This window comes from Scyliorhinus canicula, chromosome 27, assembly GCF_902713615.1.
Source record: "Scyliorhinus canicula chromosome 27, sScyCan1.1, whole genome shotgun sequence".
Lineage (NCBI taxonomy): Eukaryota > Metazoa > Chordata > Chondrichthyes > Carcharhiniformes > Scyliorhinidae > Scyliorhinus > Scyliorhinus canicula.
This window is the reverse complement of record NC_052172.1, coordinates 20,500,096-20,618,660: the sequence shown is the minus strand read 5'-3', so window position 1 is coordinate 20,618,660 and position 118,565 is coordinate 20,500,096. Positions and strand designations below refer to the sequence as shown.

Genomic DNA, 118,565 nt, shown 5'->3' with positions numbered 1-118,565 from the left:
GCACTGCATCACACTCCTGCATTGTGCCTTGTAGATGGTGGACTGGCTTTAGGGGGGGGGGGGGGGGGGGTCAGGAGGTGAGTTACTCGCCGTAGGGTTCCTCGCCTTTGACCTGCTTTGGTAGCCACAGTATTTATGTGGCTCGTCCAGTTCAGTTTCTGATCAATGGTAACCCCCCTCCCATGATGGTGATAGAGGGAGAGTCAATGATGGTAAAGCCACTGAATGCCAAAGGGCGATGATTAGATTCTCTTTTGTTGGAGATGGTCATTGCCTGGCACTTGTGTGGCGCGAATGTAACTTGCCACTTGTCAGCCGCAAGCCTGGATATTGTCCAGGTCTTGCTGCATTTGTACATAGACCACTTCAAATCTGAGGAGTCACGAATGGTGCTGAACATTGTGCAGTCATCCGCAAACATTCTCAGTTCTGACCACTTTTTAAAAAATTTTTAGAATATCCAATTCATTTTTTCTAATTAAGGGGCAATTTAGCATGGCCAATCCACCTACCCAGCACATCTTTTGGGTTGTGGGGGTGTAACCCACGCAGACACGGGGAGAATGTGCAAACTCCACACGGACAGTGACCCAGAGCCGGGATTCGAACCCGGGTCCTCAGCGCCGTAGGCAGCAATGCTAACCACTGTGCCGCCGTGCCGCCCTCTTCTGACCACTGTTGGAAGGAAGGTCATTGATGAAGCTGGTGAAGATGGTTGGGCCTCGGACACGACCCTGAGGAACTCCTGCAGTGATGTCCTGTAGCTGAGATGATTGACCTGCAACCACCACAACCATCTTCACGCTGCTAAGATATCAAGCCATGATATCAGGGATACCTACCCTGCTTTTTTCCATAATAATGCTCATGGAACCATTTACATCTACCCGGGAGATTTAATGTCTCCTCCAAGACACAGCACCTCTGACTGGGCAGCAGTCCCTCAGTACCACACTGGGTTTTGACAGTATGTGATCAGAAGGTACTGAAACCATACCCACTCTCACTGCCGCAGCTGCTGAGACCTCGAGTTTGAATCGTATCAGCCATTGTACTGGAGTCAATCTGTCTGACTGACACGACCCAAAAACAGGGCTTCCATCAAAATATAAATTTTTTAAATTTTAGAGAAACCAATTCATTTTTTTTCCAATTAAGGGGCAATTTAGCGTGGCCAATCCGCCTAACCTGCACATCTTTGGGCTGTGGGGGTGAAACCCACGCAAACACGGGGAGAATGTGCAAACTCCACACAGACAGCGACCCAGAGCCGGGATCGAACCTGGGACCTGGGAGCCGTGAGACTGCAGGGCTAACCCACTGCGCCACCGTGCTGCCCTTTCCATCAAAATATTGATGTCTTCTGACACCTGGTGGTATTATACAGTATTGCATATCCTCAATCCAACTCTAAGATTCAGAGAGCAGACACATCAATGATATGGGAACATAACGGACTGGATTAGGAAGAGGCCAGACAGGCCTCGAGCTTGCTCCACTATTCAGTAAGATCACGGCGGATGTTTTATCTTATTCACACTTTCCCGGACATTTTTGTTATTCATTCACAGGACATGGCCGTCGCTGGCTCGGCCCAGCGTTTATTGTCCATTCCTAATCTCGCTCGAGGAGGTGGTGGTGAGCTGCCTTCTTGACCCAACGCTGCCCCCTGTGGTGTAGGCACACCCACTGTGCTGTTAGGGAGGGAATTCCGGGAATTTGACCCAGCGACAGTGAAGGAACGGCCGATATATTCTGTGGGCAGCACGGCGGCACATTGGTTAGCACAGTTGCTTCACAGCTCCAGGGTCCCAGGTTCGGTTCCCGGCTTGGTTCACTGTCTGTGCGGAGTCTGCATGTTCTCCCCGTGTCTGCGTGGGTTTCCTCCGGGTGCTCCGGTTTCCTCCCACAGTCCAAAGATGTGCAAATTAGGTGGATTGGCCATGATAAATTGCCCTTAGTGGCCAAAATTGCCCTTAGCGTTGGGTGGGGTTACTGGGTTATGGGGATAGGGTGGAGGTGTGGATTTGGGTAGGGTGCTCTTTCCAAGAGTCAGTGCTGACTCGATGGGCTGAATGGCCTCCTTCTGCACTGTAAATTCTATCTATAAAGTCAGGCTGTTGTGTGGCTCGGAGGGGAGCCTCTAGGTAGTGGGATTCCCTGTGTTTCTGCCACCCTCATCCTTCTAAATTATCCGGTCTCCCATTGAACCCGATGATCTGAGCAGTCTCCGCTTTGAATGCACCCGATGAATAAGCTTCTACTGCTCTCTCGGGCCGAGAATCCCAAAGATTCACACCCTATTGGTGAAGAAATTCACATCTCAGTTCAAAATAGTCGATTCCTTATCCTGGGACTGTGCCCCCTCGTCCCCCCCCCCTCCCCCAACCCCACCTCCACCTCAGTCCCCATCCAGGGAATAGGGACGCTCGGTATCAACACTCTCAGATCCTTGAAGAATTTTACAAATTTCAATCACTTCATTCCACTAAACCCCAGAGAGGCCCATTCTACTCGAAGGGTAGTTCAGATCCGAAACCTTATCTGTGGCTTTCCCTCCACAGAAGCTGCCAGACCCGCTGGGTTTACCCAGAATTTTCCTTTTAAAAGAATAATAAATTTAGAGTACCCAATTCAGCAGGTCAGGAAGCAACTGCGGAGAGGGAGAAACAGAGTTTAATGTTTCAGCTCGCGATGACCTCTCCTCAGATCATCTTTCAGGTGGAAGGTGATCGCGACCCGAAACGTCTTGCTTCTCTCTCCATCCGTGCTGCCAGACCTGCTGAGCATTTCCAACATTCTTTTGATTTTATAACAATCCAGTGAACCTTCAAATGATCCCTCTCTAAGGCCTGGATATTCTTAGCGAGTTAAGGAGATCACAACTGCAATAACCTCACGGGATTCATGGGGAGGACCCAATTGACCTTCCCGTGGAATACAAGCTCTCCCGCTTGTGGGCGGTGGCACACGTGAATGGGGCTTGTACAATCAGCTGCTAAAGGCTGGCCTGAAAGGGGACTGGTGTGAATGGTAGTCCTGAGAGGGACCTTGGAGCTCTAAGCCGCATTGTGGTCGTTGCTTTTGTCATTGAATGTACCTTTGTTTAGATTTACCTTCTTGGACCTCCTGAGCTTTTATAAAAACTCTAAAAGATAAATCTGTCTTTAGATTTAGAAACATCTATCGGAACATTACGTTTTATTTCTCTTATCCTCTCCATTTCTTTCAATTGCGAGGGGCATTATCCTATTTTCCACAATTTAGGTCCCAGTTTGTTTGATATTTCTGTTCCAACACAGCGATGGATACATCTCCACAGCTGGAGCTTTGTATCCTTAAATAAAACTTTCCACTTTGTTCCATGGATTCAGTTTTATTTTGGTTAAAACAAACTGACTCTCACTGGGGTACGGGTTCCACAAACACTGAGTCTCACTGGGGTACGGGTCCCACACACACTGACTCTCACTGGGGTACGGGTCCCACACACACTGACTCCCACTGGGGTACGGGTCCCACACACACTGACTCTCACTGGGGTACAGGTCCCACACACACTGACTCTCACTGGGGTACGGGTCCCACACACACTGACTCTCACTGGGGTACGGGTCCCACACACACTGACTCTCACTGGGGTACGGGTCCCACACACTAACTCTCACTGGGGTAAGGGTTCCACACACACTGACTCTCACTGGGGTACGGGTCCCACACACACTGACTCTCACTGGGGTACGGGTCCCACACACTGACTCTCACTGGGGTAAGGGTTCCACACACACTGACTCTCACTGGGGTACGGGTCCCACACACACTGACTCTCACTGGGGTACGGGTCCCACACACACTGACTCTCACTGGGGTACAGGTCCCACACACACCGACTCTCACTGGGGTACGGGTCCCACACACACTGACTCTCACTGGGGTACGGGTCCCACACACTGACTCTCACTGGGGTAAGGGTTCCACACACACTGACTCTCACTGGGGTACGGGTTCCACACACACTGACTCTCACTGGGGTACGGGTCCCACTTTCACTGACTCTCACTGGGGTACGGATCCCACACACACTGACTCTCACTGGGGTACGGGTCCCACTTTCACTGACTCTCACTGGGGTACGGGTCCCACACACACTGACTCTCACTGGGGTACGGGTCCCACACACACTGACTCTCACTGGGGTACGGGTCCCACACACACTGACCCTCACTGGGGTACGGGTCCCACACACACTGACTCTCACTGGGGTACGGGTCCCACACACACTGACTCACACTGGGGTACGGGTCCCACACACACTGACTCACACTGGGGTACGGGTCCCACACACACTGACTCTCACTGGGGTACGGGTCCCACTTTCACTGACTCTCACTGGGGTACGGGTCCCACACACACTGACTCACACTGGGGTACGGGTCCACACACACTGACTCACACTGGGGTACGGGTCCCACACACACTGACTCTCACTGGGGTATGGGACCCTCACACACTGACTCACTGGGGTACGGGTCCGACACACACTGACTCTCACTGGGGTACGGGTCCCACACACACTGACTCTCACTGGGGTACGGATCCCATGCACACTGACTCTCACTGGGGTACGGGTCCCACACACACTGACTCTCACTGGGGTACGGGTTCCACACACACTGACTCTCACTGGGGTACGGGCCCCACACACACTGACTCTCACTGGGGTACGGGTCCCACACACACTGACTCTCACTGGGGTACGGGTCCCTCACACACTGACTCTCACTGGGGTACGGGTCCCACACACACACTGACTCTCACTGGGGTACAGACCCACACACTGACCCTAACTGGGGTAAGGGTTCCACACACACTGACTCTCACTGGGGTACGGGTCCCACACACACTGACTCTCACTGGGGTACGGGTCCCACACATACTGACTCTCACTGGGGTACGGATCCCACACACACTGACTCTCACTGGGGTACGGGTCCCACACACACTGACTCTCACTGGGGTACGGGTCCCACACACACTGACTCTCACTGGGGTACGGGTCCCACACACACTGACTCTCACTGGGATACGGATCCCACACACACTGACTCTCACTGGGGTACGGGTCCCACACACACTGACTCTCACTGGGGTACGGGTACCACACACACTGACTCTCACTGGGGTACGGGTCCCACCCACACTGACTCTCACTGGGGTACGGGTCCCACACACACTGACTCTCACTGGGGTACGGGTCCCACACACACTGACTCTCCCTGGGGTACGGGTCCCACACACACTGACTCACACTGGGGTAAGGGTCCCACACACACTGACTCTCACTGGGGTACGGGTCCCACACACACACACTGACTCTCACTGGGGTACGGGTCCCGCACACACACACTGACCCTCACTGAGTAAGGGTTCCATCGCTACCATATTTCTCTGGAATTTTGGTTCCATAGATACTGCATCTCTGTGGGGTACAGTGACACACCGTCATCCAAGTAGCAATTTCTGCTGTAGTAACCTACACCACTAGTGTTGCCAAAATGTTCAAAATGTGACTTAGTGACTGTTACTCACCAACAGTCGCATATTTGCCTTTGCCTGAAAGGCCAGTGGATAGGAGATGGAAGCAGATAGATCTTCACCCCCCTGGGCTGGAATATCCCTATCACACGTTAAATCAGCACTCACACAGCAAACTCACTGAGCCATCAGTGGTATGACTTTGAACTTTTCAAACACATATGAATCAGCGGGTACCGATGTAACCAATGTTCCCCTCTAAGCTGCCGGGGGGTGGGGGGGGGGGGGGGGGGGGGTGTCGTCAAGGCCACAGGAGCATGGACACAACGGGAACATAGTAAACAACGCCACATGGCCTTCCACTGCTTATTCAGTCGAACATTCTTTTCTCCTCCGAGGTCACTTAAACACGGGCGTCATGAGAAACCTTATGCTTTAAGACAGAGATAGATAGGATCTCGATCAATAAGGGGATCAGAAGTTATGGGGAGAAGGCAGGAGAATGGGGATGAGAGAAATATCAAGCATGATTGAATGGCGGAGAAGACCCGATGGGCCGTGTGGCCTAATTTTGCTCCGATGTCTTATGGTCTTTAAGACGCTCCTCAGAACGTTAATCGTTGACCAGCTTTCGACCATCTTTGTTTTTATGTTTGATGAGGTCTCATTGCCGCATTAAAAGCACAATAGAAACGTTGTGTTTGTCTCCATCTCCAATACTTTTATAGTTGATAACCAAAGGAGAGTTTTAGTCTTTAATCTTTTAAATTCTGGAGACTTCAGACCCCAGAGGCAGCATCCAAATCCTTCTGAAAAGACCATTCCAGTATCTGCTCAGTAAATAAGGCTCCCTTTGCATTGCACAGTATGCGTCACTAACAAGTTATACTAGTTAGACCAGTAAGAGCTGAAAGACGATATTGTTCTGCAAACTGAGCCTGTGTGTACTTTGGGAAAATTCAAAAACCTGCAAGTGCTCCCCCCAGATATATTTGTGTTTAGAGTAACACGCCGCTGCCATTTTCTTTTAAAATCGTTTCCCCAAAATGACAACTCCATGCTCTTCTTTTTAATGTAAATTTAGAGTACCCAATTATTTTTTTTTCCAATTAAGGGGCAATTTAGGGTGGCCAATCCACCTATCCTGTACATCTTTGGGTTGTACCAGCCCCTTCATAGAGTGACCCACTTAATCCCATTCTCCTGCCCATTGCCCCAGGCTCTTCAAAATGAGTCTGCAGCAGAATCATGGAATTTACAGTGCAGAAGGAGGTCTGCACTGGCCCTTGGAAAGAGCACCCCACTTAAGCCCACACCTCCACCCTATCCCCGTAAGCCAGCAACACCAGCTAACCTTTTTGGACACTAAGGGCAATTTAGCGCGGCCAATCCACCATTTTCATTGAACAACTTATATCCAAGTAGGATAAACTCAGCAGGTCGGACATCATCTACGGAGAGACAGTTAACAAAGTTTTGAGTCCGTGGGACTTAGAATCACAACAGTGCAGAAGGAGGCCATTTAGCAACATTGAGTCTGCACCTACCCTCTCTGAAATAACACTCCACCTAGGCCCACTCCCCCGACCTAACCTTTATGCACACTAAGGGGCAATTTAGCACGGCCAATCCACCTAACCTACACATCTTTGGACTGTGGGAGGAAACCGGACCACGGAGGAAACCCACGCAGACACGGGGAGAAAATGCAAACTCCACAGTGACCCGAGGCCGGAATCGAACCCGGGACCCTGACGCTGTGAGGCAGCAATGCCAACCACTGTGCCACCGTGCCGTCCTGTCTTCGTCTTCCTTAACTCGGTTTCTTGCCACAGACGCTGCTAGACCTGCTGAGTTTATCCAGCGTTTTGTTTAATTTCAGATTTCCAGCATCTCATAATCTCAACCCTTCAAACATCACCTGCCTCGCTCGTGTCAGTCTTCAGGTCATGCATCGGGCTCGTCAGCCATTTCAGAATTTCCCAAGCTGGTGCGGAAGAAAATCATCCTCGATCCTCAGAGACTGCCTTGGAGGAAGGAAAGCTGTGTGTAATACATTGCATGTTCTTCCCTCCCTTAAACTTTACTAACACTGAACCTGAGGGCAATGACATTGTTTTGAGCACTAACCAAGGTTTTCAACTTCTCTTGTGGAAAGTGAGGGTCTGAGAGACATAAGGAGGATTCAGAATGAAGTGCAACTATCACCTTAAATCTACGATACGGCAGCATTGTGGTTAGCACTGCTGCCTCATGGCACTGAGGTCCCATGTTCAATCCCGGCTCTGAGTCAGTCTGGGTGGAGTTTGCACATTCTCCCCGTGTCTGTGTAGGTTTCACCCCCACAACCCAAAGATGTGCAGGGTAGGTGGACATTGCTAAATTGCCCCTTAATTGGAAAAAATGAATTGGGTACGCAAAATTTATTTTTAAAGATCTTAAATCTACGACAGACCTGGAGAAAAGTTACGGTGCAGAAAACCATTCAACCCATCAAACAATTATATTTTTAATTGCCACAGGCCAGAAAAAAGTTTATCTGAAACATTACTATACACAGTGCAAGAATTTGAAATATATATTTCTCTTCTTAGTTGTTGGTTTCAGTGGAGGTAAAATGCCTCAGCAGTAAACCCGGAAGCTGGTATCTGCATGGGTGGCTGAATAGGCTCGCAGACCTCTCGGTTCCAGGTTTGTCTGGCAAAAACACATGGCAATGGACAAAACGTTCAGTCTTTGTCATCTGCAGCTCCTGTCCTCCAACATACCTTTGTGTTAGAGTTGTTATACCCTGGAAGGCAGCACGGTGGCGCAGTGGTTAGCACTGCAGTCTCACAGCACCCGAGGTCCCAGGTTCGATCCCGCCTCTGGGTCACTGTCCACGTGGAGTTTGCACATTCTCCCCGTGTCTGCGTGGGTTTTTCCCCCACAACCCAAAGGTGTGCAGGGTAGGTGGATTGAACATGCCAAATTGCCCCTTAAATCAGAAAAAATGAATTGGTACTAGTTAGACCCCAGTGATTAACTATGGGCTATTCAGTAATAAATTAGCAAGATCAAGACTCACGGGGGCAGCACGGTGGTGCAGTGGTTAGCACTGCTGCCTCATCGCGCCAAGATCCCAGGTTCGATCCCGGCCCTGGGTCACTGTCCATGTGGAGTTTGCACATTCCCTCCTGTGTTTTGCCCCCACAACCCAAAGATGTGCAGGCTAGATGGATTGGCCATGCTAAAATGCCTCCCTAATTGGAAAAAATAAATTGGTACTCTAAATTTAAGAAACAAAGATCAAGACACGCACTGCCTAACCGAATCATAAACCCATTATACATATTTTGGTTTTGAACACTGTTGAACAAAGGGAACTTTCCCCATAGCAAATACAGGTCCAGCCATTTCTCCGCATCGCTCCCCAGTGTCAGGGCACTCCTTGGATTTGAGTTGATTGCAGGAAGCAAGGATTGTGTCACCAGTCTGGAATTTATGTATAATGAGGGTGTAGGCAGAAGGGTAATGATGCAGTGCAATTCAGGGACACAGGCAGCTGAATCTTCCACTGCAAACAGTAATATATAAATAGATCCACAAGAGGGAGACTTAGTCAGCAATAAACAGCAAATTTATTTTCACGATTGAAGAGATTGCAAAGAAAGTAATAATTAATCATCTTTATTGTCACAAGGAATGAAGCTACTGTGAAAAATCGCATGGTTGCCACATTCCGGCACCTATTTGGGTTCACAAAGGGAGAATTCAGGATGTCCAAACACCTAACAAGCACCTCTTTCGGGAGTTGTGGGATGAAATTGGAGCACCCGGAGGAAACCCACGCAGACACGGGGAGAACGTGCAGACTCCGCACAGACAATGATCCAAGCCGGGAATCGAACCGGGACCCTGCCGCTGTGAAGCAACAGTGCTACCCAGCCTTTTTCCCACTTAAATGTCAGGCTGTTCCAAAACACTTTACAGCTAAGGAAACACTGAAGTAGAGTTGTTACTGTTGTGGAGGAAGGAGACAGGTTATTTTACATGTACAAGTTACTTTCCTTTATCTTCCCAATCATCTGGCATTTGCCCAGTTGCCAACTCTTCACAATGGGTTAGTCACTGCAACTTCTATTCGTCCACAAAGCTTCAAAGTTATGGCCCACTGGAGGATGTGCGAGCATGTGGGCTCTGAGCTGGAAAAGTGGACAAGTTTTAGGTAGTTAAAAATGATCAGAAACTTCTCCGTGATGGCAATGGAGGCTCCTGCTGTTACTGTGAACCACAAGAGATTAAACACCCAGGTTGAATTCTGTTCACTACCGAGCGATTGGAGATTCAGGTGATACAATTTATTGCTGCTGCTGCTGCCTAGAATGGAAATAGCAACCAGCACGGAATCTGGTTCCAGTTAACTCTTGGGAGATGGTGCCTTTGCTGAAGCAGGACTTTCAGGAGCAGAGGTTTAAATTCTACTTGAAATGAACATTTCACCACAAGGCTGCACGTTCGATGAAAGAGCCATTGTCCATTGCAAGCATAAAGTTCAAACCTATTTTGTGTCCCCCAATGCTCCCAGAACTTGGCGCTTAAACCAGTAGGGTTTCAACACTAAAACAAGAATTCTCAATTTGAGACAGCATAGGGGCAAAACTCCATTGGGAGAATTCAAACATTCATTTACAGAACGTGGATGTCACTGACTAGGCTGGCACTTATTGGCCATCCCCAAGTGCTCTACAGAAGGACTGCAGTCTGTGGTGTAGGCAGTTAGTGAGGGAGAATTTCAACCCAGCGACAGTGATGTAGTTCCAGGTCAGGATGGTGAGTGACTTGGAGGAGAACGTCCAAGTGGTGGCGCTCCCATGCACCTGCTGCCCTTGACCTTCTAGAATCCATTAACAGTTGTGGGTCTGGTAGGTGCTGCCCAAGGAGCAGAAGCGAGTAGCAAGCTTGAAGTGACCGACCTATAAGCAGAACTTTCATGAGAGAAACAACAATCCAGCATGCCTTTACCTTTTTTTCTCCCCCATATATTTAGAGTCCCCTATTATTTTTCTTCAATTAAGGGGCAATTTTAACATGGCCAATCCACCTAGCCTGCACATCTTTGGGATGTGGAGGATCAGACCCACGCAAACACAGGGAGAATGGGCAAACTTCACAGAGTGGTCCAGAGCGTCGTGAGGCAGCAGTGCTGACCACTGTGCCACCACCCCCAGTGTGCCTTTACATACCAATGAAATGCAAAGTTAATTTGAAGCCAAAGTACACACAACTGTCCTGCTCACTTCTGCGGAGAGTTTTGGATTATTGTGGCAAAACCTGCATTGGACACCATGGGGGTGAGTGGCCTACATCTGTGGTGCCAACCTGTACTGTTGACCCTGCGAGTTATTGGCACCTGCCACACTCCAGCCAGCAAGTTATTAGCTGGGGAGGGGATTAAAAATCGAGCCTCAGGCCTCATGACCGAGTTGTTGCTATAGCATTTCATGAATTTAGCCCAAGACCTTGCAGGTTTGGATGGCCCTCTCCCACCCCAATCAGTTTACTCACTGAACTGTTGTGTCCGAATGCTGCCAGTGGGCAGTGATTTGCTGCAAACAGCTTAAAAAACCTATCATCATGGGATCTTTGATGACCGTGGAAGGTGAAGTACGATAAGGAAACTTTAAACTGCACTGTGGGCAGTAAAAAAAAAAGCTAGATGTTCCTCTGACATTTCTAGTGATTCCGACGTTCCCAATTGTACAAAACTCAGGCAACTGGTTTCCTGTCTTAATTACTCTGCACCAAATTAACTTTGTGAAATCCAACACTCTCTGATGTTATGTGTAACCGAGGTTCTACAGGTGTCACGTCTCCTTTTATAGATTCAAACACATCGAGCATTGTAGTCATCAGCTCATGTCTCACTCACTGCAGCCAACCCTAATAAGGCTATGCAAATACAGTCAGTCAAACTTCACAAATGCGGGTGCAGTGTAATATAATGCAGCCATTCCCATCCTCCGATACTGCCAAATTTGGGTCAAACCTGACTGTATAAATCCTTCACCAAACCATATCCAATTAATTCAGATCGGAGACAAAGTTGCACACAGTAGGATTATCACAACAGCAGGTGCTAGTCACTGCAAAACAGAGCAGGAAGGACAGTGGAACATAGAGGTGTAGTGGTAAAGTCACTGGATTAGTAGGCCAGAGGCCTAGGCTAATGCTCCAGGACACAGGTTCAAATGTCAATTTACAGCTGGCAGAATTTAAATTCAATAAATTTGGAATTGAAAGCTAGCATCAGTGACCAGGGGCTACACAAAATGCAGAGGGAGTAGGGCTAATTGAATAGTGCTTTCAAAATCCAATACAGAATGAGGCCATTCAGCCCTTTTGGCCCATACTGTATCAATCTGATTCTGAAGTGCAGAACTTGCAACTTCCAACCTGCTGCTGTACCCATAGGCACCTGGTCCAGTTTAAGTCAATAGTGACCTTTAGGATGTTAATTTCTGCAACAGTAATGTCATTGAGTGAAGGGGAGGTGGTTAATCTCTCTTTAGAGATTGCCATTTACCTGGCACGTGATGTATTAATGTTACCTGACATCTTCAGCCAAGCCTGAAGGTTGTCCAAATCGTGCTGCACGAGGACTTCAGACTGCTTCCTTGGAGGAACTGAATCAACATGAGGGAGGCAGCACATACTCCCCGAGGGAGGCCCTGCAGCAATGCCGAGACCTAGATAATTGGTCCCCAACATCCACATGGACAGTAAAGGATACACCAACTGTGGCTAACTGAGGAAGTTAAAGATAGCAACAAATGGAGAGAAAAAGCACACAATTCCATGAGGGTTAGTGGCAGGTTAGACGATTGGACAGTATAAATAGCAAAGAATGGCTAAGAGAATAAGGAGGGAGGAAGTCACAGTACAAGCTAGAAATAAAAAGATATGGGGCAGCACTGCGGCACAGTGGATAGCACTGCTGCCTCATGGCGCTGAGGACCCAGGTTCGATCCCAGCCCCGGTTCAGTCTGTTTGCACATTCTCCCTGTGTCTGCGTGGGTCTCACCCCCACAACCCCAAAAAGATGTGTGGGGTAGGTGGATTGGCCACGCTAAATTATCCCTTAATTGGAAGAGAGAATTGGGTACTCAAATTAAAGAAATAAATAAATGAAAAGATAGGAAGAGTGTGCGGTGTTTAAAAGCGAAGAGAAACTGAGGTGAGCGTTGGTTCTTTCACGAAATGCAGAGCAGGCTTAAATGGCCTTCTCCAGCTCCTAATTCTATGTTCACAACCAATTATTTTTGTCCTGGTGACAGTTGCAATATCAAATGGAGCAAACCTATTTGGCTGAAGCCTGGAATCCAGGTTGGGGAGTATTCCAAGGGGCCGTGGTGAATTGTTTGCCCAGAATCTCTGGCCGAAGAGGATGGCAAATGCTTCTCAAGAAACTTTCCCATATGTCAGTATACAGGTCTGACTGCACAGAGGACAACAATGGTTGGAAGGTGGGCTAACAACAACATTCCCTTCTCACTAGCCTATTCCAGCACTTCTGTGACTTCACCATTTCACAAAAGGGAACTTGCAATGTTTCCCGAATTACAGCTAGTTTGGGTCATGCTCTCGATTGATGCTTATAGGGTGCCAGGTTCTGAGAGAATTCATTCGGATTGGATTTCAGCCCAACTGATGCGATGGAGGTACAGATACGAACTGGATGCAGTCAAAGTTTATTCATTCAGTACATTTTGATAGCCCATGCTGTGTAATACTGAAAACCTGGGTACCAGCCTCTGCGGATTGCAGTACCTAATGAGCTCCTCACTTTTGTATCTGGGAATAAACCAATCTCACTGTATTCTTCGTGAGAATAAAACAGATAAAGACAATAATCAGTAGGAACTCAGTTAAGTACCAAGAATATCAATTGGTATGCACATACTCTAGGCAATTGGAGAATTTGCAGGACACCCATCAGTTATCCATAGGAAAATTCTTTAGTACATTAAAACTCAAATTCATTAGGAGTAAAAAAATCACACAATCTGGGGTCAGTCTTTACAATAAAAGACGTTTTTAAAAAAAATTACATGGCAAGTTTCACGACACACGCAGAGCTGTATTTTTGTTTGAAGTTTAACACATCACAACTGATTTACTCGAGCAGCTGAGCTGTTTAAGAGGCTGAACCCCTGCACCATTGTTCCTAATGTGTGCGCATGTGGGTAGACTGTATGTCTACAGAGTGAATGCCAGGGAGAGCTGAATGCTCATCATCTCAGAACTCCATGGGTACCCCAGATAGACAAAGATACTGCAGATCGAAACTGATAGGAATTCTTCACCATCAAAAAAGCTACTGTCTAAAATGCAAGTTTGTTGCTCTTTGCAAACTAGTAACGAGGTAGGGTTGGAATATTCCTCACATGATCTCCAAGTGACGTGGTAGCACTTACCAGAAAGTAGTAAATGCCATTTACAACCAGAGATCTCCATCAGATACTCCACAGGCAGTGGAAATACTGAGCAGACCTGTATGACGAGCCAATGTACAGGAAAACAGAAATCAACGGGCCGTGTTGACTTAATGATTGTTCGCTCAAATTCTCAATTTCAACCGAGGGCACTGCTGATGGTTGAATGGTCCAGGGGCAGGTTTTGCAAGCTCAAAATGAGAGTACAGTACACAGCAAGGAAACCAGTCGAAGGCCAACAGCTTCAAAATAAAAGAGTCAAAAACCTTTTTTTCTCAAAAATACTGATGATTTATTTCATCAAATAGGGGCTAAGGTAGCAAGAGACCAAGTGAAAACACCCTTAAATCAAATGTAGAAAGGCAGCCCTCACTTATCGCATTTCAGAAACATAGTAATATAGGCTCTAACAGCATGGGAAAGAGAATATGTTCAGAGAAACCTCTTCACTAATATTCCACAAAATCTCATTTCTCCATTGAAATGGTTTTCAGCATGTTCAATTTATTTCCTCTTAAAATCAAGCATTAATTACAGTCCATGGAAGGGTTTCAGATGATATATCTTTATATACTGTATAATAAGTCCCCGTGTTAAAGTCAATAGAAAAAGCTCTCCATCACCACCAAACAAAATACTGCAGCTATTACTCTAACTCAAGGCCAGCCTCTGTCTCACAGCAATAATTCAATGTGGAGTAGGTCCCAGGAGCAAGGAGAGAATTGAAAAGAATTAAAATAAAACCCACAACAGCACCCGTTTTTTTTTTCTTCCCCCAACTAGGGACTTGTTTCTGCAAAAACAGTACCTTCACAGAAAAAGCCCAGCTTTGTTTGTTTTTTTTAAAAAAGGCAGTCTTTGCATTCAAATTTAATGGTCACTGCAGTTATGTACAAGAAAAAAAGATTAAATATGAAGAGATAAATATCTTTTCTCTACCTCAAATAAATGTGCTATTTCCCACTCAACTGAACTATCAAAACGTGCGTTTGGTGGGTGGGTGGATGGGTGGGACAAAACTGGTGAATTTCTCCTGATGCAGAATTTTTAATTTGTTGGATACCCAATGTACAGATACTTAGTGGAACCGATAGGTCACTGAACCCCTCAGTTAAGCTTCAAATACTTTTGCTTTAGAATCACATGATTTAAAATTTTAGGATGCACATTTGAAACACTAATTCATTCTAAACCCCTCCTGATTCTGATTAGCAGCCGACTCAATGATTTGACTCTGGACAGGTATAGTACGCCCCCATTTCAGATTCCAAATTCACTCCCTACCCAGAGGTGTGCACGACTGCACCACTCTGAAACAACAGTTTCACTGGAGCGACAGAATAAAAGGAGAAACCTTATTTATATAATGCCAGGGATGTTTTAACTTCTTCCTGAAAAAACAAGGACAGTAGTACCAGTGCTGCTGGTTCCATCTCAAATTTTGGTTATGCCTCAACACTGCCTCCCTCATCTGTACTTGAGCTCAGCAAATGAAGTCAAACTTTAATAAGCTATATATAATAATTGTCGACTATATAGAGGTAGGAACTCATCCTTGGGGTTTTACCCTCCTGGTTATTCAGGGGTGCCATCAAAATCTCTTGACCACATTACTGCCTTCAAACCCACCACCAGCCATTCATTTTGTTTTAAAAGAAAAAAGGGCTGCCACTTCAGCGAGCGTCTTCTGAGCCAAGTAGCATTTGTTTTCTAATTGCTTAAATTCAAAGATTTTGTACAGTGAGGGTAGTTATGGACCACACTGGAACACCAGAGAAAAGAAATTGCAAACTATAACAGCCATGATTTTTTTTCAGTAAAAACATTGCCAGGTAATCCAACCCCCATTAAAGAAACTAATAGTGGGGGGGGGGGGGAAGGAATCAAGCATATGCCGCAATGTAAAGCTAAGTATCGTGATGATAAAATACATTTGCTATTCATACTTGGCCCATTGGTGCTAATTTTTAATATAGTAGCCACAAAAAAAAAAATCATTCATTGAAGCAGCTCATCTTTAGAGGACTTCTAGGTTTGTGGGGTGGGGGTAAAAGTGAAAACAGGAATACTAAATATTTATAGTACAAAAATATTTAGTTTTACAGTATAGAGTACACTTGGAAAAATACAAAGGAGCCAGTTTCCTATGGAATTTTTAGAATTTAAATCGAAACCTCCAAATTCCCAGACTGATCACAGTTCCTGTGGTACTTACGAATAACAGTTGATATGCTCCCAAGTGGTTGCAACAGTTTGCAGAAAAAGTTTGCAGTCTGGCCACCCAATATAAACAGAAAATGGAAATATTTGCATAGATTTTAAGACTGAAAGTCATAATATAAGACACACAATGGAATGTACAGTAAAGGTTCCTCAGTAAATGTATGTGCTAACTCCAATACGCTGTTTTCAGCACTGACTTTAGGTGGTGGTGGTGCAGAGAGCACGCGTGCGAGAAAAGGGGGGGTGGGAGGAGTAATAAAAGAGAGTGGGCTGGCTGTAGAAAGACACGATTACAGGTCACTTTCACCATACAAAGCAGTGGAGAAGGACATGTAATCCAGAGCACCAGGTACTGCGTCAGCTCCTCTATACGGAGCCATCCGGGCGATACAGTATTCAGCTTGATCAGGAGGAAGCTCACGCCGCAGCTCCTCTGCGGTGATGTAACTCTGAAAAAGGAGAGAAAAACGTTAATTAGGAGCTTTTAAAGGGCTCCAAGCTATGCTGCTGCCCAGGCAGTAAATTTCTTCGACAGATCAAAGCAAAATTATTGCTCATCCAAGGTTTTGTGACCCACCTTCTAAACATTTAATTTTACAAGTGAATGGCTTGCTAGATTTATTGCAGACTTTCTGACCCAGTACCGTAATAACTACACTAGGCACTGAAGGGGAATTAAACATGGCTTGGAAATGACATAGTAATTGGGGTGGAGGCAGGTTTGTGAATCCCAGATAATTTCTCCCCCCCCCCCCCGCCCGACCAGGAGTTTGAACTCAGTTCCACAACCTGGGAAGAGGGACTAGTGAAAGGAAAGGTTGAGTGCAGATAAATTGTATTAACCAAGAGTAATGAGAGATTGGAATTAATTATGGTGCGCCATGCAGCAGGTTGTTTAGCCGGGCATCAAAAAGAGTAAATTTTAAATTACACTTTATAGTTTATATCTTTTCGGAGCTGCACTTGCCTCAGGATCTTTCCTCCCCCATCCTCCAACAAGCTGTGATCAGAACATAGTGGGGAGGTGCTCACCATATTTAGGCAAGTCAAGCCCCAGAATTGGCACTCCACCTGGTGGGTCTGTCAGAAGGAAAGTCAGAAGCTAGCAGACTGGTGGCCATGTCAGGTTGCAGGGTGATCACTTCTGTTGCTAGGCTTCCTATGTGAACTTATCGGACTATCGAATATCCATTCGTACGCTCCAGAAGCAGCCATTTGCATTAAATTATTGCCACAAATGGTTTTTTTCCCAACAACTTTTCCTTTCTTGCCAATTATGCCCTTGTGTTTTAGAATAGCATATCATTTCAATTAAATTATTGCACTAGCATTGATCATCCTCTATCTCAATAATTTACGTACATACGTCCACACCAAAATGACAGGCATCCACTTACCAAAGCACCCTGGCAGCTGGGTAGCGAGTGGGAAGCTTGGCCAACCTTCCAATCCCCAACTCTGGGTTGCCAAGGACTGATGTGACCTTTGCATAACCCTACCCCAGCCAAGATCAGCTAACTGAGGCACAGACCTGCCTGGCCGTTACAGTTCAGCTATTCACCCAATTGGTTCACAGCAAAACGTGCTCCAAAGGGATGAACAAGATATCTACTGACAACACAGGCTCAGGCATGCCCCATGAATATCTAATCAAATGAAAGGGCTTTTCCTCCTCTCCTAGATCGTATCGGGTCTCTCAGGCAGCAGCTAATAAATCAGCATGGCAATGATTCATTGACATGGAGAGAGCGAGAGAGAGAGGCAGAGAGAGAGAGAGGCAGAGAGAGAGAGAGAGAGAGAGAGAGAGAGAGAGAGAGAGAGAGGCAGAGAGAGAGAGGCAGAGAGAGAGAGAGAGAGAGAGAGAGAGAGGCAGAGAGAGGCAGAGAGAGGCAGAGAGAGAGAGAGAGAGAGAGAGAGAGGCAGAGAGAGAGAGAGAGAGAGAGAGAGAGAGAGAGAGAGAGAGGCAGAGAGAGAGAGAGGCAGAGAGAGAGAGAGGCAGAGAGAGAGAGAGGGGCAGAGAGGCAGAGAGAGAGAGAGAGAGAGAGAGAGGCAGAGAGGCAGAGAGAGAGAGAGGCAGAGAGAGAGAGAGGCAGAGAGAGAGAGAGAGAGAGAGAGAGGCAGAGAGGCAGAGAGAGAGAGAGAGAGAGGGAGAGGCAGAGAGAGAGAGAGAGAGAGAGAGGCAGAGAGAGAGAGAGAGACAGAGGCAGAGAGAGAGAGAGACAGAGGCAGAGAGAGAGAGAGAGGCAGAGAGGGAGAGAGAGAGAGAGAGAGAGAGGCAGAGAGAGAGAGAGAGAGAGAGAGAGGCAGAGAGAGAGAGGGGCAGAGAGAGAGAGAGAGAGAGAGAGAGAGACAGAGAAATATGTTCCAGATCAAAGTTTCCAACTTCCAGTACTTTCTTACCTTGTCTCCTGCCAGGATCTTGAAGGAGGCCATGACTTGTTCAGCTGTATCAGTGTCTGTTGTCTCTCGTGACATGAAGTCAATAAAGGCTTGGAATGACACTTCTTCAGTGTTGTTGGGGGCAACAACACTCATTATACGTGCAAACTCTGCTTCACCCTGAGAATTACACAGCACAGTAAAAATATGCACTTGCAAGACTGAGTCGAGTTGAGACAAGATTTAAGAGGCAAGAATAAACTTGTTTACACTATTTTTTCCCCAATCTGTTCCCATTTCCTTACACTTGGACACGTGTGTAGGAAACAGCTCAAAAAGTTATTCCACAAAAGAGGTTAAAGTTGTAGCTGAGGTTGGTTGACAAGTATGAAACTGCTCGCAGTGAACCAGCATCACGTTCCTGTCCATTTGATGTTGGGAGTTGCAAGTTTGCCGTTCATTTTGACCAGTCATGCAAAGGGTCAAGGCAAGCAGACAGCCCTGGCTGGGTTACCAGACTGTTGAGGGGCAGCACAGTGGTTAGCACGGCTGCCTCACAGCGCCAGGGACCCAGGTTCGATACCGGCCTCGTGAGACCGTGCAGAGTTTGCACATCCTGCCCATGTCTGCACAAGTTTCCTCCGGGTGCTCCGGTTTCCTCCCACTGTCCAAAGATGTGCAGGCTGGTCATGCGAAATTGCCCCGCTGGGGTTACAGGGAGGGGGATATAGCCTAGGTAGGGTGGTCTTTCGAAGGCTTGGCGCATACTTGATGGGCCGAATGGCCTCATTGTGCACTATAGGGATTCTATGAATGACCCGTTTCTCATTCTTTTCTCCAAACCCCTGCTCAGTTGAAGGGTCAGGAAAGCTATTTTAATTGAGCATCCCAGTCAACCTGCACACACTTAAACACCCTGAAAAGTAATTTCAAACAAGGGCTAGCAAGCAGGAAACCTCCTCTCCCTGGTCTGGAAGGGCAGAAGTCAATTGCTTCCATAGATGTTCTGGCGGAGTTCAGCTGTTTCAGCAGAGATCAGATTAATGCTGGCACGTATACCAGAAGAGACAACATCGGTACACTTGCTCCCTCTTAGAGAACCCATATTATTCAAATTTATTCCTATTCTCCACTCACCAAAACATTTAAATACAACAAAATTACCTGCTTTATCCCATTCCTCTTTTTTTCTTCTAAAAAATATTCTAGTTTTGTAATTAAGCAACTCGAGAAGTCCTTTCAAGGCTAGGGCAGGTGCAAAACAAATCTCTGGCATGAAAGCTACTGGATTGTCCAAAAACCTCTTATAGGAACATGGGAATTAGGAGAAGTAGGCAATTCAGCCCTTCGAACCTCCTCCGCCATTCAATCAGATCATGGCTGATCTCTTCCTGGTCTCAAATCCACCTCCCCACCTGTTCCCCATGTTCCTTTAACCCATTTTTGAAATCAGAAATATATCTATCTCCTTCTTGAAAACATTTAATGATTCGGACTCCACCGCACTATGGGGCAGCAAGTTCCACAAATTCACCACCCTCTGCGAGAGGTAGTTTTTCTTCGTCTCAGTTCTAAATCTACCGCCTCTCAAACTATATCTGTGACCCCTCATTCTAGATTGCCCCAAGGGGGAACATTTGGTCTACATTTACTTATCAATCCCTTTTAGTATTTTATACACCTCGATCAGATCCCCTCTCATCCTTCTAAACTCCAGCGAGTGTAAGCCCAAACTGTTTAATCTCTCTTCATTTCAACCCTTTCATCTTGTGAACCTCCTCTGAACTGTCTCCAATGCCACCACATCCTTCCTCAAATAAGGAGACCCAAACTGGACACAATACTCCAGATGTGGTCTCACCAGCACCCTGTACAAATGCAACAACACTTCTCTACTTTTATACTCCATGGTGGAACTAAGCTTTTGTTTGTTGAAGGCAAAGGCAGTTACAATGCCTCAAACAACAATGACCGCAGAATTATTCAGGCATTTTATTTTTAAAGTTAAAAAATTATTTTCTGGGGCAGCACGGTGGCCTAGTGGTTAGCACAACCGCCTCACGGCGCTGAGGTCCCAGGTTCGATCCCGGCTCTGGGTCACTGTCTGTGTGGAGTTTGCACATTCTCCCCGTGTCTGCGTGGGTTTCGCCCCCACAACCCAAAAACGTGCAGAGTAGGTGGATTGGCCACGCTAAATTGCCCCTTAATTGGAAAAAATAATTGGGTAATCTAAATTTATTAAAAAAAAAAAAAAAAAATTTTCTTCTTACTGGTTGTTCACACATCTGTTTTAAATCATCTTAATGGAGTAGAAATCGGCAGGCTGGTTAAGTGCAGAAGTAGAAAACCCAAACACTTTATTAATCATACGTCTGTTATACAGCAGCTCACAAACAAAATTAGGACACTTTGAAAAATGGCTCAATTAAGGTGACATTTTTTCAAATAAAAATGTCACATTTCCTAACAAAATTGGTTTATTGTTGAACTCTCTGGTAACTTCAATTAATGCCCAGTACATGCCAACTCTGCAGAAACCCGACTGTAGTGGACAGTGTAGTAGACAGAGCAGCTTTATACTTTAAAAAAATAAATAAAAGCAAGTCTATTTCTACAAAATAAAGTGTACTAAAATGTGAACGCTTACAGGTCAAACCCCTGGTATTTCTGGGTGAAGATGTGGAGAAGGGAAGAGGAACCGTACCAGACTGTAGCCCGTAGAGATAAGGAGAGCTCGAAAATCATCAGCGTCCATCAGCCCCGTTCGCTTCTACTCCAACAGGAGTAAGCAAGAGAAAAAACACGCACACAAGATGGTACAGTACCAGAGACAAGGGTTTCACAGGTCAGACAAGACAAGTACAGGGCCAAATCCAAGGATGGGAGGAGAGCAGAGGAAAAAATAAAAGCAGATTAGGGCAATTCAAAAAGGAATAAGGGATAGGTCAGGACACAAATCCAGGAGAGAAATGGAGAAAAAAAAAGAGTTAGCTATTTACTGACATATTGCATTCAAATCATCAATACCTGCTGGTCATTTCCAACATCGTAGCCCAAGCTGATAAGGCAGGCTTTAAACTCTTCAGGTCCCAGTTTCCCAGTATGGTCCTACACGAGGTCATGGTGCAGAGATCGGAGCATGCAGGTAACATGATGTGTACACAGTGGAGGTTGGTGAGGGGTAGGAAATGTGGGAGAGGACGGCGTTGGTGTAGTTGGTGATGCAGCACAGCATGCACCGTGCACGAAACATGCAGATGGAGGGGGGAAAAAGGAAAATAAAAATGTCATGTTAGACAAAGGACAAATGAAAAACATTTTTAAACAAAAAAAAAGAAAATGCAAATGAACCATGAACCTGAAACACATCTTTCAGCTGCAAAACAGTGCAAAAGAGTTACATCATGAGCAATTGGTAAACGCAGCTTCTGCATCTGAAGCTTTATCACTTTGAAATTTCAGGCAAAGGATTGTGATGAGGCTGCATGCAATGTTTATGCATTGCAACTGCAGCCAGTATAATGCACTCGAGTCAGGTACCAATAGCCACTTTGCAACTGGGCTCAGTCTGTTGTTGTCAGAGCTCAGGAGTTAGTGGAGTTGACTCACTCAATCAGTCCTCGCAGGCTCCAAGGTAAAAAGATAGTACCTCCAACTTTGCTTTTAATAAATTGGCATACATTTTCTCAATGAACATCAAATCCAGGACTACAATTCCAACATCGCAACTGATCTCGGACATCATCATTTACCACATTTCTTAACTATAATATAAACTAATGAATATATCATAAGCAAACATGGTAGTCAGGGTTAAGTAAACAATTCAAAGTTGATCCTTCCGATTTTCATTCACCAATTTTACTAAATGAAAATATTTTAAACCCTGTTAAAGGGAAGACAAGATAGGGCTAGAGGCGATTGGCTTCCACAACCTAATGACCAACGTTCAAGGTATTGAATCGCATGGGGACTGACCATTTGAGGGAGGTACTGAAGGGGAAATCAGCATCTGCAAAGTTAGTTCACAGTGGGAAGGGGGAAGAGTGGAAAGTACATGTGAATGTGTCTTACATTGTTTAGCAAATTGTCTCCCCCAATTTGACGATGTTAACTCTTTGATGAAGTATCAAAGTAACCATACTACAATAACGTGGCCATTTGTCACGCCAGTTGAGTCAGGGAACAGAAGCATGCAATATTATGGAACGGCAATATCTCAACAAAAACAGTCTTACCCTTCTCACCTGACGCCTAGGCATTTGGAGTTGCTAAAGAAAAATAGAGCCGGAACTCTGCTGATTTGTCCAACCCCCTCCAGTTACCTTTGCACAAAACCCATCACTTTTCAACTGGCTGAATAAATGTGCTAAGCCACCATGGAAGCTTAGATTATCTAACAAATATAATGTAAAGAATTGTACTGTAGCCCTTAAATAACATACTACAGCAAGTATTTAATGAACTAGTGCATAAATAGAACAATTCCCAGTATATATATCCAGCTTAATTAACAGTGAATAAAACCCAGAGTGATCATTTGCAGGTAAAGGAATGAATGCAATTTAAATTAGACTCCTCAATGATACCACAAGTTTGCCTCAAGGAGCGCTGCCTAATGACTGGCTAGCCAGCATGTTGGAATAGAAACTGGGAAGTACCCTATCTGCTTCATTTTTATGTTCTGTAAAATACGTTGGCTTTTACGGGACAGAAGTTATGCTACAGCTATAAAGCTCTGGTTAGATTACACCTTGAGCACCGACAGTTCTGGGCACCATACCATACAAGGGTTTGAGGCCTTGGGAGGAAGTGCATTGTAGATTGACCAGAATAATGCCTCAAGGGGTAAATTACAAGAATAGATTACACAAACGATGGCTGTACTTCCTGGAACTTGGAAGGTTCAAGGATATTTTGAGAAGGTTTCAAGCTATTAAGGGGAACAGGCATATTTTGGGAAATCCAAGGCAGGAGCACAGTCAGAAAAGATCCTTCAGGAGTGAAATCAGGAACAATTACCACACACATAGGGTGGTAGAAACTTGGAACACGTCTGCAAACAACAACTGGTGCTAGATTAATTGTTCTGAAGGAATGAGTGCAATTTGAATGTGACTCCTTAATGATACCACAGGTTTGCCTCAAGGAGCTGCCTAATGACTGGCTAGCAGCATGCTTGAATAGAAACTGGGAAGCACATAATCTGCTTCATTGGTATGTTCTGGAGGATATAAAGATTATCCCAAATCAGCCAGGGTCGTATTGAATGCTGGAACAAGCTCGAAGGGTTAAAATAGCCCCCTCCTGCTCCTGGATGTCTCAAAGCAAACCATCTCTGCAGGCACAACACTGGAATCCTCCAGGTTAACAGAAACGCTAATTTCAGATGGTCATTTCACCAACATATGAAGCAGTTACTGAAGCAACAAAAAAAATACTGCCAAGTGTGTGTCAGGCCTAAAACCTTTCCACCCTCAGAGAAACCAATTGAATGATTTGGAAATTTCAGTTAAAAAAAACACTGCAACAGTTTAGCTCTTCAGCTTTTCAATAGCTAAAATTTGCAATCGTGCATTGTATATACAGCCAAAGATTGATTATGCAATTATCAAACTTCATTCCGGGTAGAAATCAAACAGAGCTGTGACAAGTGTGAAGGGGACAGGAGAACGCAGGGGAATTGTACAATTTCAGTTGTAACCCACTGTTCAGGAGGAAAGAAACTTACATGGAAAATTTGGTCAATTGTTTTGCAGCTGCTGGACATTGAAAAACATTGAAAATAAGACAACCAAGTAATTAGTACGTAATAAATCATGCCCTACACATTACTTGGAAGTGGCTATAGAAGAGATTTTCCTTATTTTAATGTTAAGGCCAGGTGTCAACTAATTCACGTGGTGATCAGGGGCTGGTTTAGCACACTGGGCTAAATCACTGGCTTTTAAGCAGACCAAGGCAGGCCAGCAGCACAGTTCAATTCCCGTACCAGCCTCCCCGAACAGGCACTGGAATGTGGTGACTAGGGGCTTTTCACAGTAACTTCATTGAAGCCTACTCGTGACAATAAGCGATTTTCATTCATTTCATTCATCACCCAGAAGAATTCCCTGTGCCCAGTTTTGTTCCAGTCACACGTACACTTTCTCTAGTGAGTGGCTAATATAGCCAGTTTCAATCACAGAGTGACAACTTTTATCACAAACCAGAACTATGGCAAAAAGGAGACTAATTTTCTTGCTGCAGCTTCAACTCACTAAGAATTGAACTCCTGACAAAAGGGGACATTTTTCTGGTTGAGAAACCACAGAATGATGAAGGCTTACAGATGCTTTTTAAAGTACTCAGCTAGCCACATATTCCAAATTCATGCAGTGTGACTATATTACACAAAAGCTAATACACCCAATGCTTCAAAATAACATTTGTCTTTCACCCGACACAGCCACAATATTACCACACTACAATGGAATTTCAATGCATGTACTAGGGAGGGATCAATTTTTAGGTTCCCCATAGAAGTAGCCCATTATACTACTGTTTTCTTGCATGGAGGGGGCATCTCACCTCTTCCCCAGGAAAGGAGACTAGACACCGGAAAACTTTGTTCTGCAAACAGCTATTGGGTAGGTACATGCATCAACACATGATCAATACAGTCGCTACCTGGCAGATCAAAATGTCAAGTTAATTAGTAGGAGTTCCTCCACAGTTTGTGATTCAACAGATGTATTTGGTGAATCGATTGCTGAGTTTGATGGTTAGAGAATGAACTCTAGGTTGGCTGCAGGATTGCAACAGAATTCCATCTCCAGTGCAACCATTTTCCACTGAACTTACCACAATTTTTTATTTTTATTTCATGGGATGTGGGTACCGCTGTCAAGGCCAGCATTTGTTGCCCATCCCTAATTGCTCTTGAACAGGGTGACTTTCTGGGACATTTCACAGGACAGTTAAAGAGTTCCCCATATTGTTGTGGGTCTGGAGTCACACAGAGGCCAGCTCAAGTAAGGACAGCCATTTTTCTTTCCTTTTTTTAAAAATAAATTTAGAGTACCCAATTATTTTTTCCAATTAAGGGGCAATTTAGCATGGCCAATCCACCTAACCGGCACATCTTTTGGGTTGTGGGGGTGAAACCCACGCAGACACGAGGAGAATGTGCAAACTCCACACGGACAGTGACCCAGAGCTGGGATTCAAACCCGGGTCCTCAGTGCCGTAGGCAGCAGGGCTAACCACTGTGCCACCGTGCTGCCCTCATTTTTCTTTCCTAAAGGATATTCTGATTTTTGAAAAAAAACAATGATCCTTGGAGTCAATTCCAGATTTTACTAATTGGATTCAAATTCCATCAGCTGCCGTAGTGGGATTTAAACCCGAGACTCCCAGAAGATTAGCCTTGGTCTCTGGGTTTACCACTATGTCACTGTCTCCAGCATTTAACCACTATGTCACTGTCTCCAGCATTTAACGTGAAAATAATTTAATTTAATGAAAACAAATTGGTGTTACAATAAGGACAGATCAGCATTGTGAGCTAATTCGATGTGTTATACTTGAACCCAGTGCTGTCATCTGGATTTAGTACAGTGGATTAGTGAAGCTACACAAGTTACTGCATACACCAGCAAATAACTAAGCCTGTAAGCAAACGTCAGTACCCACAGCTTCAGCATACTGTGCTCAACATTGGAGATACACCAATGGGTAATACGATGAGAGTTTCAGTGGCAGCAGGATGCCAGATGCGAATACACCAACCACAAAACCATGCTCAGTGTCCACCTCTAATGTCATAAAGCAACTCATCACCTTAAACCGGTATTTTAATTAAACTGATTAGAGTGACATGCACACTACTAGTTACAAACCATACCTTGTCAAAGTGATTGAATGACGATCGGAACTCGTTGAGCTGTTCCTGGCTGATGCCTTTTGCATCACGGGTGAGGATTTGGTTTTCTACTTCGTTAATAGTTCTGGCAATCGTGGTCAACAGCTGTTCCCAGCCAACCCGGATGTGCTTTTATATAAAGAGAGAAAATTAAGCTATGGTATTAAGACAGTTTTTTTGGCATGCATCTTGGGCATTTTGAGCTGCCATTGTTTTTTTTTTTTATTGGTCCCATTAAAAACTGGGCAGCAGATAATAACCTTAGACATTTGTCATCTTAATTAAACCATCCCAGAGCAAAGAGCACCTCTCTCAGCTGTATAAAAAACAAAATTCAGTGTAAGTGGCAAATCAAATTAGTTGCGTTACAGCAAACAGTGCAAACTCTAGAGGTTGCGATGTGGTTAAAAGCAGCCTTGATTGTACTGTACCATGCTGCCTGGAAAATGCAGCATGGCGTGTGTGGGCTCCGTTCATCAACCTCTGTTTATAACTTTCTACCTTCATTGGAAAATAAATTTAGGGGCAATTTAGCATGGCCAATCCACCTACTTTGCACATCTTTTTGGGTTGTGGGGTGAGACCCAGGCAGACAATGGGAGAACGTGCAAACCCCGCACTGACAGTGGCCCGGGATCAAAGCCGGGTCCTCAGCACCATGACGCAGCAGTGCTAACCACTGGGCATCGTGCCACCTTCTAACTTAAAATTAAAAGATAGGCAGGATAGTTTCATTAGAAATTCAAAGGCAGCATGAACAGCCCGTTTAAACACATTACGAAATGCATAAATTTAAAGACAAACTAGTTAGGCCTCATCTCCAGTCGCGTCCAATTCTGGGCACCACACTTTTGGGAAGATGCTGCAATCCTGGATAGGGTATAGAGGAGAATTACTGGATATGGGGCTTCCATCAAGTGGAGACACTTGGAATTTTCTTAGAGAAAGTCAAGGAGGCTGGCAAGTTGGCACAGTGGTTAGATCTGCTGCCTTACAGCTCCTCAGGTGACTGACTGTGTGGAGTTTGTACTTTCTCCTGGTGTTTGCGTGGGTTTCCTACGGTGCTCCGGTTTCCTCTCGCAGTCCAAAGATGTACAGGTTAGGTGGATTGGCCACGCTAAACTGCCCCTTAGTATCCAAAAGGGAAGGCGGGGTCCACTCCTTAAGTAGGGTGCTCAGGGACACTAGAGGCGTGGGTTTAAGTAGGGTGCTCTTTCCAAGGGCCTGTGCAGACTTGATGGGCCAAATGGCCTCCTTCTGCACTGTAGGGATTCTATGAAAGTTTTATCTGAGTTTGACTAGATAGGGAGAAAAAAAACTTCCAAACACAACTAGTAACTAGAACACTTATAAGAATTTGCCGAGGAAGGATATATTATTTTATGCAGCGAGGATCTAAAAGGGTGATGGAAGTAGATTCAACTTTCAAAATGGAGAACAGATTTTTCACGTTTAGGAACGTGAGCATCACTGGCAAGTCGAGCATTTATTGCTCTTTTGAACTGAAATCCATCTGGTGTAGGTACATGTACAGTACAATAGGGAGTTCGGCAAGGAACATGCACTTCCTAAGTCAGGATGATGTGCAAGAGAAACTTAACAGGTGGAACCCTACGTGCCTCCTGCACTTGATTTTCTAGGTGGCAGCCATTGTTGGCTTGCAAGGTGAAAATGAAACATTAGCAGTGTTATGGGAAAGAACAGAAAGTGGGACTAACTGGTTAGGTCTTACAAAGAGCTGACAGTCACAATGGGCCACATTGTCTTCCGTGCTGAACACCAATTGTTAGAGGAATGTTTCTAACTGTTAGCAGAGCTATTGGAAGCTGATCAAACAATGCCTCCAATGTATAATGCTGCTGTAATGCGGCATTAATATAAAATGAAGTAGGATTACATGCCAATTACTGAAGTGGATTTTCGGTCCATTTCACTACTTTATCAGCAAACCAGATAAGACAACTTATTTCCTCCCAGAAGTTATTTACTCTGAAAAGGCAAAACTAGTCAGATTGGAGATTGTGAATGTTTGGATTTCTCGGCACAAGAAATTCAAGACGGAGATCAATAAGGGAATTGAGGGATGTGGGAATAGGGCAGGAAAGTAGAGTTAAGGTAGAAAATCGGCCGTAATCTTATAAATGGAGCAGAGGCGAGAGGGCCTATGCTCAAGTTCTTCCAAAGTACAACTTTACTATGAAACATGCATCTCCATCAGCAAAACTATTCCACCGGGAGAAGCAAAGTGGAAACAGTTAAAGTGCACATCTGAGCCTGGGTATGAATGAAACTTCAGTGCTCCACAGCAATAGGCATTTCACTGATTTTAAACAACATTCTAATTCAACAGGTGGAATCTAAAAAACATAAACCAGTACCTCCATGGTGTAGTTGGTATGCTTGTTATCAAAGATGAGCGCCTCCTGGATGAGCTGATGGTCCTGCTCCAATTTCTCAATGTTGGGTTTGTAATTGATGATACTATTCTCATACTGCTTCAATTGATTTAGTTGGTCTTCCAGCGTGCCATGCATTTCAATAGAAATCCGGCCAATTTCCTAATTACAACAAAAGATAATTAGATCACTGCTGAGTACAACTGCTGTGCCAACTCAATCATCTCCTGTTTTCCCCAAACCAGCATCACCTTACATAAAGGCCCTTTCAACCGTGAGGACTGGGCAGTTTTGCTTGGAACTGTGCAGGATAATTGCGAATATTGAACATTTTTATAGATAAAAAGTTGGGTCATTTTAATTTGACCAACTCCATTATAAATTCTGACACTAGTGCCCTTAATTGCAGTGTTAATGTAAGCCTACTTAATAAAGATTATTATATTATTCTAGATGATATGCTCAAAGATGAGCACCTCCTGGATGAGCTGGTGATCCTGCTCAAAATTTACATTTTGGCCCAAATACAAATAAATAGGAGTCTCATTCCTCCCCCAAAATATCGAATGCTGCTTTCCAAACCTTGGCACTTCCCCAACACTAATGTTCAAACTTGGCAGGCTCACTGAAAAATTAAATCTGATCTTCTCTAGATCTACAAATAGTGGCATATGCAAATCTTTAAAAAAAGGTAGACCTAAAAGTAACGGTGGGACTTTGCTAACTGGGAGTACAAGAGATGCCTGTAGCTCCAAAAAACCAACTCAAAAAGACCGTATCTAGTCATGATTGTTAAGGAGCAAATCCCAAAGTTCACCCCATTGGTGTCAACTTAGTTGTAAAACAGCAGCATCGAATGGTTCACCATCTTGACAATGAGGTGTCTTGTTGGGCTATTTCAAAGAGCATTAGAAAGGGAAATAAAGACAGACAGTGGGGGAGGGGGAAATCCTCCTGCCACCCAGTTCTCCTGGTAACTTTTCTAACCATGACCCAATAAAATTTACAAGATTCATTGAATTTCACCACATGCTACATTTGAACTCAACCTCTGGTTCAATCCCATAACCATTGCGCTACAATCCTGGTGCTGGTGAATGGCTAACATGCCATGTGGAATTATTAGAGATAACAATTCTATTTACAGATCCCCTAGAATCGTCAACTATAGAAATTCAGGAGGAACCATATTGGTAATAGTTGTACAGAATCTACTGATTTAGTCTGGAGGAAGAACAGACTCCGTCAACTGCATATACACACACACCACACGAATTTGCCAACCTGCATCTTCGTCTGAATCCAGGGTCCGACGATGTTAGCCGTGGATGCAAACTGCTCACGCAGGTGTTCATTGGATTGCTGCTTGTTAAATTCTGCCTGCAAGGCTTGGTCCCGCGCTGGCACTAACTGCTGAACCTGTGAACAAGAAGACAAGTGACTAAGTTTGTCAGTCATACTTTGTTCAAGCACATTATGCACCTATTATCTTGCTGACCCGTACAGCTGCAATCAGAATCTTGCGGTTTGGGAGCAGAGGCAGCTCGGGAGAAAATAAGCAATAAGCCAAACTGCCATTCTCAAACTACCAGCATTTTGGATCAACTATCCCAGTTTCATTTTCAGTTCGATGCCCTGCTTGGGCCTTGCGTACAATCTAAAGATATGCCCTGTGCAACAAAATTGCATTTCTTATACAAAAGTAGTGAAATATGCACTAACCCTATCCCAAAACATCCTAAGCACTTGCAGGAACACCGCACACAAGTGATCACACCTTGTACAATATATTTTACATATTGATAGCCTTTAGCAGACTCTTACCTTATCCCATTTATCATTAATACTCTCTGAAGTGATGGAAGTATATGGATTTACACCAGACAGTTTGATATCATAGGACTGGGCAATTTTCATCATTTCATTGTGGATGCCCAGGATGGCTTCTCTCTCTTTGTCAGCATCTGGCAATGTTGCTTTGAATTGTTCATGTGCTGCAATGAGGCCCTGCAGAAAAGACACAAAAATAGCTTCAACCCATTGTTTTTTGTACATATACACCAATGGTGCATGTGAGAGACCCATGTGGAGCTCAGTTTATACCTGGATTTCCTCGGTGGTATGGACAATAAACATGTCCTGCAAGTCTTCCATAGCTCCTTCCATCCAGTTGTTGAAAGGTGCAGCTCTTTTGGCATATTCCAGATACAACTGATCAATTGTTTCCTGCAGCTTTTCAGTCCTCTGTTAAAATAGCATTAACTTATTAAATATACTGCTTCCATATTAAAAAAACAAATGGTAGTAAGAGCCAACTACTTGGCAAATTAAAGTATTGGAGACATTTAAAAAAAAAACATGACCTCTACATCTATTTTAAAAAATAAATAAATTTAGAATGCCCAATTTAAGGGACAATTTAGCATGGCCAATCCACCTATCCTGCACATCTTTGGTTTGTGGGGGTGAAACCCACGCAAACACGGGGAGAATGTGAAAACTCCACACAGACAGTGACCCAGGGCCGGGATTCGAACCCAGGTCCTCAGCGCCGTAGGCAGCAATGCTAACCACTGCGCCGCCATGCTGCCCGACCTCTACATCTATAAGCACCAGAATACAGATAACAAATGGGCTGGTCATTATTTAGTATCTGGCTATTCCTGGGGACAGAACACAAACTCTCCCCTCTCAGCACGGTAACATTGTGGTTAGCATTGTTGCTTCATAGCTCCAGGATCCCAGGTTCGATTCCCGGCTTGGGTCACTGTCTTTGCAGAGTCTACACGGGTTACTTCCGGGTGCTCCGGTTTCCTCCCACAGCCCAAAGATGCGCAAGTTAGGTGGATGGCCATGCTAAATTGCCCTTAGTGTCCAAAAAGGTTAAGTGGAGGTTGCTGGGTTACGGGGATAGGGTAGAGTAGGGTGCTCTTGTAAGGGCCGGTGCAGACTCGATGGGCCGAATGGCCTCCTTCTGCACTTTAAATTCTGTGAAACTCAAATTTGCCAACCATAGAGCCCTCGTGTTTAGTTCTGACCTTGAGCAACACCTTATTTAATCCCCTATTGGTGGCTATACACTTAGTACAGTCTTGGAAGGATGAAGAGCAATAGAAAGAACGCAAAACTAATATGCCTCCTGTGTTTGCTTGTACAATTAGCTATCTAAAAAAATGTTCACTTTTTAAAAAAAATATGCCTAACCTAAAAGGAGTGAAAATTGCAATGCTGGTAAACTGGTTGGCAAATAATTGTTTTCTAATCAATCTGAAGTAACCCCTGCATGGGCCAGGTGGCACTAACATTTGGTTGCAGTGCATTCAGCCTATATTCAGGCACACATTGACAGACATAAAATCCATTGGTTCCGGTCTCACCTCCAAGGCATCCCTCCTGCTCTGTGTCAAAGAGCCCAGGGTATCCCAATGGTCACAGATAGTCTGGCAGCGGGCATTTACATTGGGAGAGTCGTAATAGTCCAGATCACTGTTGAAGAAAGATGAAAAGGTAAATGCTGGCAGCAGCCTACGGCATTTCTCTTCACAAGTTAGCATTGATAGTGTGACTTGATAATAACCTACGAGCAATAAGAGGGGCATTCACCATCCGGTTTCCTACTTATCAAAGCAGACCAATTGTTTGTGAACCTAACGTACTGCAGAGATCCAAACTCAATGGCATCAGTTATAAAAACTGTCCCTTTACTATTGAATGGCTAAGTAGTGGTGCAAACAATCACTTCATTGTACGTACTTGAGCTCCTGTGCGATGGCAGCGATCTGCTCCACTCTGTCCTGGTGTGCTGCCAGATCACTCTCAAACGCCTCGTGCTTCTTCAGCAAGGCTTTGATGTCAGCCAGTGTGGCAGTTTCATAGTCTTTCTGTGTCAACATTGCTTCTTTATCTGGAGGGAGAAAACGGGACAGAGGTTGAATCTCAGATTTTCACCCAAGAGTCAAGGGATAATACTTTCTAAACTGCCTATTGATTATGTTTACGTGAAAGTTAAAATCCCACTGCATTTCCCAGATATTTGTTCTTGGAAAGAATTGTTCCAAAATATCATCAAAATAGGTCAATTCACTTGATCTCTATAGGCAGGTTGAGCAATTTAGTTTAGAGCTGAAGTCTAATGACATCTGTCTTTGCAGAGTCAGAGTGTTACTATGTGAATGCTTATCTATTGCAGTCACACGGATTTCAGTAAAACTCTAATGGTTGACCCATGAAGCTTTTGTTTTGCAGTGGAAACGCCATTAACTGCTTTACAATTACCTGCTAGAATTCTAAAGATGAAGTTTGAGACTTGACCGATCACACAGCCTTAACATTAACCTCCTGAGATAAACGGTGGTGTAATATGCAGCCCCCAATGCCGACACACTGCATTTGCATTGGTACAATGACCAGATGTCCAGTCTTTTAATCCTATTTACTCTTATTTTTATGGTAACGTTTTCTGTGCAAGACTCTGCAAGTCTAGGTTATCAACATAGAACTGATAATTTTAAACAAAAGATTTCTTTATTGCAGCAATTTCAGATATAACAAGGACAGACGTTTAAATGTTAGAGTGGAATGATTCAAAGTGCTAAAATTAAATATCTGGGGAAAAAAAATACTTGCACTCCTGTTCAAGATTTAATGGAGACACAAATTAAGCTCACCATGGTCTGCCCGGAAGTGATACTGCAGGTGAAAGTTTTAGTCATTTTATACCCAATCACAGTTCTTCAGTGAGTAATACAATCCAAGAGCAAGTTTATCCGAAAATGATGCAAGGGCCCACAGTGCCAATAATAAAAGTAAAGCAGAAGGTGGATCTTACAGGTACAGGTCCTCCGCCAGAAGTGTTCTGACAGGAAGTTATAATTTTTGTCTTCTCTTTACTGCAGGTTTTAAACGCTGTGTATTCTCAATATTTGCTGTTTTCAGTTTATTTTGTGTTTTAATCATTTCCAGCAATAGCATTTTGTTCATTTCACCAAAATATATTTTTTTAAAACATCACTTTCTACCTCCCACATTCCCAAAGCAATAACAGCTCCAGTGTATGTTTATCTGTAAAAGTGAAAAAGGATCTGCAAATACTGCAGTGTTAAGAGGACAACAGATGTGCCCAATGGATGACACCCTGGGCCACAGCGGGGTCAATTCAGACCCCACTGGACCTGGAGTTGCAACGCGGTTCAAATGAACTTTTATTTTAAAACACCAGAGATCTTTGGGTACCCAATAACTAGTCACTAGTTTTGTAAATTTAAACAATCATCTTTAAAAGAATAAATTTAAGAGTACCCAATTCACTTTTTCCAATAAAGGGGCAATTTAGCGTGGCCAATCCACCTACCCTGCACATCTTTGGGTTGTGGGGGTGAAACCCACGCAGACACGGGGAGAATGTGCAAACTCCACACGGACAGTGACCCAGAGCCGGGATCGAACCTGGGAGCTCGGCGCTGTGAGGCAACCATGCTAACCACTGCGCCACCGTGCTGCCCTACAAGTAGGCTTATATTAACACTGCAATGAAGTTAGTGAAAAGCCCCTAGTCACCACATTCCGGCACCCGTTTGGGTACACAGAGGGAGAATTCAGAATGTCCAATTCACCTATCAGCACTTGTGGGAGGAAACTGGAGCACCCGGAGGAATCCCACGCAGACACAGGGAGAACGTGCATTCTCCGCACAGACAGTGACCCAAGCCGGGAATCGAACCTGGGACTCTGGAGCTGTGAAGCAACAGTGCTACCCACTGTGCTACCGTGTTGCCCGTTAACATTCACGAGTCTGCAGAATTGTCAAGAATCAGGCACATTATTACAGTATTTATTTTTCTGATGCCGAGCAAAAGGACAATTTGATTACGTGGCCTTATGCCAATCTGACTGACGGGAAGCAAGACTAAGGCTCCAACAGTCCATTAATTTTATTGAGGATGTTCAGAAATCTTAGCTGTAACAATGTGTATTGTCAACCTGTCGGACAATCAGGAAATACGCAGTTGCACTGTCAAATTTGTCATATTATTGCAGATACAGTCACAGCACGATGTTCAAGACATTCTGGAAATATTAAAATATTTTAAGTGCTCGAGGGGGCAATTGGTAGACATATCAATTCTGCAAATTTACTCTGTGGATTTTCAAAGAGAGCAAAATTAAAAGTTGGTATAATGCGGACATCCACTCGTCAGATGGAGTTTCAGCCATTACACTAAATTCCCGTACCAGCCTCCCCGGACAGGCGCCGGAATGTGGCGACTAGGGGCTTTTCACAGTAACTTCATTGAAGCCTACTCGTGACAATAAGCAATTTTCATTTTCATTTAATTTCATTTGTTGGGCTATTATCTCACAAAAGGAACTATAAAATAAGTCAGGTTGTTGCTTTTATTAACTGAAGGACAAGGGTCACTCCATTTCCTCAACTGCAAAATGAGCCGATATAAACAAGACCAAATGTATTTCCTTAGGCTTGATCGCTTTTGTCTATACTTTGAGCAGTATCAGGAGTTTAGATCGAACAAGGTTTCCACAAAAACTGTTTAGTTAAATTTCTATTGCAGAGCTCACAACCAACTCTATACCTGTATAATATTTCACTGTAAACAACACATTACCTTTGGTCCAATCTTCATGAATGGTGGCTTTCTGTCTGAATTTTTCTGCCAAATGGTCAAGTCTTTCCAGCCTCCTTATCTCATTCAGCAGCCATTCCTCATAGCCTTTCTCCGCCTGCTCTAGTCCTTGCCATGCATTATTAATATCCTACAACACAAGGGATTATATTACTCTGCAGAAATCAACTGGGAATTTGCTATTTTCAGAACCGCTTAAAGCCATGTTTAACTTCTAAATAAAAACACATGGCAATTGCAAATACATATGTTCATATGACTCAAATTAGATTTCTTTCAGAAAGAGACATGATTTGGGAAATGTAGCAGGCTTGGAAGGAACAGGTGACTACAGACTTTCCACCACTGGGGTTTTGCTCATCTCACCCACTATAGGCAGAGACCGATTACAATTAGTTAACAACTGCATAATTGCTACATCTCATGATTATCAGTGAAAGGTGAACAAGATGGACCTTGGTCTGTGTCAAGCAATTCTTGTGCTATTTGCATTTGTAGAGCTCCTTTGCAAACTCCTGTCCCAAGGGATTTCAGAATTAATTGCCTTGTGCAATGTGTTGGCATGTAGCAAAATAAAGCAGTATCATTAATGATGCCACAAAGGAGATAACTAGCCCATCTATTTCTGGTGGTATCGTCTAAAGGAGGAAATGTACCTAGGAAATCTGAAGACATTTTGCTCTTAGTGCAGTGGAGATTTAAAAAAAATTTTTTTTAAATACAATTTATCCTGGATCATTCATATAGATGTTATTTAATACTTCATCCTTTATCCAAAAAAATATAGAAACGCATGTAGTTTAATCAAACCAAGTGCTGACACCAGAAGACCTGCAGTAGATTTAAGGGGCAGGAGAAATTACATCAATCACACAATCTGAAAATTAAAAAAATATATATTTTAATTTGGCTCACCATGGGGCAACATTGTGGCGCAGTGGTTAGCCCTGCTGCTTCATGGTGGCGCAGTGGTTAGCCCTGCTGCTTCACGGTGGCGCAGTGGTTAGCCCTGCCGCTTCACGGTGGCGCAGTGGTTAGCCCTGCCGCTTCACGGTGGCGCAGTGGTTAGCCCTGCTGCTTCCCGGTGGCGCAGTGGTTAGCCCTGCTGCTTCACGGTGGCGCAGTGGTTAGCCCTGCTGCTTCACGGTGGCGCAGTGGTTAGCCCTGCCGCTTCACGGTGGCGCAGTGGTTAGCCCTGCCGCTTCACGGCGGCGCAGTGGTTAGCCCTGCCGCTTCACGGTGGCGCAGTGGTTAGCCCTGCCGCTTCACGGCGGCGCAGTGGTTAGCCCTGCTGCTTCATTGCACGGTGGTTAGCTCTGCTGCTTCATTGCACGGTGGTTAGCTCTGCTGCTTCACTGCAGCAGTGGTTTGCTCTGCTGCTTCATGGTAGCAGTGGTTAGCGCTGCTGCTTCATTGCACGGTGGTTAGCTCTGCTGCTTCATTGCACGGTGGTTAGCTCTGCTGCTTCATGGTAGCAGTGGTTAGCGCTGCTGCCACATGGCACCAGGTTCGATCCCGGGGCCAGGTCACTGTGTGTAGAGTTTACACACACTCCAATGTCTGCGTGGGTCTCACCCTCACAACCCAAAGAGATGTGCAGACTAGGTAGACTGGCCACGCTAAATTGCCCCTTAATTTGAAAAAACAAGAATTGGGTGCTGTAAAATTGATCTTTAAAAAGAAAAATTCAGCTCCATGCCAAATTTGAATTCAACTCCTGCCCAACCGGTTTAAAATGTGTTAACATTTATTTTTGGAAGGTGTTCTGCATGAATGCTTACCACAATTCATTCTCAAAAAGTTCCAACTGGTCAACCAAAGTGGCAAAATAGGCATGTCGTCAGCATCAGTTTTGATTACATAGAATTCCCACTTAGAGTATCAGAGTTTAGTTTTCTTCCCTCCCAGAATGTATATAAAGTCCTGTTTATAGCAGTATAAAAGCAGTATTGAGGAGTATTCAGTGGAAAACTAGCTAAATAATGATACTGGTGTCCCAAACATACACAACATGGTGATGTCAAGCAAGAACAGTTACCTCACCAGCTTTTACAACCCACATTTAAAGGTTAAGATATAAACATCGTTGGTTTAAAAACCAAAACTTGACTATGACACTTCTTGGCACACTGATCAAAAGTCCAAATTGTTATGGCACAGTGCATTTATTACTGCACATGGGGCAATAACACAAGAACAGTATGAAAACTAATAGTATTAATTCTCTTCACTGATGCACAGCCTAGTACGGTATTACCCTACATTAACCAAGTAGTTGCCATATTAAATCCCTGCACTGTGCCAAGTTAGTTGATCTCAGCTAGGGAGCTGGTGAGGGAGCTTCAACTAAGCTCACTTCACAGATGACTCAGAGCCGAATTCCATCCAAGATGCCTTTTGGCGAGTGTGGAAAGAAAAGACATAATTACTCTCATGTGGGGGAGGGCAATGGAAAAGGTGTAGAAGTTTCTATCTTCTTCAAAATACACTACTTGTAGTTCTTTGGAATTAAAAGATGTCAAGTTAAATTACAATGGTCATCAGCTGACCCTAGATTCAAGGTGGACTACAATAAGAAATAATAATTTCCACAATTTCAATAGAATTCCGAATGTGCCACTGGATTAAAAGTGCAAAATTCTTCTTACCGATACCATCTTCCCTTCAGAAGGCATGAATGCTGGCCGATTGCTGAGCCGGAGTTTGGTCTGCAAGGTGTTGAAGTTGATCTCAAGCTGGCACTTCTCCTGTACTTTGGGAGGTTTGTGGACACGCCGGTAATCGCGGAAGTCTTCCAGTTTCTGCTGCATAGCTTGCATTGTTTTCTCAGGCTCTCTGTTCTCCAGCCAGGGTTTGGTTTGACGAATCCACTCCAACAACTGAAAATAAAAGGAAACATAGCTGAATAACATATTTCCCAATGTTTTCCGATGGCAACACCAAGATTAGCCCTTGATATTTATGAATGCCCGATGGTGATGAATTGAAAACCTAGGCCATTCCCTTGAGTGTGAGCAAGGCCACAAGACGGTCACTAGTACTTATAATAAACCTGCATTCATCAAAAGGGATATTGATGAAATATAAATGAAAACTAGAATATCAATTCCAATGTTCAGTCACTTAAAATGTAGCACAAACAAAATTAGCCTCTCCTGAACATAGCAGTTACAGTGGAGTACCTAATTTACAGAATAATAAACAAACTTCAATACGGAGACCGACTGCCAGAATCTCAAATGTTTCTAGCCTTTTTTTGCTCATTTAATTTCCAGAATTCCAAGTACTTGAAATTAATAGTATAAACTTTCTACTGTAAGTCTTGCATTTATACAAGCAAACTTTTCAAAACGCTTTGCAGCTAATGATGTATCTGTGTCACTGTCGTAAGGTGGGATACACAGTAGCTAATTTGTGGACAGCAGGCACCCACAATCAGCAATGTAACGTGACCAGGAATTGGATATTTAGTGATGCTGACTGAGGGATATATATTGACAGTACACCAGATAGGGTGGCACAGAGGTTAGCACTGCCGCCTCACAGCACCAGGTTCAATTCCAGCCTTGGGTGACTGTGTGGAGCTTGCACGTTCTCCCCATGTCTGCATGGGTTTCCTCCAGGTGCTCTGGTTTCCTCTCAGTTCAAAGATGTGCAGGTTAGGTGGATTAGCAATGATCAATCCTCAGGGTTACGGGGACTGGACCTAGGTAGAAGAGGTCAGTGCGGATTTGATGGGCCGAATTGCCTCCTTCTGCACTGTAGGGACTCTGGATAGAGTCATAAGATCTTTTAACTAAGCAGGTAGAACAGCCAAAATGGAGCAGAGAAACACCAGCACAGAAACAGACCATTTAGCTGAATTGGCCTATGTGCCACAGACGTTTCCCCCAAAACCAAATCTACGCAGCCACTTAATTGGTTTCTGCACAGGGTGGCGATCTTGATGGGATGACAAAACTTATAATCAAGAAATCGGAGTTGAATTGCTGTTAAGAAATTAGAATCTGCCAGTTATTTTTGCTTGCTTTTTGGCTTAAAACTACAATTTGCCTTTCGTCATTTAAAAAAAAAATACATTCCTGCCGATGATACTCACTACAAGTCATTCAGAGCTAAGTTTTATTAGTACAGCACACAAATATAGAATACATACATCACTGGCCAGTTTCTCGTAATCTTCCATCAGATGTTCATTTTCTTGGTTTACTGCCAGAACTTTGCAAATCCTATTGGCTGCAGTCTCAGCCTGTCAGAAACAGATGCATTTTTACAACTTAAGCACACACGGATCAACCCATAAAGTGCGAAATACCAAGTTAAAAATTAGAAAATTCAAAAATAATGGCGGTTATCCTGAACTTTCAGCAATTTTGTTTTTACAGTTTATTCATTGACAGGATGTGGGCGTCACTGGTTAGGCCAGCATTTATTGCCCAGCCCTAGTTGCTGTTGAGGTGGTGGTGTTGAGCAGCCTTCTTGAACCCCTGCAGTCCCAGAGATGTAGGTACACCCTAGTGCAGTGGGTTGAGTGTGCAGTGTGTTGAACCTGCACAGTAGCACTGTAGCTTCACAACGCCAGGGTCCCAATTCCCCGCTGGGTCACTTTCTGTGTGGAGTCTGCACATTCTCCCCGTGTCTGCGTGGGTTTTCTCCGGGTGCTCCGGTTTCCTCCCACAGTAGGATTGGCTATGGTAAATTGTCCTCAAGTGGCCAAAATGGTTAGGAGGGGTTATTGGGTTACAGGGATAGGGAAGTGAGGGCTTAAGTGGGTCGGTGCAGACTCGATGGGACGAATGGCCTACTTCTGCACTGTATGTTCTATGTATTCTATGTATCCAAGAAAATGGAGTGTATTCCATTATACTCCTGACATTTTGCCTTGTAGATGGTGGACAGGCTTTGGGGAGTCAGGAGGCGGGTTACTCGCTGCAGGATTCCTAGCCTCTGACCTGCTCGGATAACTACAGTATTTATATGGCTAGTCTAGTTCAGTTTCAGGCCAATGGTAACCCATAGGATGTGGATAGTGGGGGATTCAGTGATGGTAATGCCACTGTATATCAAGGGGCTATGGTTAGATCCTCTTATTGGAGATGGTCATTGCCTGGCACTGGTGTGACACAAATGTTACTTGCCAGCCCAAGCCTGGATAGTGTTGAGGTACTGCTGTATTTGAACATAGACTGCTATAGAATCCAAGTAGTCACGAATTGTACTTAACATCCTGCAGTCATCAGTGAACATTCCCATTTCTGACCTTATGATGGAGGGAAGGTCATTGACGAAGTAGCTGAAAATGGGGGTTAGGACACTATCTTGAGGAACTCCTGCAGTGATGTCCTGGAGCAGCGAGGACTGACCTCAATTCAAAGCCTAAAATTATATGCATTAAAATTTTGAATAAAGTAATCTGGAGCTTTTAGTAGAAGTGCTACTTTTCATGGATAATTTAAAATGAACCCATGAACACATTACTCTGCACAACTGAAGTCTCATTGTCCATTGGAGCAGACAGTATGAATGGATTCAGGTGGTACTGTCAAGTGACCTGGAGCAGAGAATAGAGAGAGACTCAACAAAAAGGAACGGAATTCTAGTACTAATGGTTTTTTCTTCATCATAAAAATTGGAAGGCATAAAGACAAATAATTAGGGATTCTGCCTATAAATATAAAAAGTAGAAACAGCAGGAAAGAGAAGGCCGTTTCACCCCCTGGGCCTGTGTCACCATGCAAGATCACAGCGGATCGGCAACCTCAATCCATACATGCACCTCTTCACCAGATCGCTTCATAGCTTTGACTAACAAAAATCCATCAATCACAGATTTAACATTAATTGATCTAACATCAATTACCATTCACTGAAGAGTTCCAAATTTCTACCACCCTTTGTGCGAAGTGTTTCCTAATTTAACTTTCAAAAAAGGTTAGGTTTAAGATTCTGATTATGCCCCCCCCCCCCCCCCCCCCCCCGTGTCTTGGAAAAGCTTGATCGTGGAGCTATTTCTAACACGAACATGGCACATACTGAAAATATATGACCAGTTATGACTTTAAAAAAAATTCATGCCAACTTCTAACCTGCTAATTTTTCTATCATGGATAATAGTGGGCATAAATCCAAATGCACAATCCCGTCAGCATTGCACTGGGAGCTTATCTAGCATGGAATTCAAAAAATGAAAGCGAGCTTGAATGGTACACCTTCGAATTACTGAAAGTAACTTTTACTTTAAGGATTTGGAATCCCCAAGAGCATCCAGAACATCACTCAGCTATTAGAAGAATTGCATATTTATCAACTTAATTCTGTTGCACTATGATGTAGCATACTACCTGCACAGTGTGCGTATGGTAATAGGCCTTCACCATAGAATTATGGTTCATAATAGTCAGAAGTAACCGCAGCTATCATGTCAGGGCCCTTATTGACTAAGTGATCTAGAAGAGCAGAAACTGTGGGAGGAGGGGGGCATAATTGCTCAATCAAAACTCCAGAAAGGATCAAATATGCAGCATTCATGGCCAGGAGACATTAGGAAAATAGTTAAAGCAAAGAAAGGGAGAAGGATGCTGTACCTGTTGCATAGCAAAAAAACAATAAGCACACAGGAAGAACGAAAGCAGATGAGAGCTGGTCATCAGAGATGGAAACAAAGGGTCTACAGAGAAAGAGACAGCAATGGATAACAGGCGAAAACCAGTTCACAAAATAAGTCATATTTTATATTAAAGAAATGAGATTAAGGAATATAGGATTGCTTTACGTGCATGCTCAATGGTATTTTTGGTGCTGCGTTGCTCATGAGATTTGACATATCAGTACGCAAGACTTAAGTGGCATCTTGGAATTAATCTTTCCTTATTTTGCTGTACACCAAAATGATTTGGTGCAAAACCACATTTTTAAACTTCCTTTAAATTATGACAATTCCAACACCTACCTTTCTAATTGTTCTGACTGAATGTGCTAGGCACCTTGGTGACAGGAGTAGAAATTGGCTAGTCAGAAACTAGCAAACATCACTCCACAAATGCACTGAAAGTGTAAGATGCATGCAAATAGTTAAGTGTAGCCAGACCACTGAGAAAATGCTACATGCACTGCAGTTATTGCAACAAACTCACCTTGATAAAAAAAAGGAATTTTTAATATCTAAAATTTAGTAAATTTAAGAAAGTCATGGATTTCAGTCTGAAAAAAACCCAAGGATTTATCCTGGAAGTACAGTCCAGGGCAAAGTTCCAAGTCTTCACTGGATAATAAAAGCTTCCTCTGCTATATATGCAGAATTATGGAAAAGCATTATAGGAAGTTGAAAATTATAATTACTGTGAACTCATCCACAGAATATCCTGCTTGCATTTGGAGTCAGGGAAGAAAGAACACCAAATGATCCAAACGACAAGTATAAAAAGGTTTTCTTGCTCTAAGGCATCTACTTTATAGTTACACAAAAGCAACCCAACTAAATTTCTTACAAAGTTTCTTCACCTTATAGACTTTAAGATGACCTCAGAGATTGTGAACAGGAAATGGCAAGACTTGTCCAGGTGAATAGTTCATCACGGTGAAGAGTTCAAATACAGTGTGATACTTGTTTAAAACGTTTGGACGCTCAATGTGAAATGAGATGGAACTTTTTCACCCAGAAGATACAGTTGTTGAATGTTACAAAGGAAGGACACTGAAGCAGTCAACATAAAAATGGATTCAGGTAACTGGATCCATATCTGCATTAAGAAAGGATATGACAAGATGGTAGAAAAGGAGAGGGAAGACAGAGATGGTGACGGTTGATCTGACTGTTAGGAGGTTTTGCTCCTATTTCCTAAAAATTTCAGTTCTCGAGATGGACGTTAATGAAACAGCCACAGAAACTGTGAAATAGCTTTGTGGTTGTATGGTAAAATGTCTTTACTGCTCAAAACACTTCCCAAAAGGCAGTTTCATTTGCTAAACATGAGCATGCCCTCGTGGCACCAAATATCCTTTACAATTGCAATATCATACAGCAAACAGAAGATGCATTGCAACATACAAAGAGATAAGATTGAAGATATCCAATGTTTGCCACTGTTAATCATGAGAAATATAAGCAGCACACCACAGATGACCAAAAGCACTCAGGACAGAATCTTTGCAGGAGATAAGAGCTCACCTTTTGAGCACCTGAGAAGGCATGGTAGTAGCATGAAACGTAAGTCATAATAGCCTTTTCATCTGGCCTGAGAGTGCCTACAATATCTGTGCAGAGAGAAAGTCAGAGCAGAGTAAGGTTGCATCATGCCAAAAGCAGAAAAACACTCATTAAATGGTACGAGAGAGAACAGGTGCAGCATCATGCCTAGAACCAAGAATATAAAAATCTGAGGAACAGCTGAAAGAGAAGCACGAGATCAGTTTTGCAGGAAGAGAGGGGTCCTTGGTGACTTATGGTACCTTCTGTGCTCCTGAAAAGGCATGGTAGAAGCAGGAGACATAGGTCATAATAGCCTTCTCATCAGGGCGGGCGGTGTTCACAATGTCTGTGGGCAAACAAAAATATTAAGAGACGCTTCTAATCGACATCTTCAGCTGCTGCAATCAAACACTTTACATGCATTAGCCTTGGGTCATCAGCACCGTTCCAACACACAATTTTCCACACCATATCTTACTTAAGTTTCAAAAGAGAATGTGAAGGAAGTGAGGCAGCACTCTCGCCCCCAAATCTACAAGGGGATATTCAGAAAAGGAAAGTTGGGGGGGGGGGAAAGAGAGAAACAATCAATCCGAAGCACCTCATCTCCAATTTCCCCCTCCAAAGAAAATGAAACCCAGAACACCAATGTAAATGGTACCAATTGCTGCAGTTAAATTCTGGTATGATCCCAGAGTATTTGAACCACAGGAGAAATTATCTAGATACTAAATTGCAGTGCACTGATTATCAAACGTGAAGGAATTAAGTTTTTTTTGTTACAGAAAATACATCCACCCAAGAATTTACAGAAGAGAATAGCTATCCCAATATGTACAGTTAAAACATTATAAGCATCTATAGAATTATTTAGAGTTATCCTAATGAGACCAAAAAAATGCAATTAACATTCTGCAGTCATTCCACAGGAAACTGCTAACCAAATATAAAAAATATATTTTTTCCAAGGTTTGTCAAGTTATTCATAAAAATGCTGCGCTGTTCACACGAATGAAAATAAGTCAATGGAATCAGTGAGCAAAGGTTCAGCCCCTGGCAGAATGGAATCCTGTTAGCATTTAATATTCTTGCATTAACATAATTTACTAATCATAATTGGTTAACAGGTTTACCTGTTAGTTAATGAAGAACTTGCGCTACTGTGAACAGCCATAATTACTTTGAAAAGACTGCAGAACACCATAATGGGATACAAATGTTAAAATAACCCTCAGCTCGATGCACAAACTGGACTCATTACAAATTTAAATATTTGATCAGCAATTCCACTTGGGAAAGACAGAACCAAAAAAGACAATTTTCAGGAACAAATAGTACACCTCAGCTAGGCAAAATTTCAGCTCAAAAGCACAATAGTTAAATACTGCTCTCATGAAACGCAAGTCATGAGATTTTGGCTGCCTGCCTTCCAGAATTGCAGCTGATGCACTTTTCCCCCATAGGAGGGGCTTGGAAAAATAGTGTTGCTAAAAGGGGTAGACGAAAAAATTCAGTTAGGAATGTGGAAATGAATGTGCATATTGTGTGGTTAAAGCATTGCAGTAATGTTGTGCAAGTGTGAAGCATGACTTGCATAATAAATATGATGATGAAGGGTAGAATGTCTTTCAGATTTACATAGATCAAACATTCCACTGAGATGACCAGCCTGCGGCTCACTGACCATACATCAATCGCACCCGGCCACAGTAGTTGAGCTTTCCCAACTGAGGCAACTCCCATCTACCTTCCATTTGTTATCCTCAGAATTTTGAGAGTTTGCTTGTAAAAGTAATTTAAGGTGTTTGCAAATTAATGGGAGCTCCGTGGGGGCATGTGCACACCAAGGAAAGGCTGGGCACTCCTACAGTAGGCTAAACAAATAGGTTTTTAGCAGTTCTCAGTAACAAAAAAGGGTGGATTGTTACACTGAAACAAAAAAAAAAAAAAACTGTGGTTTGGAATTGCAAACTGTTGGTGTGCCAGAACATTAAATGGAGAAGTCACGTCCAGGGAAGTACTTGGGCTCAAAGGTCTTTATTGCTGCATTTGTAAAATGTCACAGAGCTGTCACTAAAATGATGGAATGTGACTTTAAACTTGCCTGGCTCTGGGAACTGGAAAAAAAAGATTAGCCCTCTGGACAATTGAAAGTACATCTTAAAATGTGCATCCATGACAATGATCAAAAGGCAGCATCACTTAAAGCTCTTTTCTTCTGTACATAATTGAAGCTCCTTCACCCTGATCTGACATCCACATGTTCACCTTCCAGTAACAATCATTAATTACAGATAGAGAGAAGAATTGTTAATTAACTGTAAAAACTCCCCCACACACAATCAGCTTTGCATCTGGCAAAGAAACATCTGCACCATAATTCCCCAAAGACATCCATTTCCTGCACGAACCCTTTCCAGTGATGTCTGGGTACAAGAATTAGGCACCCACAGTTTATTATACAAAGATGGTAGACACATGCTGCAGATTGGACACTTGGTACAACGAGAAACTAAATGATGTGTTAGGCAGGTTGGTTCGACGTCGACTGCAACTGGATGCAGGGAAGCTAGAAACAAATGTCTGACACCGGAGATGATCCAACTATGAACTGCTGTACATGTTCAGCTGTGGGTTGACACTCTACTAATCCTACTGATGACTTCTTACTGGCTCGACCAGACTTACTAGCTCCACATGGTAGTAGTGCCCACTAACTTGTGCACTCTGACTGTCTCAGTATCTGGGTCCTGAGAGAGGGGGAGTCTTAATGCCCTGTGGGCTTTATAGTGGTGGTGTCCTGTCTGGTGATTGGTTGTTGTGTGTTCATTGGTCATCCTGCGTGTCAATCACTGCCTGTCTGCATCCCATTATATACATGAGTGGATATTATGACACTAAACAGCCCCAATAATTCTAGGCACACTCCCCCTGATGTAATTAGCCGTATCAAATCCAGAAACCCAGTTACAGATAGTACCAGTGCCAATCTTTCTCAGTCTTGTATTTGAAGCAAAATATTCGTAACTCAACCACTCCAGTGGTGTGACAGTGAAACTAAGTGAAAATCCCAATTAGCTCCCTCGACCAGTTTGTAATTGAAATATACAATTAACATATCGCGTATGTTAATTGCGACCACTTTTGCCAAGTTTTTGTTTGAAAATACATTGCGATTATGCAACTTGTTTAAAGTCAAAATTTTCCATTCCTTAAATAACTGGATTGCATTTGCAGTAGGTAGTGTTACTATAGCCCATTTCCCCCATGGCAAAAGTATGTCCACAAAGTAGAGTGTTGGATCAGATGTTCGGAGTTTGGCACATCTCGTACATACTGCAGCAAGTGCAGCAGCAGCACAACCATGTTGTCTCGCCCCCTTGATCTGAAGAGAATCTGGGGGAGTGATGAGGTAGGCCAAGGTTGTTTCTCTGGTCGGAGAAATCTAGAACAAGGAGTCAATCATTTGGTATGGAGGCGAGGAGATGGTTCCTCAGGACTGTGAACCTTTGAAATTCTCTCCCTCACTGTTTTGGATGTCCATTATGGAGTATATTCAAGGACAAGAGATAGATTTTTAGTTCAAGCTATTTGTTATATTCTTATGATATTGTATCAAGCACAAGGTGTCATTGGTAACGTTGCCTTTTTTTGTAAAGTGAGAAAATTCATTTAGCAAGGTAGTCTAATTGGTGTTTCTAGACCTATCCAATCCCAATGCACATACATATATCATGGGTTATCAAAGGTAAGCCTCCAAAAATGTTTGCATCAGTTAAAGTCTAAACAGGATTCAGAAGGCTGCTTCCCAGCTTTATTCCCTTAGTCAGGCTCTTGGTATTGTCATTAACCAAATTCAAATACCATGTTGCCAAATGAAATGAAATGAAAATCGCTTGTCACGAGTAGGCTTCAATGAAGTTACTGTGAAAAGCCACAGAAGTCGCCACATTCCGGCGCCTGTCCGGGGAGACTGATCCGGGAATCGAACAGTGTTGCTGGCCTGCTTGGTCTGCTTAAAGCCAGCGATTTAGCCCAATGAGCTAAATCAGCCCCTGAGGAATGAGGAAGAGTAACAGTTCTAACAATTTTTTAACCCCCCTACTAGAACAAAAAATTATTCACTGGAAGTAGCAATTGGTGTAAGTAACTTGAGGGAAAGTTCAAGAGCACTCTAATGAGAAATGATGTCTGCAAAATGCTCTGGATTTTTAATAATGGTATAATTAGTGGAAACTGTCAAATCCCATTAAATCATGTCATGGAATACTGCACCTGCTCTGTCGAATGGGAGCCAGTTTCTCTCTACCTACGCTGTCCGGACCCCTCATGATTCGGAATACCTCATCAAATCTCCTCTGCCTTCTCTTCGCCAAGAGAAACAGTCCCAATGTCTCCAATCTATCAACATAATTGGAATTCCTCGTCTCTGGAATCATTACTGCACACTCTCAAATGCCTTCAGATCCTTCCCAGGCGCAGTGCCCCAAACTTTTGATGCAATACTCCAGTGTCTCCTACATTGTCTCCATGTTCTTCTAACCAAAATAAATCAGTGCACATTTCTCTGCACTGAATTTCCATCTGCCACCTAGCCACCCATTTCACCAACTTGTCTATGATCCTTTGAAGTTCTATACTGTACCACCCTCAGTCCTCAATGCTTCCAAATTCTGTGTCATCTGCAAATACAAAATTTCTCTTGGGTTCATCTTTAAGTGAGCCAAAATTTAAATTTAAAAATTTAGAGTAACTAATTATTTTTTTCCAATTCAGGGGCAATTTAGCATGGCCAATCCACCTACCCTGCACATCTTTGGGTTGTGGGGGTGAGACCCACGCAGATATGGGGAGAATGTGCAAACTCCACACGGACAGTGACCCGGGGCCAGGATCGAACCCGGGTCCTCAGCATTGTGAGGCAGCAGTGCTAACCAGTGTGCCGCCGTGCAGTCCTCCAAAATTAAAATTATAATGCTTCCATTGTAGTGAGTTTCAAATCAGACAGTATCCTGTGGTGAAGAAACATTAAAATAACAAACTCTAAAAAATAACTTCTGCATTCACAGACTGACGTTCTATACAATCAGAACAAAAGATACGCAATGCTTTATTCAAGGCCCATCTCAGAACAGCTATCCATACAAGAAGTCTGACAAAATACAGAATGTTTGCAAGTATATTGTATGCAAGACAAAATGACTTACCTTCTGCATCCAACATCTTGGGTATATCCAGGTATTTCTCAGCAACCTCAAAGGCATTGTTCAGGTTTGTGAGCGGATCATCCTACGGTATGACAGGAAAAAGAACCAAAGTGTCAAAAACCAGGATCATAATCAGTAAGTTACAAGATGGCATACTTTTTTTGTACAACATACATAAGCATCCATTTTGAACAAAAATAAATGGATGAGAAGCTGTAGTTGTGACCTCGAACAGGTTCAAACCTTGTAGGGATCCAGGTCAGAGAAAATTGAGTCACACATTAAATCTTGTTCAGATTGTTACATACCTTCCTCAGCTTGTCGTAATCAATAAGTTCTGGTCTGTGCCTATGAATGAGCGCGTTGAATGCCAGCCCATCTTTCCAACTAGACACCAATATCAGAAACAAAATCCAATATTAGAACATGCGCTTATTTTCTTTCCCACAAATGATATATCCACTCCAATAATTTCAAACCATTGAACCAGGAGAATGAACACATTTAAACAAATGCAAAAAGAAAACACAATTTCCCTCACTTTTGGAAAGCCACAGTAAAAAGAATTGTTTACAACGAGGGCTGGAATCTGCTGAAAACATCAGAAGTGATGGTTAGCACCAATACGGGTTCCCAAGCACTGGAATTCAGTGAGACAAAATAACTAAATAGCAAATGCACTCAAACTTTAGACAAATATAATTCCACTAAGCTCAATTATATTTTTGCTGGCGTGTGATTAAGCCAAGGACCATTAACATTTAGAGAAACTCAAACATTGTTATTAACTGAAAAGAATTACTTCACAGTTCAGAACAAATATATGAGTTAACTATACAAGAAAGCAAAGCCAACAAAATAAACTTAGTCTTGGGTAAATATCTATACTTTACATTGAAAACCATAAAAACACATTTTAAATTAAAACTAAACAGCCTATCCCTTTTTCCCCATACGACTGCCCTCAAAGTAGTTTGTCTCTACTTATCAAGCTCTTGTAGGTTCCTTCACTCTCATGGGACCAAATCAAAGTGCCACAGCTCTCAGGAAATGTTCCTGCGATTGTCAGAGGCATGAGCATTCTTGGGGTCCTTCCACTAGCCTCCAGTTAAATGACCCTCCATCACTCCTAAGCACCTCAACTGCAGACTCGCACAAGCATGGGCTACACTGCACTCTTGCTTAGTGTCTCCACCACAGAAATATCCATGCTTTCTGATAGTTTTTTTAACTCCTGGTCCAAGCTATTTTACAGCTCTTGGCATTCTCTGTCTGAACCAAAAGATTTTACCCACCAATTTGGTGCTTTTAACGCCAACCACAAAATTCCAGACAATTTCAGAATTCCACCATAAATTTAGAGAGGGGTATTTTATTTACATTTTCTCACTATTACCTTGCAAGATGAACACAGGTTACATTTTAACTGCGATTAACCCAAGTTGGATTTGCATTTACATTAGGGGTGAATATTAATTTCTTATGAGGCTTGTCCATTTATTAGCACTTTTTAAAAAATAGTCTAATTCCTAAAACTAAAAAAGATAGATTCCAAACATGTGAGTTCTGAAACTAGACATTCGCAGCACAGGCCCTTTTGAATAGACTTCTATTGGGTCAAATTATGTCATTCACCCCAGTAAACCATTGACAAATAAAATTTGCACAGAAATGCGATGCCTCACGGTGCCGAGGACCCGGGTTCGATCCTGGCCCCGGGTCACTGTTCATGTGGAGTTTACGATTTCACCCAGTGTCTGCGTGGGTCTGACCCCCCACAACCCAAAGATGTGCAGGGTAGGTGGATTGGCCACACTAAATTGCCCCTTAATTGGGCAATTTGTTTTAAAACGGTTATATATACACTCTTTATATTTGAAGGTATGCTTCCCATGGAAAAAAATATTGTTTGTAACAACTGTTCAATATAAATGATCTAATCCCCTCAACATACTGCAGAGTTGCTGTGGTGGCTTTTGCTTTCTTTCCAAAACAAAATCCATAGACTATGACAAAAGCGCAACTTTGTATCATGAGAGCTGTATTATTAGAGTTGTATTTACACTATAAAAGGCAGATTAGCAGCAGGGTGGATGCAATTTAATAGAAATTGAGAGACTATACAGAGATAATACAGAAATAAGGAATGAATAGTCATTGGAAAACAAGAGGTGGATAAACATGGTTCAATGAAAATACCGATAGTGCAACATCTGTACGAACAAACAACAGTATTTTGTGTTTTGAACAAACCAGCACAAGAGGCAATGATGATGCATATAGAACCACAGAATCCCTACAGCGAAGGGTGGCCATTCAGCCCATCGCGTCTATACCGACCTTCTGAAAGAGCACAGTATCTAGGCCCAATGCCCTGCCCCATTCCTGCAACCCCATAACCCCACCTAACATTTGGACACTACGGGCCATTTTTTAGAATGGCTAATTCACCCAACCTGTACATCTTTAGACTGTGGGGAGAAACTGGAGCACCCGGAGGAAACCTACGCAGACACAGGGAGAAAGTGAAAACTCCACACAGACAGTTCACCATAAAGGCAATGAGTGCATAATTTCTAGGCATTCCATTAAATAAAATAGACATTAAAGCCCAAGAACAACAAAGGTACACCAGAATGAGAAAATATAGGAGGTACAAAATACTGACTATTTCCAGTGGAGTAATGAAAGCAGAGAATGTGATTTATAACAAGTTTTTAAAACTGTTAAAAGATTAGGGCAAACCATTTCCTCTTGCTGGCAAGTCAGAGGTAGGGTGCCCCAAATTTAAAATGGTCAAGAGATTGAGAATCCAGAAATCTTCACCACGAGGCAGACAGTTGCATCTTAAAAGAGAAAGTAGTAACATTTGAAAGGATGGAAAGGACAAGAGGGAGAGAGAGAGAGAGAGAGGGATGAAGAGATCGTTTCTCGGGAGGTAATCAATGTCCCTGAGCTTAAACACTCTTCAGATGTACTAGCAAACCTGAATGAGAATCCACTGTAGAGTGTTTTATTTTATTTATGGATTGCTTATGGATTGGCTCTTCAAAGCCAATACATACTGAAAACTCCAATAACTGTCAGTCTCCTTTACGTGGGAATAGGCTAAAAGCAATTTTATTTTATTTGTGGCAACATTCAAATTCAAGAATTGAATGAACCACATTATGCAAAGTGTCACCATTAACTGTAAGCAATCAAGAGGGGAAGTGGTTTGGGACAACAGTACAACATGGTGACAGGGAAATATTTATGAGATTGCTCACATCTCTGCTGTAGAAGAGAAAAGGCTAATTAAAGCACAGCTAAAGGTCAATGGATACAATCATGTACAGCCAAAATGACCAAATGGGCAACTGAATCAGGGAGTGTTCGACTGCAATCGCTGGAGTTTTATTTTTAAAAAAAGCTTTTACAATTGAAATGTAGGCTTCCTGCCTTTGGGAGCTGATGAAGTTTAAAGGAAATGCACATTGCACACAGCATTGTTTGTCCACCCACAGTGGAAGTCAAGCTAAGTGCATTCAACTGCTCAAATGAAGGGCAACTATTGTACCAATAGTTTGCTAGAGAACTTATATGGACATCAATAAAGATTCAAGTAACAAATGGGTGCAAAATGACAACCAGGAAGACTGGCTGTGAATAAAATGACTGCAAGTCGGTGATTGGAAATCTGTCACTCCAATTTACTCACAAATCAGTTACCTCCCGCCACCACAGAAAATGAGTGATACTCCATGTTGCACCCATTACCTGATGTGGAAGTTCTGCACATTTACATTCTTGTATGGTGCCGTCTTTCTCTGGCACCACAGCAGCAATCCCTCCTTGGCAGAGGTCTCTGGAAAATAAACATTTTGGCAATGGCTAGAGTTAGGAACAAATCAGGAGTGTTGAACTCTCAAGTAGCCCCCAAAACACTTTTACAGCATATAGTACAAAGAATACAAAGCACCTTAAAAAATATACTTGGATTAGCAACTGCGCACAAAACAAAATTGCTACCTGGAACCATCTGGCTTACTGAAGTTTGCAGACCCCACAGGACATGCTGCATTAAATACCACCTGGTTCACAATGATTACTTTGAAATATCACCTTGACAGGAAGCAATTTCAAGGCATCACTTAACCTGGAATGTGAATGGTCTCATTGTAGATAAACAAGCCTATTCTATAATAAGGATCGCATTGACTACTGTGCCCAAGTTAATAAACCACTATTTACAGAATGTACAGACCAACAGCTGCGATCTCTCAGCATTGTACAGCCCTGTCGGTAGAAATTTGAGTTTTAGATTTAGAAGTTAAAAAAAAATAAGAGCTTATCTCCTATGGATTCTATCTACAGCTCCTGTCATCTATGTAAATCAACTTCTCTAGCTGACATGCAGTTAAAGTGTGCAGACAAAATCAGCATCCACACTGGAACACCAGTTCATAAAACCACTTTCAATCTGTCTGAAGGTGGCCAGAAAGGACCATTCATCTTTAAGCCTCACTTCCTGCTCAACCACTTTTGAAGTTAGTTAATTCAATTGGTGAATGTAATTCATATGGTCTTTACTTCCAGCATTTCAAATCAGTTTTAAATACAAGTTTGGTGAATTTTGGTGAAAAGGCTATTTTTTAATTTTGCCACCAATTGCCCAAGTTATCAGCTATAGCACGAGTAGTGCTCCCTCTACAGCAATCCTCAATATGCTGATCACTGCAACAGGCTGCACACATGAAAAAAGTTAGAGGGAACGTTGATCATGGGTCAGCTGTACAGAAAGGCCTGGTTAATGATCATCCATTACCCCATATCCATTGAAATGAAATGAAAATCGCTATTGTCACGAGTAGGCTTCAATTAAGTTACTGTGAAAAGCCTCTAGTCGCCACATTCCGGCGCCTGTCCGGGGAGGCTGGTACAGGAAGTGTAGGCCAATGAGAATTTTATACGCTGCACTAGCTGCTCAAACCCAGACATAAATTTTCCAATTTATGCAGAATTATGGGCTCTCACTAAAACCACAAGCTCAACGGGAACAAAGTGCAAATCATCTCAAAGTTTGAAAAAAAAATGTTCCAGAGTCAACAAGGCAAAAAGAAACAAAATGTGTCTCTGCCCAGGCTGGATCATAAACTAGATCCTGAAAGGTGCTATGAGGAACGTGATACGTCACTCTGCCAGTCTTCTTCGAGACATGCAAACGTGTGGCTTATACATGCCCGAGTTGTCAGTAAGAAATCACAAATATCTCAGTCCATTTCAATTCTAAAACTGTGCATGATGTTTAGAGCAGAAGGAGGAATTCAGCTCTCATGCTAAGAATTCAGATACACAGGTGGTCACGTAAGATTCCATGTTTCAGAAACAAAAGCCATTCTTACCTTCAACAGATATGTCTTGAATGGCAAAACGAAGGATGATAGTCCAGATCATACCTAGAGTCATCTTTACATTCCCATCCACAATTTCTGGGGGGGGAAAAAAGGAAACAATTTCTTAAAGGTGAGCCACTTTCCTTCACTTGCAAATAGATTAATCTCAACTGGAAAACAATTGGCTAATATTTCTAAATTAGGACTGTCAAACTAAACTATTCTTACATTACAGACTAAACACAAACCATTTAAAGCAAATTGTATAACAAATCACAAGAAAATCAGGAAAGTATCAATCCTTAGCAGAAAATAATTCCTGGTGGCACGGTGGCGCAGTGGGCTACCACTGCTGCCTCACAGCGCAAACCTCCGGGTTTGATCCCGGTTCTGGGTCACTGTCCGTGTGGAGTTTGCACATTCTCCTCGTATTTGCATGGGTTTCGCCCCCACAACCTAAAGATGTGCAGGGTAGATGGACTGGCCACGCAAAATTGCTCCTTAATTGGAAAAAATTAATTGGATAATTCCCAATCTAGAGTCACATGTCTTTAAGTGCGCTACAGCATTGACATAGTTACTGTATTACATACGTGCCCAGTTATGTCCTCCTGCCCATCATCCAAAAGTTAGTTACCAATGCATGTACCACCTGGTATCACATGAATTTACATCATTTCGGATCATGGTCCCCAAAAAGATGGCATTGCAATTCTACCAGCAATGTGAAATTCTGAACTAACAAAAGAGAGGTGCATTTCCATTCCTAGAATCAGTTCAGAATCAATGGCCATAATTGCCTCATCAGTTACACCAGCCAAGATGAGGCAAGGGGAGTGTTAGCTGGATTTGCAGATCAATTCCTTGGTTAATACTTATAGACAGCCACACATTGCTGAGTTTGAACTATCTGATGGTCTGCAAAGTCCTTCACGGAAACTTTTTAAAAAAGAAACTTGGTCTGGTAAAAAAAACTAGTTTACTATGCAACACAGCAACATGGAAAACTAAGAGGATGCACCATGGTGGTATGGTGATTAGCATTGCTGCCTTACAGCTTCAGGGACCCGGGTTCAATTCCAATCTTGGGTGCGTCTGTGTGGAGTTTGCACTACCTCGGTGTCTGAGTGGGTTTCCTCCAGGTGCTCCGGTTTCCTCCCACAGTCCAAAGATGAAGGTTAGGTGGATTGGCCATGCTAAATTGCCCTTAGTGTCCAAAAAAGGTTAGGTGGGGTTATTGGGAAACGGTGGAGGCGTGGGCTTAAGTAGGGTGGTCTTTCAAAGGGCTGGTACAGACTCAATGAGCTGAATGGCCTCCTTCCGCACTGCAAATTCTATGATTCATCCTTGATGAAGGAGAACATCCTTGCAGGAAAGAACCAGATGTTTTATGAAGAACCTTGTCGAGGAGAGAAAAGCAGGCTCTCCAGAAGGATTGTTAAACATTGGTATGCAGCACAACAATAGGAAAAAATGTTTGCATTATACCCAAAAAGTCTTTTGCATCTTCATTGGATTAGAATTAGAAGAAAACTCTTGATTCTGGCTCCAAAAGTGGGATTTATTTGCATTGTTGAAGCAATATCCTTAAAATTTTAGATCAATACCCTGCCTGGCGCTGTAGCTACAAGAACAACCCTACAAGGCAGTACACCCCAAATCCTAACATTTGCATAAAAACGTTTCACTTTCTCACCATCCTGGTTCCTTTGTCAACCACAAAAACTGGCACCCTTGATCATCGATACTTCAGCCATTAGAAGTAGCTTAATTATCTAAACCAAATCATGATTTTATATCAAATTTCTAGCCACATAAATAAATTCATAACTGGATTTTAGTAGATTTCCTCTGTACCCTCTTTAAAAGCCTTCACATCCTTCCGAAAGCATGATGCCCAGAAATGGATAATACTGCAGTCGGGGCTGAACTGCAAACTTTATATTTAGTTTGCACAATATGCTAAAAACTCTAGATCTAACTTCCTTTATAACACTGCTAAGAGACAGTCGTTATAGAAATCCCTTTCCAATCAAGTATCCGGACATGAGATATTACTTTTTTGTCCAAAATATTTTGTCAATAAATCACCGTTAAATTATTATATTAAGATATCAGATTACTTTGTTCTCTTGGCTGACATTTTACAGCTGTAACTTAATCATAACCTGGATCTAATAATTCACCATTGCAGGTACACACTCCACTTGGAGTTCAATTTATTCAAAGTTTGCAGTAAATAGGACCTGGAAGTCACAGGTTTGAATTTCTGTGAAAATGTTCCAATAACCAATAATAGCTTGAGATTTAACTTGATGTCAAAACCGGAATAATCTTAAGCGCTCGTACGATATTAACCAGCTTTCCCAACAGTTGCCGTTACGAGAAAGTCACAGGCTACAGTATGTTCCAGCTGATTGCCAGAGAAACGGCTTTGAAGAGTGGATGCATCAACTGGTTTCTAGGCAACAGAAACTGCCATCAATCAGCATGGTGAATAGTTAAGCCGCCAGAGCACATTCCTCACCGATATGCAGGAGGTATAAATTCAACACCCATTTTAATTAATGGCGTCAGCAGCTCAAATCTTTGAACAGTAGTCAAATAGAACTAAGCTCCCTGAATGATCATGTGAGACAAGTAACTTTTCTCCTCTTTCCACTTTGTTTCTATTTTATTTGGAAATTACCTAACTATAAAAATTCAGTAAAAGGTTACAGCTATAAAAAGGTTCTATTAGCTAAACTAGATACCAATATTGTGCATAACATACATCAATAATTCAGTCAAGTACAATAGCGATGTTATGTCTAACTTTTAGCAAGTTGTGTTTTCAATTTTAGTTGGGAATTTCATAAAAATTGCACAACTAGAGGCAGCACAGTGGCTAGCATTGTATATCCAGCGAAGCTGAGGGTGACCTACAAGTTCAAGGACTTTTATTTTGGGATGGCGAAGGCAGAAGGACTGGCAGAATTGAGAAATGGTCATGTAACGATGTAGCCTCATGACTATTTTTTTTCCCCATTGTGCGCTGGTGTATGGGCTATAGGAGCCAACGTTGTATATATTTGGAGCAGGGAAGAAATGGGACTTTCCGTCATAATGAGGGTTCTTTGGGGTGTGGGTGAGTATGCGGGTTGTGTGTGCTAAAGGGGACTTCTGGGTTTTTTCTGGGGCCGGGCAAGGGGGAAAGAGACCTGGACGGAGCCCTCCACGCTGGCCGGTTTAAGGAGGGGGAGGGGGGGGGGGGGGGGGGGGGGGGGGGGGGGGGGGGAGAGAGAAGAGAAGAGGGAGAGAACTCTATAGGTTAATGGTGACCATGGGCGATTCCGGACTCCTTTCTCTTTTTCGCCTTTGTTGTTTTTCCCACCGTGGGCGGGTTTGTTTAATTCAGGGGTGGGCAAACTTTTCCGTGCAAGGGCCACATTCAGAAATTCACAATTCACAAAGGGCCGCATAGTATATTAAGTAAAATAATTACTTCACCCGGTTATGATTCTGGGCGCCTCATATAGAACATAGAACAGTACAGCACAGAACAGGCCCTTCGGCCCTCGACGTTGTGCCGAGCAATGATCACCCTACTCAAGTCAACGTATCCACCCTATACCAGTAAGTAACCCAACAGCCCCCCCCCCCCCATTAACCTTTAAAAAAAAATTTAAAAAAAAAAAAAGTTTAAAAAAAAAAAAAAAAATTTTATTTTTTATTTTTTTAATGACTTGGTGGGCCGCAGAAATACCTTTGGCGGCCGCATGCGGCCCGCGGGCCGTAGTTTGCCCACCCCTGGTTTAATTTGATGCAGATATTGACAGGTGGGCTGTTGATTGGGCTGGTGGGAGGATGGGATCGTTGTTGATGTTAAGACTTTGTATCTGTTACTGTTTACTGCTTGTTGGTGGGGTGTAAATTTGGAAGGAAAATGTGAAAATGGAGAATAAAAACATTTATAAAAAAAAATAGAAAGGCAAATTATCTAAAAATGATTGATAAAGTAAACAGACCAAAAGTTCCCCTTGTAGGGCTTGATTAATTGAGAGGTCACAGATAAAGGTTGAGAGGTGGTAGATTTAAAACTGAGATGAGGAGGAACTACTCGCAGAAGGTGTTGAATTTGTGGAACTCACTGGTCCATAGTGTGGTGGAGTGACAGTGCGGTAGAGTAAAAATTCAGTAAAAGGTTACTTTTATACCAGCTCTAGTCCACTGCACCACCCGCTTCTGCTTAGCCCAGCACAGGACCTTCTCCTTCACACTGTACGTACGGAAGCAGAGAGTCACTACCCTTGGCAGCTCACTCGCCTTTGGTACAGGCCTCAACGACCGATGAGCCTGATCCAGCTCATAACAGGAGGGATCGCCAACATCGTGGCAAAATACTCAGTCGGCCTCTGTCCTTCCACTCCTTCGGGCAGCCCCACAATCCTCAAATTCTGTCGCCTGGATCTGTTTTCCAGGTCTCCCATTTTACCTCGCAGATCCTTGTTGATCTCTATCACCTTCCACATCTCCTTCCCCATCGAGGTAAGTTGTTCACTGTGCTGCAGTAATGTCTCTTCCACTTCCTTCAGCGCCTCACCATGTTCCCGCACCTCCGCCACTGCGCTCGCCACTGCGCTCGCCACTGCCGTCCTCACCGGGGTAATCGCCTCCTCCACCAGCGCTTTCAAAACCGCCCCCATCTCCTTCCTCATTACCTCCAAGTGTTTTGTAAACTGACTCTCGACTTGCATGGCCATCACCTTAGTAATTTCTTCAGCCGTAAGCAATGCGGCCTCCGCTGGTGCTCCAGCCTCCATTTTCTTTGCTGACCCCGCGGTGACCTTTGCACTCCGACGGACTTTCAACCCGCTTTTTTCATGGCCGTTTCTTTGCTGATCTTCGACATTTCCCCTCCCTGTGCTGTCTCCTGACTTTTGCTGCCTCAGGACCGCGCATTACCCCTCGACAATGCTGTTCCCGAACTAGAGCCCTCCAACGCACAGCTGCCTCCCGCCCGCCGTCCATTTGCCTTTCTACTTTTTTGGTCAAATGGATAACCTTGCACTTATCCACATTAAACGCCATCTGCCAAATTTTGTCCCATTCTCCTGGCCTATGTCCATCTGTAAACTCTGTCCCCTTTTCACTGCCTGCTTTCCCACCTATTATAGTTTCATCCGCAAATTTTACTATGTTACACTGTCCCTGCTTGCAGATAATTTACATAGATTGTAGACAATCAAGGTCCAAGGACTGACCTCTGCGACACCCAACTAGTTACAGTTCACCAACTAGTGAAGGACCCATTTATCCCGACCCTCTGCTTTCTCAGTCAGCCAGTCTTCAATCCAACCTAGTACTCTACCCCCAATCACCTGTATATCACCTTCTGGAGCAGTCTTTTATGCGGCATCTTGTCAAACGATTTTTTGTAAGTCTAGATATACCACATCCATAGGTTCCCCATTATCCACCTTGCTGGTTACGTCCTCAAAGAACTTCCAAGTTTGTCAAGCATGACTTGCCCTTCACGCTGACAATGCTGGATTGTGTTTTGCCTTTCCAAATTTTCAGTCAATGATTGATTCCACCAACTTCCCCACCAGAGGTCAAGCTAACCGGTCTATAGTTTCCTACTTTTTGCCTCTCTCTCCTCTTTTGAAAAGAGCGTCACATTAGAGTGTTCCTAATCCACCAGAACTGTTCCAGAATCCAGGGAATTTTGAAATATCATAACCAATGCATCCACTATCTCTGCCATCACCTCCTTTAACACCCTAGTGCAGGCAATCAGGTCCCAGAGACCCAAGTGCCTTTAATCATATTAGTTTATTCAAAACCTTCCCGAGTGATGGTTATTGCACCGAAGAACAAAGAAAAGTACAGCACATGAACAGGCCCTTCGGCCCCCCAAACCTGCGCCGAGCATGCTGCCCGTCTAAACTAAAATCTTCTACACTTCCGGGGTCCGTATCCTTCTATTCCCATCCTATTCATGTATTTGTCAAGATGCCCCTTAAATGTCACAATCGTCCCTGCTTCCACCACCTCCTCCAGCAGAGTTCCAGACACCCACTACACTAGGCGTTAAAACAAAAAAAAAAACCTTACCTCGTACATTTCCTCTAAACCGTACCCCTCACACCTTAAACCTATGCCCCCTAGTAATTGACCCCTCTACCCTGGGAAAAAGTCTGACTATATGTCTCTCAATTTTGTAGACCACCATCAGGTCATCCCTCATCCTCCTTCGTTCCAGTGAGAACAAACCAAGTTTATTCAACCTCTCCGCATAGCTAATACCCTCCATACCAGGCAACATCCTGGTAAATCTCTTTTGCACTCGGGGACAGCGGATGGGAGGCAGCCACACAATGGCGGGCTCCCGCTCAGGAATAGAAATTTTGGAGATTTAACACCCGGTCCCGAGGGCAACGGAGGCTGAAAAAGCTGTAAAAAGGCACAGGGAGGAGAAAAGTCCAAGTTTGGGGGGAAAAAACAGCCGTGAAAAAGGGGTTAACGAAAGTTCGCCGGTGAGTGGAAAAGTCAGTGCAGGAACTAAGGAAAGTGGAGACTGGAGCACCAGGGGAGGCAGCATTGCTCACAGAAGAAATGACCACGGTGATGGCTGTGGAACATGAAAAACAGTTCACAAAGCATTTGGAAGGGAAGAAGAAGAAGAAAGAGATGGGGGCAGTATTGAAAGTGCTGGTGGAGGAGGCGATTGCCCCGGTGAGGGCAGTGGTATCAAGTGCAGCAGCAGAGGTGCGGGAGCACGGTGAGATACTGAAGGAAGAGGTATTATCGCAGCAGTGATCAACTCACCTCGATGGGGAAGGAGTTGCGGAAGGTGATAGAGACCAACAAGGGTCTGCGAGCCAACATGGAAGACATGTAAAACAGATCCAGGCGACAGAATCTGAGGATTGTGGGTCTGCCCGACCTTTATGGACATGGGCAATCTACCCAACCTGCACATCTTTGAACTGTAGGAGGAAAACGGAGCACCCGGAGGAAATCCACACAGACACAGGGAGAACGTGCAGACTCCGCAGGAATTGAACCGTGACCTTGGAACTGCTAACCACTGTGCTACCGTGCTGGCCTTCACTGCAGTGGTTCAAGTCAAAAGCTCACCATCATCCAAGAGCAATTAGGAATAGGCAAAAATACTGGCCTTGCCAGTGACAATAAGATACCAGAACGATCAGAGTGGGAGAACTAAAATGGAAAAAGAAATGGGATAAGCTATCTATAACCAAAAATCAAGTGGTATGCTATGGTTAAAACTGGTATTCATCAAAATGGTTGTCAAGCCCCAGACCCCATTGTCTGGACTGCATGGCCAATTCCCAGTTAACTATCAAGAAACACCTTTGCTGAAAAAAAAACACATCCAACTTCATGCAACTTGTTTAAAACTCATGGGCAAATTATATACATTTAAATACTTTTTCTTACCTTCTGCTCCAATGGAGACCAGCTTCACTCCCTTGCTTGCAATAAAATCCAACGCTTTGTTGACATTGTTTATTTTATGCACCCTCATTTTCCCACGCTCTGGTTTAGGTAGCCGCTCTCCTAAAAAGGTACAAATGTTTGCATATTTCCCTTTACTTAACATGAAATTCTGAGAACTTGCTTGGTATTGTGATTACAGTGAAACAACGGTACTTGCATTGACAAAGAAAACTTTAGATTGTCCATTTGATGGTACAATGATTAACTTGCATAGATTTTTAAATTGTTTTTATTAAAGCTTTTCTCAACCAAAATTTTTACATAAAGAAATAAACAAAAAATATTTAAAACAAGGTGGCTGCTATCATTATACAAAACGAAAGTACACATTATATCAACCGTGCTGCTGGCCTGCTTTAAAGGTCAGCGATTTAGCCTAGTGAGCTAAACCAGCCCCACCTGTCTCCTTTGCCTCGTTAAAGGTCTTAGCAGGAGTGGGCTCAGTAGCTCCGAAAATTTCTTATAAAATTCTACAGGGATGCCATCCGGACCGGGGGACTTGCCCGACTGCATATTTGCCAGTCCCTTAACTACCTCCAACTTAATCAGAGCCCCCAGTCCCTCCACCTGCTCCTCGTCCACCATCAGGAACCTCACTCGATCCAAAAATTGCTTCATCCCTTCCCCTCCCCTCAGGGGTTCTGACTCGTACAGCTTCCCATAAAACTCCTTGAAGACTTCACTGATCCTCTCTGGGCTCAACACCGTGTTACTTTCCTTATCCCTCTGGGCTCAACACAGTGTTACCTTCCTTATCCCTCCCTCCTGCGAAGTTGGTGCGTCCGCTTCCTACTGGCTTTCTCTGCCCCTTTCACTTCCCTCAACTGTGCCTCCACCTTCCCCGTGGTTAACATATCAAACTCTGCCTGTAATCTCTGGCGCTCCTTTAGCAGCCCCCCGTCGGGGGCCTCCGTGTACTTCCCGTCTACCCCAAGTAACTCTCCCACCTGCCTCTCCCTCTTCTCTGTGGAATAGAGATTAACTCTCCCCTGATGACCGCCTTCATAGCCTCCCAAACCGCTGCCACTGTTATTTCCCGTGTCATTCGTTATCACATAGTTCTGAATGCTCCTCCTCATCCGCTAGCATCCCCACATCCAGTCTCCAGAGAGGGCGCTGCCCCCGCTCCGCCCCCAGTCACAGGTCCACCCAATGCAGGGCATGGTCCAAGACCGCAATGGCAGAGTACTCAACCCCCTTCACCCTCGGGATTAACGCCCTGCTCAACACAGTCAATTCGCGAGTAGACTTTTAAAAAATAAATTTAGAGCACCCAATTCATTTTTCCAATTAAGGGGCAATTTAACGTGGCCAATCCACCTACCCTGCACATCTTTGGATTGTGCAGGCGAAACCCACGCAAACACGGGGAGAATGTGCAAACTCCACACGGACAGTGACCCAGAGCCGGGATCGAACGGGGGGGGGGGGGGGGGGGGGGTTTGTTGGGTTACGGGTATAGGGTGGATACGTGGGTTTGAGTAGGGTGATCATTGCTCGGCACAACATCAAGGGCCGAAGGGCCTGTTCTGTGCTGTACTGTTCTATGTTCTATGAAAGTGGAGGGTACTTCGTTCTCCCCGGATTGGAATGTCTACATGGTTTGGAATGTCTACGGTTAGTCAAAGGAAGCCCAAGAGTTGGAGGAGACTCGAGGCACAGCACAAGGTGGGAAGATGGCGGAGGGGGAAGGGTCATCGTTGACGGCAAAACCACAGATGGAGCAGTTGAAGAGTTTCATCAAGGAGGAATTTTGACAGTAACGCAAGATGTAGGGGGACTGGTCAAGTGAGATTTCGGGGACAGTAGCAGCTCTTCGCAGGACCATGGATCAGGTGGAGAGGTGCTTGGAGGCACAAGGAGTGATGATTCAAGAGGTGGAAACGGTGTTATCCAACCAGTGACCAGATTGTGCCGTTGGAGGTTGCGATGGCGATTCTGCCAGGGAGTCAGGACTGCAGTTGGGAAGTTAATAGTGTTGGGATATATCAGGACATTGGAGCCGACCTGGCCAAGAGACAGGCAGAGGTCAATAAGGCAAAGACAGCATTGTATCAGTAATTAAGTGATCATGGAATGCAAGTTTATGATGTTGGTGCTTCAGAGACTCAGACAAAACTTGAGTAAATAGTTGTATGACAATAAAATCATGTCAGGGCAGCACTGTGGTTAGCACTGCTGTCTCATGGCACCGAGGTCCCAGGTTCGATCCTGGCTCCGAGTCACTGTCCATGTGGAGTTTGCACATTCTCCACGTGTCTGCGTGGGTTTCACCCCCACAACGTGCAGGCTAGGTGGATTGGCCATGTTAAATTGCCCCTTAATTTGAGAAAATGAATTGGGCACTCTAAACTTATTTAAAAAAATATCATGCATGTATATTTGAAGATTGAGTTTTAGCATCCTTTGCTGCTGATTAAATTTTGCTTAAACAGGAATGCTCACATCCTTTGAACTTGAAACAATTAGGCCTAATGGCGCAAACATGAGAATGTAACTAGCCGAGGCATGATTTAACTATGCATATCAAGCGAATTCCCTCAGAATATCAACCTTAGTTTTAGATCGGTTGGGAGGAAGCTAATAAAAAGATATATTTCAAAGTGCCATGGGTTAGGAAAAAATTGTGACTATCTTTTTTTTAAAAGTGGCAAACAGACACTCCTTTATCTTTGAGTGAAAAGACATGCTGGCCCTGAAAGTTTTTTTCAAAAAGAGCTTGCCTTGGCACAGCTTGCACTCCCTCACCTGAAATCACCTCCAGTAGCAGCATAAGTTTAAGTCCATCTCTGAAATCTTCTTCAATTACTTCAATCTGTGTCCCTGCCTTCCGCAGATGTGAGTTGCACCATGCTGTAAATGTCTGCAAAGCAAACAAAACATTTATAATGAAGAATAAAGAATTGACAGACATTAAACAAATATTTTGGTCTTCAGAGTAGAGGACACAAGCATTCTGGACATAATGATGACCCAAGGGACTAGGGAAAGTTAGGAATTTCTGGGTGCTGCTGCCTCAAATAGAACTAAAAGGCAAAACACATGCTGAAGTAGATGGGGGTCTGGGGCGCCAACTGGTGAAGGATAGCATTGGAAATCAATAGCATTGGAATCAATCTTTATTCAATTTTACATTTATTTATAAAATGAAACAATCAGCAGACATCTTGTAACTCAACCATTTCAATTTCAACATGCTCAAATGAAACCCCAATTACTGCCCTCCACTTGCATTTAATATGTTACACGATGGCCTGCAATCTAAGATTTCAAGAGGCAGCTACAGAGATCGTGGATGTACTCGTTTGATCTTTGAGAATTCTCCACATTCTAGAACGGAACCGGTTGATTAGAAGGTAGCAAATAGGACTCCACTTTTCAGGCAAGCGAGGAAGAATAGGGAGTCATGGGCCAGTCAGCCTCTCAGTAGCAGGAAAAATGTTAGAATTGATAGAAATGTTGTGGTAATTGGGCACTTAATCATATTTGACAGTCACAGATTAATGAAAGTGAGTGACTTTACTGGAGGGTGTACCTAGCAGGTAAGGTGAACAAGTGGGTGTAGTTTATTTTCATTTTCACAGTAACTTCATTGCAATGTAAGCCTACTTGTGACAATAATAAAGATCATCTTGCTAAGACACTTCGAGGGCAGAAATTAATCTAAGGTGCAAGGCAGGAGTCATGTGTAGGCCAGAAGTAATACGAAAGGTCAGTTTTCTTCAAGAAAGACAAGTTAGGTTTCAGCCATATTTCACCTGCTTGAATGGTAATATTTCCTAGCGGGTTTAATTTCATAATTTGCAATGGTGCTACTGGAGACTAATGATCCACAGAAATGTAGTGGGACATTCACAAAGAACAGGATGGAAATAGCTCCCTGGTTTATAAGCTTGATTCACCTCGAAGACCAAAATGTCTTCACATCAAAGAGGAAAGTAATGTCAATACACACAATATACAGAGGGCACGGTGGAACAAAGGTGAGCACTGCGGCCTCAGCAAAAGGGACTCCAGTTAGATTCCAGCTTTGGGTGATTGTGTAAAGTTGGCACACTCTCCCAGCATCCACGTGGTTGCTTCCTCCCACAGAGCAAAGATGTGTACAGTTAGGTGAATTGGCCATGATAAATGCATGGGGTTACAGGGCTGATGCAAGAGAGTGGGCCTAGATATGGTGCACTTTTGGAGGGTTGTTAAGAGTCATGGGCCGAATGGTCACCTTCTGCACTGTAGGAATTTTATGGATTCTAGGACAGAAACGGGCTATTTGGCACAATCAGGCTAAGCCAGGGCTTATGTTTCACTCAAAGCCACCTCAATTCTTCCCAACTAACCATCAGCATGACACTATTTTGTTCCCTCTCATTGTGCTTATAAACATTCTCTGGCTAAGGTTTCTCCCAAATTCTTCGCCTGATTTCTTAGTGATTATCTTACATTGAGCACCTCCATGTCTTACCACAGATAAAAATTGTCTACGCTATCAAAATCTCAATACTTAATAAGCTTTCTCTTTCTAGTAAAAAATCAAGACATTAAGCTGGTTTATTTCCTATAGGTATAATACCGCAGTTGTTACTAGCCTTGGGGGGGGGGGGGGGGGGCACACGGACTTTAGACCCTCTCCAGTGCCTCCACCTTTTAAAAAAAATAAAAGATGGTAACTGAGCGCCAACATCTGTACCATAAATCTTTCACAATAGAAATATTTCCATCTCAACAGCCGTTAACCATTGTTGCCACTTAATTATAGGTTACCACAGTTAAATACACAACAGTTCTATGGAAACAGAAACTCATTTAACCAAGGTCTACCGTTTTGTACAACTTTCCACTTGGGGCAAGTACTTTTTGAAAACAATTTTAATCCTACAGTCTTTGCACAGTTCCACGGTTGATTATTTTTGGCTAGAGCTGCAGACTGGAGTCTCAGAATGGTTTTCATTTATTTCTGTAACCTCAGATCAGTACCAATTACAAATCAATAGTACACAATTAGCATCTTTCTATCAGTTTTATGTACTAAATGGCTGTACAGGAAACTGATCAATATGCATGACCATTTATGTCTCAACAGTTAGAACAGTCCCAAGAATTGCAAAAATAAGAAAAACAAACAGGATAAGAGCACCCAATTATTTTTTCCCCAATTAAGGGGCAATTTAGCACAGCTAACCCACATACCCTGCACATCTTTGGGTTGCACATATTTGGGTTGTGGGATCCTCAGTGCCATGAGACAGCAATACTAACCACTGCGCCACCCACCAAAATTTTTTGACCAACGGGACAACTCTTACAAGTAACGCCCCTGACTTTTTTCAGTGCACATTGCACCACCCTCCTGGAAATCTAAACCAATTGTTCACACCACTTTGAACTAGCTGGTATAATGCTAGAGGTCAACATGGTCTGCGGTGACTAGCAGTTGCCATACTGCAGGAAGTGGAAGATTTCTATGCCATTCCGCAGCAATTTTGACCACTGACAATATTTAAAAATGGAACCTAAACTTTAGGTTTAAAGTAAAAGTTCCTAGGGTGGTACGGTGATGCAGTGGCTAGCACTGCTGCCTCATGGCACCAAGGACCCGGGTTCGATCCGGGCCTTTTCCATGTGGATTTTGCACATTCTCCTTGTGCCTGTGTGGGTCTCGCCCCTCAAAGATGTGTAGGGTAGGTGGATTGGCCACACCAAATTGCCCCTTAATTGGGAAAAAGAATTGGGTACTCTAAATTTAAAAAAAAAGTATAAGTACCAATTTGCATTTATATATTGTGTTTTTTTAAAAACAAATGCAATTGGAGGTAAAAAAAAAAAGTATTCCAGGTTTATTAGGCAGACTGTAGCACAGTGGGTAGCACTTTTGCTTCACAGCTTCTGGATCGATTCCCGGCTTGGGTCACTGTCTGTATGGCATCTGCACATTCTCCCCATGTCTGCATGGATTTCCTCCGGGTGCTCCGGCTTCCTCCCACAAGTCTCGAAAGACGTGCTATTAGGCAATTTGGACATTCTGAATTCTCCCTCAGTGTACCCGAACAGGTGCCAGAAGGTGGTGACCAGGGACTTTTCAGTAATTTCATTGCAGTGTTAATGTAAGCCTACTTGTGACAATAAAGATTACTATTATTAGGTGGCCAAAGACAGAACCCCATAAATTTGCTTAAACCCAGCATTAGGGGAGGGGGCCAAGGGAATTGAGAAAGTTGTGGAACTGCGCTTGCCTGGGATAGGAAATAGCAATACTGTATTTAGGGCAGCAGGGTAGCATGGTGGTTAGCATAAATGCTTCACAGCTCCAGGGCCCCAGGTTCGATTCCCGGCTGGGTCACTGTCTGTGTGGAGTCTGCACGTCCACCCCGTGTGCGTGGGTTTCCTCCGGGTGCTCCGGTTTCCTCCCACAGTCCAAAGATGTGCGGGTTAGGTGGATTGTCCATGCTAAATTGCCCGTAGTGTCCTTATAAAAGTAAGGTTAAGGGGGAGGTTGTTGGGTTACGGGTATAGGGTGGATACGTGGGTTTGAGTAGGGTGATCATGGCTCGGCACAACATTGAGGGCCGAAGGGCCTGTTCTGTGCTGTACTGTTCTATGTTCTATGTATTTTGAAGAAAATCATGATAAATCTGGCTGTGAACAACCAGATCAATCATGCATCATTGAGCCAAGCTGGCAGAAGGGTTGATTTAAAAAAACATTTTTTTTAAAGGCAGAGCTGAGTCAAGGGCAAGCATGGGTATGTGGATTAGAGAAAAGAGGAGGAAGTTGGAGACGATCTTGCTATAAATCCCAGGTATGGCAAGGCCTCATGATAGAAGAGGGACGGGACTTTTCATCCAGAATCTCACTTATAAAAACTTCACTTCCTCTTTCCTTCAACATTATCACCAGGAATTGAGTGGCAGGGGAAGATTTGAAGGAACAGAATGGAGTTAGACGTGTGGTAAGTAAAACAATGAGATCAAAATTTAACGGAGCTTAAAGTGAACACGGTTCTACAGCTGGAATTCAACTGCAAGGAACAAACACCATGTCAGAACTTCAGTCCTCCAAACAATCCTCACCAGCCCTTTGAACCACATTCAAGGTAAATCTCTATGCAGTTACATTCAATGGGAGCTGCCATTTTTGTTCAGAGAAAATGTAGCAAATTCAAGCCAATTACTCAAACAGACAACTAGAATGATCATTTGCTTATTTCATCAACACCTAGACTTTTCAGTTTCCACTCAAAAAATTCTTAAGTGCTGAGATCACCAATTAAGTTCCTAAAGAGTGTAAAAACATGTACACACCCACACCCGGAAGTGCAGTGTTCAGGCGCCATGTAAAATTTAGGAAGGCCGTTTTGCATTCCTTGATTAGATAAAGGGCATTAAAGAATGTGCTGTCAGATCATAATTCCAGATGACAACAATCCAAACTTTTGCCACATCACCACATTGGCATGTCACCCTATGAGGGACTAAAAAGTAATGGTAATGATGCTGAAGATACCAAGAAGATGTACCACTGATTCGCTGGTCATTTCAAAGTACAACATGATTAAGATATAGATCTGATCAAGTGAGTTGGCAAAACTATTACAAAATGTAATTTAATGTGGATGCATGTGACGTCATCTTCTTTGAATCCAAGATAGATAAACTGGAAAATGCTTTAAATGGTGAGAAACTATTAGAGGAGCAGAAAGCAGACAGATAGGTCTTTCAGATGATTTACACAAAGACAGAGGGAAAAAAGATAAGCTTCAATTGTATAGAGCCTTGTGTGAATATAATATATCTGTTGCTATTAAATGCCTGGGTTAGGGATGTAGATGCCGTACATTCCAACCATCTATGTTTACCTAAATAGGGCTAATGGAATTTTGTTTGTTTATGGAAAGATGGTTCCCTGGGGGTTTAGGTAATTATGGGGTTGTGGTTAGACTTAGTAAGGAGGGGAGGTAGTACAATTCAATGTCCAGGTGCTTTTATGAACATGTACAGTACAGGACAATTTATATATAGATACATAGAAGATAGGAGCAGGATGAGGGCTTTTGGCCCTTTGAGCCTGCTCCGCGATTCATCATAATCATGGTTGATTATCCAACTCAATAGACTAATCCTGCTTTCTCCCCATAGCCTTTGATCCAATTCTCCCCAAGAGCTATATCCAGCCGCCTCTTGAATATATTCAAAATTTTAGCATCAACTACTTTCTGTGGCAAGGAATTCCACAGGTTCACCACCACTGTGTGAAGAAATGTGTCCTTCTATCTGTCCAAAATGGTTTACCCTGAATCCTCAGGCTGTGACCCCTGGTTGTGGACACACCCATCATTGGTAACATCTTCCCTGCATCTACCCTGTCTAGTCCCGTTAAAATGTTACAAGTCTCTATGAGATTCCCCCCTCATTCTTCTGAACTCAGAACAATCCCAACCTAGTCAATCTCTCCTCATAAGACAGTCCCGCCATCCCTGGAATCAGTCTGGGATCACCAATTAAGTTCCTAAGAGTGTAAAATTTATTTTAATTACAATTTATTTCTATTCAGTGGCACTGTACACAAATTGTTCCAAGTTAGCAAACAGCAAAATTTTCTTACCCACTGAAAATGATTTGAGCACACAGCCGAGATACCATATACAGCAACATTATGATTAACATTTATTAAAAAAGATTGCATTACGTTCATGCTTAAACATGTGAAAAATAAAAATAATTCTATTTATAGATAGAATAGAATAGAACAGTACAGCACAGAACAGGCCCTTCGGCCCTCGATGTTGTGCCGAGCCATGATCACCCTACTCAAACCCACATATCCACCCTATACCCGTAACCCAACAACCCCCCCCTCCCTTAACCTTACTTTTTAGGACACTATGGGCAATTTAGCATGTCCAATCCACCTAACCCGCACATCTTTGAACTGTGGGAGGAAACCGGAGCACCCGGAGGAAACCCACGCACACACGGGGAGGACGTGCAGACTCCGCACAGACAGTGACCCAGCCGGGAATCGAACCTGGGACCCTGGAGCTGTGAAGCATTTATGCTAACCACCATGCTACCGTGCGGTCCCAAATTTGCTACATGATCACTACCATTCCAGTACTGCTGCAAGAGGAATCCATTTCTTACCTATGCCAATCTTCAGCAGTAGCCATGTACAATAGTAAGATTTCTGGTCAGTAACTTTGCTTTTTAAGCAGAGATCCAACTTTTCATATACAGCAGCCCAAATAGGTACTTGGACAAAAAGTTATTTTCTATCACAACGTCATTGGTCATAAGCCCATGTCCATTATTAATTCAAACACCCACTGCAACTTGGCTACCCCAACTACTGTGTCTAGTCAAAAACCAGCAGAGGGCTCCTTATTGAAGGAAAAACAAATAGCAACTATATATTGAGTTTTAAAAGCAGTGACCGTCAAATAATGCAATTGTTCCTGAATTTTTTTGCTTTTGTTCTTGTAGGATGGTGAAGAGGTCAAGTTTAAAATGAAGTGGATCCATATCTGTGGAGTTCAAGCTAAACTAGTATAAATTGGCAGTACGGTAGCACAGTTGGTTAGCACTGTTGCTTCACAGTGCCAGGGTCCCAAGTTCGATTCCCGGCTTGGGTCACTGTCTGTGCGGAGTCTGCATGTTCTCCCCGTGTCTGTGTGGGTTTCCTCCGGGTGCTCCGGTTTCCTTCCACAGTCCCGAGAAATATGTGCTGGTTAGGTGAATTGGACATTCTGAATTCTCCCTCTGTGTACCCGAACAGGCACTGGACTAGGGGATTTTCACAGTAATGTCTTTGCACTGTTAATGTAAGCCTACTTGTGAGAATAAAGATTATTATAGTATTTGCTATAGAGACCAGTCTCACAGGGGGTGTTCTGCATAAATGAAGCTATTAGCAGACATGCACGTGGCTTACAAACTTTTTCCAGTTTCTCTTTCAAAGCTTTGATTTTAGTCTGTGTAGCTCTGCATGAAAAAACAATTTGAACAATCTCACAATCTGCAAAAAAAAGCTCAGAATGATAAGGTGCAAGATCCGAGGTTAGTAGAAACTATATTCTATTAAACAGCCTTCTTTTGCATTCAATACTTGCAATTTACCTTCTGCAAAAGTTGCAATATGCAGGGAACATTGAAAACACCAAAATTCATATGTTTTTTAAATTTAGAGTACCCATTTCCTTTTTTCCAGGGCCATTTAGCATGGCCAATCCACCTACCCTGCACATCTTTGGGTTATGGAGGCAAAATCCACGCAAACACAGGGAAAATGTGCAAACTGTACACTGACAGTGACCCACAGCCAGGATCGAACCTGGGACCTCGGCACCTTGAGGCAGCAATGCTAACCACTGTGCCACCATGCTGCCCCAAAAGTAATATTTGCTTGCTTTGGTCATGTTCCAAAAGAGAAAATAATTAGAAATTCTGTTGCAATTTTCCCATAATACTATATGGATGCAATTCTCCCATAATACTATATGGAGAGTCATTTCCCTACACTACCAGCTGCCTCTACATTTATCTTTCCTGCAATTTTGTCTCCTAAATTCAAAGATTCTTGTACTCAGACATAAAATCACATGCCTTACAATTTCAACTAGATCATAGGAGCTAAATCAAATACAACAATTTAAGATGAAGCACATTCAAAAAGCAACACCACCTGGATTACCTCAACCATTTAGAAAAATAAATTCTAACTTTTGGGCTGAAAACAAATCATCACTGACCACATCTCTTTATAGAGAAAAATGGCTTAAATATATTCATAAAGAAAACTAGTCAAGCAACTGTTCCAATATCCATTTGCTAGAGTGCCTGTAATTAAGACGCAGGAAAATTTACATATCTAACCCTGCTCGGTGCAAAAGTCAATTTGTTTGAAAGTCAACCTCTTGAAATGAAAAATGAAAATCGCTTATTGTCACGAGTAGGCTTCAATGATTTCATTTCAGATTTATTGCATATATATGATCCATAGGCCTCATCTTTCTATTTTAAAATGTTTTCAATCAAAAAAACACCTTTTCAGTGGAGTCTATTCCCACAGCAGACTAAACAGTTATATTTGATTTGTGCCACTATTAATCACCTTTTTTCCTTCCACTGGTGCTTGGTTCGCAATTTAAAAAAAAAAAAATTTAGAGCACGCAATTCATTTTTTCCAATTAAGGGCAATTTAGCGTGGCCAATCCACCTACCCTGCACATCTTTGGGTTGTGGGGGCGAACCCCACGCAAACACAGGGAGAATGTGCAAACTCCACACGGACAGTGACCCAGGATCGAACCTGGGACCTCGGCGCCGTGAGGCAACAGGGCTAACCCACTGCACCACCGTGCTGCCCTGCAATTTAGGGTCAACATATCAGCCCTTTCTCCTGCAAGCTTGAAGTAGCTCCCTTTCTTCCCACAATCCCAGTCAGAGCCTGCTTTTCATACATAGGTCACCTTCCCATCTCAGCAACAATAGTTTCAAAATAAACTAATTGGTTGCCTCCCTCTACTGGGTAATTTGCAACAAGATCACCATCCCTTGCAACCCATAGCTCTTTCAATGAGATTTTCAGGTCCTGAAATGTATCATATTTTACCTTCACCGTTTCAATGAATAATCTACCTTTTTTCTTCAGTTACCTTTATTTACCTAGTAGTTCGCCGGCCTACCTTGCCCCTAGTAGTTCGCCGGCCTACCTTGCCCCTCGAGTTTTAGTTTATTTGTTCCTCCCTGTCCTTTTGGCACTGCTTGACCTGAATATTTCACAGTCTCATCCTCCTTACTGAACCACATGACTATTAATCCTTCTCCTACAGTAACTTGTAATTTTGAGATCTTGGCTTGCAGGATCACACATGCCTCTAGGGGTTAGCACTGCAGCCTCACTGTGCCAGTGACCCAGTTCAATTCCAGCCTTGGGTGACTGTGTGGAGTTTTCACTTTCTTCCAGTGTCTGACCGGGTTCCTCCCAGTGCTCCCCAAGTTCCCTTCCATAGTCAAAAGGTGTGCAGGATAGGTGGGTTGGTCATGATAAAATTGCCTCTTGGTGTCCAGGGATTTGCAGGTTAGATGGGATTACAGGGATAGGGTGTGGTGGGGAAGGGGTCGTCCCTAGGTAGGGTGCTTTTTCAGAGGGTCGGTGCAGACTCAATGGGACAAATGGCCTCCTCCTGCACTGCAGGGATTCTACGATTCGATCCGGTGCTAAATTAAGAGACAGTCTTACATTTCTGTTAAAATGAGCATTTCTGGCAGGATTGCAGAGGGTAGAATCTGCAGGCGAACACTAGAGGACTAAACTTTGCAGTGGCAGTGGGTAAGCCTCCCCGGACAGGCGCCGGAATGTGGCGACTAGGGGCTTTTCACAGTAACTTCACTGAAGCCTACTCGTGACAATAAGCGATTTTCATTTCATTTCATTTTCATAATTGCTAAGTATCTTTTCCCTGCCTCCAAAGTGCACTTCCCTTATTTACATAAGCAGGCTGACTGTATGCACAAAAGTACAGGCACTTCCTCAATTATGTGTAATATCTGTCCAACATAAGCACCTTTTCTTTTGGTAAAATGACAGATTTTTATTTTGTGAAATATTTATTATAGTATCAACGTGCATCTGCATACATTCTTATAGACTGCAAAGGGATGGGCAGGGAATTTTCACTAATGCTCCTACGGCATCATGACGATCGAAGATGAGAAAAGGCCAAGTATTGAGTCACCTTTTAGCTGAATGATTTTACAGCTGACTCAGCTTCAGCTATGCAGATAACGCTGACCCTCAACAGCCACTCCCAGGTAATGTTACAAGGAGATTGCCTTATAAGGTGAAGTTCTTCAACTGTGAACCTACGCTATTACGTAATGTAGGTGTGGCATAGCAGATGTTACTCCTGTGACAGCCACTTTTTTTTTGTATATTTACTACATTGGTGGATTGAACAGAACTGTAACAGACTACTTGTATGTTTGAAATCATTGCAATTTCAAGAAGCAAAAGAAGATTGTTTGACCTATTGTACAGAAAGCAAGTGATCCAATATATGTACTTAGTTACAAAGATGTACCAACAGTTTCAAACCCACATTCACAATTGCTCCATCTAAGAGTAGGATTGCAAACACCATGGCATGGGTACTATAAATCAATTTAGCAGGCTCCAAGTTCCATCTGCAAATCAGATTAGAAGATACCACTGTGTCAAGTCAAAGCATTCACTGAACTAGAGGTGGACCCAAGCTGTCTATTTTACACATAATCACAGCAAACCGGGAATATGGTATATGGCTCCAATTGTTGCATGTGATAAAAACGGTTCTAGATTGTTTTTACAAGTCATTTATTGTGAGGGACACAAGGTAGTCACAAGTTACCAGCAAAAACTACTTAGCAGACAGTAGTGTCTCAAAGATTTCACAGGAAACGGCTGAGGATAATTGAACTGCAATGAAGATAGATTCCTCATAATTTATACAATTCTAGCCAGGCAAATAACAAGTCTGCCAATCAAACTCAATGTAAACCAAGAAGTTAAGTAACTTCAGTGGTTTGAGAAGAGACACTTATGTGAAAATTTTCCCATGTAAATATCAGCCAATCACGAAGCTTTCCCAATTGAATTCATCCTACAAAAGCAGAAACGTCACTATTAGATTCTCAGTGGATGAGTTAAAAAGTGTCTGCTCATTCTAGCAAGATTTTTTTCAATCTCAAAGACCTACAATACGGAGGGGGTACAGGGAAAACACAGCCATTATATTCATATCCCTAGATGAAGATTGACTATCCAGACTCCAACCTGATTTTGTTTTGGTAATTGAGAATCATTTATGTGACAAAAATATCAAAACATGCAAATCAGTTGCAGAAAAAGATATTTTACTGTAATCAGGTGCCCTTATATTAACAGTCAAATTATCAGCTTTTTTAAAAAAGTGGCCCAAGAGAAGCCTTTAAGGCCACCCTGCTACTAGCTAGGACAGAGAATTTGACACACTGAAATCTCCCATTCACAGCAGCGAGATCAGACAATCCTGCCCTAAACCTTAACAAAAGTGTTGCGTCACTTCTCAAATTAGTGGCAGCCCCAACTAGATTTTGGATAAAACTAAATTGCCGTAATGCATGAACAGCTGTAAGACAGATACTCCATTAAGGAAACCAGAAGAAATGTCCACCAGTTCCAACAGGAAATCTCAATCGTCAATGTCATTGCAGAACAGCCCCAGTTCGATTTGGTTTTGTCAATATCAGGTGGAATTACTTTATTACTCATCTGTAGATGCCTTCAGGAACAATAGGGAATTCTACAACCAAAACAGCAGCTGCAACAATTTGAATCAAGGGAACAGAGCAAGCTGGATCACATTATGGAAAAACTTCTAAGTGCCAACCTTCTTCCTCCTGCTTATTCCTCAAGAGTCATCTTTTCTGATCAAACTGAATCACCTACAGTAACAAGCAGATTCTAATTGCAACAGGCTGGGAATAAGGAGGTACTATTTAGAAGAGCATCATAGTCTCGCTGGTGTCAATGTTTGTCCCACAACCAATGTCATAAACAGATCGCCTGGCTACTACCTCACTACTGTATGTGGAAGCTTTGTGCAAATTGGCTGGCGTTTCCTACTTAATCTAGCCTTTATTGACTGATGTACTTTGAAGCATGGAAGTTGTGAAAAGTACTACACAAATGCAAAATCTCTTACTAGTGCACACAATTATAATTCATTTCAGGTTGTAAGCACCCTTGGCAAAATGTGTTTACTTTGCAAACCATACATGTTCGAATTATTTTGACAACTAAAATTGATGCTGATACAAACTTTGTTTATGCAAGTTTCCACCATAAGAGTTAATGACACCAATGGCTGGATTCTGCTGCCCCGCCCACCACAGGATTTGAATTCTTTACATTTTCTTTCATCACCACATTTGTAGAGTTGTATACAATGTAGACAAAGTGTTTGCAATTTTCCACACCTTGGTGAATAAATCTGTCCCTCGCACAGTTAAACTGTGTTTCAGTGAAACAATTTAGTGATTACTCTTTAGGTATATGCTTTATACTAAGTCAACACCTTAAAGCTTCTATACTGTATACAAGTTCCTCTAACACTGGCAACAATTAAGCACCACTTGTATTGTATGGTGCCTGTTAGACCAGTAAATAGTCTGCTATGCCAGAGAGAATGAACAGGCAATTTCATCCTTGTTCTCAAATCTAGAGGTCAGGTGCTCACATCTATCTACAACAATATAATAAAAATATCAATTTTAATAGGATGTGCTTCTCCATGTTCAGATTTGGTTGCGCCGATGAGTTTAATATAACTTTCCCTGCTCCACCAATAACAGCACTAGCAAGATGCCAGATGTTTGATTCCACTATACTACAATACACAAATGCTTCTACTCTATCACTTACTCTATTGCTCACTATTTCTAGTACTTAAACCCAACTTTCTTCAAAACTTCAGTTTACATGTCAATCCTTTTTAGCCAAGTCCAGTTTGAAACAAATTTCCGAATTAGGAGACATTTTGAAATTGAACATTAGCACAGGAAACAAGTACACTAAAACTAGTTTTTACAAGTTGCAAATTTTCCAGGACTACGAGTTCTCCGATTCAATGTCGTCATGCTCTGAGCCAAGAGTGAAAGATACTTACGACAACCAACCAGTTATGTGCAGTTTTATTACAAAGTCTACAAAAATTGACTAAAAATTCAATTGAAATCTTATCAAGGACTGTACCCTTTTCATCCCTTGATTTTCTCCCCTTTTCTTTTTTTAATAAATTTAGAATACCCAATTATTTTTTCCAATTAAGGGGCAATTTAGCATGGCCAATCCACCTATCTTGCACATCTTTGGGTTGTGGGGGTAAACACACGCAGACACGGGGAGAATGTGCAAACTCCTCAGAGTGACCCAGAGCCGGAATTCGAACCCGGGTTCTCAGCGCTGTAGGCAGCAATGCTAACCACTGCGCCACCGTGCTGCCCTTTTCTCCCCTTTTCAAATGGTGGTGTGTAACTCATGCTGGCGTGCAATTCTTCATAGATTTTTTTTGAAAATAAATTTTTAAAATAAATTTAGAGTACCCAATTCTATTTTTCCCCAATTAAGGGCAATTTAGCGTGGCCAATCCACACACCAGGTAAATCTTTGGGTTGTGGGGGTGGTACCCAGGCAGACAAATTCTTCATAGATATAACCAGCCTCACCCCAATTGCCCTCACCCTGGCTTAATCCTATATAAAATCAAAAACGAGTAAAAACTCAGTCCTGAAATTAAGGGTATTTTTTCCCCATTTCGCCCGAGGTCGTGGCATTTGCTTTAAAAAAAAAAATGAATTCTTGAGCATTGCAGCACATCAAGTACCATTTCTATCCACAGCTACATGTCAGCAGGCTACTGTTGCTAGATTTCACAAACAAAACCAATTCCATTGTCAAACAATTTTAGGCATGCACTTCCAGCAAATGTTACTGGATGGCAATCATGGTCAGGGACCTTTTTTCTCCAGCTTTATTTGTCCATGCTTTGAGACCAAATGATAGCTTCCAAATGCCACTCTGCTTTAAGGTACATTAACGTAGCAGGTGACAACAATTCAATCCAGAGGAAAGTGTCAGGTCTGCGACCTTAATCAGAATCACACCACAGATTCTGCCAGATTAGTATTTTCAACATTCCAGCATTTGCAGTATCTTAGTCTTTAATCAATCCCAAAGCAGTCTGGTCTCCATGGGTTAGCTCTACACTCCCATCCAAGGTCTCAATTTGTTTGAAAATTTATATGAAGTTACTTCATCAATTTTACCATGCGGCAAAATGTTGGAAACAGCCATTCTGTTGCAACAATGCTTCAATGGATGCAGAATTTCACAAGCAGATGACATGTGACCAGAAAGGGAAAGGGAGGGGGCAGAAGGGAACACAACAATAGGTTCTGCAGTCCAAAAAGGCATTCAGCATAATTACACAGAACTTGCGTTTAACAGGGTTATCAATTTAAAACCAAAGTAACAGAAACACCTCAGTATCCCTTGGTTGAGGGAGGAAGGGAACTCACCACAGGTCAGATCTGCAGTTGCAAATTACAAACTACTGCGAATGAGTGCATCTTTTTGGAGCTGGAGGTCAGATCATGATGTGACTTGCCTGCAGTGCACTGCATCCCAGTGGTCAAATAACTTGTAATCACTATAGATGGCAAGATATGCACACAGTTTCAAAATTAAATTGCTCCGGCATATTAATTTTCTCTTTCAATAAAGGTCAATGTACCACTGTCTCTTGCCCCAATATACATCTTGATTGTATAGCATTCTAACTTCACTTAGGCTTGTTTGTCAATTGACACGGTTTTGTTAACCTTTTCTCCCTTGTGTTAATTTCCAACTTCAATTGTTATGCTTTATTTAAAACAGTCAATTGCTCAGGTATAACTCAATAATTCACCAGAGAGAGAGAGAGAGAGATCTGTAGCTCCAGCAATGCCAGCGGGTAGTCCCACCATGACAATGAGCCTAGATAGGTCTGGGGTCTGTCTGGTTGCAGTGAAGGGGGTAGTCTGGGTTCAAGGCACCAGGTAAGAACTGAAGGAGTGGAATGACCATGACGGGGACAGGTCATCATCTCTAATGGGCCAGGGACCCTTACTTGACACCAGCCCACACAGCTAAAGCTGCTGAGCCCCCTGTATGGTGTCAGCCTCCCCTGCTGCAAATAAAATCACCGTGGTGTAGGAGCCCTTAATTGTCCATTAGATTGGTCACAAGAGCCTCAACAAGCCAAGGATGGGTAGTCACATGACTGTCCCCTCCCATAAAATTTCAGACAGATCGGAGGTGATCTGGTCAGTGGTGGAAGGCAACCCACTGGATTTTACATACCTCCTGCCTTCAAACTTACTTTGAGCACATTTTTGGATGCATGTTTTAGAAATCATGCTGCGCGCAACTAAATTTAACTGACAGGTACATTTAGTTCAATTACTTGAAGTGAGATGAAGCACAGTATGGACTGGCAAGCTCTGTATGGTATTGGATTTGAATTTGAATTGTTGTGTGTACCGAGGTACAGTGATAAGTATTGTTCAGCGTACAGTCCAGACAGATCGTTCCATACACAAAAAAAAATATAGGACATACATAAGTACACAGACTCAAACATCAGGTGAAGCACTAGTCAGCAGAGAAGGTGTGAAGAGATCAGTTCAGTCCATAAGATGGTCATTCAGGAGTCTGGTAACAGCAGGAAAAAGCTGTTTTTGAACCCGTTAGTGTTTCACAGACTTTTGTTCTCCTGCCCGATGGAAGAAGTATGCAGCAAACTGTAACAACAATGAATACTTCTACAAGGGAAAGGGTATGACCAGCAGTATATTTTACATAGCGAACAAGCTCTAAAGATCCAATATACAATGGGCAGCACGGTAGCACAAGTGGATAGCACTGTGGCTTCACAGCACCAAGGTCCCAGGTTTGATTCCCCACTGGGTCACTGTCTGTGCAGTCTGCACGTTCGCCCAGTGTCTGCGTGGGTTTCCTCCGGGTGCTCCGGTTTCCTCCCACAGTCCAAAGACTTGCAGGTTAGGTGGATTGGCCATGTTAAATTGCCCTCAGGGACCAAAAAGGTTAGGAGGGTTTATTGGGTTACGTGGATAGGCTGGAAGTGAGGGCTTAAGTGGGTCGGTGCAGTCTCGATGGGCCGAATGGCCTCCTTCTGCACTGTATGTTCTATGTCCTGAAAGACGTGCTGTTAGGTGAACTGGACATGAATTCTCCCTGTGTGTACCCAAACAAGCACCAGAATGTGGCGACTAGGGTCTTTTCACGCTAACTTCATTAAGCAGACTTGTGACAATATAGATTAAATCCTGAAATATCCATTCTGGGATGGTAAAGAAACCAACCATTTCAGTTTTAATTAACAAGGGAATTCATCTTCCACTAGACTATTTTTAGTTCAGTTAAGCATTTAGATGATCTAGTTATGCCAAGTCAGTTGCTAACCCTGATACAAATTGGCTCTGCATTAATTTATTCTGGCAACTGCGGATATGATGCATACCTTAGTCATCAACGATTTCAGCAAGCTCAAAACTTGAACCACAATTTCAAAGTATGTAAATGTTGATAGATCTACTTAAAGTGAATGATTTCTTTGACAGCTGCATACAATCAAGTTCTGTAAATTCTGAATTTCTGCTCTTTGGAAGTAGACAGACCTACAATCATTTGACTCTAACATTGGAGAAGTAATTGAGAGGCTAAACTCCATAGTTAATGACAGAGTAAAGAGTAACAAAATAAATTAAGAAATACTACTTTGGTGGCAGAAGGACAAGGGATGTACAGACTTTACAGTTGTGTGTGTGTGTGTGGGGGGGGGGGGGGGGGGGGGGGGGGCAGGAGAGACTGGATTAGATCATGAAAGAGCACATCGGTATGTGAAGGGGAGGGAAATGTTTGTCTTGCATATGGTTCCCTCCCCAGACAAAGTTTCAGGTGCTCATATTGATGCCAGATGAGCAAAGATAAACTTTCTCCAAACAAAACTTTGCAACAAAAAAAGTCAGTCTCCAGAAGATAAAAGGACTGGATTGTTAAGTACCTTCTAGGTACTCCAGTTATTCAACTTATCAACGGAGTGTAGCTCCACATTCCATTCGATATTATAGCAGGGGAGTCAAGTAACAACGATCAAAAGATTTGCAAACCACACCCAGAACTCAATCAGGTAGTTTAAGTTCAGACTCAAAAAAGGTCTGATTTGTGAGGAATTTTAGTTATTCACAGGAATCCAGGCATTAGTTTTCCACTGAAAGCGAGATGTTTAAGATATGGTATTTCTTTCACACGGCAGATCTTTATAACTACATAGCACTTTTAAAACAGCAAGGGGCGACTGAAGAATCAGGATTGAAGAATTAGGCTATAAAATTCTTTTTTTTTGTCCAACGCAAGGCATGGTGAGCTCTAATTTCATTCAACTAACCTTCCCCACAAGTCAAAAAAAAGTCCAATATTTGCATAATGAAGACCAGTTCTGACAGCCCAAATGAAAGACCGATTTCATCCTGATTTTGAACTTATTTAACTCTCCAATTAGGTGGCAGTAAGGAGCACTAAAGTTTCCTTGCAATCTGGCAAAGCGAAGGAGGCTCCATGAAAAAGCAGCTAAGAATTCACTACTTATCAGCAATCCCTAGCCTAAACCATATAAAAGTGTCAGATGCAATCTGGTGTAGTTATACTTCCTACAGTCAAATAAAAATCACTTGGATAAAATGCCAGCAGAACCAAAGCACAATGACAGCTAATGTACAAATGGTAGTAGGCATGTTAGGGATCAAGATTTTTAAAAATGCATTTAACTAGTGTAATGGCAAAGATATAATTGCTCGAGAAAAAGCAGTAGCTGACACCAGGAAGTTGTCAAGCATCTTCCCCATCGGTGCAACAATTCTGCAACCCAAAAAAAGAAAATGAATGAATTTGTTAAAAAAACTTCTGGTATTTCATAATTTCTCTTAAATATTCGACAAGTTCGATCCCGGCTCTGGGTCACTGTCCGTGTGGAGTTTGCACATTCTCCCCGTGTCTGCGTGGGTTTTGCCCCCACAACCCAAAAATGTGCAGGGTAGGTGGATTGGCCACGCTAAATTGCCCCTTAATTGGAAAAAATAATTGGGTAATCTAAATTTATAAAAAAAAAACAAAAAAAAATATTCGACAAGCATCTTCGCTCTTGAATTTCCTAAAAAGGAAACAAGTCTCCAGCAAAACCATAAATTGGAATTGAATGTTCCTTATAATACTGTCATCAGAGGAAATGTGCATCTCCAGAGAATGGAAACTTGGTTCCAATACAGAGGGCCACAGGCATTCCAGGAATGCACCTCTTTCCCTCCTCCCCTCCCCCCCCCCCTCCAAGCACAAATTGCTACCCTAAAAAGAGAAGGGACACAGTTTTGGGGAAATTGGCAATATTAGTGTCAATATGCTTAGTGTCCAAACGCCTACTATAATTTTGTTACACATTATTCATTTCCAAACACGAACTGCACTACATATAAAAAAGGCTTTTTTCCCCCTCCCAGTGTCTCATGCCCACAACGCAAAAATGTGCAGGGTAGGTGGATTGGCCATGCTAAAGTGTCCTTAATTGGAAAAAAGGTGAATTGGGTACTCTAAATTTGCTTTTAAAAAGCTTCTTAAATGATAAATATCCAGTTTAATGGAGATTTACTCCAAATGCAAGTTGCTGAACTAGTTTCCACGTATAGCATAACCTTACAATATTTGTGCATGCTGACAGGAAGACACTACCAGCTCACTTTAAAAAATGGAATCTGGTAGTACATCACTATACATCAGACCAATTGTGCATTGTCTCGATTGCTCTGCAAATAGACCAGATATATATCTTACCCAAAATGTATAATTAGTACCCATCAGTCCCTCCCATAAATTACCAAAGTTAGTCACCAATCTAGAGTCAATGCCGATCCGGGTGTTTAAATTTCCCAAACACTAGGTCTTCCAAAAGTACCCAAAGAAACCATAAACATCAACAAAGAAATAATTCAGCACACCTAGAGATTGAATGCGCAACTTTTTTAGTCCATGATTCAATTCTTCACTGAATCATGGGTAAACTGGACATTTTGGGGGGGGGGGGGGAAAGAGAGAAAGAAAGAGAGAGAGAGAGAGAGAGAGAGAGAGAGAGAGAGAGAGGAGAGGAAAAAGAGAGCGAGTTCATTCCTGCTTCTGATTACCATCTAGCAACTCATACGCAGGTCAGATAAGGGCTGGTTCTTGCTCGAACCATATTCTTCTGTTCAAACCACTGCCAACTTGTACATTAATCATACGACTGCCATGGTTAACCAAGAAAAGAACTACTTCAGCACACTTCTCAATTAATGCTTCCATATAGTGTAACAGGCCCAATTTTTCAGGCCCAATAACAGCTTGAATTCTTGGCTTCATTTTAGTGAGGGCTGTTTGACATGCTAGTGTATCTATATTAAGCAACATAACCAATCGTTTTATGCCTTCGTTAAGATAAATTTCCTCAATTATTTTGCACAAGACCAAAAAAATCACATTAAAGCTTTTACGGGTTTTACTGGCATTAGAACAAAGAAGTACAGCACAGGAACAGGCCCTTTGGCCCTCCAAGCCTGCGCCGACCATGCTGCACATCTAAACTAAAATCTTCTACACTTCCGGGGTCCGTATCCCTCTATTCCTATTTATATTTGTCAAGATGCCCCTTAAACGTTACTATGAAAATGAAATGAAAATCATTTATTGTCACAAGTAGGCTTCAAATGAACATAGAACATTACAGCGCAGTACAGGCCCTTCGGCCCACGATGTTGCACCGTCCTGTGAAACCCTTCTAAAGTCCCTCTACACTATAGAACATAATGAAGTTACTGTGAAGAGCCCCTAGTCACCACATTCCAGCACCTATTCGGGGAGGCTGGTACGAGAATTGAACCGTGCTGCTGGCCTGTCTTGGTCTGCTTTCAAAGTCAGTGATTTAGCCCCATGCTAAACCAGCCTGCTTTCACCACCTCTGGCAGTTCCAGGCACCCACTACCCGGAGTGTAAAAAAACACTTGCCTCGTACATCTCCTCTAAACTTTGCCCCTCACACCTTAAACCTATGCCCCCTAGTAATTGACCCTTCTACCCTAGGAAAGATTCTCCAACTATCCACTCTGTCTATGCCCCTCATAATTTTGTAGACCTCTATCAGGTCGCCCCTCAACCTCCTTCGTTTCAGTGAGAACAAGCCAAGTTTATTCAACCGCTCCTCATAGCTAATGCCCTCAATAACAAACAACATCCTCAAATCTCTTCTGCACCCTCTCTAAAGCCTCCACATCCTTCTGGTAGTGTGGCAACCAGAATCAAACACTATACTCCAAGTGTGGCCTAACTAAGGTTCTATACAGCTGCAACATGACTTGCCAATTTTTATACTCAATGCCCCGGCCAATGAAGGCAAGCATGCCGTATGCCTTCTTGACTACCTCTCCACCCGTGTTGCCCCTTTCAGTGACCTGTGGACCTATACACCAAGATCTCTCTGCATAGAATTCACAGTGCAGGAGGCGGCTATTTGGTTCATTGAGTCTGCACCAGCCCTTGGAAAGAGCACCCCACTTAAACCCACACTTCCAACCTATCCCCGTAACCCAGTAACCCCACCTAATCTTTTTTGGACACTCAGGGCAATTTAGCATAGCCAATCCATCTAACCTGCACATCTTTGGACTGTGGGAGGAAACCGGAGCACCCAGAGGAAACCCATGCAGACACAGGGAGAACGTGCAGACTCCAGAGTGACCCAAGTCACAAATCGAACCAGGAACCCTGGAGCTGTGAAGCAACTGTACCAACCACTGCACTGCCGTGTTAAAGTTTGCCGGACCTTAAAAGATGAAGTCACAGACATCTAGTTTTTGAATATACTAGCTTACTATTCAAAAGTTGGTAAAAACAAAAAGAAAATGGTGCTAATACATGGGGCAGCGTCTGCAAAGAAAACACAAGTTGGTGCTCCAGGAGGTGCACCCAAACCTTTTTAATCTACAAATGCTGCTCTGCTTTGTATTTCCAGTATTAAATATTCAAGATTTTCAGTTTTTTCTTTTTTTTTTTACAACTTAGACAAGTTTCAAACTACACAGAATTAAATGCAGATTCTTTGGTAATCCAGGCTGCAGTACAGGGTGTAATAACGTTTTCTGGCATGTTTCCGCATTTAACTGCACTTTGAACTAGTCAGTGAATATGCCAAAGAACTTTCAACATTCCATTCAGGGAGCTACCCCCAGCCTGAAATTTTTTAGAACTATTGAACCAATCAGATCCTTCTTGGACTATTTAACTGGAGCAACAACACAAAAAATGGCTGCAGAACTGTAAAAACATAGAAACGGACAGACAATAAAAGAACTGCTTTGATATACTTCTGGGAACCAAACAATAACCCCGTCAATGTTACACTTCAGACTTGAACAGATGAGATTTTGATTGTATCCTGAACAAAAACAGATTTAAAATCCATGATGGATTGTTAGGTTTTAGTTAAAAGTTGCATGATATGAACATTTAAAATACTTAAATTTATATCTAGTGGCATGAAAGACATTCACAATGAGAAAATGCAGTTGTTAATACTGTACACAAACATAACGGACTTCTGAAATCAGTTGAAGTATTAAGGCAGACGGTTCAATATCTAATTGACCTGGCCTCCTGTCCAAATACAATTAGCCTCTAATTTATCAGGAAGACATTGTATAATATCAGATCATCACCACTCCATCTGGTTAAAGATTCAAGTGCACAGGGTCTTCTAAATTCCGTTTAGCCTAAACCTGTCAGAACAGATGACAATCTTATTCCACAATCCCCATCCATTAACAGAACAGACCAAGTGGAAGATTAAACCAATGTCTGGACTGTTTGGTGCAAACTTTTCAACCGTGATACAAATTACTGACAAGCCATTCTGTTAGTATGCAGAGTACAAGCAGAATAGCTACAGTTAAGCAGCAAACATAGCCTATTAAGGCAGAAAAATCTGAGGTATTTAGTGGGGAAAATCTGCTAATAGCTCTGTCTCAGTGGCAGCAGTTCAGAAAAATGCTGGACATACAAAGGTGACAGGCTGCACTGCAACAGAGGAAACAGCATTTCACAAATTCCTGGCAATGACATCTCGGTTCCTGTATTAGTTTTTCAAGAAACTATACAGATGCACTAACTACACTTGGCTCAGTCTGGTAAGGTACGGAATAATGTTGAACACAGTATTTCTTTTCCGCCAGCCTCATCATAGCACTATTTCTGGAATCTGACCACAGTATGCATTCACCACACACAGGAACGTTGTTATATTCCCCTGGCTTCTCCCAAGGATTGGAAACTGAAGATCATGCCAGGGAAAAACTGGTAGGAAGAACATGGAGACAATTTCAAGGAGGGATGCAAAAAAAAAGGGATCTAGGTACACGTATAGATCATTGAAGGTGAAGGTGGCAGGACAGATGGTGTGTGGTTAATAAAGCATACAGCAACCCAAGTTTTAGTGAAGGCACATTTTTAGCCTCAACTAGAGTATTGCATCCATTTCTGGGCCCCACACCATGAGAAAGATGTGATGGTATTGTGCATGGATTAAGCAGTTATTTTGTATCCAGCCAGCATGGGAATCTTAAGCACAACAATTTTTTAGGCAACACAAAAGAGGAGCTATTCTTTTTAAAATAAATTTAGAGTACCCAATTATTTTTTTCCAATTAGGAAACAATTTAGCGTGGCCAATCCACCTGCCCTGCACATCTTTGGGTTGTGGAGGTGAAACCCATGCAGAAACGAGGAGAATGTGCAAACGTCACACGGACAGTGACCCAGGGCCGGGATTCGAACTCGGGTCCTCAGCGCCGTAGGCAGCGATGCTAACCACTCGGCCACCGTGCTGCCCAAAAGAGAAGCTATTCTGAACAAATTCAGGTAAAGCCATATTATTCTTGCAGACAATCTCTTTGGAATGCTGTGCCATACATAAACGGTAACGCAGATAGAGGTATTCAGAGGTCAAGTTACAGAAATTAACTGCTGCATCAACTTTAGCAAGCATTATCACAGAGGCGGCACAGTGAAGGCACAGTAAAAGGAAAATGTCGAGTGTGAGCAAATAAAAAAACAGCCGTTAAAAGAAAACAGCTGAAGGTCCGTCGGGGAGTGGAAAGGTCATCGCGGGGCCAGCAAGGAAAATGTAGGCTGGAACACCAGGGGAGGCCACATTGCTTACGGCTGAAGAAATAACTACGGTGATGGCTGCGGAATTCAAAAAGCAGTTTACAAAATACATGGAGACAATGAGGAAGGAGATGAGGGAGGTTTTGAGTGAGCTGGTGGAGGAGGCAATTTCCCCGGTGACGGCGGTGGCAGAGGTGCGGGAGCAAGGGGAGGTGCTGAAGGAAGTGGAGAAGACATTATTGCAGTACGGTGATCAACTTAACTCGATGAGAGGGCAGCACGGTGGCACAGTGGTCAGCATTGCTGCCTACGGCGCTGAGGACCCGGGTTCAAGTCCCGGCTCTGGGTCACTGTCCGTGAGGAGTTTGCACATGCTCCCCGTGCCTGCATGGGTTTCACCCCCACAACCCAAAAAAGATGTGCAGGATAGGTGGATTGGCCACACTAAATTGCCCCTTGTTTGGAAAAAATAATTGGGTACTCTAAATTTATTTTTAAAATACTTACCTCGATGGGGAAGGAGATGCGGACGGTAATGGAGATTAACAAGGATCTGCGAGGAAAAATAGAAGACATGGAAAACAGATTCAGGCGACAGAATTTGAGGATTGTGGGGGTGCCTGAAGGAGTTGAAGGGCCGAGGCCGACTGAGTATTTTGCCGCGATGCTGGCGAAACTATTGGGGGAGGGGGAGGAACTGGATCGGGCTCATCGGTCGTGCAGGCCTGTACCAAAGGTGAGCGAGCCGCCACGGGTAGTGACTCTATGCTTCCGTGGGTACAGTGTGAAGGAGAAGGTCCTGTGCTGGGCCAAGCAGAAGCGGGTGGTGCAGTGAGCTGGAGCTGTATATGTGTATACCAGGACTTTACGGTGGAGCTGGCGAGGAGGCAGGCTGCTTTCAACCGGGTGAAGAGGGCATTGTACATTAGCAAGGTGCAGTACGGCATTGTATATCCAGCGAAGCGGACGGTGACTTACAAGCTCAAAGACTTTTATTTTGGAACAGCGGAAAAGTTTGCGAAGGCGGAAGGACTGTGGCAGTACTGAGAAATGGCCATGTGCCGATGTAACCTCATGATGGGAATGAGGTGGGGTGGGGGGGGGCGCACACTACGGTCATCGGAGCCTGGCAGAACAGGGTCCGCGTGATCTAGCCGGGGTGGAAAGTTGGGGAGGAAGGAACCGAGGTTGGGGGGAGGAGTTTTACAAGAGGCAGTGGACGGGAGGAGTTTTACAACTCTTGGGTATCATGTACGGTACTCTTTCAGAGGTTGGATGGTGTTGTGTGTGTGCGTGTGTGTGTGGGAAAGAGAGATGAGGAGTGGACTCTATGGTGACCATGGGCGGTCCTGGACTCCTTTTTCTTTTTCTCCTTTGTTTTTGCTTCCACCGTGGGAGGGTGTTTTATTGGATGCATATATATTGACAGGTGGGCCGTTGTTTGGGGTGGTGGGAGGATGGGATCGTTGTTATTGTTAAGGGGATTGATTTTGTATTTGTTACTGTTTACTGTCTGTGGGTGGGGTGTAAATTTTGAAGGAAAATGTGAAAATGGAGAATAAAACATTTTTTTTAAAAACTTTAGCAAGCATTAAACAAAGAATAAAACTGTAACCAGCAAGATTAGCTGAAATAGTATTATAATATTATTGATAGGGCACAATTCACTTTTGGAGACCATTAACATCCTTCTCACACCAATCTTTGTGTCAACGCCCCTCCCCCCCCACCCTTCCACAAAAAAAAAGAGGAAAATACCAATATTCAAATCATCTAGTTTGGCCTTCATGCTGAATGCAATATGTACAAGACCATCAATTATTTTTAAAAGTCAATAGGATTCAAATGTTAAATTTGGGAGTCAAAGACTACTATAATTTTGCTTCATCACATTGGTAAACACGAATTGGCAAAACTACCATTATAGTAAATGTGCAGCGGTAATATCTAGTTAACGCAATCCATAGTTAAGCCCATCACATATTCAAATTGTGAAAATTCATTAAAATGCAGTTTGTGGAAATGGTAACTGAAATTTGTAGCTTGCGTGTTAGCCATTATTGGAGTCAACCTGATTGAAATGGCAAAAAAACTGGTTGAAAAATCCAAGCTGCAGTGAAACAAAGTGAAGCTTTATGCCGTCAGGTTCCAGTTTACTGGAAAAGAGCATCTAAACAACCAAATCAAAAGACATTATATTTATGCTCTCCCAGCTGGTTTGAAAGTCAGTTAAGCTGGTGTTGATTATAGTTTCAATTCAAGAGAAGTTATTCAAACTGATCTTTAAAAATGAAATATGTAAACATGATTAAGATCTGACGCCTTCCATGCATTAAATGGCATATATTGCAGATACAAGGGAATTGACAAAAGCATGTACAGGTGCTATGCTAAAAACAAGGTCCATAATTAAAATAGTCAGAGAAACAAGTCTTCCCATCTTCACAGCAACCAGTTGTGTTCGACTTGCCAAGGCCACTGCAAATAATTCCCAAACCAAGTAACATGTAACTCTCAATTTATTCAGCAACACAAGCAGTTGCTCTGAAAAGTTTGATTTATGTGCAATCTTATTCCAAATTTATACTTGTGATGTAGTATCAATGAGACCAGTGTACATGGGGAGCACGGTGGCCTAGTGGTTAGCACAGCTGCCTCACACCACTGAGGTCCTAGGTTTGATCCCAGCTCTGGGTCACTGCCCGTGTGGAGTTTGCACATTCTCCCCGTGTCTGCATGGACTTTGCCTCCACAACCCAAAAATGTGCAGAATAGGTGGATTGGCCATGCTAAATTGCCCCTTAATTGGAAAAAATAATTCGGTAATCTAAATTTATTTTAAAAATGAGATCAGTGTACAGAAACCCCCATAAGAGATTGAAAGAAATTAAGTTTTAATGAATTTACCAAATTCTAATCCCAATAGAAGAGGCATAATTGCATAGAGTCCTTCACAATTGCCAGATATCCCAAAGGTACTTTCAAGACAATGAAGTACTTTTGGGAAGTGTAGTCACTGTTGTAATATTATAGCAGCCCTTTGATTAACTGCAAGATATCCTAAAGACAGAATGGATGAAGTGGTGAAGAGAATCCAGTTAGACAATAGGACAGTCTCCTCAGTCGGGGGCTTGGAATGTATGCTGCATTGTATGTTGCCCATCCTATTAATTCAGGGAGCTAGGGCAGGAAAAGTGCGTGCGAGTGCCCAGTCCTCCAAAGAGAGCTGGGAAGAATTTGAAAACTGACTGCCATGCTTCCACAATCTCGATTTGAAGGCTGGACATTGTTCAATGCCTGGGGTCTGGGGTCAGTCAAGAATTCAGACCACTGGTCTGGTGTCATCTTGTCCTAGATGTTTTTCGAGAAGGATTGGGGTGGCCGAATGAGACGGGTGTTCACCGCCCGCAGAGACCTAGGTTTCACGTTACCGGGTCTTCGGAGCAGCGACATGTGGAGGCGCAGGGGCTTCAATGGAAATTATCCTGTCATGGCTTTGGCCTTTCAAAACTGTGGATGGTTATATTATCTTGCATTCATTCTGAACTTTGTCCCCTTGTGATTATATCTGGTTTCAGGTTATTGATTTTTATGCCGATATGATATACAAGCGCAGAAACTTGTCACCCGTCCTCTTGAGAAATTAGTGTGGAGTTGGTTTATGTTGGCTGTGCAGAATTTACTTGGTTTGTGCTATCATTCTTGCTTTTACACGGAGTACATCTTTTTTAAAAAAGCTTATTTGTAGATATGACTAGTTCCACAGCAGGGTGGCAAGTAGACGGTTTGGTATAGAAGGGGTTGGTGTAGTCCTCATTATGGGTGAGAACACACCCCCAGTTATAAATATTAGTGCTGTGTTTCTCTTAAGCAATTATGGAATCCTTGCTGGTCTCCTATGAAGGCACAGACAGATTATAAATCCTGGAGAAGGCAGAGTTTCGCCTCTCCTCTCTGTTGGCCCTTCTGGTGTTGGAGTAGGGGGAAATATGCAATAATGCACACCTGGATGTGGTCAGTTAATCCTTGGCTATCAAACCTTTCTTCGGTTGGTCTATATTTACTTGGATACACGGGTAGGGGAAGTCACTAGAGTAGGTTAGGGAATTGGTAGCTGTGTTTACCTGGGTCAGATGGAGGGCATGTTGGGTGGTGGAGTAGATCACCCTCCTGAGATGTTCTCTTTTGGGGACTCCTTGACTGCTTTGGTTCCCCTCGGGAGGCAGCGTTGACTGCAGGCCCGCCCGCAAGTGCAAGTCTTGAGTGCTTCAGTTCAGCGTTGTTAGTCTTTCTCCGGTTGGAGGTTATGCTGGATCAAAGTAATCTTGTATAGGAACTTCTGGACAGTCCCCTTCGAGATTTGGGCTCCCCTGGGAGACAGTCCTGTTTCTTACGACTTGATGCTGTTCGGTCCCTGGTGTCTTGATTTTTTAAAAAAGTATACATTGCTAGACTTTCTCTGACATTTATTGGCTCACCATTGGGTTACACAGTGGTTAGCACTACTTCCTCAGCACCAGAGATTGGGTTAGATTTCAGCCTTGGTGACTTGTGTGAAGTTTGCACGTTCTCCCAGTGTTGAGTGGGTGTCCTCCGGGAGCCCAGTTTACACCCACAGTCCAAGGATATGCTAAATTGCCACTTAGTGTCAGAATTGTGCAGGTTAGGTTATAGGGATATGGTGGGGTGGGTGGTCGAGTTGGCCTAGGTGGAGTATTTGTGGGGTCAGTGCAGTATCAATGGGCCAAATGGCCTCCTTCTGCACTGTAGGGATTCTATTCTGGTGTTCCTCTGGGTAGGAGGGGCACTGATAGAGGTTGATTTATTACACAGAACAGTGCAGCACAGAACAGGCCCTTTGGCCCTCGTTGTGCAGAGCAATGTCCGAAACCAAGATCAAGCTATCCTACTCCGTCATTCTGGTGTGCTCCATGTGCCTATCCAATAACCGCTTGAATACATCCACCCGAGGAAATAGTCTCTGAACGTGCACTCTATCTAGCCCCCTCATCATCTTATAAACCTCTATCAAGTCGCTTCTCATCCTCCTCCGATGCAAAGAGAAAAGCCCTAGCTCCCTCAACCTTTCCTCATAAGACCTAACCTGCAAACCAGGCAGCATCCTGGTAAATCTCCTTTGCACCCTTTCCAATGCTTCCACATCTTCATTGGGAAAATCATGCTTGACAAATCTATTGGAATTCTTTGAAGATGTAACTAGTAGAGTTGACAAGTGGGAGCCAGTCAATGTGGTATATTTGGACATTCAGAAAGCGTTGACAAAGTCCCACATAAGGGATTATCGTGCAAGATTAATGGGCATGGGATTTTGGGGGGGGTATTGAAATGGATTTTTAAAAAGCTGGTTGGCAGAAAGAAAACAGTAGGAATTAACGTATCCTTTTCAAATTGACAGGCCAGTGGGGTATCACAGGGATCGGTGCTGGGACCCCAGCTATTCACAATATAAGTTGGACAAGGGAACAAAATGTAATATCTGAAATTTTGCCACTGATACCAAATTGGGTGGGAGGGTGAACTGTGGCGAGGATGCAGAGATCCTCCAGCATGACCCGGACAGGTTGGGCGAGCGGGCAAATTGGCAGATGCAGTACGATTTGGATAAATGTGAGGTTATTCACTTTTGAAGCAAAACCAAAGCAGATTACTACATGAATGGCTGTAAATTGGGAGTGCGCAGCAGGACCTGGAAGTCCTTGAGCACCAGTCGCTGAAGGTAAGCATGCAGGGGCAGCAGGCAGTAACGGTGGCAAATGGTATGCTGGCTTTCATTACGGAAGGTTTTGAATACAGGAGCAGGGATATGTTGTTGCAATTATGCAGGGCCTTGGTACACACCTAGAACAGTGCGCACAGTTTTGGTCTCCTTTTTTGAGGAAGGAGGTTCTTGCTCTCGAGGGAGTGCAGCGAAGGTTTACCAGGCTGATTCCAGGAATGGCAGGACTGACGTACGAGGGATTGACTAGGTTACGATTGTTTTCGCTGGAGTTCAGACAAATGAGGGGGCGTAATCTCGTTCAAACAGGATTAGACAGGGTAATGTTCCCAATGGTGGATGTGCCCAGAACCAGGGTTCACAGTCTGAGGATTATTGGTAGACCATTTAGGACAGAGATGCGGAGACCTTTCTTCACCCAAAGAGTGGTGAGCCTGTGGAATTCATTACCACAGTAGTAGTTGAGGCTAAGACAGTGAATACATTCAAGAAGCGGCTAGATATGGCATTGGAGGCAAATGGGATCAAGGGTTATGGGGAGAAAGCAGGATTAGGCTATTGAGTTGAACGATCAGCCATGAACGTGTCGAATAGCAGAGCAGGCTCGAAGGGCCGAATAGCCTCCTCCTGCTCCTAATCTTTTATGTTACTATCTTCTATGTGTGCAAGTACACTGCCAAGCCACATCCTATTGTCTCTTCTCCTGGGGCATGCTTTCATTGCTTGGAGGTCTTAGGAGAACAAGTTAGGTTTTGTCTAACGCCATAAGAAATCTTCTATATTGTGTAGCTGCCTCTTTTTTGCCTTATGGTGGAGGGGCATGCACCATCGGACCATGTGTTCATGGCTTTCTCTTGTTACCCCAAGATCCCCTCTTTTTGGCCGCCTTCAACCCTTTCATTTTCTGTAGAAAGGGAGCAGCTGACCACGATTTCTGTGTTTGAGACTAAACCAATTGTGTGAATATTTGCTCATCTTCTCTGTTTATATTACATACGGAATAATGATCACTTGTGATTATATGTAAAATATCCTCTTAGAACTAAATGCCTTTCGCAGATCTTTCAGGTATTTAGATTTCTTTATTTTGGGGTTAAAAAAAATCATTAACTGGCTCCTGCAGAGTTAGAGGCAGGACTCGTATCTGAGAAAAATATGTTATAACGTGTCACCGGTGCCTCTGGTATAATTGGATTTGGAAGGTGTGTTTTGGTGCATGCCTGAACAGGGCACGAAAATCTTATCCGATATTTTCTTTGCCTGTATGAGTAATTGCTACACGCAAAGGTGTGCAGCATTTTACCATGGTTTCATGGCTTTATCCTCTTTTCCCCCCATTTTTTAAGCTTCTGTCCACTGCTTTACCTTGTATAAATGGTGGTACAAAGTTTAACGATTAAACTGAACCAACTGTGTTGGTGTGTTTTTCTCTATTCATGCAAGCGGAAACATTTATGCTGTACTGTATCAGTTGAGGGTTTGTATTATTTGTAAAAATGGAAAACTATTTTGTAATCATAGGAGCCAAGTACAAAGCAGGCTCCCATAAATAAGGTGATTATTAGATTTATCAAGAGATAAATATTGGTCAGGATGCTGGAGATAGCACTATTTCGAAGAGCAAGGGTATTTTTTTTCTGTCCACTTGAACATGCAGGTAGGTCCACAACATTTCACAAAAAAACTATACTTCCAACATTGCAGCACTAAAATTTGTCAGTCTAGGTTTTAATCTGCCTTGAGGGCAGGCAGAGTGAGACTTCTACCTGCTGAGCCATGGCTGACAAGTTCTATAACTGAACCCATGGCATCAACCACATTCATCAGGAAGATCTGGCTCGTTATAGAGAATTGCCGTAACTTAAGCTTAAATAGCAACCAGGGACAATTAAGAGTCCTGTTAGAATTTTATAAGTGTCTGAGATTCCCCCCTCGTTGGTCTGAACTTCAGTGAAAACAATCTATTTATTTCAATGAAAATAAATATTAACAAGTTACCTAGTGCACGTGGACCTGACTTATTTCATCGCCAAGCTAGAAACTGCACTTATGGACAAATAAGGCTCATGCGAGATGGGACTGTTCCATGATCAAACTACCCACTGACTTCATCCAAACTCATACATGAAGAATAGTCACTTGAAATCAGGGTACTGGAGTATTTTTTAAAATGAATTTAGAGTACCCAATTAATTTTTTCCAATTAAGGGGCAATTTAGCTTGGCCAATCCACTTACCCTGCACATCTTTGGGTTGTGGGGGCGAAACCCACACAGACATGGGGAGAATGTGCAAACTCCACACAGACAGTGACCCAGAGCCGGGATCGAGCCTGGAACCTCGGCACCATGAGGCAGCAGGGCTAACCCAAGGGTACTGGAGTATTGCCAGTCTTAGAGGAAATGCCCCTAGAACTGGCACATCAAAAAACTGGGATGGAGGAAAGAATTTAGAAAAGTATTCCTCTGCCTGTAGGTGAACTGTGGAAGACATAATATAGGGAGGCTCACTGCTGGAGCCAAAGGATAGGAATCCCTTCCTCTAATGTGGTCTCTAATTACATGACCACAAACTAGAACAGGGCTTCATTCATCAGATGATTTCTAATTTTTTTTTTAAACTTGCATGCACCACCCACTTCCTCTTTTTTCATCTCGAATACTATTTTGGAACTGATCTGCCAATTTAAATTTTGATCCATCGGCTCAGCAGTGAGACTCACTTGAGGGTGTCCAAGGTAGTGTGGTTCAAGGTCCACACTGGACCTCAGCACAATATAGTCAGGAACTTAAAATGTGGTACTGAGGGGGACATGTGCTGCATTGTTGGAGAGGCTGTTTTCAGATGGGTTGTCAGATGAAATGCCTAAACTGCTGTCTCAGGAGGTAATACCCCATTGCATTAATCAAAGAGTGGATGAGCTTCCCTGGCATCTTGCCCAGCATTTATCCCTCAACCAAACACAGATGGCCATTCACCCCACTGTCATTTTGGAGACTTTGTTGTGCACAAATTGGCTGCAAAGTCTGCCTACGTAATAGTGACTATGCTTCAAAAGTAATTAATTTAATGAAAAGCCTTTTAGAATAACCTGAATGAGAGGCATTAAACAAGAAAGCATGGCCCGTACAAAGGATCAGAAAATCAGCATGAAATCCATTCACAAGGTAAACTTAACAAATTGCCCACCACACCCCCCAAAAAACAATTTTAGAAAATATTTAAGACCAAATTGAAAAATGGAACGATCACAAGCTAAACAACACAAACCCCATGGGGTAGATGGCATTGAAAAAAAGTTGGGAGTTAGGTGCAGGACTTATAAGGAAGAGGGAAGTCAGGTCACTGGAAGCATCATGGGATGCAGACTAATATGGTGGCCATATTTAAAAAGGGTACAAATCAGGCATAAGTAGTCTTCTGCTAATCTCAAAATATATGGCACTGTGGTATAGTGGTTAGCACTGCTGCCTCATGGCATCAAGGAGCAGGGTTTGATGTCATCCCCAGGTCACTGTCCATGTGGAGTTTGCACATGCTCCTGGTGTCTATGGGGGTCTCACCCGCACAACCCAAAGATATGCAGGGTAGGTGGATTGGCTATGCTAAATTGCCCCTTAATTGGAAAAATGAATTGGGTACTCTAAATTTATAGATAAATAAAGAGCAAACTTGGATTATCTGTACTGTAATAACCTAGTAACAGCAGTGAATATGGACCCTGACCAACCTCATTTTTTCTTTTGAGGAAGTGATATCTCAATTGGACTATAAAACACATGTATATTACCTAGACTTTCAAATTGAACAGCCAATAGCCAAGGTCAAAAGTGTGGAGATTCTGGGAAATTCTTTAGAAGATTAGAAAATATGCACTTTTGACAGGGGACAGATGTTAGGCGGCCATGGGGGAAAAGAAAGGGCATGATTGTCAAGTTGGGATTCATGACGTTCAGGTCAATATTGTTTCCAGTTTGCATTAACTAGAATGTAAAAGATCCAAGTCAAAGAAGATATTGAGATTTTAGGATGTAACCATGCACTTCCACAGTTCAGTAAAAGAACTCAAGTCTGAAGTTCAAATCTTCAAAAAAAGGTCAGAGGCACAGAATCCTCTACCTGCTGCCACACTTTCTCTAATGAGGTAAGCAACTCAAAACATAGGAGATTCCGAGCAATCATCCCCGGCACCTCTGCTAGTTTGTTACAAATCTAGATTTGTAAACATATGAATTACATTTAAACTGACAGGTCACCTTGGTTGTGAGCTTATAAATCCTCCCTGCAGTATTCAAGCTGGCATTTCTCCAAACTTCAGCAGCACCTTGTAACATTAAATTGTCTAAATTGTCAAAAATAGTTATAGTTTCGAACATACTTTTAAAACACCATTTTCAGTGACACGTGGCTTCATATATAACTGAGAACGGACATCTCAACTTTCAGTAGCTGAACAGTTAAAAGTTTGCACACTGCACGGTGGTGCAGTGGGTTAGCCGTGCTCCTTAAAATACCCAAACACATAATAAATCGCTGTCCGTGTTTGCGTGGGTTTCGCCCCCACAACCCAAAAGATGTGCAGGCTAGGTGGATTGGCCACAGTAAAATTGCCCCTTAATTAGAAAAAATTAATTGGGTACTCTAAATTGATATTTTTAAAAATTGCACACTTGGAAATGTGTTGACTGCTGATTACCCAAGTACTGAGAACATTATAACAAAGTGGCCCAGATAAATAAAGTTGACTGGGTTTAACAATGCTGCCAAGATCAGACTATTTGCCAATTAGATTTTAATGAGCACAAGTAAATCAAACTCCCAAAAGTAGAACTTTATTGAAATCTACTCGTTACTTTTACCGAGTTGCTACCTAGCCCTTTTTTCAATTACAAAAACGCAAAACTTTTTCAATCTTGTTCTTTTAACAGGACCACAAACATTTAAACTGCGCCATTTTCTCTTTGTATTTCATGGCCGGATGTCGTTTCCTGCCACTTCATTCATTTTGGGGGTGGGGAGAACTTGCAAAACTACTTAATCTCCAACACAGAAAAGCGTCAACGTACACAGGTCTCCATAAGAAAGGGGCCACGAGATTCACGATCGGAAACCAGGTTTTGCAAGCAAAATTTTATTTAATTCCGTCACCAACCAACCAACTCCCAGGAAGTATGCAAAAAAAATGTGAACATCTTTAGCGACCTTAACAATGCGCTGATACAATTTCGGAAGCATCATCATTAATAACGTCAATTTGGTAAACACCCCTATTTTGGGCCTGGGACTTAATTGTATTTGTTTTAAACTCTTAAACACACCAGGATCGATTTGTAATTTCTATCATGACGAACATTTACATTTGAACTGTATTGAACTAATCCGGTTTCCCGGAGCCATGGGGGGGGGGGGGGGGGGGAGCAATAAAAAGGGCAACACCCGTTCATTTTGAACGCAAGAATTCAAATTGTTCTGGGCGATTGAGAAAGGTTCCATTAATTCATCATCTGCACAAATCACGCCAGAGAATTTCCCCGATTCTTTGGAAACATGTAAATAGAGCAGTTTCTAATTATGAAAAAGATGGTTAAAATAATTGCCTCGATCAAATTAAAGTTTAAGATTGCGCAGTGCCCCGATGGGGGCCCATCCGACGCCAGCACATTGCTAACATTCCACACACACACACGCAGAACCGCATTGGTTCAGCAATATCAGCCGGTCCTGCAGCAAGCGCAAAATACGCTGTCACGGGACAGTGAGTGAGACAGCATTACAATAGACACACCCGTCAGAAGTCGTCCAAACCTATTCTCATGGCGGATTCAGATTTTCGTTTTTAAAAACTCCCATATGAAGTTTGTATGACATAATCTCTCCTCCGTGATTCAATGCATTTCTTGCAATAGGTGCTCCAGCACAGCCATTGCTGGTATGGCTCAGTTTTGTCCTTGGAACCCTCTAATCTGCATCTATATGTTCTCACTTCGAATCAAGTCCAGGCATGGTATCAACTCGTTTACATCCACTTTACAATTTCAACCTCGACAGTTGTCACACTGTTCAACCACTGATCTGTCAAGTTGTGGCTAAATTCACACCAAGTCCTGTTAGTCTATCACCCCAGTACAAGTAAAAGGCTCCCAACACTGCATTTTGTTTTTTAAAATGTCCTGTCCTTGTCCTATGGTCTTGTCCCTCCTGATGAGTAGCCTCCTCCAGCCAACCATTTCGGCCTTCAGCCCACCATAAGTAGCTGTTGTTCTAAATTCCTACTCTGGATTTGCACTTCCAACATCCCCCAAATCTTTCCCACTCTTTCTCCTATTTATTTCCAGTATTGAGGCATCCAAAGCATTTCACAACCAGACTTCTGAAATGAAATGAAATGAAATGAAAATCGCTTATTGTCACGAGTAGGCTTCAATGAAGTTACTGTGAAAAGCCCCTAGTCGCCACATTCCGGCGCCTGTCCGGGGAGGCTGGTACGGGAATCGAACCGTGCTGCTGGCCTGCTTGGTCTGCTTTAAAAGCCAGCGATTTAGCCGATTGAGCTAAACCAGCCCCTCATGTCACCACTATTTTAATATAGGGAAATACTGTATGCAAATTTGTAATACAGACAGTAATGAGATAAGTGACCAGATAATCTGCTTTAAAGTGCTGGGTTAAAAGATAAATACTGGCCAAAACAGGAAGAGAACTATGTACCCTGATCTGGTGAAACAGTACTACCCCAGGGCCAACAAGAGCATTAGTTTAGTGTCTCATCCAAAAGGCAGTGCTGCATTTGTGCATTGGTGTCACTCTAGATAAGCTCAAAAGTCCCGGGGGCAAGATTTGAACCAGTAAACTCTTGGGATGAGGGGACTACCAACGGCACGACCTTGACAACACTGAGCTCCGACCAAGCTTTTGCCCATCCCTCAATTTTTCCTTTGGCTCAGCATCCATGTTTTCACAGTACCTACAGATATTTTCCAAGCTTGAAGCCACTACAGAAATGCAAGTTCCTTTCTGTAGCTCAACACCAGCAAGACCAAAACCATCCACTTTGGCCCATGCTTCCAGAGCTTTACATTAGACACTTACATTAGATTTAGCTACCTGCTCATGCTGAACTTGCACTTCACAAGCTCACTCTTATCCTTGACCGACCCGTACCTTATTTGGTCTGTAAAGAGCACTTCATACCTGAAAATAACATCCCAATCTTCATCCTTCGCCTCAAATTATGACCAAAATCATTCAATTTCGGAGTACATTCTGACTTACCAAATAAGGAGGTTCACCCACACATTTCAACCATAAAATCCCTACAGTGCAGGAAGAGGCCATTCGTCCATTCGAGTTTGCATCGGCTCTTGGAAATAGCACACTACTTAAGCCCACTTCTCCATCCTATCTGCATAAACCAGTAACCCCACCTAACCTTTTTTGACAATAAGGGGCAATTTAGCATGGCCAATCCACCTAACCTGCACATCTTTGGACTGGGAGAAAACCAGAGCACCCGGAGGAAACCCACGCACACACGGGGAGAAAAACTGCAAACTCCATAGACCGTCACCAGAGGCTGAAATTGAACCCGGGACCCTGGTGTTCTGAAGCAGCAGTGTTAACCACCGTGCCACCCTTTGGCACATCAAATCTGCACCGACTCTCAAAAAGATCATCCTACCTAGGCCCACTTCCCCAGCCCTATCCCCACCTAACATGCACAACTGCGGACTGTGGGAGGAAACCGGAACACCCAGAGGAAACCCACGCAGACAGAGAGAATGTCTCCACAGTCACTGAAGGCCGGAATAGAACCCAGGTCCCTGGCGTTCAGAGACAGCAGTACCAACCACTGTGCCACCACACCGTCACTCAAAAATTCAACTGGCTGAATCCTAACCTACAATAACTATTAATCTTGCAATTCCAACGTCAACTTCCTGTGATCTGGTTTCTCACCATTGATTTTAAAAGCCTCATTTATCAATCCTTTTATGGCCTCATTCCACCCTGCCAGAACTCCCCCTAGCTCCCACCTCCATGAACTGCTCCTACCCTCCAGGATTTACTGAGTACTCCTCTCACCAAGCAAGCCAATGCCATTTATCCATACAAATACCACCTGCCATCTTGCCCCATACCCTGGAATTCTTTCTTATCTTAAAGTTGCCTGTTCAGTCACTGCCCCAATTTTTCCTGGGTTGAATGTCACCATGGAACATGTACTCAGCAATCCAATACACCGGGAGGTGGGGTGGGGGAGGGTGCTGTTTAGCTCAGTTGGCTGGACTGATGGTTCGTTATGCAGAGCAAAGCAGGTTCAATACCTATATCCAGCTGAGGTTATTCATGAAGGCCCACTTTCTCAATCTTGCCCCTCACCTGAAGTGTGGCGATCCTCAGGTTAAATCACCACCAGTCAGCTTTCCACCTCAAAAGGAGAGAGCAGCCTATGGTCATCTGGGACTATGGAAACTTTACTTAGACTAACAGAAAACTAATGAACATTGCGACACAAATTGGCAGCAAAGACGTCAAGTCAATAAGCATACAGATGGATCGAAGTGTTTGTAGCCAGTACACAAAAAAGGTCACTATACAAGGTGCTTTGAGACAAGAAAAAACATTACTGGTTCAGGGCAGAACTGAAGGATTGCTTAATCGGAATGGAACTTTTTTGAAATATGCCGAACAAGCTCAGTTTAACAAGACAAAACACCCCAGGCACATTTTCAAAGAGCAGAGATCGTCCCAGTGTCCCGGGTAATGTTCTTTCCTCAACCAAATCAGATGGAACAGGTCATTTAACAATAATAACCCAAACAATCTCCAACACCTCTCCAGAAGTATATGCTTAATAGTGAGACAACACAACTACATAGCAAGAATGGGCTTACAAAAAAAAGACTATTAAAACTGAAAAGATAAATAAATCAAGCTCTCTTATGGAACTGACACAAAGGAAGGAGATAACAGGAGGCATGAGAATCAGGTTTTTCAATTGCCACAACAAAGGAACTAATCTGTTCAATATCCTGCGAACACTGTTCCTAGCTCAAGTGGCGATAATAACAAAAATCATCCTAATCAACTAGTGAAAAGCATCAGAAAGATGTGTAAACAGCTCCATATTGCTCGTCGAGGTCACACTTTAAAAAAAAAGAACAATCCTCTGTTCATACCCATTTTAATTTAAAATCCAACATTGATTTGACTCCATGATCTTATTGCACAATAAATTATATTCTCAATTCAAATTATTTTATTGTTGTATCCCTTTTGAAGTTCTAATTTTAAAATTTTGCTGGTGAGCAAAGGAGTGGAAGATAACACCAGGATCAGAGAAAACAGTGGAATTGTTGGGTTAGACTCTGCAACAGTATGAATACAATTCCATGTGAGGAAAACATTTGCCTTTTATAAAGACAAAAGTGCAAAAAATGCATGTTAAGTGAGGCAGGTTCTTAGCCAACTAAGAAATTAGGTACGAACGAGAACATGCTTTTACACAGACCAGTGGTTGAAGACTGATCAAGTTACCCAGTTTCACGTCCAGAAGATCATAAAACACGAGCAGAATTAGGCCATTCGGCCCATCGAGGCTTCTCTGCCAATCAACATGTTTCTCATCCCCATACTGCTGCCTTCTCCCCATTACCCCAATCCCTTTATTAATCAAGAACCTATGTCTTAAAGACACTGACTGGGGTGACACAGTAGCAGAGTGGTTAGCACTGTTGCTTCACAGCACCAGGGACCCATGGTCGATTCCCGGCTTAGGTCACTGTCTGTGCGGAGTCTGCATGTCCTCCCCATGTCTGCGTGGGTTTCCTCCGGGTGCTCCGGTTTCCTCCCACAAGTCCCGAAAGACGTGCTTGTTAAGACATGCTTCTTCCTCAGTGTACCCGAACAGGTGACAGAGGATGGCAACTAGGGGATTTTCACAGTAACTTCATTGTAGTGTTATTATTACTTGGCCTCCACAGCCTTCTGACGATTCAACAGATTCACCACCTTCTGGCTGAAGAAATTCTTCTCATGTTTTAATGGATCGTCCCCTTCAGCCCGAGGCTATGCCCTCAGGTTCTAGTTTCTCCTACGAAACATCCTCTCCACTTTCACTTTATCTGGACCTCTCCGTATTCTGTAAGTAATGAGCCATGGCAACCGACATAATGAACAATAAAGGCCATCACTAGAACTAGCATACTATTTAGTACTGGGGTACACTTCATTTTTTAAGAATCGTTTACAGGACGTGGGCACTGGTTAGGCCAATATTTATTGCCTATCCCAAGTTGCCCTTCAGAAGGTGTTGGCTTCTTGAACCGTTGAAATCCCTGGAGGTGTAGGTACACCCAAAGTGATGTTAGGGAGGGAGTTCCAGGATGTTGCCCCAGTGACAGTAGAGGAATGGCTAAATATTTCCAAGTCAGAGTGGTGAATGACTTGGAGGGGGAGCCTCCAGGTGGTGGGGTTCCCAGGTATCTGCTGCTCGTCCTTCTAGATGGTAGTGGCCGTGGAAGGCACTAAGGAACCTTAGGTGAGTTCTGCAGTGTATCTTGTAGATGGTACACATTACTCTACCCCAGAATGTAGCTGATGTCCACATTTTGCATGATACAGTTCTAGTAAAGGCCAAAGGGCAGCACAAGTGGTTGGCACTGTGGCTTCACAGCGCCAGGGTCCCAGGTTAGATTCCCTGCTGGGTCACTGTGTGGAGTCTGCACGCTCTCCCCATGTCTGCGTGGGTTTCCTCCGGGTGCTCCGGTTTACTCCTACAGTCCAAAGATGTGCAGGTTAGGTGGATTGGCCATGATAAATTGCCCTTAGTGACCAAAAAGGTTAGATGGGGTTATTGGGATAGGGTGGAAGTGAGGGCTTAAGTGGGTCGGTGCAGACTCGATGGGCCGAATGGCCTCCTTCTGCACTGTATGTTCTAGTCAGACACCGGTAGATAAGTTGGTTAAGAAAGCATTTGGGATACTTGCCTTTATTAGCTGAGGCATAGAATAGAAGAGCAGGGAGATTATGATGGAGCTGTATAAAATGCTGGTTAGGCCACAGCTAGGTTACTGTGTGCAGCTCTGGTGGTCACACTATTGGAAGAGTATGATTGCATAAGAAAGGGTGCAGAGGAGATTCACCAGGATGTTTCTTAAACTGGAGTGTTTCAGCAATGAAGAAGCGGATTAGGGGTGGTTGTTGTGCTTAGAGCAGAGAAGGCTGAGGGGGGGTCCTGATCATGGTGTACAAAATTGACGGACATAGAATAAGTGGGAAGGTACTTTTCCACATAGTAGAGGGGTCAGTAACCAGAGGGCATAGTAACCCAGAGGGTGGTGGGAATCTAGAACTCTGCCTGAAAAAGGGAGAGAGAGGTAGGAACCCTCAACATACAAGAAGCATTTAGTCGAGCACGTTAAACACCATAGCAAGGGTACGTACCAAGGGCTGGAAAATGGGTTTAAGAATAAATAGGTGCTTGATGGTCAGCACAGACAAGATGGGCTGAAGGTCATCTTTCTTTGTTGTAAAACTCTTGACTCATGGGGTGGCAGAGGCATAGTGATATTGTCGCAGGACTAGTAATCCAGAGACCCAGGTTCGAATCCCACCAAAGCAAGTGATGGAACCCAAAATCAATAAAATATCTGGAATTAAAGGTCTAATGATGACCATGAAATCATTGTTGTAAAACTCCATCTGGTTCACTCCTTTAGGGAAGGAAATCTGCCGTCCTTACCTGGTGTGGCCTACATGTGACTCCAGATCCACAGCAATAGAGTCAGCTCTTAAATGCCCTCTGAAATGGCCTAGCAAGCCACAGTAAATAGGTTAAACCTATGCCCCCTAGTAATTGAACCTTTTTACCCGGAAAGATTCTCCGACTATCCACTCTGTCTATGCCCCTCATAATTTTGTAGATCTCTATCAGGTTGCCCCTCAACCTCCGCCGTTCCAGTGAGAACAAACCAAATTTATTCAACCGCTCCTCATAGCCAATGCCCTCCATATCAGGCAACATCCTGGTAAATCTCTTCTGCATCCTCTCTAACGACTCCATATCCTTCTGGTCGTGTAGCAATCAGAATCAAACACTATACTCCAAGTGTGGCCTAACTAAGGTTCTATACAGCTGCAGCAGGACTTGCCAATTCTTATACTCAATGCCCCGGCCAATGAAGGCAAGCATGCCGTATGCCTTCTTGACTACCTTCTCCACCGGTGTTGCCCCTTTCAGTGACCTGTGGACCTGTACACCTAGATCTCTCCGACTTTCAATACGCTTGACGGTTCTACCATTCACTGTATATTCCCGACCTGCATTAGACCTTCCAAAATGTATTACCTCACATTTGTCCGGATTAAACTCCATCTGCCAACTCTCCACCTAAGTCTCCAAACGATCTAAATCCTGCTGTATCCTCTGACAGTCCTCATCACTATCCACAATTCCACCTACCTTTGTGTCGTCTGCAAACTTACTAATCAGACCAGTTACATTTTCCTCCAAATCATTTATATATACTACGAACAACAAAGGCCCCAGCACTGAACACCACTAGTCACAGCCCTCCAATTAGAAAAGCACCCTTCCATTGCTACTCTCTGCCTTCTATGACCTAGCCAATTCGGTATCCACTTTGCCAGCTCACCCCTGACCCAGTGTCTCTTCACCTTTTGTACCAGTCTACCATGAGGGACCTTGTCAAAGGCCTTACTGAAGTCCATATAGACAACATCCACTGCTCTACCTGCAATCATCTTTGCGACCTCTTCGAAAAACTCCATCGAGTTAGTAACTCCATCGAGTTAGTAACTCCATCGAGTTAGTAACTCCATCGAGTTAGTAACTCCATCGAGTTAGTAACTCCATCGAGTTAGTAACTCCATCGAGTTAGTAACTCCATCGAGTTAGTAACTCCATCGAGTTAGTAACTCCATCGAGTTAGTATACAGGTGTATCCTGTATACAAGAAACAGGACAAATACAAAACCCAGCCAATTACTGCCCTATAAGTCCAGTCTCCATCATCAGCAAAGTGATGGGAGGACGCATCAACAGTGGGGATATTTGCGGATGACTGCACATGTTCAGCACCATTTGCGACTCCTCAGACAATGAAGCAGTCCATGTCCAATTACAGCAAGACCTGGACAATATTCAGGCTTGGGCTGACAAGGTACATCACACCACACAAGTGCCAGGTAATGACCATCTCCTACAAAAAAGGATCTAACCACTGCTCCATGGCCATTGCTGAAACCCCCACTATCAACATCCTGGGGGTTACCATTGATCAGAAACTGAACTGAAATAGCCGTATTAATTCTATGGCTACCAGGGCAGGTCTAAGGCTAGGAATCCTACAGCGAGTAACTCACCTCCTGACTCCCCAAAGCCTGCCCACCATCTACACGGCACAAGTCCGGAGTGTAACGGAAAACTCTCCACTTGCCTGGATGAGTGCAGCTCCAACAACAACCACTACCATCTAGAAGGACAAGAGCAGCAAATACCTGGGAACTCCACCACCTGGAGGTTCCCCTCCAAGTCACTCACCACCTTGACTTGGAAATATATCACCATTCCTTCACTGTCGCTGGGGTAACATCCTGTAACTCTCTCCCTAACAGTACAGTGGGTGTACCTACACCTCAAAGACTGCAGCAGTTTATGGCAACTCACCACTACCTTCGCAAGGGCAACTAGGGATGGGCAAGAAGTGCTGCCCTAACCAGGGAAGCCCACATCCTGTAAATTAATTTTTTTAAAAGACTATGAGAAAGAGGGAGGAGGAAACTGGACTGTAGTGTAGTCAAACAGATTTTTACACTTTATTTACCACAACAAAAGGTCATGGCTCAGATCAGATTTCCTTCAGCAAATTAAAAAACACAACTACAAAAAAGGTAGTGACAAAATAAGCCAGTGTCCATTCTCAAATATAAACCAGAACACCAGTGGCAGACCAAAAAGTAGCAGCAATCAAAGCCCACACATTAGCAGTTTACAGCATTCTGGGTCCCAGAGGAGATGATAAAATGACCTCTGTATTAATCTTCTATTTTTAGATTTCAGGTCAGACACTCGCCCAGCAATCCTACTGGAGGATGATTGGAATCATGGAGGTGATAGTTGAGTGAATTTTGAAATCAAGAGAAAATAAGAGAAGCGGTCAACAGCCAACGACGTTCTCTCATAAAAGCATCTAAAACACCAATTAATTTCTTTCCACAACAATGGTCCAGTTTTCACAAACAGGACAATTGTCACTGGTGACAACAAACAATGCTCCATATTTTAACCGTGAGCTAATCACTGGCATAACCATCAAGAAGCCAGAGTGAACAAGAGTCTTAAAACAGCTTGTTCTAATAGCTATGTGTAACCAGTTGTTAATCTAGTAGGGAGTGATCACATATCACCAGAATGCTCACCCAACAATAAAAAAAAAAGAGGGGCTGTGGGTCCTGAACAAAAATAGCATTGGTTACTAATATCTTGCGGACACTGAAGTGCACCAGGTAACATAGGATATGTAAATAAATAATTAAAAGCCAGTTGGTAGTAAAACACTAAAGATGCTGGAAGCAGGAAATTTAAAAAAAACTAATTGCTAGAAATACTCGGCAGGTCTGGCAGCATCTGTGGAGACAAATGAGAGTTCACGTTTTAAATCCAATATAACTTAAGGTTCCCCCAGTTCTGCAGTCATTTTTGACTCAAAACATTATCCGTTTCTCCCTCCACAGATACTGCCTAAACTGCTGAATATTCCCAGCACTTTTAAAAAATATATACTTAGAGTAGCCAATTATTTTCTTTTCTAATTAAGGGACAATTTAGTGTGGCCAATCCACCTAACCTGCACATCTTTGGGTTGTGAGGGTGAAACCCACGCAGACATGGGGAAAATGTGATACTCCACACGGACAATGACCCAAGGCCAGGTTTCGAACCCAGGTTCTCAACGCCGTAGTCCCAGTGCTAACCACTACGGCACATGCCGCCTTCCTAGCACTTTAAAAAAAAAAATTATAATAGTTTTGCTAAGATTTGCAGCACCAATAAATCTCCAATTTTAATTACAGATTAGAGATCAGTTGCCAGGATGTGGGCAGCTAACTTCTGGGGACATGAGCCAATCAGAAGTACCAGATAGCCGGCTACATGTTATCTGGCATTGCAGACTTTACCGTACAAGTGGCAACAAAACCACAACATACACATTTTAAACTGCCAGTTACAACTTTGCTTTTCATTCACCATATCTACCCAGATGGCTAGGGAAAACCACATTCACTAATGTTGCCCAAGCATGTTTACAATTATTAAAAATATTCACTATCTATACTTCAAACATACATGTAAATCTTCACATAGTACAAGAAGCAACCTTGACAACATTAAAGGGTATAATTGTTCATCTAACTTCTGTACATTTTAGTTTCAACATGATCAATTGGGGATGTGTATTATGTTCCACCAAAGCCAGTTATATAAATAAACATAGAATAAAAGTGGGCCTTAAATTACTCGATAAGAGTTAAGCTTTTGTTTCTTTTCAAGTGCAGCGCTAGAAATGATTAAGTAAACAGACATTCTAACGGTTTGCTGATGTGTGGCAGTTAAGTGTGACATTCTAACAGTGGGAGCAAGTCTCTGATTCAGATGCAAGATTCTTACTAAACAAAATTCATTAAAAGGAAACTTTCCACTGTATTTTTATTAGGACACTAAATGTTACACCTTCAAACCATGCAATCTGTTTAACCCCGAAGATCCCATTTTCCAATTCAAATTTAAGTTTAGATTTTTCATTCGTTCCAATCCGATTACATAGATCTTCAAAATCACGGTCTTTCATCTAGAAGGACATGGTAAATCCCCAATTGGCTCTGTGCAAACACCAATTTAGTAGCATCAAGCTTGTCTACACAGGTTCAAACAAGATTGATCAAGAAAAAAAATAGAAGATTATTCAAACCAGTTGTTTTTAATAATTGACACTAACAGCTTCATCAGATAAGCAACTTTACTTCCACAAGGCTTTTACAAACCGCCTCTGAAAATACCAATACAAATAAGGAAATGGAAGTCGCGTGATAATGGCAGACTAGATTTTACTGTGGACCATTAAATTTGCACACTTAGGGCTCTAGTGGTTAGCACTGCTGTTTCACAGCACTGAGGTTCCAGGTTTGATCCCGGTTCTAGGTCTGAGTTTGCGCATCTTCCCCGTGTTTGCGTGGATTTCGTCCCCACAACCCAAAGATGTGCAGGGTAGGTGGATTGGCCAGGCAAAATTGCCTCAAGTGGAAAAAATGAAGTGGGTATGCTAATGCAATTTATTTTAATCTTAAAGCCTAACAGCACCTGGATAGCTTCTGTATTGATACAAGTAACATAGCCCAACGACTCCTGTTTATTGTCATCAGTCCATACAACGGTCATCACCTTCGGGTATAGTCAGAAGCTTTTTCCCCAGGGTGGAAGAGTCAATTAAATGGGAATATAGGTTTACGGTGCAAGGGGCAAAGTTTAGAGGTGATTTGCGAGGGAAGATTTTTACACAGGGGAGTGGGCACCTGGAACTCGCTGCCGGTGGAAGCAGGTATGACAAATACGGGAAACGGATCCCAGAAGTGTAGAAGGTTTTAGGTTAGACGGGCAGCATAGTTAGCACAGGCTGGGAGGGCCGAAGGGTCTGTTCCTGTGCTATACTTTTCTTTGTTCTGCTTTTACACAATGCCTGGGGAAAGGAATGGCATTGCTATCATATCCACAAGTAGTTACAGAGAAACCAATTGGGCAGCACAGTAGCATTGTGGTTAGCACAATTGCTTCACAGCTCCAGGGTCCCAGGTTCGATTCCCGTCTTAGGTCACTGTCTGTGCAGAGTCTTGCACGTTCTCCCCGTGTGTGCGTGGGTTTCCTCCGGGTGCTCCGGTTTCCTCCCACAGTCCAAAGATGTGCAGGTTAGGTGGATTGGCCATGCTAAATTGCCCGTAGTATCCAAAATTGCCCTTAGTGTTGGGTGGGGTTACTGGGTTATGGGGATAGGGTGGAGGCTTTGGTAGGGTGCTCTTTCCAAGAGCCGGTGCAGACTCAATGGGCTGAATGGCCTCCTTCTGTACTGTAACGTCTATGACAAATAGGTTGCTTTGTGTGTCACTAGCATTGTAGACTATAACTAATTACAACTTAAACAAACTGCTAAAAACACCAGAGTCCGTAAAAATGCTGGTTAAAATTTGTGCTTGTTAGAATAGCATTAAATTATTCCTCCATACAAATAGAATTTGTGTCGTTTTTATTGGCACACATTTTGTTTCGCCCAACATAGGTCAATACAATACCATTCCAAGTTCATCCTGGTTAAATACTATAGTTCAATTACAAGGTCTGGGAAAATAGGAAGCATGTCAAACCTCCACTGTAAACCAGAGGATTAAATTGGAAAAGTCTACCTTGGAATGTAACCTAATTAGTCTAAAGTGCATTTTTGATTTTCAAATTTGATAATAAATCTCAGCTACTGTTTGGATTTTTTTTTTTTTGTAAATGTTATTCAAGGAGCAACACTAAATTTATCTTGCTCTACATTTGAATCAGGTTCTGAAGAGCCCGTTTTCACACCAACTTGCAGTGAGTAAATGGTATACGATGGGTTCTAAACCTTAATGTCAAGAACAGCTGACTGGTCCTATTTATATAGCTTTCCCACAAACGGACCAAACAATTTGAATAGTTCATTGAAAAAAAGTGTGCAGTCATCAGCATCTAGCAATCAACTGGAACAGCAGAAATTGAAATAGCCAACTTGGTGGAAGAACACTGACCACTTATGCTGCCAAATGTCAAACAGTCCAGGGGCAAAGCCCAGAGTACACACAAGGCACTTCAGAATTTAAAAATGCAGAACTAGTACAGCACTTAAGCTCACCACGGCAATCCCTCCCATTTATATTTAATGCCACTGCTCCTTTAAAAACATCTTTACACCATAAGAGACAAGAACAGTTCACAAAAAAAAGTCATGGATCAGAGATTGTCACACTCTAAAGTGAGATCTGACAATCTATCATTGATAAGTCTATAATTTATGCTGCTTCTACAACCTAAGAGGTCAGATGTTGACTCAACTTTCAACAAAAATACAACAACAAAAAAAAAAATCACATTAACCAATCAGGCAGACATTGCAAGCTTGAAGCTGGAATCTGCAATATACAAAATACTTATTTCCCCAGTAGTGGAGTCAAGTCTGCATTATATACTACTTTTGAAAACTTGTACAATTTTGCAATGCCTCAGCAAAATTGTGATCCTTGTAGATATCATGATTCCAGGTTCGATCCCTAACCTGCACTCCTATACTAGATTGGTTGACCACAATCACATCATTACCGTTGCAACTGGCATCCATCCTCTGGGCTGAAGAGGATAAACCAACCAGAATTACCTGTTCACAACCATAGTGCCATTTGACTCCCAAGATGAGCTCCAGACCCCATATCTGTGCCAGGACCACGGTCATGCAATTACACCGCCGTGATATCACCTGATTGCACCTCAGAAATCTTCATCCATCCATTCCTCATTATCTTCATGTCAATGCACACCTGGACAACCTCACATTCCGCTTTAGGTCATGGAAAATTCTGCTGCCCGTGTGCTAACTCACCCAAGGCCATTCACCCATGAACCTGCTGGTCTGTAATCAGCTGCCAGTTAAGCAATGTTGAAAATTTCAAAATCTAATCCTTGCTTTCAAATCGTTCATGTCCTGTACTCTTTCCCCTCCCCCCCAGTATGTCCTTTCCCGTACCACAACAAATATATCTTTGCTCCTTTATTTTTGGCCTCGAGCATCACATTGGCGGCCATGCCTTCAGCTGCATGGCCCGAATTCTGCAATTTCCTCGAACAGCTCTACATCCTTCCATCCACCTCTTTCCTCCAAGACGTTCGAAAAACCTTCTTCCAGCCAAGCTTTCGGCCACCTCTAGCTCAGTGTCAACTTTTGCTTGACACTCCTGTGAAAGGCTTTATTACAAATACAAGTTGATGATCGTTAGTGATTCAATTGTGTAAATATAGAAAATTGATTCAAAGCAAGTTGTGGTGCTGTGATATTACAAATAAAATTTTTTAATAAATTTATTAATAAGTTACAAATAAAAATGACAGGACTGCTGTCTGGCCTCCTGTACACCAGCCACAATCAAAGGCTCCAGAGAGGCAAATGGCTTTCTTAGTCACCTATGTCCAGTACTGCAAAGTTGCCATTTTGCAGACCCGAATACTTTTTGAATGGTTCACTTCAAACTCCTTGCACCGTTGAATCACAAAAGGAAATGCCAGAGTTTGACAGCACAAACTGGTCAGGATATGCTTTTGGCCTTCCAGCACATTTTTTTGGCGCGTTCAAAGACAGAAAGTAAAGTGTTCCAGAGCTCCACAGTACATTTTGCTTTCACAACAGACTGGCCCTTTTTCACCCACTTTAAAGTTTGCTGCTTCAGGTATCGAGGGGCGGCGGAGCAAAACAAACGGGACAAGCCCGGTCACTGGAGGCAAAAAAAGCATCTAGCCACCCGTTGTCCACAAACCGAACGAGCTTGGCCACAACAGTAAAAGGCTCAAATTAATTCAGAGCTCCAAGTTAACAGGCATGACACAGACATCCAGACGTGCGAGCATACACCCAGAATTAACAAGAGCTGCAGAAATTCAAGGCATCGTGCTGGGGAAATAAAGCTGGTGACGTTGACACAAAAACCATCAACACCGGCTGCACAAATCGCAGGTTCCTGCTTGAAAGAAGGATATTTTTTTGGGGGGGGGGGGGGGGAAAGAGGGAGAGAAACCAGAAAGAGACGAGGCATTTTTCCAGCTGCTGGGACTTTTGTGCAATTCAATGCATCACTCTGCACATGGAAGCAGTGATGTTTCCCCATGGCCCTGACCGTCCCTCTTCCTCCTGCCAGGATTTATTCATTGTGCATTAGCGTGGGTGGGGGGGTGAATGATTCTGGGGGGGAATGGGGGAAGACAGGAGATGCTGGTGGGGGGGGGGGGGGGGGGGGGGAGAGATGGGGAAAGACGCTGGGGGGGGGGGGAGGGAAGAGGGAAGGAGAATGGGGAAAGACGCTGGGGGGGGGGGAGGGAAGAGGGAAGGAGAATGGGGAAAGATGCTGGGGGGGGGAGAATGGGGAAAGATGCTGGGGGGGAGAATGGGGAAAGATGCTGGGGGGGAGAATGGGGAAAGATGCTGGGGGGAGAATGGGGAAAGATGCTGGGGGGAGAATGGGGAAAGATGCTGGGGGGAGAATGGGGAAAGATGCTGGGGGGAGAATGGGGAAAGATGCTGGGGGGAGAATGGGGAAAGATGCTGGGGGGAGAATGGGGAAAGATGCTGGGGGGAGAATGGGGAAAGATGCTGGGGGGAGAATGGGGAAAGATGCTGGGGGGAGAATGGGGAAAGATGCTGGGGGGAGAATGGGGAAAGATGCTGGGGGGAGAATGGGGAAAGATGCTGGGGGGAGAATGGGGAAAGATGCTGGGGGGAGAATGGGGAAAGATGCTGGGGGGAGAATGGGGAAAGATGCTGGGGGGAGAATGGGGAAAGATGCTGGGGGGAGAATGGGGAAAGATGCTGGGGGGAGAATGGGGAAAGATGCTGGGGGGAGAATGGGGAAAGATGCTGGGGGGAGAATGGGGAAAGATGCTGGGGGGAGAATGGGGAAAGATGCTGGGGGGAGAATGGGGAAAGATGCTGGGGGGAGAATGGGGAAAGATGCTGGGGGGAGAATGGGGAAAGATGCTGGGGGGAGAATGGGGAAAGATGCTGGGGGGAGAATGGGGAAAGATGCTGGGGGGGGAATGGGGAAAGATGCTGGGGGAGAATGGGGAAAGATGCTGGGGGGAGAATGGGGAAAGATGCTGGGGGGAGAATGGGGAAAGATGCTGGGGGGAGAATGGGGAAAGATGCTGGGGGAGAATGGGGAAAGATGCTGGGGGGAGAATGGGGAAAGATGCTGGGGGGAGAATGGGGAAAGATGCTGGGGGGAGAATGGGGAAAGATGCTGGGGGGAGAATGGGGAAAGATGCTGGGGGGTGGGAGGAGATATTGGGGGGTTGGGGTGCAGTGCAGCAGTGGGGGGTTGGTATGTGTGGGGAGAGGGGGCGCTGTGCAGGGGGGGTGGGAGGAGATACTGGGGCATTGGGGTGCAGTGTTGCAGTGGGGGGGGAGATATTGGGGGGTTGGGGTGCAGTGTGGCAGTGGGGGGGGTTGATGTGTGTGTGTGTGGAGGGGCAGGTTTCTGTGTGGGGGGGAGAAGATATTGCGGGCTGGGGTTCAGTGGGGGGTTGCTATGTTCGTGTATGTGAGGGGAGGGGGTTGCTGCTGTGGAGGGGAGCTATTGGGGGGTTGGGTGCAGTGTGGCAGTGCGGGGTTTTGGAGCAGTGTGGCAGTGCGGGGTTGCTGTGGAGGGGAGATATTGGGGGGGTGGGGTGCAGGGCGGCAGCAGGGGGGTGGGGTGCAGGGCTGCAGCAGGGGGGTGGGGTGCAGGGCGGCAGCGGGGGGGGGTGGGGTGCAGGGCGGCAGCGGGGGGGTGGGGTGCAGGGCGGCAGCGGGGGGGTGGGGGGCAGGGCGGCAGCGGGGGGGTGGGGGGCAGGGCGGCAGCGGGGGGGTGGGGGGCAGGGCGGCAGCGGGGGGGGTGGGGCGCAGGGCGGCAGCGGGGGGTGGGGTGCAGGGTGGCAGCGGGGGTGGGGTGCAGGGTGGCAGCAGGGGGTTGGGGTGCAGGGTGGCAGCGGGGGTTGGCATGCAGGGTGGCAGTGGGGGGTTGGGGTGCAGGGTGGCAGTGGGGGGTTGGGGTGCAGGGTGGCAGTGGGGGGTTGGGGTGCAGGGTGGCAGTGGGGGTGCAGTGGAGGGTTGCTATGTTAGTGTGTGGAGGGGGGTGCTGTGCAGGGGAGAGGGTGCTGTGCAGGGGAGGGGGTGGCTATGTGTGTGTGAGGAGGGGGAGTGTTGTGCGGGGGAGGGGGTGGCTATGTGTGTGTGTGAGGAGGGGGAGTGCTGTGAGGGGGAGGGGGTGACTATGTGTGTGTGTGAGGAGGGGGAGTGCTGTGCAGGGGGAGGGGTTGGCTATGTGTGTGTGTGAGGAGGGAGTGCGCTGTGAGGGGGAGGAGGGAGAGTGCTGTGAGGGGGAAGGAGGGGGGAGTGCTGTGAGGGGGAGGAGGGGGGAGTGCTGTGAGGGGGAGGAGGGGGGAGTGCTGTGAGGGGGAGGAGGGGGGGAGTGCTGTGAGGGGGAGGAGGGGGGAGTGCTGTGAGGGGGAGGAGGGGGGAGTGCTGTGAGGGGGAGGAGGGGGGAGTGCTGTGAGGGGGAGGAGGGGGGGAGTGCTGTGAGGGGGGGGAGGGGGGAGTGCTGTGAGGGGGAGGAGTGCTGTGAGGGGGAGGAGTGCTGTGAGGGGGAGGAGGGGGGAGTGCTGTGAGGGGGAGGAGGGGGGGAGTGCTGTGAGGGGGAGGAGGGGGGGAGTGCTGTGAGGGGGAGGAGGGGGGAGTGCTGTGAGGGGAGGTGGGGGGAGTGCTGTGAGGGGGAGGAGGGGGGGAGTGCTGTGAGGGGGAGGAGGGGGAGTGCTGTGAGGGGGAGGAGGGGGAGTGCTGTGAGGGGGAGGAGGGGGAGTGCTGTGAGGGGGAGGAGGGGGAGTGCTGTGAGGGGGAGGAGGGGGAGTGCTGTGAGGGGGAGGAGGGGGAGTGCTGTGAGGGGGAGGAGGGGGAGTGCTGTGAGGGGGAGGAGGGGGGAGTGCTGTGAGGGGGAGTGCTGTGAGGGGGAGGGGGGAGTGCTGTGAGGGGGAGTGCTGTGAGGGGGAGTGCTGTGAGGGGGAGGAGGGGGGTGCTGTGAGGGGGGAGAGGGGTGCTGTGAGGGGGGAGAGGGGTGCTGTGCGGGGGGAGAGGGGTGCTGTGCGGGGGGAGAGGGGTGCTGTGCGGGGGGAGAGGGGTGCTGTGCGGGGGAGAGAGGGGTGCTGTGCGGGGGGAGAGGGGTGCTGTGCGGGGGGAGAGAGGGGCTGTGCGGGGGAGAGGGGTGCTGTGCGGGGGAGAGGGGTGCTGTGCGGGGGGGAGAGGGGTGCTGTGCGGGGGGAGAGGGGTGCTGTGCGGGGGGGAGAGGGGTGCTGTGCGGGGGGAGAGGGGTGCTGTGCGGGGGGAGAGGGGTGCTGTGCGGGGGGAGAGGGGTGCTGTGCGGGGGGGAGAGGGGTGCTGTGCGGGGGGAGAGGGGTGCTGTGCGGGGGGAGAGGGGTGCTGTGCGGGGGGGAGGGGTGCTGTGCGGGGGGGAGGGGTGCTGTGCAGGGGGGAGGGGGGTGCTGTGCGGGGGGGAGAGGGGTGCTGTGCGGGGGGAGAGGGGTGCTGTGCGGGGGGAGAGGGGTGCTGTGCGGGGGGAGAGGGGTGCTGTGCGGGGGGAGAGGGGTGCTGTGCGGGGGGGAGAGGGGTGCTGTGAGGGGGAGGGGGGTGCTGTGAGGGGGAGGGGGGTGCTGTGAGGGGGAGGGGGGTGCTGTGAGGGGGAGGGGGGGTGCTGTGAGGGGGAGGGAGGAGAGTGCTGTGAGGGGAGGGGGGGTGCTGTGCGGGGGGGGTGCTGTGCGGGGGAGGGGGGGGTGCTGTGAGGGGGAGGGAGGGGAGTGCTGTGCGGGGGGGGGGGGGGTGCTGTGCGGGGGGGGGGGTGCTGTGCGGGGGGGGGGGGGTTGTGCGGGGGAGGGGGGGGGTGCTGTGAGGGGGAGGGGGGGGTGCTGTGCGGGGGGGGGGGGGTGCTGTGAGGGGGAGGAGGGGGAGTGCTGTGAGGGGGAGGAGGGGGAGTGCTGTGAGGGGGAGGAGGGGGAGTGCTGTGAGGGGGAGGAGGGGGAGTGCTGTGAGGGGGAGGAGGGGGAGTGCTGTGAGGGGGGAGAGGGGTGCTGTGCGGGGGGAGGGGGGTGCTGTGAGGGGGAGGGGGGGTGCTGTGCGGGGGGGGGGGTGCTGTGCGGGGGGAGGGGGGTGCTGTGAGGGGGGGGGGTGCTGTGCGGGGGGGGGGGGGTGCTGTGAGGGGGGGGGGTGCTGTGAGGGTGAGGGGGGGGGGTGCTGTGAGGGGGAGGGGGGGGTGCTGTGCGGGGGGGGGGGTGCTGTGAGGGGGGGGGTGCTGTGCGGGGGGAGGGGGGTGCTGTGAGGGGGGGGGTGCTGTGCGGGGGGAGGGGGGTGCTGTGCGGGGGGAGGGGGGGTCGGTTTACCTTCCGTTGCTGTCGCTCCCAGGCCGGGTCCAGCAACAGGTCGCGGTCCCAGTCCTCCTCAGGCTGCATGTAGTCTCCGTGGTTGAGCTGCTGCAATTGCGAGTTGGTTTCGTGATAGTCGACCATGTCCGGCCCGAGCGGGGGTGAGGGAGAGACGGGGAGACACTCCTCCAGGTGGGGCGGGCGGGGCGCCTCTCACTCGCGGCCGTCCACTGCCGCGCCAAACAATAAGGCGCGGATTTTTATTTTAATGGAGGAAAAAAATAAAGCCAGCAGCGAGCTCCCAACTCAAACCCTCTGTCACGGGCGTGTGTGTGAGAGGGGAAAGCCGATGTTTCTCGGTGGCCGCTCGCTCCCCGTCTGCCCGCCCTGCTCAGCTCGCGCTCGCCTTCTTGTGCCTCCCCCACTTCCGCCGCCTCGCGCACGCGCGCCTGCTTCTGTCTCTCCCCTCCCCCACCCTACGCGCACGCGCGCCTGGCTCCTTCTCGCCCTCCGCGCACGCGCGCCTGGCTCCTTCTCGCCCTCCGCGCACGCGCGCCTGGCTCCTTCTCGCCCTCCGCGCACGCGCGCCTGGCTCCTTCTCGCCCTCCGCGCACGCGCGACTGGCTCTCTCTCTCTCTCCCCCCACCCCCTCCGCGCGCTCCCAACTCAAAAAGAAACCGTCCCACCCGGCGGTGTCCGTTACGCCTGCGCCCCGAGCCCGAGGCACGCCGGGATTTGTAGTTCCGGCGCCCCAAAACCCCGAGGCGGAGAATGGCGCCGCCCGGGGAAGCCGAGCGCCACAGTCGACGACGACGACGACCTCACCAGGAGGACCAGGCGCCAAGACGGGGGCGAGAACCCGCAGCAAGATCACTCGGGAGGGCGGCAGGTTGCATTGTGCCGGGATTGATTGCGGTCGTTCGGCCCCTTGTGTCGATGCTGACCCTC

At 44.3% G+C, this 118,565-nt stretch overlaps 1 protein-coding gene across 6 annotated transcripts; it reads right to left on the bottom strand.

The window, feature by feature from the left end:
* Nucleotides 1-14,276: 14,276 nt before the first annotated feature.
* On the bottom strand, nucleotides 14,277-118,046 carry LOC119957933 (alpha-actinin-1-like). 6 transcript variants are annotated; one of them, XM_038786148.1, is made up of 22 exons: nucleotides 117,636-118,045; nucleotides 64,576-64,690; nucleotides 61,768-61,887; nucleotides 54,331-54,417; nucleotides 52,706-52,793; nucleotides 49,255-49,333; nucleotides 48,947-49,028; nucleotides 44,000-44,085; nucleotides 39,708-39,800; nucleotides 38,200-38,430; nucleotides 35,534-35,681; nucleotides 32,664-32,814; nucleotides 32,288-32,396; nucleotides 31,014-31,154; nucleotides 30,735-30,917; nucleotides 30,195-30,329; nucleotides 28,893-29,072; nucleotides 26,497-26,643; nucleotides 21,639-21,719; nucleotides 21,316-21,381; nucleotides 18,633-18,791; nucleotides 14,277-16,681 (listed from the first exon to the last, which is right to left on the bottom strand). In XM_038786148.1, exons 1-22 carry the CDS (start codon nucleotides 117,759-117,761, stop codon nucleotides 16,523-16,525), a joined length of 2,766 nt encoding a protein of 921 aa, XP_038642076.1. In that variant the 5' UTR covers nucleotides 117,762-118,045; the 3' UTR covers nucleotides 14,277-16,522. The 6 variants fall into 6 exon arrangements, with proteins under 6 accessions (XP_038642076.1, XP_038642073.1, XP_038642074.1 ...); XM_038786145.1 differs by lacking the exon at nucleotides 21,639-21,719; XM_038786146.1 differs by lacking the exons at nucleotides 21,639-21,719; nucleotides 44,000-44,085 and adding an exon at nucleotides 43,719-43,804.
* Nucleotides 118,047-118,565: the final 519 nt, after the last annotated feature.

Coding starts and splice junctions, on each gene's coding strand:
- LOC119957933 (XM_038786148.1), bottom strand. CDS start 117,761: ATGGTCGACTATCACGAAACCAACTCGCAATTGCAGCAGCTCAACCAC. Junction 39,801..43,999: donor CCTTTTCAGGAGCACAGAAG/GTACCATAAGTC, acceptor TGTTTCTGACAG/GCTGAGACTGCAGCCAATAG. Junction 31,155..32,287: donor GCAGGAGGGATGCCTTGGAG/GTGAGACCGGAA, acceptor CTATTTTAACAG/AGGACTGAAAAGCTGCAGGA.